At 31.9% G+C, this 130,381-nt stretch overlaps 2 protein-coding genes across 2 annotated transcripts; one reads left to right on the top strand and one right to left on the bottom strand.

Annotated features, from left to right (window-relative positions):
- Positions 1-12,474: 12,474 nt before the first annotated feature.
- LOC107457465 (uncharacterized) lies at positions 12,475-95,809 on the top strand. Its single transcript, XM_087158562.1, has 22 exons — positions 12,475-12,684; positions 27,477-27,576; positions 35,635-35,725; positions 40,596-40,871; positions 44,175-44,468; positions 47,051-47,299; positions 48,018-48,293; positions 50,881-51,165; positions 55,422-55,832; positions 57,100-57,378; positions 58,914-59,180; positions 62,228-62,570; positions 64,690-65,036; positions 67,137-67,394; positions 70,875-71,135; positions 73,260-73,432; positions 77,827-77,987; positions 80,996-81,153; positions 81,253-81,331; positions 84,261-84,414; positions 86,883-88,455; positions 91,401-95,809. The coding sequence occupies exons 3-22, from the start codon at positions 35,650-35,652 to the stop codon at positions 91,685-91,687; spliced, it is 6,207 nt and encodes a 2,068-aa protein (XP_087014688.1). The 5' UTR covers positions 12,475-12,684; positions 27,477-27,576; positions 35,635-35,649; the 3' UTR covers positions 91,688-95,809.
- Positions 95,810-103,297: 7,488 nt separating this feature from the next.
- On the bottom strand, positions 103,298-130,076 carry Cat (Catalase). The gene is made up of 11 exons (XM_016075627.4): positions 129,637-130,076; positions 128,391-128,524; positions 126,889-127,040; positions 125,916-126,097; positions 121,739-121,918; positions 119,359-119,550; positions 116,315-116,467; positions 116,090-116,228; positions 112,098-112,249; positions 108,315-108,470; positions 103,298-103,437 (listed from the first exon to the last, which is right to left on the bottom strand). Exons 1-11 carry the CDS (start codon positions 129,688-129,690, stop codon positions 103,417-103,419), a joined length of 1,515 nt encoding a protein of 504 aa, XP_015931113.1. The 5' UTR covers positions 129,691-130,076; the 3' UTR covers positions 103,298-103,416.
- Positions 130,077-130,381: the final 305 nt, after the last annotated feature.

The following is a 130,381-nucleotide window of genomic DNA, read 5'->3' as shown; positions in this document are numbered from 1 at the left end:
GTCCTGTCATCGTAGTAGCAACTATAAGTTGTTAATTTTATAAGCGCATTATTATTACTATTGAGAAACTTCACGTGATTCCATAATGGCCATTAACTTGTCGAAGGTCAGCTATACAAAAATGGCCGGAACTCAAAAGGCGTGACCTTCCTCCCCTATTTTATGAAATGCCGCCGATTCTTCACAAAAGGTTCTTTTTATACCTTCTCCCAACTTCTGTCATTTCTGTGAGCATTTAAAACGTCCAATATTCATCGCGGTAGAATATATTCTACGAGGAATATTATATAGTATTAGAATATTGAGAATATATAATAGAGAAAACTCCGAGGAATAGACGCAAAACTTGAGAAACAAATTGATGTACGGACACTCTTCTATAGTTTTCGGCCACTGTTAAGAGGACGCTTCATTACAAATTCTCTTTCAACTTCTTTTTTAAAATTTAAAGAGTGGAAGTTCAGGTAAATAAAATAGGAAGAGTGAAGTTGTAAATGCTGAAGAAAAATATTTTCAAGAATATTCAAACAAATAGTGGCCAAATTATTCAGAATGACGGTAAAGCCATCATTTGTTTGCAGTTTAATGTATTCAAAAACACTTTTTGAAACTTCTTTATCGACTTGAACTTTAAAATACCAATGAATAATGCATTGCCATTTTTCCACTGTTAATATTTGTCTGCAATTATTAATGCTTCATATACGTCAGACGATGAATAAAGTCAACCTAGGCACTGAATTGCAATGAAGGGGATAACTTTTTTTTCAACCACCCTATTTTCTCCAGACGATTTATTTCAACAACAAAAAAAAGGAATCGTCATTAAAATGTACGAAATAGCATGCTAAAAAATGGGTCTGATTCATTAGTTTCCAAATTTTTAAAAGCTGTGATATTTTTTTTTTTTTTTTTTTTTTTTAAGAAACGGAATCTGCAGCGACCCATTTGGCCACTTCTCTCTCACTTTGTCTTGACTCTAATCTTCCAACAGATCACCATCGCAAGTTCTCGAACAAATGAGGTCATTATTACAAATCAACTATCTCAAATTTCTAATTTCAGCGAAATCTGAGAAATTCAGCGAAATCTCATTCCGTTGCAGCGCCACTTATTTACATATTACAGTTTTATTCAGCAACTCTTATGTCAAAGCAGATTTCAAAATGATTGAAGCATTTTTAAGAGATATTTTTACTATATCTTAATTTATGATAACATGTGAAAAAAAATTAAAGTTTTATTTCGATTTGACAGCGTTCTATTTGCATCGGCAGAAAGTATTCTTCAAAAAAAAGTTAATCCGGTCCCTGAAAGTGATTAGCATTCATAAACATAAAGAGTAGAACCTCGTTAAATTGGCATTTCATAACAGCAGAGGGAATTGTTTACTTGTCCCTGTAAGAAATTGAACATCTTTAATGTTAAAATAGCAATAAAAAAAACTAAAGAAGGACACATTTATTTGAATTAAGATGCACATTAATTAAAGTAAACTACCTTTGTCTGCAGATTGTATTGATAGAATTTCATACTTCATGAAAAGTGTCTACGATAAGAATATGAAGAACAGCACGTTTATAAAGTTCTTTGCAAGAAGAAAATAAAAAAAAACTTGAAGTCATTAATGTAAAGTGAATGATTTTTAAAGAAAGTTGTGTAAAATAGATGAGTGGGTCAACCGAAAATACATTTTTTTAAGTAGGTGCGGGGTAGCATTACTAAAACTAGCAGAAATTTGTTAGGAAGAAGATTACTTAGTTGGGGATCCCCCACACATTTATTTATGAAAATTCGGGGGTAAAATTTTAAGAAGGAAACGAGGTTATTCTTTACTTACCAGAAACAAGTAATGTATAAAAAAAAATTTAAGTCAATTTCAGATCAGGTCAACAAAGAAACATTTTTAGTTACTTTTAATTAAATAATTAAAAAAATTTCTCCCCTATAAAACTAAAATTAAATGAATTGAATTTAATGAATGAATTAATATTTAAAAAAAAACTGTATTAACATTATCCACAACAAGTTTGAAAAAATTGTATTTGAACTTGAGTGGATCAATAAAAAGTATTTCATTAACGATTTGAAGAAGATATAAGAAGAGTGTAAACTAATAGTAGGAATTAATTAAATAAATATATTTTGGGCGTCTAACAGAGGAATTTTTGTAGTATATCGTTTTCGTTGCTGCTTTTATTGTATTTTCCTTTCCTCTACTTCTAGTGATGTCTTTTTCAATTTAGATCTGACAATAATTAACTTGTTTTCTTGTCCACTCGAAAAACATTGTTTTTAAAGTTTTTGTTTTATTTTAAATCAATTTAAAAAATTTTGTTGACTGTTGAACGACTGAATGTGAAAAGGTTAAAACATCTCATCCATCGACGCATAATTACCATTTTTTGTTTCCCATGAGGTGGTTTAAGAGAGGATGTTGGCTGCAGGTGTTTGGCCTCTTCATCCTTTACTGTCGCCAAACAATTGACAAAAAGGAACAAAAAAAATCATTGTTTTTTTTTATCGCTTTCATTATACCCTAGCTATTTAAAGAACAGAAAACTGGGAAACATATTGTTTCTCACGTGGGAATATATACATTTCTCTTTAAAAATAAAAAAGGAAAAAATAAAAGTCGCCAATTCAGAAACAAAATGTGTCAAGGATTGGAATATCTGTCTTCTATAATGAAAATAAAGAATGTGTTTGTATACCGTTTATTCAACGTGATGATAAATGATTGTAGCCTGAATTTGTACTTTTTTAAAAACTATATTTTATAGTCAGAGACATTTAAAAATATAGAATTTTCTAATTGGCTTAGCAGAAGCCATTATTCTAAAATAAGCTATTAACGCTTCATATTTTCCCCCCAAATATTTTAAAGATAACATCGGTGGTGTTTGTTAGCTAAATAACTTTAATTCAAAAATATAGTTTATCTGTATTACTTTTTTTAATTTCTACTATTAGTTGACACTCTCCCTAAACATGTTAATGTATCTTGTTCAAATTTTCAATCGCTAATCGTCTGAAACAGCGTGCCTTATTTTATTCATAGTTATGGTTTTAATTCGAGTTTTTGTAAAACTAAATAATTTAAAATCAACATGAATTGAAATAAAAAGAAAGTTTTGAATTGAAAATCAAAAAAGAAGTGGAACTAATTCATTGAGGAGAAACGCTAAGAAAAGCCCCACTATTATTATTGACATCAATGATAATTTATTTAGATAATAGTTACTAATTGAAGTAAAATAATAAATTTCGTATTGAGAGGCAAAATTAATTGAGAAATACTAAATGTAGAGAAATACTATAAATAATTCATTTAGGAGCGCGTCAAACATCGGCAAACTATTGGTTATTAATACTGCTTGCTAATAGGTACTAATTTTATCTATATATATAATATAACTGTCGTATAACAGCTACATGAAATTTCGGGTTTACAACCACTCATGTTCAACTTGTCATTTTGAACCTATCTAGAAGACGAGGAAACTCCTGGATGAGTACCCAGCGTTCAGATCCCACTGAGGTATGATTTGTTATGGGAACTTTTGTGACTCGACAGATTTAACGTGCATCAGTCACTGGGAGTCTTCGGCCTGCTGGGATCGAACCCACGACCAGTGGCCCTGCCTACCAGGCTATCCCGGCCTTTAATAGATACTCATTGAAATAAAAAGTTAAACTGAATAACTAAAAAACATAATTAAAGGAGAAAATGTATTTATTCATTACGGGATGCCAAAGAAAAAAAAACGCCCTATCATCATAGAGCACCGCTACTGGCATCATAACTTTTGCAGTTTTATTAGGTACCCAATATACTCTTATATAGGTATTTTAGATTAAATGTGGTGCTGATTACAGCCATACGGAAAAAGACTGCGGGTAAATCTTGTTCAGCTGCCTCGAACAACAACATTATTTTAGTTTTATTTATTTGTGTCGCTATGTGCACGATTTCGTAGTATTGTTCAGCTGGTTTTTCTTAATCCGTACGGGATCAGTCTGCGTAGGGACCGAGGGTGTGCGGTATGGGTCCTCGTTAAACTGTGCTACCGTAAAGTGCTCGACTTCGCGCGCAGGTCGTCGGGCTACCGAAGCGGGGGTGCCATCCCCTCCGCAGAGGATCAAAATTGTGATGGCATGTCTTCGGATCATCCTCCGGGATGTTTCCCAAACCGTCGCCAATAGCCCATTGTGCAGCTCTAGTGCGACGTAAAGTAACAACAACAACAACAAGATCTTAATCCGTACGAAGCTTTCATATTTATCTATTTGAAGTAATGAATTCGGAAACAGACCCAAAATGTTTTTTATGATTGTAATGATGGCTATAATTTTTTTTTATTAATTTTATTTTCGAGTAACATTTGAATAAATTGAAAAAAAAAATATTCAATTATTAAAAGGAAACTTTATGAGACGTCGTGAGTGGGAAAGCTGTGTCGAAAGTGAATTTGGTGTGTCACGGTAGAAGAAACGCTTCTCAAAGAGAAAATTTTAAAGTATATAAAGTTTCAAACGCCGATGAAACAATAATTATTGTAAACATTTTATAACAGTCGTCGAACCCAATTTGACGACAACTGATAGTAACCGACCGAAGGAGTCCCGTGAACACTACAGAAAAACTAAAAAGATGGATAGGAAAAATCCCAAAAGACTGAATGGACGACAACTAATGTTCTACTCCGTATCCTTGTCATTTTGAACCCAATCCAGAAGACAAGGGAACTGCTGGATCGAGCAGTGGAAGAAATTTGTCCTCGTGGAGGACTTTTTGATGGAACTCACACACATTTGCGTTGCATGGAGAGGAGGACCGCTATAACTTCCCACGGTCAGCCTAACGGCAAGGGGACTCTAATGCATAATCCGTCTACCACTGAGGATATTTCACGTCAGCACTGTGGTCGATGCAAGGCGGAATTCGTAATGACCAGTCATCGCTGGTATTCGAACTCGGGCGAACTCCCTATCCCTAGAGTCATCGCTGCTATTGGTTCCTTATTAATATAAATTCAGTCGTTAGAAACACAAATCAACAAAAGGGTTATGTATGTTAGCAAAGAAACAGTACTTCATTAGGTGACACACTGTTTGCTAACACACAAGAGCCTTTCTGACGTAAGTGATAATACCAGAAACTGACGCCGAGGCTCCATCATGGAAAAACTAAATAAGAAAAAGCAATCCAGATATTGAAATGTAAATGCAATGAAGATTTAATGATATTCAAATACAAGTACACAGAGAAAAAACACTAAAAAGCTCACATATAAGAAAACACTGACGACATTAAGGTTCCTGTGTGTTAGCAGCTGATGAAGTGCTGTTTTTGCCAACATGCAGTCTCTGGCCAACTCATTACACGCACTACTAGATTCTATGGAAAATCTTAATTATCAGGTGACACTATATAACTTTACTGTTTTTGCACGGATGAAACAGGTTTGCACTTGTTTACGTCCGCGTATCAATGGGTTAACATTGTAATGCAATGCGTCAGAAGTAAATAAACATAGGAAGTATATAAGAAATCTCCTGAATAAAAAACCCATGACATGTGTGTTTAAATATAAAAGTATTGCGTATAGACTCGTGCAAAACATGTCATTATTAAAAAAAACTACAGAGTGTCTCATAATTGGATCTAATTATTATTATATAATACATGATATAATAAATATTTATATAATATATCGTCCAGTTTATCCAATCGTCGAATTTATGTTATATATCGTCCAGTTTATCCAATCGTCGAATTTATGTTATATATCGTCCAGTTTATCCAATCGTCGAATTTATGTTATATATCGTCCAGTTTATCCAATCGTCGAATTTATGTTATATATCGTCCAGTTTATCCAATCGTCGAATTTATGTTATATATCGTCCAGTTTATCCAATCGTCGAATTTATGTTATATATCGTCCAGTTTATCCAATCGTCGAATTTATGTTATATATCGTCCAGTTTATCCAATCGTCGAATTTATGTTATATATCGTCCAGTTTATCCAATCGTCGAATTTATGTTATATATCGTCCAGTTTATCCAATCGTCGAATTTATGTTATATATCGTCCAGTTTATCCAATCGTCGAATTTATGTTATATATCGTCCAGTTTAATCAATTGATATATGAACGAAAAAAAGTGCAAACCGGTTTTAGTAGCGTAAAAAAAATAAAGCTGTATAGTCAACATTTTACATAAAATCTTATAGTTGCGTCTAATAATTTGGCCATATCTTTTAGAAATTCTTTGATTCGTGTTTCTATCTAAATTGTTTAAATAAGACACATTTTGTTCTTTTCCTGTTAGACTTGTTAATTTGTTTCATTCCTTGATAGGATGTAAATTTAGTATGTCTTCTTTATATATTTTCTAAACTCACTCATACGGTATTATTTAATATTTATTTAAATTGTAAGCCTTTTTTTTCTATCTTAAATGTCTCATTTAATCGTACAGTATAGTTAATTGTTTTTTACAGACACTGTATATAAAATGAGAATGAAGGATATTTGTTCGGAACTTCCTGTGTTATATATATTAGCACACACTTCCTGTAACCTAGTACTTCGTGAATGGAATGTAAGAGGCCATTGAAAAAGGCACGTTTTAAAATCGGTGTGGGCGTGGGCATATGACGAATCTCCTTTTATTTTAAATAAGAATACTTTAAAACATCGATAAAGGGTTTAGGTGAGGCTGTTTTTTAAAGGAAATGCTTACAATGTTTTTAGTTCTTTTTTTCGGTGAATACTCTCGCAATGGGCGTCATTTAAAAATAAAACCAGCTGGTTATGACTAATCAGCGTAAGATAATTAAATATTCATCTAAATAAAAATCACTTTTGAACATTCAAAAATTTTATCTCTATTTATCATTTTCAAAAATTCAACTTTTATCCCCTTATTTTATTTTATTTTATAATCCGCGTTCATCAGGCGACCCATATTTGAGTGAATGACAATCCATTTTCAACTTCCTGAACCCAGCTCAGAAGATCTCCAGCCTCTGTGGAAGACTTTTTGAATAACTAATACGAAAGGCCGGGATAGCCTGGTCGGTAGGGTGCTGGGCCCATGTCCAAGAGGTCGTGGGTTCGATCCTCGCCGGCCGAAGACTCCCCGTGTAGTAAATGGTGACTGATGCGCGTTAAATCTGTCGAGTCTCAAAGTCCTCCATGTTCCCATAACAAATCAATTCCTCTGGGGGTACTGATCCAGGAGTTCAAAATTACAAGGTTGTAATTGGTTCAAAATTACAAGGCTACGGAGTTGAACATTAGTAGTCGTAAACCCATGAAATTGGGTCGGCTGTTGAACGACGGTTATAAAATAAAATAAAATAACTAATACGCAGTGACAGTATCCGCTATATGACCACGTTTTGTTCTATCAAGCTTTTACGGCCCTCGAAGTGAGATTCTTCAGTTATTTTCTTAGACTGATTTGAATCGGCAGTCTCTGCATATTTCTTTATTTATTAACTTCGTCTCATACCACTGTTGATACATTTCCTCTCTATAGTGATACACTTAAAATAACGTACTCGTAAACACATCTCCATTTCTTTAAATTTGTCTGCACCCCAAATGCATAATTATTTTTACATTCGTATTTCATTCTCATTATAATATGCTCTCAAAGTAAATCCGGATGAACCCAAAATATTCGTTAATAAAGTTTAAAAAATTTGAAAACATCAAAATGCAATGGAAGATAAACTTGCCCATTGCATAAGCTCATCATTTGCTTTCATTTTATTATTTCTGAAATTTCTTTACAGTTTTGAAACTCCATGGTTTACGCTAAATTATCCTTTGGTATAGAGTCCTGTTAAGATACATACTAGAGAGAAGTAACTTTTCTTATACAAATACTTAACAGAAATAAGAGAGTGAAATAAGGCTCTTAATATATCACACATAGCTGTTATTAATAGTTTTTAATTTTCTTAGTGGAGACCTTCTATTTTTATAGTCAAATGAAGACATTTTATTTTATACTTTCAAAGAGAGAAGGACTTTTAGAAAAGATTCTTAGTTTGATGAATAAATAGGAGACACTTCTCAATTTTGGAAACAATTCTATTTGAGATAATCTCAACTTTGGAAATGTGAATTTTTTAAAAATTTAAACAACCCGAAAATTTAAAGAAAATTTTAAAAATAGAGTATAGTAAACTATTTGATCGCCACCGCTGTTTTGAGGGTTGAACTTAAAGTTAGATTTTTTCTTTTTTTTTTTTGCTGCACAAAAACTATAAGATTTAGAAATGACGCTTATAGAGAGATGTAGAAAGAGCATGATTAAATAAATTAAATTCGATAATTATTTAAAAAATTATTGACTGATAAGCTTCAAGCGAGAAAAACGGTGTCTAATTTGTTCGGAAGCAATTTTATGTCACAAAGGTGAATAACAAGATCGCTGAAAGATTACATTTATGGAACGCTCTTGTTAATCTGGGAATCCCAATAATTTTTTTCATGGACGGCAATTAACTTTAAGTCTTTCATTTTCATAACAGTCACTTTTCAAGCGATCTTACAATTTTTGGAATTCATAAATTGACACTAGTTGATTTTTAAAGTATTTTCAAAAAAAGTAAAAAATGTTCTAAATGATTTTAGACGAGCCGTGATGGCTCAGGGGATAGAGCGCTCCCCTTCCAGTGAGGTAAGCCGGGTTCGAATCTCAGCGATGGCTGGTCGATGCGAATTCTGCATCCGGATTGCACCGACTACAGTGCTGACGAAAAATATCCTCAGTGGTAGACGGATCATAAGTTCGAGTCCCCTTTGCCGTCAGACGAGCCATGGGAGATTTTCGTGGTAATGTAAACCAAATTTGGGTTAGTTCCCTCTAAAAGTCTTTCACGAAGAGAAATGTTGTCCAATATTTGATCTAAGAGTTCCCTTAGGGTTCAAAATGACAAGACCACTGAGTTGAATATTAGTTGTCATAAAGGCAACAAATTGGGAAGGCTGTTCAACGACGGTTATGAAATAAAATAAAATAAAATGATTTTCAACAGCATCTCTTTACGAGTTTATTTGGAACTATTCTTAAACAAATGAAATTTTCATAGGAGACTATTGAAATAGGAGACTCTCTTAGGAAACTATTTTATTTTATTTTTATAGCCGTCGTTGAACAGCCGACCCAAGTTCATGAGTTTACGACTACTTACGTTCAACTCATTAGCCTTGTAATTTTGAACCAATCCAGAAGACAAGGAAACTCCTGGATCAGTACCCCCAGAGGTTTTGATTTGTTGTGGGAACATGGAGGACTTTGAGACTCGACAGATTTAACGTGCATCAGTCACCATTTACTACACGGGGAGTCTTCGGCCGGCGAGGATCGAACCCACGACCTCTTGGATATGGCCCCAGCGCCCTACCGACCAGGCTATCCCGGCCTTAGGAAACTATTGTAACGACATTTTCACTCATTTGGAGCACTATATTCAGAGAAGCTTACCGACAAACTATTGCAAAATTATAACTAAAATATTTCGCACAAAAATAGACCCTAAAATATATCCAATTTAGATTATTATTTGAAAAACAAGGTAGAAATTCGATAGAAAATTCGATCGTTTATTGCAGTGTTTCCCAAAGTGTGGTACGCGTACCCCCAGGGGTACGGGAACAGTTTAGCGGGGGTACTCGTTCTTATGCAAAATATCTTGCAACGAGCTAAAATTTCAAAAATTTATATTTAAAAGCAAAGCTAGCCATGAAAATTTACGATTACGTATTTTTCTTTTGACTCTTTTTTGCAGAGTTAGCAGTTAATAATTAGTGGTATCAACAGCCAGTTTTGATTTTTAACTTTTGTGCGAATTTTTATAGTAAAAAATACATTCATTTTTTCGTTAGTGGTACACAGTGCTACGAAAAATTTAGAAAGGGTACGCAAAAGTCATAAGTTTGGGAAACACTGGTTTATTGAAACCTTGAATGGAAACATTTAGCTGAGAACTGTGCATATAAAATTAGCGTTTGATGCATTCAAAATTCTTTAAAAATTATTTTACAATCAGAAAGTGGACTCTCGTGATTTCTCTGGAATGGCTGTGAGTCATCATCTTTGTATACGTTTTTCTCTTTTCTTTAATAAAGTGTTTTATGTCTGATTTTGAGAAGTGGTCATTGGGGTCAGCTGTCCATCGGTCACTGACAGTGTTATTCTGGGCGACAATGCTGAGGTGTGGCGTCACTTCCGACACATGGTGACGCTATTTCCTTCACTCAAAAATAAAATAACTCCAGCCATCCGTGAAGTTCTGTCGGAGGAATGGTAATCGATTCTTTTTAATCAAATTTCGCAGAAGAAAAAACACATTTTTTGAACAGGAATATTTTTAAAAGAAAGTTTTCATCTAACGAATAGTTTATAATGATAATAAATAGAATTGAAAGGAAGGTGATAATAATGCAATTAAGTACATTTTCAATGATCTTTTTTACTTTAACACCAACAATAGGGCTTCAAAACTGTTGGTTTAAACTAAACTGCCTGTTCTGAAGTAAAATAATAAAAAAATTATAAATATTTACTAAAAGTTATTTTTTGCATGGACTTGTCTTTCGATAAACGAATTCTATAAGTGTGTGCAAAATTTTTTCCATTTGGTTAAAAAGTTCTCGAGATATGGAGAAATATGGTAAAATTAATGTTAAGGGACTTTGAATCGCTCTCCCGATTAAACTATAGGGAAAAATATTACCCAGATTGCGGCTATTCCCTGTAATTTGGGGATCGAAAATCTGAGTCTGTCGTAAAAAAAGGTATGTTTGTTCAAAGAAACTTAATTCTTGAGTCTTAAAATCTCCTCAGCATTTCTTAATTACTATATTTTAGGTCACCTCATCAATCCATTAAGATTGAGTCCCAAAATGTAAAGAACCGATCCTTAGATCAAAAGTTAATCGGGGTATTTTTTTTTTTTGGCGCATGGTACTTTTGCAAGCAAAGACAGGTTAAACAAAGTAATAACTAAACTCTTGATTATTCGCCAAATGAAGATTACCTTGAAGAGGTGAGATGGGCGCAACTTACTCTCTGAAGGATTTACGGGATATAAAACGTAAATTTAGTGGAATAATTAATGAGAAAGTTTTTTTCAACACTTAAAGTTCTAAAGAAAGGCCGGTTTTGCAACTGAATGAGTTTAAAATTGAAAGGACCTCAGATTGCTCCCTTCAGGTGATTTGAAGTTGAATTCGTAAACAGAAAGATATAATCTTGTTCGGATATCAGACATGTTCGGATATCAATCGAAAAGCCTCCAAGCAAATCAAAACTTACACATTTTCCTTTTGTTTGATGATCTTTTTGCTTGTTGCAGTTCAAATAAGACGTCAGCACCTATGATTTGCCAGTTTGTGCTGACAAGTGAGTAGGTGCTTTGCTTACACTGAAACTCCCTTCATTTTCAATACATATTATTTTCCAACTAAAAAAAAAATTATGCGATAAAAAAGAGTCTGAAAAATATTTGATGAAAGTATTTCAAAATTTTATGAAACAAATTGAAGCGCAAACTTTATTTTATGGAACGTTATACTTCGTATCTGAATTTATTCTTATAATTCTTAAATGTAGATTATTACAGTTGATGCCCAAGTTAAACCGAAGGGGGATTTTCTTGCCACTTTCTTACATCAAAGGGGTTTTTGCTTATTTTTTTTCTGATCCAAAAATATGCGTTATTATTTGAATTATAGTAAAAATAAGAGTACAAAAAAAGTATTAACAATAAGTGTAGAAGCAAGTGTAAAGTAGAAGTAGTGAAAATAAGTGTACAAAAAAAACTGGATCAAGTATTATATTACCGGGAACCACCTGAGGAAATAATTAGAGGCCTATTAGGGGTACACAATATGATCCTATAGGTTGCAATGCATGTGAGTGTGTTGAATAGCGTTAAAATGAGAAAATTCGAAGTCAATATTCTTCATTATAACAAAAGCCTATGTCTCCCCTTAATATTGACCTATAATATTCAAATTGGGCTACCTGTTATATTACCGAGTACTAGTGTACCCCACCAGAGGAAATAAATAACTAAATTAATTTTCAGAGTAAGAGTTCTTAACTAAATCAATTTTAAGAGTAAGAATGCGAAAATGATGTGAGAGAAAGCTTGTATTACATTTTAATGAATTTAAGGATTAACAAATGAGTGTGCTGGAGGAATGGGTCGAATTGAATTTCCTGGTTTTCAAAGCGGGGGGCGTGTCTAAATAGTAGGTAACCTAAAACGCCTCTCGGAAACCGGATCACCCATCATGTCGGAAATCTCTGAAAGAGGCTCTCATGTAAATCATAAGCCGAATCAAATATTTTAGAGGGAGCAATCTTAATTATGTCGTCATCGATGCGTGGAAGGAAATAATATCCACAAAACTGGACAATCCACCAGAGGGCACTTTATGAACCACATAGACTGTTGGTGTTCCTGGCATAGAAGGGATTGGATGTCAGGTAGAGGACACACTCGTGAAATCGATTTGTTGTTGTTTATCTGGAAACTTTGGATACGATGAACATTTTGAGAAAAACTCAATGGTTAACGTGACTTTGTAGTTCATCAGGATTTTCTTTTTTTATCGAAATAGGGAAGTTAACTATCGCCACCGGGGTAAGTAAATTTTTAATATACATTTGTTTTGGGTGTTAAACTTTACATTTTGTTGAACTACGTGAGAACTTGAAATCAAGAATATTGACTGGCAGGGATAAACAAATTTAACATTTGCTGATTCGTTTGAGAATTATTGAAACGTGTGGTATAAAAGTACCACGCGGACCCATCTCAGCGTCTACCATTGAGATGAACCGGGTTCGAATCTAGATGGCTGGTCGATACGAATCCACCCCAGGCTCGCAACGACCACAGTGCTGACGTGAAATATCCTCAGTGGTACGGATCATGGGTTAGAGTCCCTTTTCCGTCAAGCTAACCGCAGGAGGTTCTCGTGGTCTTCCTCTCCATGTAATGCAAATGCGGGTCAGTTCTATTAAAAAAGTTCTCCACGAAGACTAATTTCTCCCACTACTTGATCTAAGAGTTCCCTTGTCTTCTGGATTGGGTTCAAAATGGCAAGGCTACGGAATCGAACATTAGAAGTCGTAAACCAAAAATTTGGGTCGGATCTTCAACGACGGTTATAATGTAATAATGTCCTAGTCGACACGTATTCCGCATCCGGCTTGCACCGACCACAGTGCTGACGTAAAATATCCTCAGTGGTAGATGAATCGTGGGTTAGAGTCCCCTTGCCGTCAGGCTAAACGGGGGGGGGGGGGTTCTTGGTTGTCCTCACCAGGTAACGCAAATGCGGGTTAGTTCCATGAAAAAATCCTCCATGAAGGCAAATTTCTCCTAATTTCTAATCCAAGAGTTCCCTCGTCTTCTAGATTGTGTTCAAAACGACAAGGTTACGGAGTTGAACATAAGTAGTCTTAAACCCAAAAAAATGCGACGTCTGTTGATTTTGTTGTTTGATTTTTAATTGTCAGCTGATTGATTTTTATTTTAAGCAATGGTTATAAAATAAAAATAAAATATCTGTAAGCAGCAGAAATGCAATTTATTATTGAGTTAAAAATGTCTCCATTGTTGCAGAAATTGTGTCTCTTTTCATCCGTTGTTTTAGGAATTTTTCTTTCTTAATCCGCCCTTGATTAGATGTCAAAAAAGTGTGAGATTAGATGCTGCATCGTCTTAAGATCGAAATTTTTTGGAATAAATAAAAGAGGCAAAACCTTTTCCATAAATCAAATTTACTTCCCTATTCTTATGACAAAGGAACCACAGAAGATTCAAATATGTGGGGGGAAAACCCTTAAAAGAAGAATAAAAATTTTAATTTAAAAAGTACATGTGCAGTGCGTTAAAAAAAAAACAGACCACCTTGAATAAATTTTGATTTAATGATCGGATCTTCATGCTCTTTGTTCAATTTTTCAGGAACATTACTGAATTTCCCCCCCCCCCATAATTATTTTAATAGGACAAATTTAACCGCTTATACATATGGTCCTGAAATATGTCAATTAGTCAGTGCAGACGAATATTTAAGTTTCAAAATTAGACACAAAATCGTACTTTCTCTGAATTAACATACTTTTTCAAACGGATTTTGAACCCCCCTAATTATAGGGGGTAACTGCAATCTGGAAAATAGAGTCCCCATAATTTGTTCAGGAGGGCCTTTATGTTACATTTATTTTTTGTGTATTTCGTCATTTGAAGTCATTTCTTCCTTATCGTCATTCGAGATAATTTCATGAAAAATGTAACTCTTTGTAAATATTTATCATTTTATTTAATGATAGTTGAAAAAGTTTTGAATTGTAAAGAATAAAATTTTTTACATCATTTTAAAGAACGTAATTCTACATCGCAAAATATAATATTTGAGCGAAATTCGTGGAATAATTCTTGAGATATTGAATTTTAAAAATACGGCTTCTTTGAATTTCGATTTCTCAGTAACTATTCAACCGATTTCATTCATATTTTATATTTTGCCTATTAAGATTACACTTCTTAAAATGGTGTAAGAAGTTATATACTTTGCCAATTATATTTTCCCCCACTATTATTAAATAAAATAGTCAAAATTAAAAAAATATTTACTAAAAGTTAATTGTTCATGTTCATTTTTGAAGAAACGAATTTTATAATTGTGTGCAAAAATTTTTCTATTCGATTAAAAAGTTCTCGAGGCATGGCAAAATAAGCAAAAATAAAATTAACAATAAGATGTTTAAACTGTGAACCAAACTATAGGGACCCTAATTTCTAGATCTACCCCCTATATTTTGGGTGTCCAAAATCTAAACCGGTCGAAGGAAGGTTTGTTTATTCAAAAAAAAAAAAATTTTATGTCGAATTTCGTAATTGCAAATATCGTCTGCACTCACAAATTAGCGTATTGTAGGTCACTCATTTGAATCATTAAGATTGAATTCTAGAACGTGAAGATCCGATGATTCGATCAAAAGTTATTCAGGGTTGGTCCGTTTTTTGCTTTGCGTACTGTACATATACATACATACAACACAATAAAAAAACAAAGAAAGAGGAGAGAGAATAACAAAGAAAATAAAGAAAAAATAAGTTGCGTACAAATTGAGATAAACGGGGGATCAGGAAGTAATCTCTTAATAGTCACAAATGAAATGTAAATTTTAATTCGATTAAGGAAAAAGATTTCATTAAACATTACCATATTAAACCAATGAAAGATTGTGTCCCTTAAAAGTAATATCTATAAGCCTTCTATCATTCTTTTTTTCGATCTTATGAAAGCTAAAATGAGTAAAATTTCACAAAATAAAAAGAAAAATTTAGAAGACCAGCTTTCAAATATTAGCTTTCAAAACCCTATTTTTGAAATATTTAAATTTCATAATAGATTTGAAAATTTACCTTTTATTCTCCATTAAAAGATTTTTGCATAATTAAAAGCTATAAATATAGTAAAACTCGTGGTAGAACTATTTTTAATAATAATGATATTAGCAAAAATTTAGGGAAGATTAATATATATGATTATGAATGTCATAATGAAGAAGAGAAATATTTGAGTTTGTTGATAAACGCGATATTTACTGGTAATTTAAATATTCTAGAAAATTCAGAACTAAGAAATTTAATATTAAACGGCACAAAATTTAAACCCATTTACCATATATCAAGTAATAATAATCTAAGATACTTTCTTAATCATTTCAATAGTTTTTGTTTAAAGATATCAAATGGATTCTCGTTAGCATTGTTAACAGAATGGAAATGGACAGTTTATTACTACTACTTTAAAAATTGTATTTTTGATAAATAAGGGGAAATTCAATAACAATTCGTCAATTTTTTTCAAAAATTGCAATTAAGCAACTTTAAGAGAATTTTGTAATTACCTTCAAAATACAAAGCTCATTATAATTATGCAATCTTCCGTAAAAAAAGTTGAACTTTTAAATAAGGAATTTAGAAATAGTTCAAAATTTAAGGCTTGGTAATTTAAATAATAATATTATCATTAACTACTCATTAATCACTTCATTATTTTCTACTCGTTAATTAATCATCATTTACTACTCGCTTAATCTGTAACATTTTCTGTTTTATTCTGTATTTTTCTTGAATTTTAATTTTTCGCTTGATTTGTTTCATTTTATATTTTTTCCTAGTATGTTTTATTTTCGTTTCAATTTTTTTTGGTGCTCCTCCAACTATTGTATTGGTAAGTGTGCTTTCTGATATACAATATCAGAAAGCACTCTTTTTTCGCGGATATAATGGTGTCAGCTGACGACGAGACTATAATATCTTTTCCTTATTTTGCTTTTCTGATTTCGAAATTTTTAAAAATTTCGTAAAAACATTTTATTTATTAATAATTTTTCTTCATCTCTTTAAAAATATTTTCTGTAATGGATAAATAAATATTTTACAGAAGAAGCTATTAATTTTATTAATTATACATTTTATTATTCATCATAACTATTACTTTTAGGCTAACAGCAACTTAAGTAATTTAGATAGATTTATTTTTTAATGAAGGCACCATTCCATATGATTTCATGACCCATATAATAAATGTGCTTACAACAATTAAAACTTTTTAATCTAGGAAATTTTTTGATGTCTTTTCTATTATTTCCTATTATTACAATTCATATATTACTGCTGTAGAAATTTTTTTCACTCTGGAGCTCTTTATCTTATAAGCTCGCACCTGAGTTGATGTCAAAGCAACAACAGCAACAAAAAAGAAAAAATTCATTCTATTGACATTTTTATAAATTAAAAGACTTAAAGCAAGAACGATAAAATCGTTCATCAGTAAAATAAGCTGCAATTTATTTTTTCTTATTAAGTCTTACAATTATTAGGTTCATTTTTTAATAACTATTTTTTTTTAAATTTATCGCACAAATTGTTTTAAATTTTTTTCAATTACAGGCAATCGCTTATTTTGCTACGATTGACAAAATGATCTGATATAAAACTACAATAAGTATTTAACAAAAGTATTCTTTGTTTTTGCGGAAAATATCAAGTTGAAACAAAAGTGCTGAACGGAGCAATATTTGTGACCGAGCAATGTGACCCCTTAAGAGGACCGAGAACGAAAAATTTCATCACAAATTCTCTTTTATCACTAATTTAAAAGTTTAAGTGCAGAAAAAGCGAGTTCAGACAAGAAGTTTCAAATACTGAAAGTTTTATTTTCTAAATATACAAGTGCAAATAAATTACGAGATGATAAGTTCGAATTAGTTCCCTTCTAATTATTTGTTTGCATTTTAATATTTAGAAGTATTTCTTTCAACAACTAAAACTTCATGACAAACTCTAGGTTCTCCTGAATCTACTTTTTCTTTCTTTTTAATTTTGAATTAGTAATGAAGAAAATTTGCGACAAAAATTTTCCTCCGCTGTTTGGCGTCCTCTGAAGTGAGTCATTGTTCGGATCTGTAAAAGTTAACTTATGGCACAAAGTATTGAAAGTAAATATTTTACTCATCTCCTAAACTTTAGTGTTTTTTAAAAACTAAAATCAAATGATAATAACATCTGAAGGTATACATAATTTACTTCAGCTGAAGTTTCATAAATTCAGTAGAGCAATTTCACCTTTTACAGACTTTAAAAGCGTATAAACTCAATACTCGAGCAGTTCTAATCATTTTATAAAAGTAGATCTCGGTGTCATTTACACTGATTCCAATTTTTAGTATCTTTATTGAATTTAAACATTATTTTAAAAGTATTAAATACTAGGTCTTGCGTTCGTAACAGATAATTTTCGATTTTTCGAATTTAAGCGTCTCAAAGTTTCTAAAATTCGACATATGGCACCCCGATTTATAATTTCCTCATACATTAGTGGCCTAAGACCCCTGTTCACTAAGACACCTCTCCCTTACCCCAATGATCGCTTCGCAATAATTATTGTAAGAAAGTTGAAAATATTTACTTAAAATATACACTGAAAAAAATGATGCTTCGTTACACTTGTTCCTCGACTCATCCTATATTTTTCGCTTACCAAACGGACGGATAAATTAAATACTTTATTTTCGCATCCGTCTCATCGTAAATTAATCTGATTTTTAAACTTTACTTTAACTGTAATTTATATTGATGTAATTTGAATTAACACTCCATTAAATAATTAAGCACTTCTACAAATCTTTATTAAAATAATTCGCATTTATTCCAAATTTTACTAAGTTTCATAATTTTAAAAAAGTTGGAAAATGTAAAACTGGGTATTAAGGATGTAACACAGTATATTATTTCCGTGAAAGCTAGTTTTCAATTTTTTTTTAAAATTTAGAATGTTTTAAAGGTTTTAAAAAGTAGAGTAAGTATAAATGGCACTAAGCCTTATTTTCATAAAAATTATTAAAACATATATTTTAACAGCGTTCCTTTAAGCATTAAAGTTATATTATTTTAAAGTCTCCTAATAGGGCTCTCGTAAGAGGTCAAATTGTCTTGAAGTAAGTATATATTGCTTTTAAAACACACAGCATGACATGCAGTGCATGTCATGCTATTTTTTATGCAGTGCATAAAAAAAAATCCTCCACAACTTTTGATCTAAAGATCGAAATTTTACGAACTAGAACTCAATCTTGGTGTTTCAGATAAGTAATCTCAAATACGCTAATTAATGAGTATATACAATATTTTAAGCAACGGAATCAGACACAAAAGCGTACTTTCTCTGAATAAACTTACCTTTTTTTTCGCCGCATTTGGATTTCTGACCTTCAAAATACAGAAAATAAATAGTTCCATGCAAAAAAAAAAATGAAAACTTATTATTATTTTATTATTTTTACTTAAGAATAGTCGAAAATATTTCGAATTGTAAAGAAAAAAATACGCTATTTAAAATAATGTAATTTTGTGAGACAAAATACAAAATTTGAACGAAATGGATCGCATAGTACCTCAGAAATCGAATTTCAAAAAAATCAGATATTTATTGTTCGATTTCTCAGGAATTATTCTACCGAATTCGTTTAAATTTTGTCATATAAAACTATATTTTCAAAATTTTTATTACACGCAATTCAAAGTTTTTTTCGATTATTATTAAATGAAACGTTAAAAAAATTAATAATTATTTATCAATTTATTTATTATATTAAGTACATTACAATACTTTGCTAGGTCTTAATTTTATTATTTTCTAGAATTTATTGTGTAAAATTTACCATCACGTCATTACGCCTACAAGCCAAAGAATATAGAAGGTTATATAAAACATTCTTTGAATATTATATTATATTATATTATATTATATTATATTATATTATATTATATTATATTATATTATATTATATTATATTATATTATATTATATTATATTATATATTATATATTATATATTATATATTATATATTATATATTATATATTATATATTATATATTTTATATTATATTATATTATATTATATTCTTTGCACAAGCTTCTATGATTGGTCCGTCAACACGACAAGTATAGTGATGGTTTAAATATCTTTCTGTATTAAAAGTTAATGTTTTTAAGTTTTATTTTGTTTTCCCTACAAAAATTATAAGACTTATTATGAAGTTGTGGAGAAAAAGGAGGAGATAAAAAAATTATTAACATTCTAATCAACTTGAAATAAAAGAAACTGCAGCCTACAGTACAAAAGTTTAACGTTTATTAAATGTTAAAAATACCTTGATTTAGATTTTTAAGGTAATGTGACAGGTCGAAACGACTCATCTTTTTTAAAGTTAGTATTTCTTCTTTTGAAAATTTCAATTTGTTCAGTAGTTATTGAAATTTTAAGGGCTCTTTTTTCGATTTTTTTTCCACTTTAGACATCTTCTTTACCATTTTTGATTTATTATTGCTTTTGACAAATTTTATAAGTTTTTTTCTCTACTGTAATAACCAAAAATAAAAACCAGAGAAGTTGTGAAAATTACGATATATCGTAAGAAGATAGATGTTTTTTCTTTTCTTTTAATCTTATTTTTCTTCTATTTCTTTCTAGATATGTTTAAAATTTTTTTGTTCTGATCAGTTTCACTCATAGCTACGCAATTATATTTAACAATAAATGATTATTACATCAAAATTAAAAACTGTTTGATTTCAAATCGTTTTATTCTATTAATTCATATTTAGTTTCAGGTTCTATTGAAACAAAATTTGTAGTAATTAACAATTAAATAAGTTTGAGTGCTTTTTTTAGCGAATTTTTTTATAATTCTTCAAAAAATGTGTATTTATCCATAGTTGCAGGAAAATTAATTTAGTGATTAAATTAATTTAAAATTAAAGTGACTAATTTATTATTAAAATAATTCAATGCTTTATTGCAAATTTATTATTTTAATTCCTGTTTAATTTTTGCTTATTGTAAAAACTATATATATATATATATATTCCCCCCCCCGCAAAAATCCACTTAGTACTAATGCAAAGAGCCATATTTATTTTAAATTATCGTTAATGGCAAATATAGGATTGACTGTTATAATATAAAATATAATGTTGATTATAATATAAAATTAAAATATGCATGTATTACATAAATTAATACGTATATTACATGTATTACATAAATTATATATATATATATATATATATTCTCATTTGGTATATATTTTAATCTCATATGCTTCAGCTCATATCAGCGCTTCACTTATTAGAAATAACTTGAAATACTCTTTAGTGAAAACATCTTTTTTAAATTCCTTCTTAGAGTAAAACTTGTTGTATAGAGTTTACTTTTATCAAAGTGCTAACTAAATAACGTTTTTATAAAAACACATTTATCAAATTACTACCCTTAAAAAAATATTTTTTTCATATTAAAAAAAAAGAGGTTATTTTATCCGCATAATCTTTTTCATGTGGGAGAACATATCTTTCGTGATAGGAAATGAAAATAAAATGTGGGAGGTGGGAACTAAATAGAGCAGCAATTCCATGCTTTTCAGACGATGGAGTGTGTGCGTGTCTTTTTTGTCTCTGGACCGACCACCCCCAAGGTCTAGCCTCTGTAATGACCAAATTCTATCTTTATATGGCGGGTTATTTCCGGATTTCGGGTATTTGTTGTAGTGCACCAAGGTTAACACAGACGTTTTACTTTGTAGAACATTGCTGTTTTTAAACTATTATATTTTTTAAAAAAAAGAAACTAAAAAAAGTTTTGCTCGCTAGTTGCATCTTATTATGCTTAGAGGAAATCAACACATTAAAAAACAATTCTATTGTTTTTATAGTGTTGATTTCCTTTGTGTTGTGTTCCATGTGCTGATGTTATTTTATGTACTAAGCTCTCTCACCCTCGTGGTTGCTTGTTTCTCCCTTAAAAGTGAGAAATAACATCATTTTGTTTAGAAACCGTAATAATTCTTTGTTTAAATGTTAGGTGAACGATATAAACGGAAACACAGGTTCAAAAAATAACACTAATTTACACATTTTAATTTATTTTATTTTATAACCGTCGTTGAACAGCCGACCTAATTTTTATGGGCTCACTACTACTAATCATCAATTCCGTAGCCTTGTCATTTTAAACCCTATCCAGAAGAGAAGGGGACTCATAGATCAAGTATTAGGAGAAATTTGCCTTCGTGGAGGACTTTTTGATGGGACTAACCCGCATTTGCGTTACATGGAGAGGAAAATCACGAAAACCTATCACAGTTAACCTGACGAAAAGGGGACTCTAACCTATGAACCGTCTACCACTGAGGATATGTCACGTCAGCGCAGTAGTCGGTGCAAGCCGGATGCGGATGTCATATCTACCAGCCATCGCTGAGATTTGAAAACTGATTCAAATTTGAAATCAGCATAACAATCTGCACTAGAAAGGTAAAAACCAAGCCAGATATTCATAGCTTGTTGATCAGTGTCATCAACTGTACTTCAGAATGTGTGATGACACAGTAAGTAAAATAAACGAGATGCTATTTTACTTTTCATTACTATACAACGATAATTATGTAAACTGAAAACGGTTTTTATATCTTTGAGTCATTTATATTTTTTTAAAATTTGATATAAATGTTAAGAAACATCGTCTAATTATCGTTACTTATTTCATTTAATTTATTATTTTTTTTTTTTTGTTGTTGTTGTTAATTTTGAGATCAATTCAGGAGGGAGCTTATAAAATGATCTCGGAAGAGATTAATTATTCAACAAAGCGGGGAAAAGACGTAAAACAAAGAAAATTTGCAAAAAAAAATTTTAATTAATTAAATTTTCATTTTCCTAGTTTCGACGGGAAAAAAATTAGGTAAAAAAAACTCATAAAAATTGGCTTTTTGAAATGCAATTTTGAAAATGAAATCCCAAATTTAAACAAAACTAGTTTCTTAGAATTCGATCTCTGTAAGTTCCCTTACAGATCGATACTTGATCAGAGGGTTTGTCTGGGGAGTAAAGACGGTGGGAGAGCAATGTTGACCACATTGCCCCATCGTCATGACCTTGACCAGATGGCCTACTCCATGGCCTACGATGATCTCGTTAAGAAATTGTCATCATTCGTTAAGAAATTGTCTCACTTATATTTCTACTTTTATTGTACAAAAGTGCATTTTTATGTCAATTTTATAATTTCAATTCAGTTTTTGATCTGAAAATGAATTTATATTCTTAAAATGGGTACTTCAAACAATAAAAATTGCATTTTAATCAGTGGAATTTCAATTTCTTGATACATTGTTGAGGGACTTTTTCTGACGCATCAATATTATAATTTTTTAAGTTATACGTTCAAAATAATTGTTTCTATTACCATTATTTTTTAATAATTGTTCGATTTTTAATCAAAACACATTTTACACTATTTGAACTCTGACATACTTCTTATTTGGATGATAAACCACTTACTGTACTTTTCTTGAATGAATCTTTTCTGATCCACACAACAGAGGCTTAAATTTTAGTATTTCATATTTCATTATGACTTCATTTTTTCTTTTATTAAATAATTAGAGGCTAGTTAGCGACATGAAAATATGTTTTTTATTTATTTTATGGCATTGCACATTTTTGCTTAAAGTTTAGAATTTTGCTAATGAGTTAAAATCATCAAAAGGAATGATCTTCTAATAGTAACAAAAACTGTATTATTAAGAGACATACAATTCTGCTATTCTATAATATATAATTATGAATAAAATTATTTGAAATGTGAAGACATTATCGTTACTCTGAGCATAATGAAAGGTTTTTTTGAGATTTAAAGTTTACACGGGATTATTCTTTGCCTAGGCGCTATCATCAAAACTGCGCGGAGTTTCTACTTTGGTCATTAAAATGTAGAGCCCTGAAAAACGTTGCTGAATGCTTGGCTGTGATTGGTTAGGGTGCAGAATTAGGGACCGTTCAAATATTACGTGTGAGTGTTTTTGGAACTGTTGGGTTCTACCTTTCCTTTTGTAAGCAAAAATAAGTAAACAACATATTTTATTTTCCCACGTCAGAAAGTCGAAACAACCCTCTTACCTTCTTTCATATGTTGACTGTAGAATTTCTAATTTTAGGATAAGAATTTAAGCGAACTAACTTTGCATAAAATAACATTTATGTTCAATTCATTTTGTAAAATTTTCTTTTTTGTTTTCCTTCTGTGGTCAAAACTCATTAAACTCATACAACTCATTAAACTCCTAAAAAATTTCAACTTTCCACAAAACTTAATTTCATTTCATATTTGAAAATGTTGCTAAGTTCTGTTGCAACTTTCTTTTTTGCATTTAAGAAAAAGAAATTAAAAGAATTTCAATGTCTCACATAACATATTTGATTTTATTGTTATTTAATAACCGTCGTTGAACAGCCGATCCTGGGTTTACGACTGCTCATGTTCAACTCATTTTGAACCCACTCCAGAAGACAAGGGAACTCCTGGATCAAGTATCGGGAGAAATTTGCCTTCATTGAGGACATTTTGAACCTCCCGCTGTTAGCCTGACTGCAAAGATATTTCACGTCAGCACTGTGGTCGGTGTAAGCCGGTAGCTGATTCATATCGATCAGAGGGGATTCGAACCCGGTCCACCTCATTGGAACGCTCGATCCCCTGAGCCATCGCTACTCTTACATAGCGTAAACATACTAGGGAGATTTCGAAAATTTATCTTAGCTCCCGTAAGTAAGATTTCAAGTAATTGCGCATGCGTCAGTTCTGGTGAAATGTGCGGTGCGCCACTGAAAAAATATCAAATTTACATAAGTGAAAATGACCACAAAACAAATGGATTTCTTGAAAGTTATGGATTCCAACGATTCAAGATGTAAAACTATGGATCTGGGAGCTGAAAAATTTGGTAGATTTTGATGAATTCGGCGATAAAGAATGTTGTTTATTAATATTATTGAACTTCTATTGATTATTTAAATTTTTTAACTAAATTGTATAGCTAAAATAAATATAATTTATAATTTTGAGCGAAGATATATATAGTTTCTTACAGAACTAATGCAAATAGACAACCACAATGATTAGCAATAAATCATAAAATTGTTTTTTTATTTTTCATTAAATGAATCAACGGATTCATCTCTGAATTTAATCCTTCCATTTCTTCAAATTCGCATTCCATGTCGATGTTTTTAGTTCGAAGGTAAACAGAAAACGACATTTAACAACTATAAACAGTGTGATTGTAGCTTTTTTCTTTGTAGCGTAAATCACGACAACATCACGTAAAGATACATCTAAAATAAACGCTAGCATGAACAGTTACTTCAATCTTACCAACGGGAAGCTAAGGCGAAATTTCTCTAATAATTGCAAAGCTTTAAGTTCGCCTCTTTAAAAATTCATTCGTTAATTATTAAATCATCCTTAACTTGAGTGAAGACCAGAGTTTATAAACGGCTAATCAACAAACGGTCCATAAAAGCTGATTCTGTAGAGAAATGAATTAAATAACGGTTTGAGATTATTCGGGATCCGATTAAAATCGTAAAGACATGCACGGATATCACTAGCCTAAAATTTCAGAATAAGATTTATATTTTTTGTGTTGAGAAAAGTAAAATTTGAAAGTAGAATGGGACCTCTCTTCCGCAATCCATTTCTTTGTAATGTGCTAAAAAAAAACAACAAAAAAAAGAAGATAAGAAAGAAAGCAGACTATTCAGAATAATTTTTGATGTAATTATCGGATCTTAATGTTCTAGGACTTAAGGGTTTGAGAGCAGGGCTCGAAAAACTACCCGTCCTCGGCGGTCAAAAATTCCCAGCGGACAACGAATTTCTCGAATCCGACGTTCGCGCGGACGGCCATTTTCCCGCTAATATTTGTGATACATTTGCAATTTTTGTTATCTTACAAGAGCTCCTCACTTCTAAAATGACCCCCTGAATCTAGAAATGCAGCAACATACTGCGCATGGTGAAATTGATATTTTCTCTGTCTGGGAATACTGCAGCGTTTGAAAGGGGCTTTTCTGCTATGAACTTACAAAAAAAAAAAAAAAAAACATTACGTACTGGTCTTAAACAAGAAGCGTTAAGCGCAATTATGAACATCTACCTAAATGGTTAATCCCTTTCAGATTTCTGTGCAGAAACCTCTGTAAATCATTGGCTTGATTGTGGAACTGGCAAACGTCCTATTTGATTCATTTAAAAAAACGCATTACCCTCGGATAAATTGACATTCCAGATAACTTGGCCTTTGCCATTTAAATTATTTCATAAAAGAAGAAAATTATTTCATAAAAGAAATACTAGGTTACTATTAGTAACCTAGTATTTCTTTTATTACTGTATAATGTAATCCTAGTAACTACTAATTCATTCTGAAATTTATATAAATGTTTGTAATAAATAAGAGAAAATTATGTTTTTATTTATTTAGAAGCTACAGGTTAGTTTCAAAGGAGGACGGGTATATTGTTGGATAAGCCGTCCTCGGTGGCGAGCCCTGTTTGAGAAGGTGACTTAAAATATACTAATTAATAAGTGCAGATGATATTTTAAGTCAAGAAATCAGACACAAAAAAGTACTTCCTAACTTCGGGATAAACAGATTTGGATTTTTAACCTCCATAATCTGGTCAAGGGAGCGGTCCAAAGTTTGAATCCCCTAATGTTAATTTTACGGTTTGCGTATTTCGCCAGATCTTTCGAAATTTTTAAGCATATTAAGCAATTTTTGCACACAATTTTAAAGATCTTTTATCGAAAGGTATTAAATACCATGCAAAAAATGAATTTTAATACATATTGTTTTTATTTTTCATTATTTTGATTAACAGCTGTCGAAAGAATTTTTATTGTAAAGTATATATTTTTTTTAACTTCATTTCAAAGTTTCTAATTTAAAATAGCAAAATACAAATTTTGAGTGAAATCGATTGAATAGTTCCTGAGAAATAGAATTTTAACTGTACGACTTTTCTGAAATTCAATTTCTCATGAACTATTAGACGGATTTCGCTAAAATTTTGAATTTCGTCATGTAAAATTAGATACTTTAAAATGATGTAAAAAATTGCATACTTTACTATTCAAAAATTTTTTGACTATTAAATAAAATAATTAAAAATTATAAATATTTGCTAAAATTCATTTTTTGCGTGGAATTAACTTTAGATAAACTACTTTTTTACTAGTGTGCAAAAAGTTTTTAAATCGCTTAAAAAGTTCTCGAGATAGGAAAAAGTAAAATTAACATTAAGGGGTCGGTCGAAACTTTGAAGAGTTCTCCTGACCAAACTATAGGGACCTTATTTTCCAGATTGCGGCTGACACCTATATCTTGGGAATCAAAAACCCAAATCCCTCGGGGGGGGGGGGGGAAGGCTCGTTTTTTCAGAGTTTTATACACTTTTTACAGTACTAATTTTTTTAAAAAAAGCTATGAAATCATATACAATGCTAAAAATAAAATAAATAAGAAGCGAACAATCTGAATAATCTTAAGATATCATATTAACGTATTAGGATTCAACTATAATGAGTCGATGGCCCTAAACTTAAATATGTTAAATTATAGGATGAAAACGATATGACGAAAAAATAACACTGTAGACGGTGCAGGAGTAGAATTTATATCGGCTTGGATTTGGAACTTAGATCACCTCATTGGAAACCATCCCTCGATCCACCGTGATTTTCACCTTTTCTTCCACTGGTGTTCATCGATCACTGAACTTTAAAAAAATCAAAGTCGAAATTTGAAATCCGCCGAAAACAGATATACTCGTGCAGCAAAAGCACATCTGATCAGGTCTTTGAACCATTAAGATTGAATCATAATGAGAAAAACCGATCATTTGATCAAAAGTTATAGAGGGTGTTCACTATGCGCGCTGTACATCATGCATAATGTGTCTCTTGTATGCCTTCCCACCTGACTAGAGTTTTTTTTCTTACAGAATGGTGAAATGTTTTCCATAAGGAGGAGACAATCCAGGATACAAGACGGCTTCCCTCACAAATATCCGCACCAACAACAACAACACTGACTATTCAGCGGTAAGTTTCTTTCATTGCACTGCCCTACGTTGTTCCGCTAAAGTACGGAATAGGAAATGTGTGCTATTATCTCATTCTAGCAACTGATTTACGGCCGGGATAGTCAGGTTGGTAGGGCACTGGACCCATGTCCAAGAGTTTGTGGGTTCGATCCCAGCCGGCCGAAGACTCCCCGTGTAGTAAATGGTGATTGAATCTGTCGAGTCGCAAAGCCCTCCCTGTTCCCATAATAAATCAATACCTCTGGGGGTACTGATCCAGGAGTTTCCTTGTCTTCTGGATTGGTTCAAAATGACAAGGCTACGGAGTTGAACATTAGTAGTCGTAAACCCAAAAATTGGTTCGGCTGTTCATCGACGGATATATATCAACTGATCTGTCGATTCTTTGGACATTGAGAAATAAATAAAAGTCAGATTCATTTAATCATAATAACTGATTTAAAGTGATTGATTCTATCAACTCATCGTAGATTTTATCGATAGCAAAAATGAATAATATTGTGTTAACTTACAGAAATATCTTATCTTTACTTTAACGAGTGCTTAATAGATAAACTAGGTCATTTGAGAAAATTAGTTAGTCCGTAGAATGTCTACACTTTAGCAGCAACGGAACATAATCGTAAATTGCTTCATTATTTTGTGTGCTACATTATAATTTTCACTAAAGTCAATTTTAATGACACTATTTTTGTAAACATTCACAAGTGTTTTTATTCTTTTCTACATGAAGATGTGGTAGAGGGTTTAACCAGTGGTCGGAAGTTCGCTACGAGTAGCGAAACTACTGTACTTAGAAACTACTGTACTTTTTTCCGTAGTTTGCAATGTAGTGCGCTACATTTTAAGTGTAGTGCGATGCAAAAAATCGGTAATTTATAGTGATTCCTGGCAATACTTTTGACGTTAGTTAAATAAAGAAACAAAGTTCAAACGTAAATGATATTTCGAATCTAATTGGTGCAAATCCTTCGCGAGCCCGTCAATGTGTGCAGTGAGAATGCCTCTGCGGCAGAAAAAAATTCGATTTTTAAAATTCGATTTCAAAGGAACTATAAAGTACGTTTTTGTGTCTGGTTCCGAAAATTAAAATATTGTTCGCCTTAATTAATTAGCATAGTCACCCCCTCAAACCATCAAGATTGAGTCCTAGAACGTGAAGATCCAATCATTAGATCAAAGGTTATTCAGGGTGGTCCGTTTTTTGTTTTCGGCACTGAACTTTATTTCTTGGAGGCTATAAAAAAAGCACTTAAATCACAAATATTTGATAATTTCCTTTCATTTCTTAAATCACTGCAGAGAAGAGCAATAGAGTTTGAAGATGAAAAGAACAAATTCCTAAAAATTTGTTTTAAAATAAAATAAAAAACTATTTTATGTAAACACGAATTAAAACTTCTTAATATCCCTCCACATTTAACCAAGCCAATTTTTTATTCATAATCATTTTAAATATTGATGAAGTTCTCCAGTTAAGTTTGCCTCCTAAAAGTAGCGAATTTGTAACTACATTTCGAAAGAAGTTTATTGTCGCTACGTTTAATAAAAAGTAGTTGCAGTGGTAGTTAACTATGATTGTAATAAGGTAGTTGTGGTTAACTACAAAAATATCTAGTTTTCTAGACCACTGGGTTTAACCATACTGGCCACCAAAACGCAAACTTTTAGTTAAGAACTTGTCAGACACGTGACATTCAACCTTTAGACGATAAATATCCGTAAGTGTGCTTTTTTACTGACTAGGTTGCCTAAAGTGTAATTCTCCTACCATAATGTTTTATCATATTTTATTTTTTATAACCGTCGTTGAACAGCCGACCCAATGTTTGGATATACGACAACCAATGTTTGACTCCATGGCTTTGTTATTTTGAACCCATTCCAGAAGACAAAGGAACTCCTGGATTAAGTATTGGGAAAAATGTTGCCTTCGTGGAGGACTTGATGACGGTACTAACATGCATTTGCATTATATGGAGATGAAAATCACGAAAACCTCTCATGGTTAGCCTGACGGTAAGGGAACTCTAACCCATGATCCACTGAGCTGTATCCCCTGAGCCATCACGACTCACGAAGATATATTAAATACAATTTGTGTACTAAGCTGATCGCATCGTTGAATCATTTAAGTAATCTATTTCATTTATAATGCAATATTAAAGTAAATCTCACTGAAAAGTAATGATAAGACGGTCCATAAATTTAGACATTGACTTTAAGGTAGTCTTAATATGAAGTGTATTAGGTTAATATCACAGAATGAAAAAACAACTTTTTTCCTTTTAAACTCTTAATTTTGAAAACTATAAAGGTCAAAAACGTAATAATTGCAGAGAAGAATTAAAAAAAGAAAGAAAATATGTCAGATAAATATCTTAAAATTAGTGATACAAATATATTTTATGAAAAAAAAAACATTACCCTTATGACTTTCATAAATTTTATGCTGATGGCAACCAAAACGCTATGGAAATTAAAGTGGGAAAATAGACCACGTGATTTTCCGGACAAAGAAAATGCACCGACAATAAGATGGAAAACATATTACAAACTATATTTACGCACTTATTTCACATTATAGGAAGTTAAATAAAATTTGAAAACTGGGTTAAGAAAGTAAAAATAAAAAAAAAATAAGGAAATTAATGAGGATTCTACTATGTGAGGATAATAAGAAGCAGTGGCGTACGCGAGAGAGGGGTTTAGGGGTTTAAACACCCCCCTTGAGCTCAGACAAAATGGCAAAAATAAAAATTTTAGTAAAAATTATGCGAGCTATTATTTTTCAAGACTATATATTTTTATGTGCCTTATGCCTACTTTTTTTTCTCATGGTATTTCTCAGAATACAGAAAAAACATTTACTATAATAGGGTTGTACTTTTGAAACCAAAATCACGTGATATATATATATTTGCTGTTCTTGGATCTTTAGGATGTCAAAAAGCTAGAATTTAACAATTTTTAATTACTTTGAGAAAAAATCACGACCTGAACTTAGTGAGGTGACAGCATCTAGTACCAATGTAAGTTTTACTGTTGTACAGAAATGTGATACTTCCGTTGAAGAAAACGTTTCTAGCATAACAAAATCTGATGAATGTGAAAGTGGCCCTCAAAGTGTTACATCCCACCCATATGACATTGGACTTTTTTCAGAAGATATTATATTATGTTCTTGAACTTAAAAAATCAAATCAAAATTTAACTAAACAATGTTGTTTAAATAAAAAGTCAAAATTATCTAGCTGTCTAAACTAGGGAAATAATAGTGCTTTATTACAAACTCGAATTTCTCCTAGTAGTTTCAGAAAATTATGAACACGCCCCTTGAAAAAATTCTGCGTACGCCACTGATAAGAAGGGAACTATAAGCTGTATTAAACCATTCTTTTATAGATACATGTTATAAAGAGGAATGCCGCCCAAATCTGCTGCCACGTGGAAATGCATTAAAATAAACTTGCTTCGAAGCATTCACTTTCGATATTACTAATTCAATAATCATTTCTGAGTTGAATTAAAAACACTTTCATTGAAAACAAACATTATCAGAACCATCATTGCAACTTCCGAGTACGAAACCTTATTTAGACAAACTAATAGTTTTCTTTATGATATAAAATTTGATTTAAAATATATATACTTATTCCAGGGATTGTTTCTTATCAGAAAAAGAGTCAAACACTTTCTTTTGAACTATTTACAGCATGTTTTCCAAGAAAATTAATATATCTTTGACTACCACTGCTAATTAAGATTTATAACACTGGATTTTTTTCTCACTATAAATGAGTAAATAGTTCACGATTAAGAATAGACTTAAAATTTTTGATCTAACTATACTCTTTTTTTAAAAAAAAAGCAGAAAAATTAGAGAAAACGTGAAAAAAATTACCGAATAATCAAAAAAGCGAAAAAGAAAATTATTTAAAAAAAATAATAATAAAAACCCAAGAAAAAGAGATATAAATCTTCATTAGCTAACACGTATATTTTCCTATTGCTATATTGATACAATATTAGAAAGCACTCCTTTTTGCGGCACTCCGTGAGAGCTGATGAAAAGATTATATCTTTTATTTTCCGGATTCTTATTAATTTTTTTTCTCCTTTTCTATAATTTTTTTTTCTTTTTCCCTTTTTCGTAGTTCTGTAATTTTTTCTATGTTTTCTCCACTTATATATAATTTTAAACAACTGTGAATAAGTTAAGATAATCATCTGATCGTGAATATTCTAATCGTAACGAAAACAATCTAGAAATAAGAGGCGGGGTGGGGCTCAGGTAACCCAGATTTGAATCTCAGCGATGGGTGGTCGATAGAGTCTCTACTCCCAACTCGTATCGGCTAGTTCAAAATTACAAAGCTATGGAGTTGAATCTTAATAGTCGTAAACACTAAAATGGGTAGGATGTTCTATGCTGGTTATAAAGTAAAAATTTAGCTTACACTAATTCTGTTCTGTTATGTTCCGAATCTGTTATTAATGATCTTATTTGGTAAATTGATAATACGAATTTGATTGATCTTATTAAAAAGTTTTAAAAAAAAGCAATTGAAATATTTTTTTCATAATAAGCATTTAACAAGTCATCTTAAAATAAAAAAAAATAATAGTAATCTAATTATTAGTCTCTGTCGAAAAGGGTGGTAGAGCAAAAAATAAATTGTTCGTTAAAAGGAATGATCCGGGAACTTCGCACGAGTGCCTCTTCATAACAATGCAGGGGAACATCCACCTACATTCAATTAAATATTCTACTCATCCAAATAATTTTCAAATAAACAAAATATTTAGAGTTTTGTCATCAAAACCGTTGTATTGAAAAATATATCCTTGAGCTTTGAAATGAAAATTTACTTCGTTTGGAGCAATAAAAAATATTTATTGCCATATAAATTCATCAAACAGCAATTATGAGAGAATATATATATATATATATATATATATATATATATATATATATATATATATATATATATATGAAAAAAATTGAAATAACATACGTGTGTAGAAAAATGATTACAACACTTAATCGTTAATTACTGTAGAAAGAATTGACAGGTAAATTCGGAAAAAAAAATATCACATGGGCTAATTTAGATTTGTAACCCTCTGATATATAAGAACACAGTTTAAATTTGAAGCGATGAAAAAGCAATTTTCATTAGTGTACTTAACTTGAGTTTTTTTTTTCAAAATTGCAATTAATTCGTAATTTTTTTTAAAATATTTTTTAATACTTATTTTGTTTTAAATAATGATTATTTATCTACTGTTGTAGAAAATTCATTTATCTTTCTCTCAAGATCTGTCCGTGTTTGAGCTGAAGTTTAAATTAGCATATAAAATATAAAAATATAAAATGAAAAAGAGCAAAAGATTGGATAGAGAATTAAGTTACTCTTAATGCTTATGTAAAAATTTTTAAAATTATAAAATTCTCAAAATAGATACAAAGCATTTACAATTTGAACAGTTATACATTTTAAGGTCATCGTTTGATATTGTTAACAAGTCAAATTGCTTCTCATTTATTATATCGTCACACGTTTTCCATTTCTTAAATGTCAATTTTTTTTCCTTGATTATTTTTCAAATCCAAGTAATATTTCATATTGTTACAGATAGCATTTTAAAAAAATGTTTTTTTTTAATTATAATAATTATATATTTTATAAAAAAAGTAATTTTTAAAAAATTATATATATATATTGTTTTTTAAGGGGAAAAATGAAAACAAGATACTTAGTCTTTGAGAAGGGGAAAGTGGGTGAAAGGAGGGAGTAGTGAACGAAACCTTCAAACATTTTAAAATTTTCGAAAGAAAACAATTGTTACAAAACGATTTTAGAAAAGAAATTTAATGTATCAAATGTTATGTGTTTCATTATTTTTTTTATCATTCTGATTCAATGTATTTTAATCAAAGTAAAAATTATATATATATATATATATATATATATATATATATATATATATATATATATATATATATATATATACATATATATATATATATATATATATATATATATATATATATATATATATATATATATATATATATATATATATATATATATATATATATATATATATATATATATATATATATATATATATATATATATATATATATATATATATATATGGGTGATTCTTTCTAAACATAACAATGCGAACCAAAAAATTCTTCAAATTTAAAGTAAATTCTTCGAAAATTCATCAAAATAATCTAAATTTTTTTTTTGTATACTTCTTTAGTTACACTTATTAATATCTTACAGGCAGCAGTGTAGTTTATTGACATTTACTGGAGAGAAAAAATAAAATAGAAATTTACCAAATCTTAAATGCCAGGAAAATGACATATTAGCTTAGTTTAAAAATCAGTCATTTGAAGTTAATAGTAAGTAACTAAACTTAGGCCTTTATATTAAATGGACCATAAACTGCTTAAATTATTTCTTTTTATCCTCTGTAGAAAGAATCAAAATTTTTTTGTTCTTGATATGTACAGAATAAAATTGTGTATAATAATCAATCATTAGATAAATAAATAACTTTGATTGCACTCAAGCATATTACAATCATACATAAACTTGGTATTAGGTTAATATTTGCTTTCCCTCCTTACAGTATTAGCAGTTCAAAAAATTTCTGGTAACACTTCAATGTTCTGGCAATCATAAGCCAGGAAAATGACAGACAGGATAATGACAAAATCGCCATTTCATAGCATATAACCTTACTTTAATTTAATATTTTTGCCTAAGACGTTTATATTCTGCAGAAAACAACAGGATTTCTTAAAATAACTCAGATAAATCTATGTAGTTAATGTTTTTAATGATTTCAAGAAGCCAGGAAAATGACAACACAAAAACCTACTCATCTTGAAAAATTTTTTAAAGTAGATTTTGAACCAGAAAATTGGTTCTTTATTCATGCAACAAGACATGTTCATATAGGATGGTATCTAATCACTCAATTAACATAAGATATTGATTGCTGGCTCTATCTATTTTAGTTATAAACCACTGAATAAAAATAGCCAGGAAAATGACAGATTTTCTTGGGACAAACAAATTATTGACAGAAAAAATTATTTTAAAAGAAGTTTTTGTAAATAATATCCTCGGTGTATATTCTAGAAATGCTTACACCGGTTGAGGTAAAAAAAAATTTGATGTTAAAAAATTTATGGGAAGTTCTGAAGCTAGTTATTATTGGAAACATTGTTTGGGACATACCAAGAAAATGACATTTTGAAGTTCAATTGAATTTTTTAACTATACAAAACAGTCAATGCTAATGCAAAGTCATTTTAAAATGCTAACAGAAATGCTATTTATTAATTTTTTAAATAAAAGTTCTTTTGGTATTATCGTATTAGATCTTGGAGTAAGGGACAGTGAATTGTCATATTTTGTGAGAATCACCCATATACATATATATATATATTATAAATTTTAATGCAATGTGCTTTTAAATGCATTCCTAATATTTGCTTTGTATTGATCACGCTTTTAAAATTCTTTTTAAGAACTGAAAGTGTTAATTTTTCTTAATTGTAATTTTTTTTCATACTTAGTAGTAAAAAATAATATAAGTGTAAAGACACTTGATTATGTTTGGAGGGTGTATGTATATATTGTGTAATCAAGCATTTAAAGGGAAAAAAACATTATCAGGACCTGACGAAATCATTAAAAAGGAAAGAGAGATTAAAAACAGCAATTTAATTGCTGGTAGAACCTAAAAGATGATTATATAACCCGTAATAAAGTTGGTTTTGATGTTTTAAATACTTTCTTCCTTAACCTTGCCTTTTTTAACACTTAATTCATGATAAAATTTCATATTAGTTTTACCCTTTGCTCGACTTTTAATTTGATGCTGCTATGTTTTTCGTGAATAATTTAAAAACAAATATTGTTGATTATTTCAGCATTGGAACGGACATCAGAATCGCGTTTTTAACTTCTAGTTTTTTATAATTTGTTTGATAAAATTATTAATGAAGTGTGTCTTTTGTTAGAACGGGACTTCAGGAATGGCCAATAATGTGCCATGGTTCAGCCTCTTGACAATGGTCACTATTTCTGCTACCCTATCCTTCATGGCTGACGGTAAGCGACTATTTTTATACTGAAATAATTATTTATTTATGTATATTTATTAATGTATAATTTACTAATATATTAAGCTATATGTATTTGTCAATGGTCCAAAAAAACAGTCAAGGAATATCGTCGCTACATGTGAGTAGTTCAACATAACACCTTAGACGCATTGAAGAGAACAATAGCTAATTATACTCCATTGCTAAGCAACCAAATTCAGACACTAAAAGAAATGTAAAAACATTTTGCGAAGTTTATTTATGAATAGTTAATAGAAAAATATCTCAGGCAAATAGAAATTTTGTGATCTGTTTTCTGACCAAAAAGCAAAGATTGTTTTCTTCTTAATCTCATTTGAAAAGAAAATTAGAATCGATTTGTAAATGACTTATGATTTTTCCAAGCTTTTAGAATTTAAACGTGTGAACTTTTTATCTGACATTATTTGTATTTTTAAAGTTGTTTTTACTTTATTTGTATGAGGATTTCATACTGAAATCAAATTTACTTATTTCATTATAATTATATAAAAAATTTTAAGGATAATCATTTTTAGCTTTGAATATAGATAGAAAATAGGAAGATGAAAATAAATGTCCTTATGTCCCGAGCACTCAAAAATAAGTACCCTTCCTTAAAACTTGACAAGCGTTAATGACTTGTGACGTCAATTTTTAAACGTTCACAATAAGACTACTCTTATTGTCCATTTTTTATGAAGTCAGTGCAGTTTTTATCTTTTCTCCTTAGTTTCTTGGGATTATTTATTTAGTAACACGGAATATTAAATTAATTCCCGCTCTATTAAACTAAGCTTTATGCAAGATAATGGCTCTTAGATTAAAAGAAAACAAACAATTCAGCATTTTTTAAGGATGTCAAAGAAAGAATCCGTTTGTAATTGACATTACAGAAGTCGAATGAGAATGTCCCACCAGAAATTGAAGTTAAATAATTACAAGGACAGTTCTTTCAAACAAGTTTCCGTCCTATTCGAAATTGTTTGAAAATGAATTTTTTATTTATAGATTCTAAAATTTATTTTATGCATATTTTAGAGCATATCATAGGCGTACTTCCATAGAGTTTATTTCTATGCCTCTACTTTATTAAAATGATTAAATAATTTGCTGAAAATAAATTATTCAAGCTATATGATTTGTTGCATCCATAGTAGAATAGTAAACGGAGCTTCCAACTTAAATCCTTATCCTTAAAACCGCTTTCAACCAACACCTCCTAGAAAAGAGTAGGCCTCTGCACGGGTTACCATAAATATCCTTTAGTAGTCCAAACGTAATGACATACGCCGTATTTTCAACCACTGCGCAGCTTAGTACCCCGAACGTAATGACATCTTTCTTATTTTTCATCAACTGCGCAGTTAATTTCGTCACATCGGACTACTAAATTGATCCGTGCTGAGGCCTTCATACTTCTAGGAGGTGTTGTTTCAACACGCTAATGGAATAAGCTTAAATAAATAGTAAATAGTTAAATTGTTTGTTATTGTTTCGTTCAAACAGATTTCAATTCCGGAAATAACGAAATTATTGAGAAGGTTCCTTCTGATAATATTATTCATTTTCTCTTATGAGAAAATATAGTAATATTTTGTATTCATAATTTCTGTGAAAAGTATGTTAACCCTCTCGCTGCGAATTTCTTTTATTACTCTTCTTATTTTCCTTTTTATGCGCTTTAACCGAGTTTTTCGGTTATCCTAGTGAAGTCACATAAACTCGGAAATAATCGGGACTCTCATTTAAACTACAGAAGGCAAACCAGAAATGAGCCATAACCCATTGGGGAAAAAAATTGAAAACGTCAAAATTCAAGCAAATTATTGGAACGTTGCATTCATTTCACCTAATAATTTATTTTCATTTCGAAATACAGTCAAACCTCGATATAGTGAACCTTCAAGAGACAGAAATTTCAGTTCACTATAACCGGAAGTTCACTATAGCGGGATTTGATTGTATTTCTTTTTAGTAAGGTTTGTCTTTTTTTTTCTATCATCCAAATTACTTGTGAAGGTGTGAAGGAAAATTTGCGTCCTATATATTTGTAATAAAATATATTACTATTCATTTGCAACTATGCTTAACTAGAAATTTTTTTTTTAGTTTTTCTGTTTACAGTATGCTGTTTTTAAATGAGCAAAAAAAATGATAGAAGCATCCAATCCAATCTTCATTTGTTTATCGGCAGAGAGTAACGGGAATGTATAAGTAGATTTCTATTTCGAATAAATGTCGGTCTTTTGTTTTGTAGCAAACCCGTTACAAGCGGAAGCAACAGTTCAATCACCAAATATGTGATTGCTCTGGATGAACACGACAGAACTCTTTTGAAATAAGACTGCATTTAGAATGGAGCGACTGACTTAATCCTTAGTTTTGAAATGCTTAGGATGCATTTATACTAACCTATTTCTTAAATAGACAGATTCTTTTGTGCTGAAGTATTTAATTTAGATATACTTTAGAGTCAAATTAAATTTTTGGCAATAAAATATTTTTAAACATAATGGTTTGAAGCGAATATCAAAATTCTACAAAAAATTTTCTAAAATTATTTATTCTGACAGCTCGTTCAGGATGAAGGTTTACTTAAATGCTATTTTTCTAACAAATTTAGCTTCAATACACTCAGTATCGTAAGATGAATAATTTCTGTTTTGAGAAAACAGTAAAGGAAGGCAGACTACATTATTTACATTAAAAAAAAACGTCCGTTTTTTTTTAGCAATAAGGCAAAAACAATTGTGAAAAAAAAATTTTTTTTATCCTATCTCAGATAGTGAATTGATCTAAAAAGATTTTGGGCTTCTATTGCATGTAAAAGTCTGCGTGTCTTAGTGATCACTCTTGTTGGTCATACTAGAGCTTCTGAATGGGCTATGGGTGACGATCTGGAAAACATCCCTGAGGATCCAATCACCTGCCATCGTAATTTTGATCCTCTGCAGAGGGGATGGCTCCTCTATTTTGGTAGCCCGATGAGTTGCGAGTGAAGTTACGGTAGAATAGTTAAACGAGAACCGCGATCCCTACTCAGGCTGGTTAAAGTGTTCACCCATCTACTTACTAACCATCAGTGATACTTTATTTCGGTGTTCTACTGGGTCCACTCTTGTGTCTGACTGCTCATTCTGCAGAAGACCGGAGGTACAACCATTATTCTACTCATTTATCTAAATTTTAGAGCTACATGTTCCAGAATTTCGGGTCCCGCAGTGGACTGATCGTTAAGACACGGTTCCCAGCGGATCACCGAAGTCAAGTATCACTGGCTGCGGTCAGTGTGCGGGTGGGTGACCACTTGGATCAGTCTGCGTAGAGACCGAGGGTGTGCAGTATGGGTCCTCGTTGAACTGTGTTACCGTGAAGTGCTCGACTTCGCGCGCAGGTCGTCGGGCTACCGAAGCGGGGGTGCCATCCTCTCCGCAGAGGATCAAAATTGTGATGGCATGTCTTCGGATCATCCTCCGGGATGTTTCAAAGACCGTCGCCAATAGCCCATTGTGCAGCTCTAGTGCGACGTAAATTAACAACAACAGCAGAATTTCGGATTATTTTACTATGCATGAATCCCAGACTGTTACCAATAACCTAAAAAGTTAGCTTTAGTGCGATGTGAACAATTAAACCAAACCACGGTTTGGTTTAATTATCAAACATACGCTCTATATTATTATTGTGAGAAAAGAAAACAATAATTTGACCTTTCACACCTTTAAGTTCTCTACATTGACTACAGACTGACTATCGCACAGAACGGGCGAGATGCATCCTGCAAATGCAAAATCTCGCTTGTTAGCACAATAGTGAGTGATTGTGTTAACTCAAATGGGGAAACGTTAAATATTTCATTAATAAATACAGTACATCAAACAACTGAAAACTATTACTTAACAAAATAGGGTACAACATCACCGAAAACAGCAACATTCATTTCCTGGCTAAATTATCAGGCGCCCTATTAGATTCCATGTAAAATCTCAACTATTAGATGATACTGCACGGCTTTATTGTTTTTTACGCGACTGAAACCGGTTTGCACTTGTTTACGCTCGTGTATCAATGGGTTAACATTGTAATGCAATACGTTAATCATAAATACCTATAGGAAGTACATAAAAAATCACTTGAATAAAAATCCAGGACATGTATGTTTAAATATAAAAGTATTGCCTATATACTCGTGCAAAACATGTAACTATTAAAAAACTGCGGTGTGTCTAATCAGTGGGTCTAACTATTATAATATACTAATACCTGATATAATAAATATTCCTCGTCCAATTTATCCAATCGTTGATTAACAAACTGATGCACGAATTGAAACAAGTATAAATCGCGTAAAAAGCAGCAAAATATCACCTGATAATTAAAATGTTATATTGATTCTTAGTTGCTGTTGTAGTTCATTTACGTCACACTAGAGCTGCACAATGGGCTATTGGCGACGGTCTGGGAAACATCCCTGATGATGATCCGAAGACATGCCATCACAATTTTGATCATCTGCAGAGGGGATGGCACCTCCGATTCCGTAGCCCGACGACCTGCACGAGCACTTTACGGTAGCACAGTTTAACGAGGACCCATACCGCACACCCTCGGTCCCTACGCAGACTGATCCAAGTGGGTCACCCACCCGCACACTGACCGCAGCCAGTGATGCTTGACTTCGGTGATCTGCTGGGAACCGTGTCTTAATGATGAGTCCACTGCGGGACACATTGATTCTTAGAGTGCGTCTCATAGTTTGGCCAACGACTGTAGTGATCTGCTTTCAACAAAGCATGTCTTATACACAGATGATGACGTGTCACTTAATGATAAGAGAATATCTGTTGTTCTTTCAGCTCAAGACTGTTTCGGAGGCATTGAAACGTTCGAAAAGATGGTTTCCATGAGCTTCAGCGGTGTTGTTTCCTACAAGTCTATGTTGCAGCAACCGGGTCAAGCTATTACAAGGGACTGCATCAACCTCTGCAAGCAGCAGGCAGCCTGTCTCTCATTTTCACTCAACTACACTTCATCATCCTGCATCTCTTACAACGTCAATTCAGTTGGAAGGGGTGGAGACATTCATTACTCAAAAGCGGTCAACTTTTACGAAAAAATTTGCTTCAGGGGAGGTAAGTACACACTTTTTAATATTATAACCGTCGTTGAACAGCCGACCCAATTTTGGGTTTACGATGTTCAACTCCGTAGCCTTGTAATCTTGTACCCAAACCAGACGACAAGGGAACTCCTGGATCAGTCACCTACTGTGGTATGATCTGTTATGGGGACACGGAGGACCTTGTGACTTGACAGATTTAACGTGCTTCAGTCACCATTTACTAGTCTTCGGCTGATGGGGATTGAACCCACGACCTGTTGGGCATGGGCCCAGTGCCCAACCAGGCCCTTGTCTTCTGGATTGAGTTCAAAAATGCAAGGCTACGGAGTTGAACATTAGTAATCGTGAACCCATAAAATTGGGTCGGCTGTTTAACGACGGTTATGAAATAAAATAAAATATGTTAATTAATTAGGGGCCGGGATGGCCTGGTTGGTAGGGCACTGGACCCATGTCCAAGTCGATCATCGCCGGCTAAAGACTCCCTGTGTAGTAAATGGTGACTGATGCACGCTAAATCTGTCGAGTAGCAAAAGCCTTCATGTTCCCATCACAAATCAATACCTCTGGAGGTACTGATCCTGGAGTTTCCTTGTCTTCTGGATTGGTATAAAATGACAAGGCTACGGAGTTGAACAATAGTAGTCGTAAACCCAATATCGGGTCGACTGTTTAACGACGGATATATATATATATGTTATTATATTATAACCAGCGTTGAACGGCTGACCCAATTGTGAGTTTACGACTACCAATGTTCAACTCCGTAACCTTGTCATTTTAAACCCAATCCGGAACACAAGGGAACTACCAGATTAAGCTTTAAGAGAAGCTAGTCTTCGTGTAGGACTTTTTAATGGAACTAAACCCCATTTTCATTAAATTGAGAGGAAAGCCACGAAAGCATCTCACGGTTAGTCCGACAGCAAGGGGACTTAAACCCGTGATCCGTCTACCATTAGGGATATTTGACGTCAGCACTGTGGTCAGTGCGAGCCACGAGCATGATGCATATCGACTAGTAATCGCTGAATTCGAATTTGTGTCCCTTCCTTTGGATTCGAGCTGTTGACGCAATTTGGAAGACATCCTCCCAATAGTTTAGTCGCCTCAATGTAAATTTTTCTATTTTGCTCAGAAAGTTTATAAGAGAATATTTCGTGTAGTCTAAAGTCAATTCCACACACTGCCTATTTCTACCCAAAAATTAACTACTTTACGTCAAAAATAGTTTAAGGAAAAGGTGTAATTAAACACCAAGAATATTCTGTAGTGAAATGTCTCTTTTGGTTTGACACCACTTTTGATAACTCGTGATATAAAAACCTGGCAATAAGTTACTTAAAAATCCAATGACGATACAATTTACAGCAAAAACTGTTAATGAAGCGAATTCTTGAAATAAAATGTTTATCGACTCAACATTGAATGGAACATCTACTCGTCATAACATAAAACTCGTCATAACTCGTCGAACATAGTCATCTACTGAAGTTCAAAAACACATATTTTGTAACTTGTAGTAGATGACACTGGATGTTAATACAAATTTTTCAAATATAAATTCATTCTTTAAATTTAATTCATTAATTTTAGTTTCATATGAGAGAAGAAAAATTTCGTTTATGTAAGATATTTTACAGGATAAAAATTTAGGAACAAATATCGTCAGTGGCGAAGTGTGTAGAATTTTTTTTTTCAGATTCCTTTTTTCATTCTAGGTTTTATAGTCTGAGTCTAGGAAGGAACAAAACAAAAACTGTGAATAAATTAGTGTGTGAGAGAGAGAATTTTGCTTCGCAATCATATTAATTGTAATTATTTAATAAAAAGTAACTAAAATAAAATTTTTCCTTGTTGATCTAAGTAATTTTTTATATTACTTTTTCTTCGGTCTATTGTGTTAGTGAAGAGAACCTATTCTTGTTTCCATAGCAGCAGACAGCCTCAGACTTTGTGGAAGTTCAACAAACTATTTTATGGCAGTGAACTTCTGTTTCTGTAGAATGCTTAGCAGCGTGACTTCTCGTGCTCGATAGTAAACAATCTATCGTTTCCATTTGACAATTTCAAAACACGGTCAAAATTGGCATTTTATAAAGCATTGTGTTATTGGGCTTGGTGAAAGCATTCATTCTTTTTATAGTCTAGACTTATACTTTGAAGTGTATATGAGAGCTCGTTTTGATGCTATTCATCCTTACTATTTTTGGAGACACCCTGCTTTTGCAGTGTGCAAAGAAAATATTTTTTTAAAATTATGAATTTTATGATTCTATTCGCTAACGATAAAAGAAAAACATTTAAATTATGAGTTATACAGTAAAACTTGTGTAAGTTGACCACTTGTGGTGCATTGTTTTAGTGGTCAACTTAGACAAGTGGTCAACTTATAGAGGGGGTGGGTCATTGTTTACTTTTTCGTTTCCTATATCATTTTTCTGTATATTTAATTTTTTTTTTACTTGACTTAAAAATTTTATTCAGAAAATATGCAAATGAATATCTTAAGAAATGTGTTTAAACCTGAATGAACTTCAATTTGATACATATAATTCTAATATTTAACTAATTTCTTCTAAAAAAATTATTTCGTTAGTTATGCATGTGAAGTGTTTAATAAGTATAATTTCTTAAAATATCAGAACATGAAAACATGCAATTTGAAAACTTAAACAAAATAAAATTATTTGAACACTTTAAAATTTATTTACTACACTTAAAGATCAAAGACCATAAATAAAGGATCAAAGCATATTTCAAAGCATTCATTTACTCAAATGCTCTACTATTGCAACTGGAAGAGCAACTTTTCAACTAACACACCTGTTTTCAATGAACGAATGAAAGAAATGGTCAAAAGCTGACCCCTTACAGTTTCCCCTGATGGTCAACTCACAAAAGTGTTTAGATTAGCTTTTTAGACTATTTCACCAAACAAGTGAAATTTTAACTTAGATTGCAAAAATGACAGAAAATTTCATGATTTTTTTTTCTGGTCAACTTATGAGGGTTTTAGAATAGAATTTCATAATACTCCTAGACAAAATTGACTTATTTCAGTGGTCAACATACAAGATAGACAGGTGGTCAACCTACAAAGGTTTTGCTTCTTTATATTATATAGGAAAAATTCCGTTCTTGATAATTGAGGTCAACTTATGCAGGTGCCCAACTTACAAGGGTGGTCAACTTGGCAGGTTTCACTGTATGCATTTTTACACTTTTTAAACTACGAAATTTGTACGAATAGTTCTTGAGAAAAATGATTTATTTATTAAGAAATATAAAGAGTTCCTTTTGTGAATTTCAGTTTCCAAACAAGCGTTTGATTCAGCTTGCCGTGATCGACTGTGGGTGTTCGATAGAGTGAGAGATGCCTACCTCGAGGGTCACGTGGACAAGGAGGCCAAAAACGTGAGGACCAAAGAAGACTGCGAGAAACTTTGCATCACAGAAGAAAGATTCAAATGCCGATCAGCTGACTACGATGAGATCCAGCACACCTGCAGAATGAGTCGTGAGACTAGACGCACCAAACCCAATTCCTTTCGTACCTCTCCTGGATCCGGGAGAAATTACCTGGAGAACCAATGCGCTCCGCCCCGTAAGTACCAAATTAATATAATATGTTTCACGAGAGAAGACTCCACTCTATCCATAATATTTATATAAAGTGTCCGCCTCAGAAACCCATCAAATTCAGTATTTAATAATAATTAGAAAGAAAAGGAGAACAATGCTAAGGACAAAAATAGACAGCACAATGTTGGCAAAAAAGAATTGTCTTAAACAGACTCATACCATATTTGCATCATTATCAATTTTAACGAAACCTGTGCTTACAATCTAGGGCAGGGATGGCGAACCAATGGCACGCGTGCCATTTATGGCACGAGACACAATATTTTGGGCACGCCACCGGTCACAATTGTTATTACACTATGCAGCATATGTAACAATTAAATTAAAATTCACAAAAAACAAACAAAATAATAAACAATTATTAATTAAAAAATTAACAATTAATGCTAAAAAAACAATTAATAACCATAAAAAACAAGCTAACAATAAAAAACTAGCAAAAAAAAATTAACAGTCCTGCTTAAACTAACATCTTACAGCCTAATATAAGTTATTTGTCATCGAATCTGCAACAACAGAAGTTACACTGATGTTACTTGTTTTAAGACATGGCAAAATGTATTTTTTTTTTCAATGTAAATAAAGAGTTTTGAGTTGATAGTGTTTAGTATTATTATTTTCCCAATATTCACGAAGTCAAAATTATTTGAAGGCACGTCTATGACCTCATTAAACAATTTTTTAGAAAAAATGGCACGTTAGTGTATAAAGGTTCGCCACCCCTGATCTAGGGTGACACGGACAAAGTAATAAAAATTTTCAAGATGTTTAATAAATGTTTTTTAGCTTATGTATATGTTTTTAGAAATTTTGACCCCTAACCTTTGACTTGATATTAAAATCAAAGTTCCTTAGCGAACCGAAAAAATATAAAAAAATCATTAAATTGTCCGCCAAAGAAAACCCTTTGTTTTGATATTAAAATCCAAGTTCTATAGTGAACCTTAAAAATGCAAAATATTCATTAAAGCCAAAGAAAATCCTCAAATTCTGTATTTAATAATAATAAGAAAGCAAAGACCGAAACTGACATGCATGAAATGAAGGCCAAAAGGAATATATTAATATAATACAATTGGCTCTTAACGGGTTCGCTTTTTCTGTTATTTATCTTTAATTTTAGCTAATATTAATTTTTTTTTTCATCTCATATTTTCTCAACAATGTTTGTAAAGGAAAGTAAATCACAGACGCTGTACAATTGATATCCGTATAATTTTATGAACTTAATTAATATAATGTATTAATTTATCCGATCTTCCTCCTCATCACCGTTGCCGCCATTTTTTATTTATATTTGTAACCGTCATCATATAGAATTAAAACGCCATAAGAAGCAAACGATCAGATGGGTGTGTTCTTTTAATAATAGACAATTTTTCATTCAGCGGAGAGAAACACTTGATGATATTTCGGGCAACTGTGATTTCTATAGCACACGAGGATTTTCGAGTTATTTTTGTACTGATTGAGTTTACGGTTGACTTTGCCAGTTTCGTCGCCGATAATTTTCATCCTGTAATATACCCCAGTTGCGTAGTTTTAGGGAGGTTTTGGGGGATGAAACTCCCTCTGAAATCAATCATTACTTATATATATATATATATATATATATATATATATATATATATATATATATATATATATATATATATATATATATATATATATATATATATATATATATACAGTGGAACATCGCTTATACGACGATCACTTATACGACGTTTACATTTATACGACGTTTTAGTGTGGTCCCAAATCATTCCTATTCATTTTAATGTAAAAATATATCGTTTATACGACGCACAGAATCGGTTATACGTCGGTTTTTAGATTTTGCTCACATTTATTTAATTTTTTATTTTTTCTTGTGTATAAGGGTGCCAATAAGAAAAGGGTGCCAATAAGAATGCTTGGATGACGACCGTAATTTTTTCTAAATGACTGAAAAAACTAGACAATGCTATGAAGAAATTTGCAAAAACGAAAAATTTTGCTATTCATCGACCAATGTCCAGCGCACCCACCGATACTAATTATTTTGGAAAATGTAAAAGCTCTCTTTTTTCCTGCAAATTGCACAAGTGCGCTTCAGCCATTAGATTTGGCCGTGATTAGAAATCTAAAATTGCATCATAGAAAGCAATAAGTTCAACTAGCTATTCAAAGCATTGTAGAGACTAATAGCAAGAAAATATAATTAAAGGTAACATACATTCAAATTGCTCACTGCAATTTTTCTTCTTTGGTTATTTGTTTGTTTTGCTTTGTCTAATTTAGAAATTTATGTAAATCAACACGTTAAACATTAAAAATAACTGAAAACAGAGTTAGTTTCAGTTTTAGAAGTAAAAATCGATTATACGACGTTATCGTTTATACGACGTTTTTCGGTGGTCCCTTCGGCGTCGTATAAACGATGCTCCACTGTATATATATTCGGCTCTATTTGCAACGAAGTAGAATGCTTAGGTTTAGCATCGTAACTGTCTTTGGTATTTCAGCTACTTAATAGTTGTATTGTTTTTAATGTGTGTGTAGCACCAGCAAGTTGTCGTTATGAAACGAAATCGGATGTGATACTTCTGACTCCTGATTCCCTTCAATTTGCGGCCACAGCAACAGACTGTATGGATCAATGTGATGCAGAAACAGCTTTCAACTGCTGGTCTTACAGCTACGTCGACAACCGATGCCAGCTGAGCGGAGACAGCAGCGTCACCTGGGGAAAAAATGTCCAACTGCCCAAGCATCCGGGTGCAGTTTACGGAGAATTGAAATGCTTTTTCGGTATGTTTCCTCCTCCATTGATTTCTTACCTTCGATTGTTACAATGTTTTCCTCCTTCGGTTAATATTTTAAAAATCACAATAACGGAATGTTAAATAAATGATATTATCGATTTCTGTAATGCTTTTGGCGTTCCTATCTTATAAATTTCGTAGATTCTGATTACACTGTTTCGCATAGAAAATATACCATATTATACAAATATATTGAACATACGATTTAGCAAAAATGCGATATACATAAAAAACATATTTCTTCTGGTCAGAGGCTGACATACGTCAGATTAAGAGGAACAACATTTACGTTAATAATGTATCTTTCTTGTTATTAGATATATTTTAATTAAACTATGAATAATTTTACCTTACTAACACCCCATAAAATAACTCTTTACGAAGTATGCCTATAGTATTTCAAATCATGATTGATGATTTGAATAATAGGGATATCCTAACTGAAAGAATACATTCGGACCTCACAAAATAAAAAGAATAGTAATTTTGAATCATTGTGAAACATATTTTATAGATATGTTGTTAATAATAATAATTAATTACATCATATAAATCAATTATATGGAATAATATATCAATCAATTACGTAAAAAATTAATTACATTCTATTCAGTTTGGCGAAATGGATATTAATTAAGAAACTGTAGTAAAAAAAAAAAATTTAATATGTTGAGTTTATAGTGAGAATACTTTGTCCCCAACAGAACAATGTGATAATGGAGTGATGACTTTTGAAAAGATGACCGGTGTTCTTTTGAGGTCAGCTCAAGGCACGATGATGAAAGTGGAGAAGCCAGGAGCACTGGGCAATACACTGGAGTGTGCTCAAATATGCCTGGAGGATGGAACAGAGTGTCCGGCATTCAGTGACCACTATCACAACATGAGATGTGACAGACTGGACAGGAATTCAAATGGTCGAACTCAGGAATTGATTGCGAGAGACGGTGAAAGCTACTTTGAAAAAATATGCCTCCAAGGTATGATATTTCGAAAAACAACTATTAAAACATTAGTAGAATCCATCAACAAAGGAAAACATTGGTTATAAATGCGCTTTTTTAGAATAACATCGGATTTTTGGAATAATATCAGAAATAAGGAAAAACTATTAAAAGAAAATCAGTTGTTTAAAATAGTAGTCTCGATACTCTCGATACTACACACACGAAACTCTCATGTTTATCTTAAACTAAACACTAAGTAAGATGATATTTCTGATTTTTTTTTACAAAGTTTACTACAGATGAAATTATCTTTATGAAGATGCAAAAATTATGATCATTAAAATTATTTGTACTAATTAAATTTTTTATTTTATTGTTTAACATAAGTTAGAAATTTTAGTTTTTACTAAATTAAACAATATCCCAGAAAGAATATAACCCTTCTTTTCATTGTTCCGACAATGTTCGTAATAAAAACCTTTTTTCAAATAAAGCAAAAATATCTCAGTTTCAAACCTTTCATCCTAAGAGTATTATTTTTAAAGTTCTCTTAAAAAGGATTGTGGCATAGGAGCGTACAAGACGTTGCGAAAAAGTAACCTTATAATTATTTAGATTTAAGATTATTATCATCTTGAGACTAGGATTAGGAAAGGATTTTTTTCACGCTTCAAAACCCTAAATCAACCTCAATTTAACGTTTTTATATGGAAGGTTGTTTACTTAAGTTTAGGATTAAGGCAATGTGCGTAGAATAGGGCAGATAGTCACACATCTCGTTTTAAGGTTAGAAGGTTTACACACAAACCGCATAACAAACCTTTTAAGGTTTACGTGAAAAGGTTTTTGCTGTGTGGAGATAAACCTAATTTTGGTATCTGGGATGATACCGTGAAGCTAGCAATCATCGAGAGCCTTTAAAAAATATAGATTTAAGAAATTATTTTAACAAAGCGTTGAACTTTAAAAAAATATTGAAAAATTATTAAAAATCAATCGCCACAATATATTTGAAGCTATTGTTACATAAAACGATTATATTTAGTTTTAAAAAAACATGAATTTGTCTATACACTGCTTTTTTATGCCATGTTCGGATAATTTCCTTTTAAGATTGAACGAACTTTTAAGAGAAGAAAAAAATAACAATATATGACTTTGAAGATTAAAATGAGTGTTAGTAGAATTTTCGTAACGATGTTTTTTCGTTTGGAAAAAAAAAACTTATGTTTACAGCTGCGCAAGAAAATGGGGAAAAGGAGCTGTTCACATCATTATTTACATTCTGAAAAATCTAAAATAAAAATGAGATGCCTAAAATGTTATTTCGAAAGTAATGGAATTCATTACACATCAAATAATAAGATGGAAGTTTCGATAATTAGACATTTAAAATAAATGTGAAAAAGAAAAGAAATAATAAACAAACATCTAATTTGTAATTTTCATACTGCGTTTCTTGTTTTTTGTTTTTTTTTCCTTTTAGAATTTCCAGATGGATATTTTCTTGAAGACATAGTTGTTAGAAAAATCAATTACAAAAAATAATGGAGGGAAAAATACCTTTATCAAACAAATGTTGTTTATTTTTACGCAAGGTCGTTGTAGAATTAGAGGGATTCACGGAAGAATACATTTCAGTTATCATTTAACCCTTTTGTCACACTTTTTATCTCCTTTTGTAAGAAAGTTTGAGGAGGATAAATCAAGGTCTGTAATTTTTGCGAAAATAATTTCAGTGTTATTAAAAAAATAACACACAAATTCATTGTTAAAGTTAAGGCAATGGGTGCAACTTTCAGAGAATGTCTCATTTCTAGAAGAAAACTAACTTCGCTTTATCTTTATTTATTTATTTGGGGGGGGGAGGGAGTTGCATTTCCGATCGCTTGAACGAAAATGCTCACAAGCTTTCTCTTCAAAGCTTTTATTAAGCTGTTTGTAGTATGTTATTCACATAAACGAACAAATAAAACTCTTAAGACAAAGGTGAAAGAAATTTAAAGTTGTATAAGTCATATAAGTATATAAAGTACGTTGAGGTTAAAATATGTAAACTCAAGTAGGTTGTGTTTAATTTTTTTGTTCTAACCACGAATTCGGGTTTAATGAGCCACGGGATATAACACGCATTTTTTTGCTTCTTTCTAAATACATTTTATTTTAGTACCGTCGTTGAACAGCCGACCCAATTTTTGGATTTGCGACTACTGATGTACAACTCCGTAGCCTTGCCATTTTAAACCCAATCCAGAAGACAAGGGAACTCCTGCATCAAGTATTGTAAGGAATTTGCCTTCGAGGAGGACTTTTCAATGGAATTAACCCTTATTTGCGTTACACGGAGAGGAAAACCTCCCACGGTTAGCCTGACGGCAAGGGGACTCTAACCCACGATTCCTCTACTGAGTATATTTCTCGTCAACACTGTAGGTCGGTGCACGCCGGAATTTGTATCGACCCGCCATCGTTGGGATTCGAACCCGGTTCACCTCATAGGAAGGCAAACATCCTATCCCCTGAGCCATCGCGGCTTCACTCTAATCGATTAGCCTATCTAAGATAATTCCCCCGAACCATTCATATGCTCATAATAGTGTCTAGATGTATAATTTTGCAGGTCCTGAAGCTCAAACGTGTTCTGACAAATCGTGGGCCTTTGAGCGTGCCTTGGGTTATGAGATGTCTGAGAGCCTGTACCAGAAATCGATCAACAAAGTGGAGACGAGAACATCCTGCATTCAGTTGTGTCTCTCTGAGAGGGAGTTCACCTGCAGGTCAGCGAGATACGACGAAGAGAGCGGAGATTGCAGACTCTCACCTGCAGACCGAAGAACAGAACCAACAAAATACTACAGAAGTGAAGATTCGAGAGTGAGCTATTTGGAGAACAGTTGCCTACCAGGTACCACCATTTCTAAATGTTTCATAGAGATTCCTGTCTACAAATTTCGCATTTGTTTTTAATGATGAGACTTATTTGAATGAAAAAGATTGAAAAAATATAAGACAAATACAGTTTATGGCCAAATTATTAAGACGCACTCTAAGATTCTACGTAAAATCTTAATTATCAGAGGTTATACTCTATAAAGCTTTATTGTTTTTAAGCCGCAGAAACCAGTTTGCACTTGTTTACATCCATATTTTAATTGGTTGACATTGAATATAAATACAAATGGGAAATATATAAAAATCTCTTGAATAAAAATCCATTACGTGTCTGCTTAAATATAAAAGTAATACGTATAAACACCGGCAAAACATGCAATTATTAAAACACTACAATGCGTCTAATACTTTGGTATAATTATTATAATATACTAATATAATACTTGATATAATAAACATTCTATATTTGTATAATATATCGTCTCATGTATCGAATCGTCGAATTTATATTATATATCGACTCAATTAACCCATCGATACACGGACGTAAACAAGTGTAAACAGTATCGTAAAAACAACAAAGCTGTATTGCATCACCTGTATAATTAAGATTTTACATAGAATCTTATAGTCCGTCTAATATTTTGGCCTGTAATGGAAAAATATTCCTCCCTCCCATTTCAGCAAAGCTGTCATAAACGGCAGCTTTTCTGAAACTTACTAAATTTATTTTCAAAAACCTTTTTTTTTTTTCATTTTAATCAGAGTATCTTCGCTTTGAACCAAATGATAAAAATCAACGATTTAAATATCAATGATTAAGAAATTTTTTTCTTGCTTTTCAAAAAGTTTGAAGAAGAGAGATGAAAAGAAAAAACTCTACCCCTGCTCGCTGACACACTGCCCAACCTCCTAGGGCTTGCTCTGCAAATCAGGCTCATTTGAAATGCGTCCCAGCTGAAAATCTCAAGAAATTGAATCATTTATTAAAATCTTGAAAACTAATTCCCCTTTTTAAAAAAATTATAGTTTTTAACCAATATTAAGTTATTGAAAAATAAATTTTAATTGAAATACATGCCGCAACATGGGAACTTGCAATAGAGAAACAAAACAAATGCTTTTAAAAAATAAGTACTTTAAAAGTTTCACAATTTCCTTAAGAACACAATTGTAAATTTCAGAATTTTTAGTTGTCATTATAAAGCAACTATTATGATTATTGAACCTGATAATTAAAACATTATATAAAACACTTTGTTGATATGAACTAATTGATTTTTTAAAAAAAATTTTATTCTTCTCAGCTTTTATAGCTCGGTTTGCTTCATCTTATCGTTGTCGCGACGCGAGAAAAGCATTTTCATTCAGAAATGTGTAAGCGCTTTCATGCTTAAGACAGCTCACGTGCTTGATATTTCAATACTTTGTTGCAAACGTGAAAAGGAAATGAGAACTTTCGTTGTTGCCATGATATGTGGTAAAATAAACTGAATAATGCGACGATACTATTCTTACGACTGCGATTTCTGTAAGATTTATTAGGACGAATAATACAACGATTTCTTATTTAATAGTTAACTTATGATTCGATCACAAAAAAGTTTACATTTACCAAAAACAATTATTCATCTGCTTGTCTGACCGCCCAGTAGCTTTAAATGCTAAAATAGTATAATTAATTAGAGGAAAGTGACGGATTGTATTTATTAACTAACATTTTATATTTATTCATTTCTTGATCGTTACTTTTTCGAACATGAGGGATTTTAATCATACAAATAGAAACCATTGTTCTATTGAATTCAACAATTCTTTTTTTAATGTCATAGACTTAGAATGGAAAGAGACGTCAGATCATTTTTAAAAAAAAAATTAATACAGTTATTTTATTTTTATCGGGAGATTATAAACAGAAAATATTTTGTGACTTTATTCATGGGCTATTAAAAAGCTTTCTTAATAGCTCGAAGGATCCCAAACTTACGAGATTCCAATGTCTAAACAAGTTTTCAATGAAACAATACCTATTACAGTTTATTAAAATAAGTTAATTAAGTTTCATACATAATTTAAAATGTTAAACAACATTGTAAAGATTAAGGTTGAAAGAAAGGTTTTTCAGATTTCATACCACAATACTATTTCAACCGCTGTTAAAATTACATTAAGGCCCCCATTAATTTTGAACCACTTGAAGAACGTTTGGTGACAGCAATGCGTATATTTAGTTAACCTTGCTGGATATTTTGTATATGGGTGATTCTTACAAAATATGACAATTCACTGTCCCTTGCTCCAAGATCTAATACTGTAATACTAAAAGAACTATTTTTTTAAAAAAAAATTAATAAATTGCATTGTTAGCATTTTAAAACGACTTTGCACTAGCATTGACTGTTTTGTATAGTTAAAAAATTTAACTGAACTTCAAAATGTCATTTTCCTGGCACGTCCCAAACAATGTTTCCAATAATAACTAGCTTCAAAACTTCCCATAAATGTTTCAATATCTAATTTTTTTATCTCAACCTGTGTAAGCATTTCTAGAATATACGCAAAGGGTATTATTTACAAAAACTTCGTTTAAAATAGTTTTTTCTGTCAATAATTTGTTTGTCCCAAGAAAATCTGTCATTTTCCTGGCTACTTTTATTTAGTGGTTTATAATCAAAATAGATGGAGCCAGCAATCAATATCTTATGTTAATTGAGTGATTAGGTACCATCCTAAATGAGCACGTCTTGTTGCGTGAATAAAGAACCAATTTTCTGGTTTAAAATCTATTTCAAAAATTGTTTCAAGATGAGTCGGTATTTGTGTTGTTATTTCCCTGGCTTCTTGAAATCATTAATAACGTAAACTACATAGATTTATCCGAGTTATTTTAAGAAATCCTGTTGTTTTCTGCGGAATGTAAACGTCTTAGGCCAAAATATAAAATTAAAGTAATGTTATATGCTATGAAATGGCGAATTTGTCATTATCCTGGCTTATGAATTCCAGGACATTGAAGTGTTACCAGAAATTTTTTTAACTGCTAATACTTTAAGGAGGAAAAGCAAATATTAACCTAATACTAAGTTTATGTATGATTGTAATATGGTTGGATGTAATTAAAGTTATTTATTTATGTAATGATTGATTATTGTACACAATTTTATTCTGTACATATCAAGAACAAAAAAAATTTTGATTCTTTCTACAGAGGATAAGAAAGAAATAATTTAAGCAATCTATGGTCTATCTAACATAAAGGCTTAAGTTGAGTGACTTACTATTAACTTAAAATGACTGTTTTTTAAACTTCTAAGCTAATATATCATTTTCCTGGCTTTCAAGATTTGCTGAATTTCTATTTTATTTTTTTTCTCGAGCAAATGTCAATAAACTGCACTGCTGTCTGTAAGATATTAATAAGTGTAACTAAAGAAGTACCTATACAAAAAAAATTTAGATTATTTTGAAGACTTTAAATTTGAAGAAATTTTTTGGTCCGAATTGTCATGTTTAAAAAGAATCACCCATATACAGTCAGATTATCAGACCTACTATATGATTCTATATAAAATCTTAATTACCATGTGATACAATTGTTTTTTTCGCGGACGAAGCCGGTTAGAACTTATTTACATTCGTTATCAATGGGTTAACATTGTAATGCAATACGTTAAAAATGAATACAAGTAGGAAGATCATAAAAAATCTCCTGAATAAAAAGTCATTACATGTATGTTCAAACATATAAGTATTGCCTATAAACGCGTGCAAAACATGTCATTATTAATAAACTACAGTACGTCTCATAATTTTGTCTAATTATTACAATATAATACCTGGTATAATAAATAATCTATATTTATATAATATACCGTCTAATTTATCCGATCGTCGATTTTATATTATATATCGTTCAATTTAACCCATTGATCACGAACGTAAACAAGTTCAAACCGGTTTAAGTCGCGTAGAAACAATGAAGCTGTATAGTATCACATGATAATTAAAATTTTGCATAGAATCTTATAGTGCTTTCTAATAATTTGGCAAGCGACTGTATAGTTTGTTAAAGTAAGAACTCCCCTCATCTGGATTCATGACGGGGTAACGAGCAGGGCAGTCTCGGGTCGGAATGACGAAGGGAATCATTTTCTTTTGTCTTAGCCCTAGAGTGAAGAGCCCTCCATGAAATTCTTGTTTCAATAGCAGCAGAAAGGCGGGGAGAGTTCTTACCGTAGACAAACTATAGGACAATTTATTCTATTACAGTGGACACTACGTGCCCCTACGTGGAAACAGAAGATGCTTATCCGACCTACGCCAACATTATACAAACGGAGGGAGTGTCCACCCTAGAGTCATGCCGGGATTTGTGCACAGAGCTGAAGAGGTTTTCGTGTCGTTCGTTCTCTTACTACTCCAGCGCCCTCCAGTGTTTCTTAAGTGGCGATGATAAGGCCAGCGGGGGTTCAGCAGCGATTCAACGTCGTCCAGGAATAGTATACTACGAGAGAATGTGCCCCCACGCAACCACCCTCGAAGCACTGCAGGCAGATACAACCGAAGTGACTCTTCCTGTGTCCATTCCTTCTGCTGTGGTGTCCAGCAACACGCAAGCTCAAGAAAAAGAAACAACCCTGAAGACGAGGCCACCCTATCAACCGCAAGAACCTTCGCCGCGTAAGTATGCAATTTTAAATAAATATCACTTCCCTTACCCTTATTTCTGGTCATTCATCTACTCCATTTTATGACAAATTATTGATAAATTATGCACCCCCGTAATGTACAAGTAGTTATTTTACAAGGTTCCTTTTTTTATAACCATCGTTGAACAGCCGACCCAATTTTGAATTTGCGATTACTAACGTTCAACTCCGTCACCTTTTAGCGTTGAAAAAATCCAGAAGACAAGGAAACTCCTGGATCAGTACCCCCAGAGGTATTGATTTGTTATGGGAGCATGGAGGACTTTGTGACTCGACAGATTTAACGCGCATCAGTCACGATTTACTGCACGAAGAGCCTTCGGCAGACTGGGATCGAACCCACGAACTCTTGGACATGGGTCCAGTGCCCTACCAAGCAGGATACCCCGGCCCAATTCACGAGGTTACAATAAGTTTTCTCTCTAAATAGCTTTATTCGCACACGAGAGCAACCTCAACTCTAAAGACAATTTCGCAGATAGGGTACTTTTATTGCTGAAACGGTTAATAGTAATAGGGATAAAATTTTTTGCTACTTATCTTAACTTTTGTCTAATTTTATATGTTATGCTATTATCTAGAAAGTAGAGGATTGATTTGACGGTTTGCTGATAATTTTCAATATACCTATTAGTAATACACCTTGAAACAACAAAAGTTGGAAATAACTTTGATAAATTTAAAAAAAATGATTAGTTTAATAAAAATGATGCTGTGATAAGGGTGTGAAATGAAATCATAGGGTTGTGGATGGTTTATAATCACTTAAATCAATCAGGTATACCTGCAAGAACGCGATCAACTGCTGAATCGTGGCACAAACGAATGAGTACCCACGTTTAACGTCGTTTGCAGATATCCAGTTGGGATTCCCCTAAGATAGGCCAAAAATTACTTTCCAATTTGCTGAAACCCACTTTGCGTTTATTAAATTAGATTGATTGCAATTTTGTTTGATACATTAACATCAATATAAATTAACAACATCCATTAACATTATTTGTTTTAAAAATATTCTTTGCATTCCTCCATGAGGAATTCTATTGTTCTTAGGGTTCCAGAGTTTTAATAAACGCCGAGGTTAGTATTTCCTGCTAAGTATTTTCTCGTTTAATACTACCACCATAACATTTAACAAGTGTATTTGCTGTTGTTTTCGGTTTAAGCGTTCCAACCTTAGTGATGCGGACCACTCAAATGTGATCCATGGATGTGCAATAAAAGAAATTCTTTTTCAGGTCCAGAATGTTCTCCGAGGGAGAGGTTAATTTTCGAAAGAGTGACCGGATATGAACCATTCGGAGTGACCTCCACTCTTCTGTACAGAGGTGATAGTTCAACTCCTGGAATCACAGCTGAATGTGTGAGGCGATGCCAGACATTAACTGACTGTCGTTCTTTTATACTGGACCACCAGAGATTTGAGTGCAGCACCGTACAAGATCCACCCAGCATTCATCCAGCAGATTTCAGATCTTCCATTGGAAAGACTTTCTTTGGCGGTATATGTGTACCCGGTAAGATATTCTATAATAGAAGAAAGTTGAGAATACTGCCAAGTGATAATAATTTATGACAGTGTACCGGTGGCAAAACAGTCCTGAGTGGGGCCGCGCGTCTTCCCGGCTGTCTTCCAATTTTTGGTCTTCAGAACTTTGCAATCCCATGACGCAAAAGATTAGACACACATAAAATTTTTCTAAAATGTTTTCCTACAGTTTACTAAATGTGTAATAAATAGATAGTATACCGGAATCAGTTTGATACCGGCTTACGAAACACCGGTTCCGGTATGATACTGGATCCGGTATACTATCGGATCCAGTATACCGGTATACCGGTGTTTCATAGACCGGTATAATTTTTTTGTACCGGGAATTATTTCCAATAGGGAGATGCTACGGAAAATGAAATGAATTCCTGTAAAATTAAAACGGAAAAAAATAAACATTCTTATTTTTGACAGTTTCAACTGTCGCAAATAATAATATTTATTCAGAAAAAATAAAGCAAAACTTTTTTTTTCATTCAATTAGAGCGCAGTTTTCCATTGAAAGGACGAGATTCAGCATGTTTTCTAGATCAACCTTTAATACCTTCTTTTGTACTGTTAACCGTTCTCATATGCGTGTCACTCATTTTACTAACATTTATGGGGCGCGCACTATATGATGTTATATTTAAATAAAAAAGAATCGAAAATTGATTTCTTATTTATCAAACTTAACCTGAGCCATCCATTTGGTACGCTTTTAAAATTCAAAGGGCTTCAACACTATTTTGAGTCAAACAAATATTTTAATTGTTTTCTGAATCGAATAATTGTAATTTAATTCATGACTGTGAATAACCGGAATGGGTTGTACATTGGTGAATGTTGACAATCACATAGTCGCTTCGGTAAATGTCCGAAATAGGTCCAGTTAAGTGCCCGGTATTCCCTATTTTTAAGGTTCAGTGCCCGGAACACTGATGTCTTTCCTAATCTATCCTCAGCAGGTATTAAGATACAGAATAAATGTAACAATATCAACGAATAAATTAACATCAAATCGGACATAACAAATATTTTGATCATTAACGTTTGTGATTGTTGACATTCACCGATGAAAGTAGACATTCTCTTAATTTCGATCATTCACGGTAACATATATAATGATTCTCTATTTGGTCCTTAAAAATCGAATGAACTGGGCAGCTCACATTTTCAGAAGGAATGATGACTCAAATTTAAAGAAAAACCTATTACACAAACCCCTAACGAACAGGAAAAGAGGTAGACCCAGGCTGAGATGGCTGGATTTAGTTGAGACTGATTTCCTTCCTCTAAAGGAGAAAAACTGGCGAACAAGTGTCAAAAGTAGAGAGAAGTGGATTCGAATTCAAAGGAAGGCACTGGCCCACCCTGGGCTGTCTAGCCAGATATGATGATGATTTGGCCCTTAAACCACTAAAAACGTGTAGATAATAATTTTGTTTTAATCCAAAGATCTCTCGGTCTATGTATTTAATTCTTAAATAGAAAAAGAATTTTCTTTTAATTGTTTTTTAGCTTATGTGGGATGCTCCAAGTTGTGGGTCTACGAAAGAACAACAGATCACGAACTTCAAGGTTTGTCTCCAATCGACGTGGTCAGGGTGGTCAGTTTAGAACAGTGTCAACAATTTTGCCTCGAAAGCCGAAAGTACGTGTGCAGAGCAGCTAACTATTTCCATTTGAGAAGAGAATGTCACATCTTTGATGACGACAGGACAGCCGACAATGCTCGACTGGCACCTGCTAGCCGAGTCGACTTTTTTGAAAACCAATGTCTTGTAGGTGAGTAACAACGTATTAAACTTCTTTTACACTATTCCATGTAAATGGGACAACAAAACTTCATAGGATAGAAAGTTTGCTTTCTAATGAGCAGAACAGGTTTCGAATCCCTGAGATGGTTGGTTGAAATGAATCCGCATCCAACTTGCACCGACCACAGCGCTGACGTGAAATATCCTCAGTGGTAGACGGATCATGGGTTAGAGTCCCCTTGCCGTCAGACTAACCGTAGGAGATTCTCGTGGTCTTCCTCTCCATGCAATGCAAATGAGGATTAGTTCCATCAAAAAGTCCTCCACGAAGACAAATTTCTCCCAATATTTGATCCAGTAGTTCCCTTGTCTTCTGGATTGGGTTCAAAATCTCGAGGCTACGGAGTTGATCATTAGTAGTCGTGAATCCGAAATTTGGGTCTGCTGTTCAACTACCGTTGTGAAATAATACTGTTAATATAGTGCATAAAAATAATTTGTAGAAATTGAACGAGTAACGTTTTTTCTCAAGAAGTTTCTTAACAGTTGTCTCAATGTGTTCTTTAACTAAACTGTCATTAAATCATAATAATTCATAATTATTCGACATACTTAAATCACTATAAATTCGGATTTGTGTTGATGCGTATGATTTTTAATGGAATAAAGTGGAATTATATAAAGTTGCGGATGACTGTTGAAATTCTGTACCGTAATGACTCAACCTGCGCTGTGGAGGAGATATAAGAACTGTCGGCAGATTACCATTAACGTATTGTATATCATGTAAAAGTCGTCTTTATAAAAATGGATACCCTGGCTCTTTTTTAAAAAAAAATCTGACTGAAAGTAAGTATGAGCGCGATGGCTCAGGGAACGTTCGCCTTCCAATGAGGCTAACCGGGTTCGAATCCCAGTCGATACGAATTCCGCATCCGGCTTACATCGACCACAGTGATAACGTGAAATATTCTCAGTGGTAGACGGTTCCTGGGTTAGAGTCCCTTTTCTGTCAGGCTAGCCGTAGAATGTTCTCGTGGTCTTCCTCTCCATGTGATGCAAATGTGGGATAGTTCTATAAAAAAGTCCTCAACGAAGGCTAATTTTTCCCAATGTGTGGATTTAGGAGTTCCCTTGTCTTCTGGGTGCAAAATGACAAGGCTTCGGAGTCGAACATTAATAGTCGTGAAACCATAAAATTGGGTCGGCTGTTCAACTACAGTTATGAAAAAAGTAAGTATAAAAAACCAAACGTTAAGCAAAATTACAATACAGAAAAGTTACATTTATTGGATCCAAAAAAAGTGCTCCACACTTCCAAAAAAGAAGAAGAAAGTGAGTCATGATGAATTCGAAATTACATGCACTAAAATATCACCGGAAAATAGCAAAAAAATTAATATTTATCGAAATGAATAAATCGACATAATTGTACCTCCTTTCTTAAGCAATCTTCATTCACGTAAAATGATAGAATAAAAGAAACAAATACAATTAATCTCTCTTAGTAGAAGTAGACCATTTACATTTAAATAAAATTTAGCTTTTATATTTAATAACCACTAAAAAATATGTCTGGGATTCAAAAATTTGAAAGCGTTGAAAAAAAAGGTATGTTTATTCCAAGAAGACACATTTTTTTTGTGTCTGAATTCGTAATATAAAATATCGTCTGCACGTATTTAGCCCATTTGAGGTCAGTCCATCGAATCATTAAGATTGAGTCCTAGAACGTGATCATTCAATCAGAAGTTATTCTGAGTGGTCCATTTACGCTTTGTTTTCGCACTGTACATTTGAACAAGAGAATGCTGATGATTAAAAATACACAATATTTCCGTGTAAAATAAAAAGATTGCCATAATTCTTATGTTTTGTTTCTGGTCTTGTTCGATACAGTGTGAAATAATGCATCGGAAACAAAACGTCGTAGATTTAGAAAGGAATTTCTAAATTAAATGGTGCATTAACATCTTGTTTTTTGTGAACGATTAGTGAAAGAAATGCATGAAATCAATACCCATTACCAGATGCATAAAAGTCAAACAATGTACTTTTTTGTGCATAAAATTATTAAAACTTGGAAATTATGACTTGTCATTGAGCATGAAAAAGAATGATACTTCATTTCTGTAGATATTTACATTTCTTTCTCCACTTTTTACACTTGTGCTGGGAATCTGACATTGAGTTTCTTTTATTTATTTTAATCTATTTATTTATTTATTTATCTATTTTCGTTATTTATTATTATTTTTTTGATGTTTGATTTTGAGCTTTAGTTTGTATAAAGTAAGAACTCCCCTAGCCATTTATCTGGACCCATGGTGGTGACTATGGTGACGAGGTATAACTATTTCCAGTAGAGATGTGGGGTCACTGTTTAGGGCAGGATTGAGAAAGATACTATTTTTCTTCGGTCTATTGTATTAGCCCTAGAGCAGTGTTTCCCAAAGTGTGATACGCGTACCCCCAGGGGTACGGGAACAGTTTAGCGGGGGTACGCGTTCTTATGCGAAATATCTTGCAACAAAAGAAAATTTAGAAAAATTTTATTTTAAAACAAAGTCAGCCATGAAAATTTACCATTACGTATTCTTCTTTTATCTCTTTTTTGCAGAGTTAACAGTTAATAATGAGTGATGTCAACAGTCAGTTGTGATTTTTAACTTTCGCGCAATTTTTTTATAGTAAAGGCTTGTAATAAATTAAACTTATTTTGGTTATTTTTATAAAATATAATTTTTATCCCTAACATGGAGTTTTTTTTACCAAAATTTAAGAATTTCTTACCGAAAACTTTGTACCAAAAAAGAAAAGTAAACACACTTTTTTTAAAAAAAAATACATTCATTTTTTTGTAAGTGGTACACAGCGTTACGTAAAATTTAGAAAGGGTACGCAAAAGTCATAAGTTTGGGAAACACTGCCCTAGAGTGAAAAGAAGCTACTATTCCTGAAATACGCTCTTCTTGTTTTCATAGCCGCAGACGTCTTCAGATTTTGTGGCGGGGAGTTCTTACCGTAGACAAACTATAACATTATTTTACTGTAATATACGCCTTCTTTTTTCAGAGACCTCTTTTTGTCCTTACCAAAAATCGGAGGAAAATTTGGCGATGGTGTACGTGACCAAATCCATAGTGGACACACCGTCCACCCTGCACTGTGAGAGAGAGTGCAACCGAGAGAGGGAATTCAACTGCAGGAGCTATACTTATTGGGACAGGGGTGCCCACGGTAGCCTCTGCATGCTGAGTGCTGAGAGTCGACTCACCGGTCAGGGGCATGGACTCTCCTACAGGCAGGGGGCCACTTTCTCCGGCAAAACATGTCAATTGTCTCCTCCTGAAAGTCGGGAATCGCATACAACTTCGACGACCGTCACAGGGGGGGATGTAACACATCATCCAACAAGGTGTGTTCTTTCTGTGCAAATGTATAATACCCAAGTCAGAATGCTTGATGAAACATTTTGATGGTTTCGGTGCGGTCCAATATCATTTGATGGTCACCATTTTCCATTATGTGTTTTTGATATACATTTCATGATGGACTTTGTGACTATGATGGTTAAACATCAAGAGAATTCTCAAGGACCTACAATCCATGATGGTTTAATGGCAATTCTTGTTGGTTCTCTCGAATATAACATCAAAACAAGTTGCCATTCTTATGTTGGACCATCATAAATCACTTTTAATTCGGGTGATAGTTACTTATGTTGTTTTCCATCAAAAATTATAATGGTGGTTACCGTCCAGATTATGTTAGTCCATCAAAAGAAAACAATTCCGACTTGGGTAGAGAAGTATAGTGTACAGTACAAAAGTACATTAGATTAGGCAAAAAAAGAATTATATTAATCCCCCTCCAAAGCTTTAACTACTTACTCGTGTTAAAACATTTCCTTGCATGTTTTTTTTCTACTACAGTTTCTCGTTAAGTTCAAAAATTGTCGGTGGAGCTGCAAATTGTAATTGCTTTTGCAATTTATTGCAATCACTTTATGAGTGAAAATCTCAATACAATATTTTGAGCCGTCGTGGCTCAGGTGATAGAGTATTCGTCTTCAATTGAGGTGACCCGGGTTCGATTCCCAGCGTTGGTGGGTCGATACGAATTACGCACACGGCTCAAACTGACCACATTACTGACTTAAAATATCTTCAATTGTAGACGGATCATGGGTTAGAGTCCCCTTGCCGTTAGGAGAACAGTGGGAGGTTCTCGTGGTTAACGAAAATGCGTGTTATTTCCATCAAAAAGTCCTCCACGAAGGCAAATTTCTTCTTCATTACTTCTTCCTTTGTCTTCTGAATTGAGTTTAAAATGACAAGGCTTACGGGGTTGAAAATTAGTTATCGTGAAACTGTTCAACGACGCTTATAGATATCAGCTGCAATCACATGTTGTGATTGCATCACATATTAAAATTTGAATCTTAACTATTTGTATTACTGTCCCCTAAATCGAGAAAATGTCTTTCCTACACTGGAAGGAAATATTAAAAATTGATGCAATGTTACATGTATTTCATTATAAAAAAAGAAATTTCAACCATTTTTGTTATAAATTTTTGAAAACCATACATTTATTTTAGAACACTCGGTTCTTTTGGCTTATATTCTCTATCATTACTCACACTTCTTTTCAAATAATATAAAATAAAGAATGGAATTTATTTATTTCTGCTCACAGGAGTAAGAGCTTCAAATCTGTTTCAATATTTACTTAAAAAAATGTTCTTAAATACAAAACAAATATGAAAGACAAGTTACTTGAAGAAATGGGAACTACAATTGGGGAAATAAGACTAGAAAAAAAATCCTGCAATATGTTTTAAAAATGTATATTTTTTTTATATAAAATAATTTTTTTTAACGTACATTTTTTGTTATCCCAAGTAACATAGAAATGAAGTCTTGAAATTCGATTTCTATTGTACAGTCCCTGAACAAATCATTAGATTAAAGATTCCATGCATAATCTTTTATTATCAGGTAATACCCAACAGCTTTCTTGTTCTTACGCGGCTGAAACCGGTTTACACTTGCTTACGTTCGTGTATCGATTGGTTAACATAGTAATGCAATACGTTAAAAATAAATACAAATAGGAAATATAGGAAAACTCTCCTGAGTGAAAAACCCATTCCATGTAGGTTTAAATGCAAAAGTATTGCTTGTAAACTCGTGCAAAACATGTCATCATTAAAAAACTACTGAGAGACTAATAATTTAGTCTAATTATTATAATGTTATAATATAATACCTGATATAATAAATATTCTATGTTTATATAACATATCGTCCAATTTATCTAATTGTCGAATTTATAGATTAGATTAGGCCCATTGATACACGAACGTAAACAAGTACAAACCGGTTTCAGTGGCGTAAGAAAATAAAGCTACAAAGTATCACCCGATAATTAACATATTCCATAGAATCTTAGAGTGCGTGTAATAATTTGGAAAGTGACTGCAAATGTTGAACTTTCTCGATGGTTTCGCTGATGTCGTTGTATTTCAACAGGGTGACAGATATTCCGACTTTTAAGCCGCCTCCAATAATTCCACCTCCACTATTTCCACCTCCCCTATTTCCACCTCCATTCTGCACACCCCACGAGTTCACCTACGAGAAAGTGATCGGCCATGACGTGAGAGGAGGTAGAAGGGAGAGGATACCCACCCGACTACCCATCGGGGTGGTGCAATCCTGTCAGATGGAATGTCAGAAACACGGAGAGAGATGTCAGGGATTTGTTGTTCAATACAAGAGTTATCAGAACTGTTACATCATTCTGAGAGATCCCACCGATGATCCTGTCTTGGTACCTTCACTCGACTCCATTTACTTCAACAAAGTCTGCCTCAGAGGTAAGTACAGTTTGTCTAAAGTAAGAACTCCCCTAGCCATTTGTCTGGACCCGGGGCCGCCGTGACTATGATAACGAGATGTAACTATTTCGAGTAGGCGTGTGGAGTCATTGTTTAGGACAGGTTTTGGCGAAAAAAAAGGGAAACTTTCTTGGAGGGACCACTGTGTAGAGCGTTTTCCTTCCAATGAGGTGAAGCGAGGCCGGGATAGCCTGGTCGGTAGGGCGCTGGGCCCATATACAAGAGGTCGTGGGTTCGATCCTCGCCGCCGAAGACTCCCCGTGCAGTAAATGGTGACTGATGCACGTTAAATCTGTCGAGTCTCAAAGTCCTCCATGTTCCCACAACAAATCAATACCTCTGGGGGTACTGATCCAGGAGTTTCCTTGTCTTCCGGATTGGTTCAAAATTACAAGGCTACGGAGTTGAACGTTAGTAGTCGTAAACACATGAAATTGGGTCGGCTGTTCAACGACGGTTACGAAATAAAATAAAAAATGAGGTGAAGCGGGTTCGTATCCCACCGATGGCTGGTCGATACGAATCCGCATCCGGCTTGCACAGATCACAGCGTTAACGTGAAATATCCTCAGTGGTAAACGTATCATGGGTTACAGTCCCTTTGCCGTTAGGCTACCCACGGAAGATTCTCGTGGTCTTCCTCTCCATGTAACGCAAATGCGAGTTAGTTCCCTCAAAAAGTCCTCTACGAAGGCAAATTTCTCCCAATACTTGATCCAGGAGTCTTCTGGATTGTGTTTAAAATGACAAGGCTACTGAGTTGAACATTAGTAGTCGTAAACCCAAAAAATTGGGTTTGTCAGTCCAACAGCGGTTATAAGATTAAAAAAAATACAATTGATTGTTATGAGCTCGATTAACAACGTCATCAGATGAATGCACTGATTAGCCACCCAATCGGTGTGAGGATTCCCGGTGTATGAAGGCCTTCTCTGAAGTAGTATCTGAATACATTTTAATGTAATGTTCCTCAGAGCCGGAAAAAAAAACTATGCACGGTTGGAGTGCAGATGATTACCATCACACTCCCATACAAATTATGTTAATTCAGAGTTTGCTAAAAGCGCGACATTAATAATTAAACTAAACCAAATTTACTTTTCCTACTATTATAATTCGATTCTAAAATCATTTGAGCAGTTTGTTTGAGTATAAAGTTGATGGTTGCATATAAACTAATAAAATAGTTTTTAATGATTTTAATGTCTCCGTCGCTCTTCATAACCACCCATAATGCTTGGTTATAGCTTGAAAACATTTTTGTATTTTTCAAAGCATATTTCATTTTTATTAAAAATTAATTTTTAAAATCTAAAATTAAAAAAATAATAATAAGCAACATTTTTTTATAAAAAATTATTTTAACCTATTTATATAAAATACTATTTATATAAAATACAAGTTAAATAAGGTTTTCTTCCAATGAGGTGAATCGGGTTCGAATCCCAGCGATGGCTGGTCTGTACGAATTCGGCACCCGGCTCACACCGGCTGCAGTGCTACCATAAAAATATCCTCGGTGGTAGATGGATCATGGGTTAGAGTCCCCTTGCCGTCAGGCTAACCGTGGGAGGTTTTCGTGGTCTCCCCTTCCATGTAACGTAAATGCGAGTTAGTTCCATCAAAAAATCCTCCACAAAGGCAAATTTTTACCAATATTTGTTCAAGGAGTTTCCTTGTTTTCTGGATTGGGTTCAAAGTTTAATGGCTACGGAGTTGAACTTAAGTAGTCGTAAACCCAAGAAATTGAGTCCACGACGGTTATAAAATAAAATAAAATAATAACAATTAAATAATTTTTACATTTATAGTAAAATTTTATTTTAAATACGCACTTATTTTTGATTTGATGAAATAACATTAATTTTGCAAATTTAATAATTGCCTTTGATTTTAATCAAGACCTTGATCCATGTCTTCAAAATGAGAAAGGGTTACGTAGTTGAACATTAGCAGTCGTAAACCCAACAGTTGGGTCGTCTGTTCAACGACGGTCATAAAATATAAAATAAAATACATAAAAATGTGGCAATTGCAGAAGTGTGTTGAGGAATTTATTGAAAATGTTTATGTGTTTAGAGAAAGCGTGCCAAAAGATCTGGAGTTTTGAAAGGTACCTCCACTACGAGATTCACGGAGAACCCATCCGAGAAATAGGGGGTGTAGCAGAAAGGGCTGATTGTGAAGATCTGTGTCTTCGAGAGAGTTGCAAATCAGCCGTCTACCACTACCTCGACAGAAAGTGTTTGTTGTACTCTGAGACGAAGCGATCTGCACCCAACAGATTTCTCTATTCCAACGAAGAAGTCGAATACCTTGACAATCAATGCATATCAGGTAAATATGAATGAAATATACCCACCCTAATACTTCTGGAATTTGTTTCGTGTGCAAAAGTTGACCATAAAGTTTTAAATATATTTTTTTTAAAAAAAGAAACATGTGAAACTGCACTTACTTTTTTTTATACCGTTGGAGGGGAAACAGAATTTGCCCTGAGAAGTTTTCCTCTTTGTATAGCGAACTCTTAAGCTGCCAACACAAAGGATCAATACGTCTTTAAGCTTCAGATGATCGGGATTGACTATAATCGTAAAGGCAACAGGTTGTTATAGTAGGCCATTAAGGCTATCTTGCTTTGTATTGGCCATTTTGTTTTCCCTACTGCTTCCAGTTTTATGTAGATAATGTATTAGGTAGGCACAACGACTGAAGAAAGTGCTGTTCTTTCACGGATAAGCAAGAACACTCTTAAAACATTATAAAAGGCTTCAATGAAGTGCACCCAAGTCAATCTTCTTAATGGTCCCATCATAACATTTTGATGGTTTCAGTACAATTCATGATGGTCCAACATCATGCAACATTTTTCATTATGTGCCCATGGTTTTTGATACGCCAACAAACTTCCATCATTCCATGATGGAAAATGCTGCATTAATACTATGATGATTAACCATCAAGAGAAATTTGATCCATGATGGCCCCAACTATACATTTCCATGATGTTTTAATGGCAACTCTTGTTGGATCTCAGGAATATACCATCAAAACAATTTGGATATTTTATATGTTGGGCCATCATGAATCAGTCCCGTTTCCTACATTGGGATGATGCTGGTTCATGATTGTTCCAACATTTGTTTTCTAAGACACTACGATGGAAATTCGTGACAGTCCATAATAGTACAATAATGCATTTCCATGGTGGCTTAATAATAATTCTTGATGAGGAATATAAAACCGAAACAATTTTTTTTCTTATGTTGGACCATCATAAATCAGTCCCGTTTCCTACATTGGGATGATGCTGGTTCATGATTGTTCCAACATTTGTTTTCTAAGACACTACGATGGAAATTCGTGACAGTCCATAATAGTACAATAATGCATTTCCATGGTGGCTTAATAATAATTCTTGATGAGGAATATAAAACCGAAACAATTTTTTTTCTTATGTTGGACCATCATAAATCAGTCCCGTTTCCTACATTGGGATGATGGTGGTTCATGATCATTCTAAAATCTCATTTCTTAGAAATTACGATGGAACTTTTTGATGGTTCAACAAGTTTCCATGCTCAATTTAGACCATCGTAAGTCAGCCCGAATTCCTACATTGAGATGATGGTTACTTATGTTGGTTACCATCAAAAATATAAGGGTTCATCATGGAAATATTGATGGTTACCATCAAGATTATGTTAGTCCATAAACGGAAAGATATCAAAAATGTGGGCTATAACTTATGCGTCTTTTATGAGCTGTCGTATAAATGATTTATTTTTTCATTTATACGACAGTTAGCGAAAAGCTCATTACAGAAGAAAATAATGATAATTAATTATCATTCGTTTACGCGTCGCGCCAAAAACAAGTAATTCAATTTTGGACCGACATTTTTCTTAGAACAGCCAAATTTCAATTTTTTCATTAAATAGAAAAAGAATCATATTTTTTTACTTATGAAAAAATTCTTATATTAAAAATTCCAATAAAATAAGCAATCTTTGTTACAAATAAAATGTTGTTTTTATAGGAAGACCTTTTCTTTACAATTTTGAATAAGGTTTCTTATCTGTTACCACCCACATTGAAACCCCCCCCCCATCTAACTTTAAGAGGACGCCATACCGCGGGAGAAACTTTTTGTCGCAAATTCTCTTTCTCCTCATTAACTACTTTAAAATTTGAAGAAAATAAAAAAGCGAGTTCAGGAAAATCTAGAGTAAGTCACAATATTTCAGTGATTGGAGAAAAAAAAATCCAAATACCAAGAATATTGAAAGAGAACTTCCCAATTCCTAAGTTATCTTCTCATAATTTATTTTTAATTTGATATTTTAAAAATTTCTTTTCATTGTTTGAAACTTCCTGTATCGCTCTAAGTTTGTTTGAACTCACTTTTTCCATACTTTAAATTTTAAATTAGTTATTGGGATAAAAGAATATTTTCAGTGGCAAGTTTCTCCCGTGGTATGCCGTCCTCTAAAGAAACGAACCTTTGTTCAAGCCCAGCTGTTAATTTTTTCCCCCATGCTCTTTTTCAACACTAAATTGCCCAAGGATTTTGATTGCTTTTTAATTTCAACTAGAAAAAAAATGATGTACATAATGATACAATTTTGTAACTTTTTGTACAACATATAATTTTTTAAGCGTTCATATTTACTAATAACTTGTTATATAACTGTAAATAATAATAAAAATATTTAAAATTAATTTTAAACAAATTTCTTTACACGTTAGTTATTCTTTCAGAATTCAATCATTTTTATTGCTTTTGGGCAATATAGGTATACACTAAGTTTCAATCTATCTAGTTTTAAAAAAAAAGAACAACTGAATACGAAAGGGACGGTGGTCACTTTCTTGCAGTCAAATTGACGTCTTTGGTAAATAAAAGATGGCCTGTTTAGTGACCGTAGTAGTCAAACAACCTGCGGCATCTTTACATCTGCTTAAAAAACCCATCATGCACCTTCTCTCCTCTACCAGCAATAAAACTTTCGTTTTTGAAAAAGGACTGTTAAATGACAGTTGTTGCAATTTTAATTTATTAACGTCTCACTAGAGTTGTTCAATGGGCTATGGTCTGGGAAACATCCCTGAGGATGATTTGAAGACATCACAATTTTGATCCTCTGCAGAGGGAATGGCAAACTCGCTTCGGTAGCTCAACAACTTGCACGCGAAGTCGAGCAATTTACGGTAGAACAGTTTTACGAGGACCCATATCGTACACCCTCGGTCCTATCGCAGGCTGATCAAAGTGATCAGCCACCTGCACACTGACCACATTCAGTGATGCTTCTAGCTTGTGTCCTCTTTTACCATCGCAACCGCTTCCTGAGGATTTTTTAATTTGTGCTTTTCCTAAGCATTTTTCTGCAACAAAACAGCGTAAAACTATTGATTTTTAGTTAACAATGAACAATATCCCATTTACCTCACTCTGAAGAAAAATGACCCTATACTCTTAGGTAATAATCTTTATTATATTGACAGAAAATAATAATTATAAGGAATTGTTTAGTTGAATCTTACGATGGATATTTTATTGGAGGGTTGAAATGAATCAACTTGCTTTCAAGCTATTTTTCAAAAATGTATTTAATAATTATTGACTAAATATTTTTATTTAATAACTATTTTAAGGTCCTTAAAACAAAATATACACGCAAACTTGATAAAAACATTTTTAATAAATTTTTAGTCGACGATTACGAGTACGATTTAATGAATAGTTTATTTTATTTTATTTTCTTGAATTACCCGGTGATCAATGTGTAAAATTATTTAACATGATTTTTTCAGAAGCCCCGACCTGCCAGTATCGAGATTTTCCGGATCGTTTCCTTCAGCAATTGGACAGACTGTCGAAAGCATACAACCTGAAGGATTGCCAGCGACAGTGTGACACAGAAAGGGAATTCACGTGTCGATCTGTGAACTTCGAGACTGTGGCCAAAGACTGTGCCCTCAGCAGTGAAGATATTTCCAGTGTGCCCCAGGGTGTGAACGCCCTCCAACCCAGACGAAATTCACTCTACAGTGAAAAAGGCAGTTGTGAACAAGGTATTTATCTCTCTCTCTCACATGGATGCTGCTTTAACCACAGTCTCTGGACACATTATTTTATTTTAGCCATCGTTCAACAGCTGTTGATGTTCAACTCCTTGTCATTTTGAACCCAATCCAAAAGACGGGAAAACTCCTGGATCGAGTAGTCGAGAGACTTCGTGGGGGACTTTTCGAGGGAGCTCACCCGCATTTGCGTTACATGGAGAGGAAGACCACGAAAACCTTCCACGGTTAGCCTCACGGCAAGGGGATTCTAACCCATGATCCGTCTACCACTGAGGATATTTCACGTCTACACTGTGGTTGGTGCAAGCCGGATGCTGAATTCGTATCGACTGGGATTCGAACCCAGTTCGCCTCACTGGAAGGCGAATGCTCTATCCCCTGAGCCTTCGCTGCTCTGGACAAATTATTTTATTTTATTTTATAACCGTCGTTGAACAGCCGACCCAATTTCATGGGTTTACGACTACTTACGTTCAACTCCGTAGCCTTGTAATTTTGAACCAATCCAGAAGACAAGGAAACTCCTGGATCAGTACCCCCAGAGGTATTGATTTGTTGTGGGAACATGGAGGACTTTGAGACTCGACAGATTTAACGTGCATCAGTCACCATTTACTACACGGGGAGTCTGCGGCCGGCGAGGATCGAACCCACGACCTCTTGGATATGGGCCCAGCGCCCTACCGACCAGGCTATCCCGGCCTTTGGACAAATTATTAGATGCACCGTAGTTTTTAAATAATTGCACGTTTTGCGCGAGTTTATATGCGATATTCTTACAGTCCCAGGTTGAATTATTCTATAAGATTCTATGTAAAATCTTAATTATCAGATGATATTATATAGATTCATTGTTTCTACGAGACTGACTTGCACTTGTTTACGTTCGTGTATCAAGTGGTTAAATGATACTGGTTATGGTTAAATGACTACTGATGATATATAATATAAATTCGACAATTAGATAAATGAGACGCTATATTATATTAGTATTCAATATTTATTATATCAGGTACTATCCTAGTATATTCTCATAATTAGATCCAATTATTAAAAGCAATGTAGTGTTTTAATAATGACATATTTTGCGCGAGTTTATATTCAATACTTTTATGTTTAAACATACATGTAATGGGTTTTTATTCGGGAGAATTTTTATATACTTCCTATTTGTATTTACTTTTTACGTATGGCATTACAATGTTATTTAAATATTTTAGAGATAAATCTGTTTGGTTTGTGTTTTGTTCGATCTCTGTGTAATGTTTGATAAAGAAAGTGATTTTAAGAATGAATGCGAAACATCTCATGCAATATTTCTCTAAATTTAATGGTTAAAAAAATATTATGTGAAGGAACACTTCAAACCAAATCGAGCTTTCGCAAATATTTAAATAGTGAAGTTAAACACCTACACTATTTAAAAAACTAACCTTACGAATTTACGCCATACATGAATTATTATCTCTTCCGTAAGCACCAACACTGGCTCGTTTTGGATATCATGAATAGATTATTTACAATCGAGTACGAGTTGGCGTTAGTTTGTTCCTGACTTTTACGGAGCTTTTGGTGTAAAAGCAATTGCCATCTTTTTAGTGTTAAGAAACGCTGACAATTTTTGCGGTGTCCATACATTATTATAATCGTTTAAAAAAAACTTGTATCACTGTAACTATAAATTTTTGTTTTACCTAAAAATGAGGGGTTTACACCAAACAAAGAACATCCTTGATATTTCATGACACTATTCTTATTTAAGGCATACTTTTAATCTCAATTTATATAAACAAAATTTATTCGCTGAAAATAAATATGAATTTAAATACCCTTTGAAGCAGAGAAACATACTTTTTTCATAATTTTGAATTCATTTAGGCTAAAATTGGGTATATTTATGAAATACAACATGAATGTCTCGATCTGCTTGAAATTTGCACTGATTAGCAATTATTTAGGAATTTATCATTCTTTGAATTACGAAACCAATTATAGACAAATTTTTGTCTATGAATGAAAAAAATAATTTTCAGACTACTTTTTTTTAAAAAAATAAATAAATATGTATCTATATTTAAATGCTTGTTCTGAGAAGGGTGTAATTTATTACAGTGTCTGTGCAGTGCAATCCACAAGACATGCTCCTTACAATCCACTTTGACAGTCCATTTCATGGGAGAGTGTATGCCAAAGGAAATCCATCCCTCTGCTTTGTAGTGGGCACAGGTCAGACCAGCTTACAGTTTGCAATCTCTATGGGGGCTCGTTGTGGCACCACAGCTGAGGTAAGAACAACAAACTTCTTAAAAATTAATATTTAAGTGAAAAACAAACTACTGAGATTCTGAAGAGATTGATCATCAGTTGAGAATAAATTTTGAAGACGCTTCTTCGCAAATTCCTTCATTCATCACCCATAGTGAGTGGTCAACTCTTTATGGGTAGAATAGGTTATGAGATTAATCTTAACACTTTTCCCATCTCCGTTACCATGACTTCGTCCAATCTTGTTTTGTTTTCCCCTCCACTCCAGTACGTTTCAGAAAGGAAGTTGGAATATATTAGACGGGATGAAGTGGAGTGAGGAAAAATAGTATAAAGTGCACTGAAGGTAAGAACCCTAGCAGCTGCGTGTAGATTAACGTCATTTATAGATTAACGTCAACTTACGTCATTTTGAAAAAAATATGAATTTTTTAATATGTTACTTGGGATACTATTTGAAGCTGCTTCCCAATCCGCCGGACAGTTTCCAACCGCTGAGCACGCGTTAATAAAAGGTAACATGAAATGTCCGGTGTCTTCAACTAGTTACCATCAACAGAATGGCGCATCTTAGCATTAGTGTACCTGCGTATGTTTTTCTTCCCACTCAATATACATGTGCCCACACAGTACTTTCGACTCTAGGTTTAGTTACACGGTATGTTTCTTCTTTTCGGAAGGGAGAGGGGGGAAGAAATTTTGGCGAGAAATAAGACAAAGGTAAGTGGGAAGAGAGAAAAAAATTTTTTTGGTTATTTGGTTTCACTTTAATTATTATCTTTGTTATTACAGCAATTATTTTATTTTATAACCATCGTTGAAGAGCAGATCCCATTTTGGGTTTACGACTACTGATGTTCAACTCCGTAGCCTTGTCATTTTGAACCCAATCCAGAAGACAAGGGAACTCCTGGATTAATACCAAATACTTAAAAATCCTTTTGACATTCTCATTGAATGGAAATGATTGAGTGCAATATAAGTCGTATTGGCTGGAATTTTATAAATTCCACTAAAGACTTTTGCTTATTTGGGTGAGATAGCATATTCTCCAAGCTAAACTGCACAAAGAATCTTTATAGACCTAAGTTAATCGATGATTACCTTAAATCTCTTTTAATGAATGGTTCACAAAAGTCGCGGTAGCTCAGGGAACAGCGCCTTCCAATAAGGTGACCCAGGTTCAAATCCTAGCGATGGCTGATCGATACGAATTCTGCACCCGGCTTGCACCTACCACAGGGCTGACGTAAAATATCCTCAGAGGTAGACGGATCCTGAGTTAGTCCCTTTGCCACTCCATGTAACGCAAATGCGAGTAAGTTCGATCAAGAAGTCCTCCGCAAAGACAAAATTTCTCCCAATACGTGATCTAGGAGTTCCCTAGTCTTCTGGATTGGGCTCAAAATGACGAGGCTATGACGAATAGTCGTAAACCCAATAAAATTGGGTCTGCTATTCAACGACGGTAAAAAAATAGAATTATTAGGCTACAAACCATTATCAGCGTAAAATCACAATGGCATAAATCTCATAACTATTTTCTTATTAATAGGCACTAAAATTCAAAAAAAAAAAACTTTTCTTTTTATCAAACTTATGAAAGTAAGAATAAGCCATTAGCTGCCGTACTGTTTGAAGACCCTAGTCTTAGGAGATTGATACGTATTCAATTTTATATTTTAAATGTTCCAAAGTTATTTACAGAAGTAATGTGTATTGATCATCTTCAATTAAGCGGCAAAAGTTTGAAGTTAAAATTAAAATTGAATTACGGAAGCTCAAGATAAAATCAAATGGAACATTTTTAAAAGTTAAATTTACTTCTGTTAAAGTTAAATTTACCTTTAAAATTACTGGTAGTAAATACATTTAAACTATCAATTTCAACGTGAAAAAAAAAATTTCTTTTTAATGTCACACGTGTTGAAAAATTCAAATCGCTAAAATTTAAATAGAAAAATAACGGTTACGAAATGAATAAAAATAGTGTAGAAAAGGTTTTTTGTTGTGTGACATAACGTCACTAAGATGAGTAGAAAACAGACGAATTGTCGGTGGGAAGAATTCTCGTTCATTATAGCATCTGTTCCCACCCCTAAATAACTACTTTTTTTTTTCAAAAATCATTTTCTTTCGAAAAATCAGATAAAAGTAAAAATATGTTGTTGTTGTTCTGAGTTTATAAAAAACATCGAAATTTAATAACTCCAAATCTAATTTTTTTCTTTTCCGAATCTAATTTTAAAAAGTTCTTTTTTATTAGTAAGTTATAATTTTACTGCGATTAGTTTTTCCTTCGCATTGAAGCATCATAAATAATTTTCTAAAACTAATTTGAAAGACTGATTTTTAGCCATATCTGCAATTCTTTCGCTGTACTGAATTTAAATGGCTCAAAAAATATCTCAAATATTAATTCTATTTTGAAATGCAACAACATTTCATGATGGATTACTTCAAAGGAAAGAAAAGCAAATGTGAAATCTTTTTCGTCACAAAAATTATACGTTTTTTCTTCGCAATTGAGGGCCTTTGAGGAGATTTGTTCAGTATTGGGACAGTGTGAAACGAAATCGATTAAATATAAGTCTCAAAACAAAATGATCCTACATTGGACAGTCGCAACTGAAAAAATGTGCAGTGTCGGAAAAAACCGACCACCTTGAATAATTTTTGATCTAACGATCGGATTTTCATGCTCTGCAACTCAATCTTAATGGTCGGAAGGGATATTCAATACGATATATGATCGAAATCGATCGAATAGCTCCTGAGAAATCAAATTTTAAGTGTCTGAATTTTTCGAAAGTCTATTTCTCTATTCAACCAATATCGTAAAATTAAGTTCACATTTTGTAGGTTGCCTTGCAAAATTACATACTTTAAAATGGTGTAAAAAATTCTATACCTTCCAATTCAAATCTTTTTCGACTATTAGTAAATATAATAAAAGTTAGTATTAGTAAAAATAATAAAAAATAATAGATATTTACTCAAATTTATTATTTACTCTCAATTACCATGAGATGAACGAATTTTAATATTGTCAGCCAAAAATGTTTCAAATTCTCATAAAAAGTTCTCGAGATAAGGTGAAATACACTAAAAGTAAAATTAACATAATAAAGTAAAATTAAGTTCACACTTAGGACCGCTCTCCTGATCAAACTATGGGGACTATATTTCCCAGATTGCAGCTATTTTATTAATTTATTTTATGGGTCAAAAATCGGCCGGGAAAAAAAGACAAGTTTATTCAGGAAAAATACGCTTTTGTGTCTGATTTCGTAAATTAAAATATCGTCTGCGATAATAAATTAGCCTATTTGAGGTCTCTCCCCTCCTCGAACCATTAAGATAGATTCCGGGAACGTAAAGTTCGAACGTAATGGTCTGTACATTAAAACTCGAATTCATACTATAAAATTTTGTAAGATAATAAGCAACATTTAATGTTAAAACAATAACAATGACACTCTTTTATTTTAAACGACTGCAATCAAACCCCTATATAGTGAACATGATTTACAGTGAACTCCCGGATATAATGAACGAAATGTTCGGTCCCGTGCCTTGCTATACAGGTATAATGTTAGTTTTTGTGGATATAGTGAACCAAAAAAGTGAAGAAGTTGAATATAATGAACTTTTTTCTGTCTTCGACTGATTTTTTTTTTTAATAATTTCGAAATGTCTACATCAAAATAAACACTTATACTGATTTTTAAAACCATCTATAGAGTGTAATGTAGCGATAAGCATTTTCTCTTGTTTGCTTCTTTTATCTCACTTTTCCATCCCTAAACAAAGGCTTACCCAGGCAGATGTATAGACACATTTTTCCCTGCATCAGCAAAAGATTACTATTTTTTTTTTTTTGCACACAAGACAAAAAGTAATAAAAAATCAAAGCAAGTGAACACATTTTTTGTTACTATATATTATTTTTCAATCATTTTTGTATTTCATTTTGTGGGTCACTTATTCAAATAATGTATAATAAAAAGAAGGAACCATTAGTTAAAATCGTTTGCGGGACGGATATAATGAACTCCCGGTTATAGTGAACAGAAGTTTCAGTCCCTTGAAGGTTCACTATAGCGGGGTTTGACTGCATTTTAATAGAGTTACCGACCGAAATGTTTGCTTTCATAACGAGGAAGGAAATTGTTATGGATGATTTTAGTGAAGGCAAAAATCTCGCGACAGGATTTCTAAAAATTACGGAAGAACCTTTTCTGTCCCAATACTTTATAAAAATAGTAAGAAGGAAACGATGCTTATTTTGATACCAGAAACAAATAAAATGTCGTATAACATTGCTCAGAAAAATATGAAGAACGAAAAATCGCGTTTTTTTTTTTTAAATTCATGATAGTAGTCGGTAATGTATAAATGCTTTTTGTTCTAGACGACAGAACAATTTGTGAATGAGGTGGTGATTCAACAACATCCAGTCATCATGACAGATCATGACAAAACCATCAAAGTCGTCTGCTCTTTTGAAGTGATGGAGAGGACATATACTATGGCAGGACCAGGTATATCAGGAGGATCGGGTGTAGATGTTGCGTAAGTTTACCCCTTTTTTTACACCTGCTTCCTTAGCTGAATCAGGAGTCTGTCCAGACAGTTTGTGAAAGGTCCATTTTTGTAAAATTGTGAAAAAATTGCGAGTCATTTGTGAATATAAAATAAACGTTAAGTCACATTCTTTCAACCAGGATCCTGCTTTTGTAAATGTGTGCAAATAGGGTCCTGTTATTGCAAAAAAACTTTTTCAATGAGTTTTTAAATTGTAAAGACATGCAAGATTATGCTCAACACTGTAAAATTATGAAGAAAAAAAATTAAATTTTAAAAAATAAACAGCAATTGCTGCTACTAAATTAGAGATGCAACATACATATATATGGTATTTAGCCTATACTGGTGAACTCAGAATATTCGTTTCAGACGAATAAAGGAAGAAGCATCTGCCGAAGACAAAACTTAGTTCGTTTACATCTGTCTTTCTTTTCCCCCACATCCCTGGGAAGGGTTTATTCGATTAACAAAACAATAATGAAGATAAACTAATTTGTGAAGGGTCCGGTTAAACCCAAATTTCTTCTAAATAGACCCCTGAAAAAAAAATGTATATATATATATATATATATATATATATATATATATATATATATATATATATATATATATATATATATATATATATACCCATTGTTTGAGTGCCTTACACTAGATGATTTCAAATATGATCTTACCATGAAGAATTTCTTGGGCTTTAGAACAGACAAATAACTAAATATTTTAAATGTTATTCAACTTTTTTTAAAAAAAATTACCTATTTGGCTACGTATTCCAACTCAGATGAAAATGGTGAAATTAAAACGTCTTTCCCAGTTTTTGCAAATTTGTTTGAGCCAAATAAGTAACGCAACATTGGTGTAAGTTTATAAATATTAAAAAATTAGACCACAAACGCTTTTCATTTTCAAAAAAACATCGTCACGGAAGTTGAAATTTTACAATTTTGTCATATGCGGTCAACAGTACGTTTAAACCTAGACTACTTATCGATCTCCTGGATCAGAGATTGTGACCATATGGCACGCGTGCCACTAGGTTTCATGTGACCTGCATTTCGGTAGCGAGCAAAAAAATTCGTATAAAAATTTTTTTTATTCAATAGCATTCACTGAAGAGAACAATGGGGAAAAAATGCTTATAGTTTTCAAATGCGGATTCAGAAACAATTACGGGCGGAATTATGATATTTTCCAGCCGACCGGACTGCATGAATAAGATTCTGGGCAAGGCATGGATGTTCTGACTGTGGGAGTAACGTTGGCTCACCTAATAATAATGGTGCTCCTGCTCTGTAAATGCCTGAAATGTTAATATGCAGGTTGGAAATTAAAAGTCAGTATTTCGAGGTGGACTGTGGTGACGGGTGAAAAGAATGTGATGATCTTCAACAATGTATTCCGTACAATTGATTGCAGGAGATTTAAATCGAGCTAATAACTGAACTTCAAATGTAGAAGGGGGACCGGAAAGCGTTTCGGTGCATTTGATATTTTTTATAGAGAGTTTATTTTTAATCGATAATGTATTCACCCTCGTTAGCCTTTCAATGCCGGATTGAAAATGAATCGAAAAAAACTGAATTTGTTTTTAAGACTAACGATTATTTAAGGCGTCGAAACGACGTTACTTTCCGATTCCCCTAATAGTTACGCAATGTAATTCAATAGTTTGATATTAAAGCAGTGACTTACAAATTAATCTTAAAAAGAAATATATTAGGTGGACAATAATTAAGCTGGCTCACTAATCTTCCTTTTTAAATAGACTGCACCGCGCTTCTCTTGCGCCATCGATGATTAAAAAATAATCTTTCCAAAGCCCAATTTTTTCGACTCTAAATTAAAAAAATATTCGAGATCCCTACCATTAAGATAGATGTGACGATCAGTGTTGATAAAGGGTACTTTCTATTTTTTTTTTTTTTTCGTTTGAAATATTTTACCACCAATGACTTTTATTCTAAAGATCGGATTCTTACAACCTCAAATGAAACTAAAAGAATATTACTAATATAAAAGAGACTCGTCGAACTAAAAGTGCCGATCATAATGATTCAGATATGCTAATTAATTAGTATTAAATATTAATTTACGGAAATAGACACAAAAAAGTAATTTCTCTAATTAAACATACTTTTCTTTCTTCAGTGAATTTGAATTTTTGATCCTGAGGAGGTAGCTGAAATCTCTAAAATATGATCATGACAGTTTTTTTTTTAATTCTTTTATTTAGGGAGGATCAAAAAAAAAGTCTAAATTGTACTGTATACTAATTTTCACATTATCAATTATAATGTGACAATGTAAAATTTTAACAGAATTAATAGAAAAGTTCTTGAGAAATAGAATTTTCAAAAATATGGTTTTTTTAAAAATTTTTTTTACTCAGAAAATTATTTTGCTCTCATTATGTATTTTGTCAATTAAAATTACGTAACTTAAAAATTGAAGAAAAAATTGCACATCTTATAATTGAATATATTTTTTTAAAGGTTATTAAAACAATTATTATAAAAGTCTTTTTCTGTATCTTTGAATACATTGTGTACAAAAAAATTGTGTGTTTTCCTTCGCTTGAAAATTTCCCGATACATAAGCACAAAATAATGTTAAACTTTTGACCGCTCTCCTGCCCTTGTTTTGATGGTCAAAAAACCAAATCCATTGAAAAACGGGATGTTGAGTGTTTAATTCATCGTTAATTGGCACATTTAAGATCATTTAGATTGGCAATTAGTTCGTGAAAATCTGATTATTAAAACAAAAGTTATTTAAGGTGATATCCCAGTGTACAATAATTAGGTTTAAACAAGACTAAAAGAATGGGTAAGATTCTATTGATCATTCAGTTTATTGAAATGAAAGATCTATTGAGTCAAAGTTTGAGACTACTTTCGAAATTTAGTTTTAAAAACAAAATAATTGTATAGTTTAATGCTTAAGCAAACTTGATTTTTATGTGTTGCATTTCAATGTGTGCTCTCCAACAGACGAACCTACAACAAAGCTGCACTGACCGCTGTTGTGACCAATACTGCACCTCCACCGAATGTGGCCATGAGAGTTCTGGACAGAACAGGAAAGGACGCCAGAGCTGTTGGACTCGGCGAAGAACTCACTTTAAAAATCGAACTGAGAGAGTCTTCCAGTAAAATTATCTTCCTTTTTTTTCCATTTCATCAATAAATAAGTGATAACTTTTAAAAAAAATGTTTTCATTAAATATTCAAATGTTTCCTTTTTACAGGTGCTTTTGCAATTTTTGCACGCAACTTGTATGCTCGAAGCACCAACGGAGAATCCCTATTCCTGATTGATAGCTCTGGGTAATTAAGATACTGTTTAATGCATACATTTAGCTTACTGTAAGGAACCTCAAATTTACATTTATTAAAAACACGCATCTTGATAGAGGGGAACATGTAACACTATTCGATTGCCAATGGAAACAGGAAGGTTGAAAAGCAATTATTAGAAACGATGGAAGTAAATAAATTGATTCTGATTTTTTTTCCTTCACGGTTTTCTCACGAATGATTTTGATAATGTTTCCGCTTAAAAAATAACTAGTGTGCGGCTTTGGGACTGACAAAAAGTCTGCTGCTATGGTAACAAGCCAGAGAATGCAATGGAGGAATGAAGATTGGTTTACTCACGCCGACCTATGCCAGGATCGAGACTATTCACCCCCACACCCCTATTCGAAGAGACTTTTTCTAGTAGTCATGTTAACTGCCACAACGCGATGTCTGGTGGAGCTCTGCTGAAAGCCGTACTGTATAACGTGGTTATTTATTTTAATCTTGCACCTCTGGTGGGGTACATTAGTACCCGGTAATATAATACGTGGTCCAATTTGAATATTATAGGTCAATATTAGAGGGAGATATAGGACCTTATTGTTAAGCAGAATATTGACTTCGAATTTCACAGGCTTCCCCACGCCTCCCCAGAACATCTCCTCCAATACGTGAGGACCTTACAACTACTGTTTGTCTACGGTAACAACTCCCCTCGCCACAAAGTCTGAGGCCGTCTGCTGCTATGGAAACAAGAAAAGCGCATTTCAGGGAGGATAGCTCGTCTTCATTCTAGGGCTTACACAATAAATCAAAGAAGATGATTCCTTTTCTCTCACAGACTAGACCGAACTAAAACCTGTCATAAACAATGACCCTACACCCCCTACTTAAAATAGTTATTCCTCGTTACCAAAGTCACCGCCATGGGTGCAGAAGAATAGCTAGGGGCGTTCTTGCTTTAGGCAAACTATACACCTCTTATTGTAAATGAAATTTTGAGGATTCATGAACTCCTGGACATGTTCTAGCTTGCAGCAAGACCTTGAGAAATGAGTCACAACAACAACATAATGCGGTGAATTCTTATTTAAGTTCTATTTTAAAAAAATATATATTAAGTGGACGTTATGTAGTTTGTCTGTGTAAAGGAATCTCCAAACCATTCTTCTGGAGTAGTGGCAGTGAATAAGGTTACGAGGTTTAACCATTTTAAGTTGTGTCATTATTTAAGAGATGATTTGACTCGAATCGGAGAGACAAAGGGAGTCAGGGAAAAAAAAGAAACTCCCATCTTTGAAATGCATTATTTCTTGTTTCCATAGCAGCAGACGGCCTTAGGGTGAGGGGAGTTCCTTCTGTAGACAAACTATAGAGTACCCTGTGTTTACTTATTAGTTGGATTTTGTGTATATAAAATTGTACCAGTTATAGTTTGACTCCAATAATTCTCAATTTTTTTATTGTTTTTTTTTTTGTAAACTTGTAAATTCATTTTGAAAATGTTGGTGACTTAGAAATCCATTGAAAATTCTATTCTTCCATGAGTTAAAATGCGAATGATAATTTTTATTTTATTTATCTCTATTTAATATAGTTGATTTCGTATTCTTCATATTTTCGTAGCTAATGTTTTCAGAAATGATCACAGTTTCCCATAGGTTTTATCAAAAGTTTTTGTTCAAAGAAATTTTTCATTATTTATTTGAATAAAGAGTGAAATTGTTTTAAGTATCTCTATGGGTTGAAGCACAGTTAGTGAATTTTTCAGTATAAGAAAGGTCCAGAAAATTCTTTTTCATCATAAAACTAATTTCAATTATTAGCGCTATGAACGCTAAAATAATAAGAGATAAAAACAACAACAAAGCAAATTATAAAACAATTTTTTTTTTTTAAAAATTGGAGAAACTATAAAAATGGGTAGTTTTAAAGCAAACACTTTTGAAACTTTCTGAACAAACGATTTGACCTCGATTGCGAGCTATTCGAAGCTCACTGGAGTTGGCTAAACCAGATTCCTCTACTTAGAAGCGAAGTGAAATTTAAGATTTTATTTTTAAGTTGGTAGTTTGTAGCTCACATAGTAGGAATTAAAAAGAGTGGAGTAGCTTAGAAGTTTCCCGACCACTACTGTTATCTAATATCGTCTAAAAGTCTAATATCGAGATATATATAGTTTGTCTAAAATAAGAACTTCTCCAGACATTCGTCTGGACTTGTGGCGGTGACTATGGTAACGAGGCAGGACTATTTCAAGTAGGGGTGAGGGGTTGCCGTTTCGGGAGAGGTTTCAGCTCGAGTCAACAAGAGAAAGGGAATCTCTTTCTGTGTTAGTCCTAGAGTGAAGCTACCCTCCCTGAAATACGCGATTCTTGTTTCCATAGCACCAGACGATCTCAGACTTAGTGGCGGGAGGAGTTCTTAACTCAGACAAACTATACCTTCTACAATGAATGACAGAAATGGGTGGTTGTTGACTTCCACCGTTGAATGTTGACAGTTGCTTTGATAAATGACCGAAATATAGAGTAGTGAAGTGACATTGCCCGGTATACCCTACATCAATGTTTTTAAGGTGCCACAGTCCGGTATGCCCTACACAAATGTTTTCGATATCAAGTGCCACTGCCAGGTATGCATTTAACCAGTACTCCAAACACTGATGTTTCTCCTAATCAATCCTCAGCAAATATTAAAACAACGATTAAATTTAATAATAGCAACGAACGAATCTGTCGACGTTCGGTCATTCAGGGCAACGTACCCAAAATGCTCATTAACATTTGGGTGTTAAAAACCTTTTAAGAAATGAGGAGGAACTTTCAGATAATGTTGAATTATTTCATGGTATAGTCACTCAATTAGCGATTTATAGTTACCACTAAAAATAATTATATATTTATTGAACTTTTAGGTAGGAACAAATAATACTTCTTTTATTTCGTTTTTTCAGTTGCCCAACGGACGCAACGATTTTTCCAGCCCTTGAACTGGATACGAAGGACCACAAATCCTTGATTTCTACTTTCAAGGCATTTAGATTTCCATCTTCAGGAATGGTCAATTTTGAAGTACAGATCCGATTTTGTCAAGAAAAATGCGAACAGGTGATTTTCACTACTAAGTTCCATAAATTTAAAGAGCATGTTCTTTCATAAAAAAAATCAGAACTTTACAATTGCAGTGACCTTGAGTCGTGGTGGCTCAGGGGATAGAACGATAACCTTCCAATGAAATGAACCGGGTTCGAATCCCTACGATGGGTAGTCGTTACGAATTCCGCATCCGGCTTGGACCGACCACAGTGTTGACGTAAAATATCCTCAGTAGCAGACGGATCATGGGTTAGAGTCCCCTTGCCGTCAGGCTACGCGAGGGAGTTTTCGTGATTTTCCACTCCGTGTAACGTAAATGCAGGTTAGCTCTATCAGAAAATCGTCCACGAAGGCAAATTTTTCCCGATACTCAAACCAGGAGTTCCCTTGTCTTTTGGAATAGGTTCAAAATTGCAAGGCTACGGAGTTGAACATTAGCAGTCGTAAACCCAAAACTTTGGGTCGGCTGTTCAACGACGGTTATGAAATAAAAATAAAATTGTAATTACCTTCAGAATTCATACAGGGTGAATAGTAAATAATTATTCAATTGATATTAAATACGCAATCATGCGCAAAACTAATACAAAGTTTGAAAAAAATTTGATTTATTTGTTGCCGTTCCTGGTAACTTTACATTATAAGATTTAGCAAAACATATCGTTTAAAAAGTTCAGCTCATCAAAATAAAGATTACCTATACTCAAATAAATTAAAAATATTCGTTCGAAAGATTAATTAATTCAGCACCTAAAATTGATATTATTTATCCGGGGGGTAATGCATGCGATGGTAACCTCTATCAACACTCAGTGAAGCCCTTCCAGCAGACCACTATGGTGTCATGAAATTATGCTGCCATATGATCACTCTCCTCATAGAGGGCTATCTTTTAACAAGTAATAATAATTCTTTTGATTCTAATAACGTTCATTTAACGTCATAGAAACATATTTCATGAACCGAAACAAAATGAAATGGTGGTTTTAGATATGTTCCAAAATTCCAATACGCTTGACTAATGTGCCAACCAAGTTGATTTTACATGGCACTATAATGCTGTTATGCGCACTATAATGCATGCTGTTACTTTGCGATTGCTGTGCAATCACTGTTATCTTAAATTTTCGTTCTGAGCTCGATCTATTAATGAAAAGAAATTATGAATTAAAACGAGAAAAAAAAAGATTCTTCATTGATTTTTTAAAATTTTTGTTTTTAATAATAAATAAATTAATCAAATTAAATAATAAATAATTTAAGACCATTTGACCATTTGTCAATGCAGCTTTATTATTTTAAATAAATTTTTACAAGGTCTAGTGATGATTAAAAAGTACGTTTTTTCACCAAATAATTTAAAAAACGGTTTCTTAGGTTTGTTTTTTACTTTCATTTTTTAAAATTTTTTCATGCATTTATGTAAAATAATTTTCTCAGTTTTATTATTATTTTCAAACCAATAAATCTTAAGGCATTTTTCATTTAAAAAAAATTGAAATAAAGCTTGTGTTTATTTTTACTTTAAGACATCAGCTGTCTCAAATCTATAGTATTTTAATTGAAAAAATTAAATAATGCCATTGTTACTTAAGAAACATTTTTTTAGAATTAAAATTTTCTTTTGTTATGGATTTATTCCTTTTATTTATATTTAATTGACTTAAAAATTTCTGATTGATAATTTTCGAACATTTGTTAAATCGTTATAGATTGCTATATTGCGATGTCTGACAAACGATATATCACGATGTAAAATTTCTGACATCGCTCAGTTCTAAACCTAGCATAAGGAATCAAAATAATAGTTTTAACAACTATAATAACAATAAACTCCCAATAAAACTTTTTTTTTTAAAAAAAATAGAACTTTTATAATTTCAAATATTTTTTTTAAACATTTGAGAAAAAGGAGGAAAAAAAAGTTTCGCCCTATAGTTTTCATTGCACCAATACTTTACTTATGTGAACAAATTCGTTTTTCACACGTCTAATTTGGAGAAAAAAAATTATTTTTTTCTCAGAATCACCAGTTAAATTGCCCCTTGCATTTCCTGTCTAAATTGCAGAATCCCACCGGAAATGATTCTTATAAGAGAGTCAAGTACTCACAAACTTCTCTTTTTATTACTTCCGATGTATGAAGTCACTTTTTTTCGATATTTTTACTGCCTTTGTCACAATCACTACCTCCTTGTTATATGTCACTTTATACTATACAAACATAACGGAGCAGTTCAGGAGCTAAACACATTGCAGTTTATATTTTAAATTTTTACAATGCTTTTTAATAATATTTGTAAGTATAGTAATAATTATCAGATTTGTTTTTCAGTTTTCTTGAATCTTGTTGAAAAAGAATTTAAAACCAAAAATGCAAAAATATTTAATGCTCTGATTCTAAACCAAAATGACGCATCTTGTTCATGTCCCCTGATTTCCTTTATGGATGAATAACATGGATTATTTTTAAAATCTAGGTTCGGTGTGGTGGTAAGGGAGTTTCTTATGGAAGAAGAAAGAAGCGAGAAACATCTCTGAAAAACGGTTCTTCGTCGCTCTTCGATGACGAGGATGTTTATTTTGATCACGACAACTATGATACGATCCGAGCTGTGGTTCAAGATGAATCTCCCTCAATTATACTTTTCCCAGAAGACACTGCGTTTCCTACTACAGTGTATGGCTCTTACACGGAAAATACAAACTTTGATTCTTCTGAAAAGACATCGAAAGAAACTACTGGTGTCACGGAAGAAAGCTCGACACATCGGCCAGAGATGTCAGAAAATTTGGCGGCATCCAAAAATACCCCAGAATATACTCATCCTTCTACTGAATCTGCTTCGAAATTTAAGAGGATGCCATCGACTGAGTTTAAAAATGATTCAGAAACCGTTGTCTCAACTTTAACTATGGACGATTCAACTCGAAGTGATAAGACCACATCACCATCGAAACCACAAACGAAAACATCAAATTTTAATAGAAAATTTGCTTTCATTCATAACGAGGAAAACAATAGCTATACGACTCCAATGACATCATCCAATTATTATTTTCATACGAAGAGATTGCCTGAAGCATCATCTCCCAGAAATCAGTCCACATTGGAAAGCAGACACTTTTATAATACAGACTACCATAATCATCGGTTAGATCTTAGAAAAGATCCATTTTCAGCAGCAAGAAATCCTTACTATCAACCATCCGACACTGTTCACCCTCTCGATCCACAAAGGCTTGTCGATCCCTCGAGAAGTAATATACAATCACAAAGTGCTGACCCATCGAGAAAGTCACAAAATCTTCACCCATCCAGGAACTGGGACCATTCGAAACCCCATGAAATACCCGGATCATGGGATCAAAACCAGTTTAATCCGCAATTATTAAACCAGGCTACGCGTTATAATATTTACAATTTCCAAGAAACTGATAACCGGCAACCTAGGATCGTGACGACTGCACCCAATTTCCGTGATAGACCGAAGGAAATAACGGATACAGTCAGTGTCCAGTCGGGAGTACAAATTCAACGGCCGCTGGAAATTTTAGACTTTCCCAGAGAGAGAAGTGACCGATTGCCTGCTAGTAACCAAGGAAGGCCAGTTGAGATCCCGAACACTCCAGACCGGAACATTAATTATCAGCCAAATCGTTACGATTTTAACAGACCCGTGCCATTACCGAGACCAGGTGACCAACAACATTGGAATACAAAACACAATAGACCGAGCGTCGTCCAAACACTTCCACCCATGAATACCAACAACAGGTGGAACGGACAGAATTCTAGAGACAAGCCAAATGAGCAAAACTATAATCGAAATGATGTGATCTGGAGAACGAACTTTTACGCCTCTCAACCCCAATACAGACCGAGTGAGGTCATAGCAACAACCCAAAAATCTATTCCAGAAGAAGTTCCTCTCTCTTTGGCCATTTTAGTGGGTGAAGATGGAAAAAGTCAAAATTCAGCAAAGCCTAAACAAGTATGGCGGCCACCCACACAGATCAACCGAGGACTTCAGAGGCATAACATCATTAATAGTAAGCGTTTTATTTATTTTTTTATCTATATAAAACTGTCCGTGTGTTTGTTAAACGGGAGCACCCATCGTGTTTTTTTACAGCAGTTTCAAAAAGTGATTTGTAAACCTTCCGGGTATTATGTGATTCAGGCACAGTATCGAAAATACGAAATTTCTCTCAATGATGAAAATAAATTGATACGTAAACAAAATCATTGATGGAAAAAAATTAAAATATAGATAAAAACGTGCGCTGTCATGGAAATCACATTTCAACAAAATATTAAAAAAAAAAAGTAGAAGCAGGCGAAATCAGTAGAAAAATTAAATGTTCCAATAGCTCGCTAAACTCATAGTTCTAGAGTTAAAGCCCAGATAAGTTCTCTGCCGGGAGCTTTGCCAGGACCAATAGTTCAAATGGCTAATTTATTGAGAATGGTTCAGTAAACATATCCTTATCTAGGTAGTCTTTTGATTGCCGTTGTAATAGTTCATTTACGTCTCGTGCAAAATGGCCACGGTCTGGAAAATATCCCCGATTACGATCCGATGACCGGCCTTCAGGATTTTGCTCCTCTGATGCCCCCCCCCCCACTTCCGTATCGACCTGCACGAGAAGTCTAGCACTTTACCGAAGAACAGTTTAACGAGGACCCATACCGAACACCCTCCGACCCTTCGCAGACTGATTCACGTTGTCTCCCACCCTCATAGTAACCGCAGCCAGTGATGCTTGACTTCGGTGATCTGCTGGGTCAGTCCACTGCGGGACGGTAGTTTTTTAGATTTCTTTAAAGCTCGAAGCACCTCTTTTCATTCCCCTATATCAGTGGGGTAATACTTATTCTCATTTGTCAGGTATCTTAAAGTTATCAAATTCTAACACTGAAATATTTTGCACCCATTGTTATTAATAATAATTGAATGTGATCTTTAACTGCTTCCCTCCTCATCATCCCGAGTTAACTCGGGATTTCAAATATTTATTGTACTGAGAAAACTCGGGCGTTGCAGAATGTGTCTGTATCTTTTGTATCATCTCGTTTTTACTCGGCTGGAAGCAAAAAAAGAAGAAAAAAATCTGCTGTGGTTGGAAGTTTACCAAGTTTTGTTTGAGAATTTACAGAGAAAAAAAAGTAAAAAAACGGCGTATTTCAGAAAGTATCACTTTTGTGTTATCCCTTGTTTTAAAAATCATCATACAAAGACTCATGTTTAACTTTTTTCATCCCCCCCCCCCTAGATAATTAACATATAAAAATGAGCACACCCAGCGAGCACAGATAGACGTTCGACACTATATAGTCACACGAGGCGACATTAGAACAAAAAAAAAAGAATGTCATTTCATTTTTTTCTTTTTTTTGTTGCAAAATTTTAAAAAAAAGAGTAAAAATATTTTTTGGAGGGAAAATTTCAATGTTTATATAAAAAAAATTTCGAGAATGTTCGATTTTTGTTGGTTAAAACCATGCTGCAAATTTCCAAGTGACATAAAAATCAATCGAGTAGTTTTTCTGAAATCCAAACACCTAAAATAAATATAAAGATTTTGTCATAACCGAAAACAAATATAAAGATTAATAAAAAGATTTTGGTAAAATTGACCCAGAAGACAAGGGAACTCTTGAATCAAGCATTCTGACCAACTGGTCTTCGTGAAGGACTTCTTGATGGAATTTATCCGCGTTTGTGTTACATTAAGAGGAAAACCATGGAAACTTCCCACAGTTACTCCGAGGGATCATGACCCGTCTATTGCTGATATTAATTGCTAGATCAGTAGTGAACCGTGAGTAGAATTCATATCCCCCACCCAGATTCAAATCCTTATTAACATTCGAGTGATCCATCCTCTCTGAGCCTTGCTTGAATGAATACCCAACTATCGAAAACATTTGGGGGTGAGTTGGGTCACCAAATGAAAAGATGCAACAACCGTCTCAAATAGGGGAAAGAATTTGCTAGTTTTCTCTAAGCCGAGTTTACCTTCATTTCCCCTCGAAAGATGATGAATACATTTTGTTATTCTATCACAGTTGTACAAATACTTGTCCCGCAATGGACCGATTGTTAAGACACGGATCCCAGCAGATCACCGAAGTCAAGCATCACTAGCTGCGGTCAGTGTGCGGGTGGGTGACCACTTAGATCAGTCTGCGTAGGGACCGAGGGTGTGCGGTATGGGTCCTCGTTTAACTGTTCTACCGTAAAGTACTCGACTTCACGGGCAGGTTGTCAGGCTACCGAAGCGGGGTGCCATCCCCTCTTCAGAGGATCAAAATTGTGATGGCATGTCTTCGGATCAGCCTCAGGGATCTTTCCCCGACCGTCGCCAACAGCCCATTGTGCAGCTCTAGTGCGACGTAATGAACTCTATCACAGTTATACAAATACTTAAGAATCATTCTCACTGCGTGCACACCCGATCACAATGTTGTTGTTACGCATCTTCCTGGAGAAGGAAAGCCTAGACCATGTCCAGAAGCCCACGTCGCGTCAGTTCCCCATATATGTGCAGAAAGTCCCGATCAACCAGCAGTTGCTTAAAAGAAGCGCCAATGCAAAAAAGAAGGTGATCAGGAACAAGGTTGGAAAGTCTTCCCCCCATTTTGAAACCTTAAACACTTAAGATGGCCACTACGAAATCTGGCCGTGGCCGATTGGAAAGGCCGAGGGCCGCAACATGTTAATGATCGGCCATGGCGGTTGCCAGCATACCACTGATGGGATGGCTCCACCCTGGAAGCAAACGATGTTTTCCCAGGGAGTGTATCTCAGTGGGAGTAAGCCGATCACAGATAAGAAAGAATGAAAATGTGATTGCTGAATTATATATTCCAGCGAAACATTTTCTATTTCTCTCGACTTTGCGTGAATCACATGTAGTGGGAACGACCCCTAAATAGTAATCGATATAGATAGAATATAACCATTTACTTGCACCTATGTTTCTTTTTGTAGCTCCAAGACCACAGAGTATAGAAGAGGAGGATGATAAAGTTTGCACTTCTAAAGCTACAGTCATCGCCACGGCTGTCTCCGTGACATTGGTGTATTTGGGTGTTGTAGCCGGCGCTTTCATTGGCTACAGATGGCATAGAAAGAATAGGCGAAGAAAAGCGATGACCACGCCCATCCACTATCCACCGCCAAATCAGAACAACGCTAATGTCACTTACAGCACTCCTGATGTAACGTTTCGAAACGTTTACGGAAATTTCCCCGTCAGTTCCACTTCAACGACCTAACACTTTTAATTCTGATCACTGTTTATCCCCTCAAATGATGAAGAATAGTTTGTTTCTCGCAGAATAACGCAATTTGATTCAGTAATGACGGAGCATCCTTAATAACTTTCATGAGCTAAATATAATCAGTAGGTGATAAGGGTAATTAGGTATGAAAACGGTTTTTTTTTAATGCATCGACTCTCAAAATACGGGTATAAGCCGTAATCTAGAAAATATCGTATAAATCGTTCAAAATGCTGTCAAAAGTTCACTACCTATTGTTCATTTCCTCTCTTACGTTTTTCGCTATATTTATGAAAGTTTAAAATTTCTTTTTTTGACTGAGTAGAAAACTCGTGCATCGATGACCTTTGCGTTATTCAATGTAAAACATAACTTTTTATGACGTTACTTTTTTTGTAATGTAATTTAATAATGGTTGACTTATTGAATTCACAAATGTAATAGTGTGATTAATTTTAATTGTATGATTTTTAACAGACAAAAGCTATAATTTGAAAAAAATCGGTTGAATATTTAAAAAAAAAAACAACTTTTTTGAAATTTCATTTCTCTAAAAACGAGTTGGCTGATTTCGCAAACATTTTGATTTCTGCCACTTAATATTATGTAGTTTACAATTTAAAATTTCGAGCGTTATTAAATATTAAACTATAGTTAATAATTTTTTTTTAATTATTATTTACACTAAACTTTTTTTTGAATAAACACTTCTTTTGAATTCTCTTAAATAGTTTCACAAGTAGGGTGAAGTAAAAAAAAAAATTTTTTTTTTTTAATTCAGCGTTTTTTATGTCTACCTTCTTAATCATTCAGATTACGCCACCTTAAGTATGATAATTAGCTAATATAGCTATATTAGCTAATAGCTATTAGCATACATGCTAATGAAAACGATATTTTAAGTTACGAAATCAGACACTCAGCGTACTTTGCTGAATAAAACTTTTTTCAATTTGTTCGGATTTTCAAATGTTTTAACATTATTAAAAATTGTTATTTACTCAAAACATCGAGCCATAATGTATGATGGTCCTTTAATGTAAATTTCTCTATAACAGTAAAACTAAAATAATTTATCTAAACTACGAAAGGAAATTTTTATCAGCATTTAATATTTTTATACAATAATTTAATAATAGTCAAAACATTTTTGAATTATAGTTATTTTAAACTATATTAAATGATAATATCGACACATAAAATTTGTCAATAGTTTTTGAGTAATATCCCTCCAAACCTAAATTTTGTCGTTTAAAATTAACATCTTAATCGGATTTGAAAATTCTTGCTGTTTGAAAGTTTTCCGATTAAATAATTTCAAAAAATGATTTTTTTATATGGAATCATCTTTACATAAATAAGTTCTATAATTGTGTTCATTCGAGTAAATAGGCCGAATCATAGATACACAAATGGAACAAAAAAAAGTAAAAGAAACTGGCTGAACTATTGAGAACATACTTTCCTGATTACGGCTACCTTTTTTTTTAAAAACATTTATGTTTTGTATGTTTATTTTAAATCAATATATTTTTTTTCTCTCAATTTTGTAAGTAAAGTATATTGACTAAGTAGTATGGTTAAGAATTACCCTTAGATTTCTTAAGATAGCATGTTAGTATGCGAAAATCCAATTATAGATAAAAAGTTATTAAGAGTGATCAGTCTTTAATGTTGATCTTTACATACAACGTAGCAATTAATATACATTTATTTCGACGCTTGGCAAATTTAAATAGTTAAATATATTCCAAACAATTATAACTAATTGTATTAGTGTGATAAAAAGTTAGTGTTTCCGATAGCAAGATATTTCTAATTTATTTAAATATTTTTTTATCCTTATGTGATGTATTAACCTGTTTTAATTTTAACGTATGTCAGCATTCACAAAGAAAATGTACAATGTACAATGAGCAAAATAAAAAACGGATCACCCTGAATAACTTTTGGACTAATGATCGGACCTTCTCGTTCTAGATCTTAATGGCTCGAGGCTTCCAAATATTCTAATTAATTAGTACAGACGATGTTTCAAGTGACGAAATCCGACACAAAAAAGTACTTTCTCTGAGTAAACATGCCTTTTTTCAGACTGAATAGGATTTTTGACCCCCAAAATATAAGTGTTAGCCACAATCTGGGAAATGAGGTCCCAACAGGAGAGAGCTCCAAAGTTTCGACTTCTTAATGTACATTTTACTTTTTGCGTATTTCGCTGTATCTCGAATTAACACAATTTTGCACAAAAATAAAAATTTCGTTCATCCAAAAATAATACCTTGAAAAAAGTAAGTTGAAGTAAATTTTTATAATTATTTTTCTTTAATATTAGGTCGAAAGATTTTTAATTGTAAGGTATAAAATTTTTTGTATCATTTTGAATGCAATTTTGCATGACAAAATTCTAAATTTAAGCGAAATCGGTCGAATAGTTCCTGAGAAATTGAAATTTAAGTATCTGTCTTTTTTGAAATTCAATTTCTCGGAAACTTTTCAACCGCTCAAATTCTGCACTTAGCCATGTCCGTATTGCATTATTTAAAAATCATGCAAAAAAATGTTCACCTTTCATTTCAAAATTTTTTCCACCATCATTAAGTAAAATAATAAAAAACAATAAATATTTAAAATAAGTTATGTAATGAATGGAAATATCTTTGGATAAACGAATTTTATAAATGTGTACAAAAATGTTTTCAAATAGCTTAAACAATTCTAGAAGAACAAAATGATTTTAAAGGTAAAATGAACATTAACGAGTCCAAACTTTGGACCGCTAACCTGGCCAAACTATTGGAACCATATTTCCGAGATAGCGGCCACCTCCTATCTTTTGGAGATCAGGAAGTCGAATCCGTCGAAGAAAAGGTATATTTATTCAGAGAAAATACGTTTTTGTGTCTGATTTCTTAACTTAAAATAGCGTCTGCACTAATTGTTTAGCATATTTGAGCTCTTCCTTTCGAACCATTGAACGTGAAGATCCGATCATTAGATCAAAAGTAATTTAGTGTGGTCCATTTTTCACTTTGCGCACTCTGCTATTCAAAATATTCTTTTTTTAAAATGATTTTTGACCTTGCCTTACCGTCCTTTTTTAAAAATCTAAAATCTATAGTATATTTGGATTTCCCGAAACATTTTTCCCGATAATTAAAAAAAAAAAAAGCATAAGCATGGTAACTGACTGATTACGTTAATTTCGTCATGTTTGTGACTATTTTTTAAAAACAAACCAAAAAGTGCTACGGAAATAACGGAAAAATACGGAATTATGAAGAAAAAATAGATAAATCAACAAAAGTCTTTTAAAATATGCATATTTTTCAAGTACTTCATTACGATATATTTTTGGTTTTTCTTTTTCAAACGCCAATCAATGGAATCAAATTCACACACTGAAAATAAAACATGTGTTACAAAATAAGGAAATATTTAAATATTAAGAGAACCGGAAAGTTTCTGCACGTTAAATATTCTCTAGTCTAAAAACCAATTCTTTTTTTTTTTTCGATTCATTTTCAATTCGGCATTGAAAGGTTACTGATAACGAGGGTGAATAAGTTACTGATTAAAAATAAATTCCTGATAACAAATATCAAATGCTCAGAAACGATGTTACTTTCCGGTCCCCTTAAAGTCTTTAGATTTTCCAAGCGTCCATATGAATATTAACATTTGAAAAAATTCTTCAATCATAAAAAAATAGTTAAATTACTTAACATGTAGCGTAGTTAACCATTTTTTTTTTCATGTAATATTGCTGTTTTGAAAAGAATCTTTTTCTTTTTTTTTTGAAAGTCTTTGAAAAGAAATTTGAGTCTTTATGGAAATAATATTTCTACCGATAAAGAAAAGAGCAAAAAAGTTATTTACTCTACACAGGATTTCTGGTCTGGTTGGTTCACAGGTAGCAAATAAATTCGGGTACAGAACATTTAGTACTCAATGTATTTATTGAGTAATGTATCTGGATTTTGGGCAAGACAATCCCTCACTACAAATATTAATGGGTTTCTATATTTTATGTCCATCTATTGTGGTATCCCACATGTATCATAACCAAAAATAGTGTACAGTTTTGATATTTTCATTAAAAAAAATTATTCTGAATGTCTATTTTCTTTATTAGCATTAATGCAAGAACTGCAAAAAGAAAGAAAAAATTACAGACTGAACTCTAACAGATTAACTTCATTTCATTGTATAAAATTCAAATTAAATTTTATATTGCATAAATTTCGTATGTATAATTTTTAATTAAATTATGTTTGCAAAGTTGAATACATGCATGAAGATGCGGTTTTTTAATGATAATCTCTACCTTACTACGTTGAGATGAACTGCGGATTTACTCCGTTAGTATACACTGTGCAGCAGGAGGTGGTTAAAGGGAATGTGATAACTACATTTAATGCTCACTCATTTTATTTCCTACTTCATAACAATAACTGAACAGCCCATCCAATTTTTCGGGTTTACGACTGCTAATGTGTTAATACAGAATATTGACACTGAATTTCCTCATTTTAAAGCTATTTAATACACTATTATATATATACATACATAGTGACCTATAGGTTTCACAGTGTGGACCCCCTATTAAGCCTATAATTATTTCCTCCGGTAGGGGACACTAGCACCCGGTAATAAAATATGTGGTTCAATATAAAAATTATGGATCAATATTAAGGTAAGATATCTGGACATATGTTAAAACAGAATATCGAGTACGAATTTCCTCATTTTAAAGCTAATAAACCTTAATATTGACCCATAATATTTATATTAGACCAGGTATTATATTATTGTATACTAGTGTACTATATACAATATATATATATATATATATATATATATATATATATATATATATATATATATATATATATATATATATATATATATATATATATATATATATATATAATAAAAAAATACAAGAAAACACTAAGAAAGTTAAGAAAAACAATAAGTATCATCATAAGTAGCAGTGCAGTAAGAACGACACTTTAAAACCCTCTTGTTACACTTGATTTGCGCTTTTGCTTTCATCTTTTGTTTTCATATTTTGTAATCTGGAAATCTTTCTGCGAAAACATTTTTAAATCATTCTTGAAAAATTTCTGTCCATGTAAGTTGTTATGATTTTGCTACTCGCTTTATAGTCCCCCCTTTTTAATGTTTTTTCTTTTTATTTTATTTTATTATCTGTTTTTACATGTTATTTTTACTTTTTATGATCTAATTTTATGTTGTTGTTTTATAAAAAAAATTTTGAGTGCTCCTCACACTATTGTATTAATATATTTTGCTTTGGCTTTATTGATACAATATCAGAAAGCACTCTGTTTTGCGGATATAATCGTGTGGGCTGATGAAAAGATTATATCTTTTTTTTCCGGCTTTTTTAATTAAAATTTCACATTTTTTTTTTTTTTTTAAATAATATGTTGTTTGTTATTTTTTTACTTATTATTTCCCACCCCCCTTTTTTTCATATGTCTATAATTTTTCTTTGTTTTATTCTTCATTTTGAACTTATATATATATATATATATATATATATAATTATAACAAAAGCCTATATCTCCGATATACTCTAAAAGGGAAAACAATTACAGGCCACAATGCGGTCCTATAGGTTACTGTGCATAGATATATACATATAAGAGTGTGTTAAATAGCGTTAAAATGAAGCAATTCGAAGTCAATATTCTTCATCATAACAAAAGCTTATATCTCTCCTTAATATTGTCCTTAATATTAATTTCCTCATTTTAATACCATTTAATTCACTCTTATATATATATATATATATATATATATATATATATATATATATATATATATATATATATATATATATATATATATATATATATATATATATATATATATAAATTATTTACCCTGGTAGAGTAAACAAGTACACGGTAATATAATACCTGGTCCAATATAAATATTATGGGTCAATATAAAGGGGAGATATAGGCTTTTGTTATGATAAAGAACATTAGACGTCGAATTTCCTCATTTTAACGCTATTTAACACACTCTTATACATAAATATATATACGCAGTAACCTATAGGGCCACAATTGTGTACCCCCTAATAAGCCTAGAATTTTTTTTTTTCTTAGTGGGGTAATATAACACGAGGTCCAATTTGAATATTATATTTCAATATTAAGGGGAGATATAGAGCCATGTTGTATACATAATATTGACTGCGAATTTCCTCATATTAACGCTATCGTACATGCACTCTATAACAAAAAAATCGACGCACCAAGAAGGAGTTGTCCGATTGAAACGAAAATTGGTGGAGAGGAAGACAATGTACAGAATAGTAAATGATTAAAATTTCAGAACAATTGAATAATTTATTGCAGAGTTACAATAACAAGTTCAATAATGTGTTGACCCGCCTCTAGGCTGGATACAAGCTGTTACACGGCGTGGCATAGACCGATAAAGCTCCCGGATGGTCTCTTGCGGTATTTCCTGCCAAATTCGATCCAATTGTCGAACGAGGTCATCAACATTCCGTGCCAGATACAATCGCCTTCCCATCATATCCCAGACATGATCGATGGGAGAGATCTGGTGATCTGGCAGGCCAAGGAAGAGTTTGACAAGCTTGCAGACAGTTCATAGCAACACGTGCCGTATGTGGTCTGGCATTGTCCTGCTGAAAAACCAGCCCAGGGAGCTGCAAAAGGAACGGTAGCAAAACAGGTCTTAGGATGTTGTCGACGTACCGCTGTGCAGTAAGTGTACCTCTAATGACGACCAAAGGGGTCCGGCTGTCAAAGGAAATGGCACCCCGGACCATAATGCCTTGTTGAGTTATCACTTTTTGATGCACTTGATTCGCGACCATTTCAACATATATTCAATATAATTTTCAGATTATTTATTTTTTTTGGCCCTTCTACATAGTGTCTTTTTCTGTATATCAAATTGTTATATTATTTACATGATGCGTTGGCAAATGCAGTAATCATTTTTGATGGGTCGTCGATTTCCAATTATTTTTTTCACCGGCAGTCATCAACCGTCTCAATGAATCCCCATGTTTTGAATCTCAAACTTGATGTAAAACTTTTTGAAGAGTCTGTAATGATCCATTCCATCATACATTCACCACGTCATTCTCCGATCGTTTCCGCATTGTTTTACTAATTTCGATTTTCAGTTCTGTTTTTGAAGTTTTATCATTTTTCCAGAAATTTTTCAAATGTTCATGTCCTTAATATGAAGTTATCATGATACGCGAATTCGCACTTTTAACTTACTTGGTCCGTAACGATTCCTTCATAAATCCACGCCGTTTTCTAATAATTTTTTCGGCAGTTACTTTTTCAATTCCATTTTTAACCTTTTCGAGACGGGAGAGTCAAATGTATTCGTACGGAATCAGAATACAAAAAAATAAAATAAAAAGCGGTAGCTTAAGTTTGGGCATGACAAATTTAAATGACTTATTTTTGCTTTCACTTTAAATCTAACACATCCAATCCTTGTGTGTTAAAAGTGTAATAATACAATTTCTAATTCGAACTAAGTAGTGGTGAATTAAATAAAGCAAACTATTATCACCCCGCCCACAAATAAACTGTTGTGAAAATAGTTAGGCTACCAGTTTTATCCTTTTTTTTACCCTGATTGTCTTGAGAATGCCTATATGACTCGAACAGGTCAACGTGATTTTTTAATATGTCCATAATAATACGATGTTATTGCAATTTGATCACTTCTAGAAACGCTTGAAAAGAAAAAATTTCGCGACTTTAGGAGACCCTTTTCTAAATGTGTGACCGATACACACCCTCCTGATCTTTTGACGAAAATATACAGTTTTATGACTGACGCTTTATACAGTCAGAACTTGATATAAGGTCATCCGCATATCAGGCCACTTTTCCAAAGTTCCGGCTCACTGAATTCTCTGTTACAGATTATCGGATACATGGTCAAGTTTTAAAATTTTTTTATCGCTTATAAGGTCATTTATATCTGAGGCGAGAGGAGCTCTTTTCTAACAAAAGCCTATTTAACTTCCTTACAAGGCAATTACCCCTCGCGAATTCTAGGAAAATGTTGCAGCCAACGAACAAGCTACAATTTCTGAAATTCTTTACAAGTTGTGGACAGTGAGGACAATGACAGTGATCTTGAAACTGTAACCCAAGCGGAAGCTTTCAATGCAATAAATGTCATACGAAACTTTTTTACAAACCATGAGGGAGAGCTAAGGAACATTTTGAGAAGTTACAAAATCTAGAAAACATGGTTCGAAAAATGAAACCTAAAACGAGACAGACCAGCATAAATGATTATTTTAAATAAGGTAAGATGTAATGTGTGTATGCACACTTTGAGGAAATTTGTAAACAGCTTTATTTCAAATTTTAAAAAAATTTAAAAATCTAACTTTCTTTTATTTTTTATCAAATTGTGTTAAAATTTATTGACTAAAATATTTAACTATGGCTTAAATATTTAATGTATCGTTTTCGTTTGTATTACCATTTTTGAAAAATCATAACGTGTACTATTTACGGACTTAGTTTCGAACTGCTAATGAATCAGTTAAAAGGTCACCCTGCTTATAAGGTCACTTTTGCGATGTCCCATAGTGTGATCTTATATCGAGGTCTGACTGTGTGCGTGTATATACAGTCGAACTCGTTTATAACGAGCTCGGATTTAACGAGAACTCGGATTTACCGAGGGAAACGAGAATATTTGGTTGGATCAATGTTAAGTCTATGGAACAGAAGTCGCTTTTAACGAGCAAGACCCGGTTTTAGCGAGCAATATTTTTTTCAAAATGATATGAAATGCGCGCAAAATAAAAAAAAAAAACGCGAACTGAAACTTCAAAGTAAGCTAACAAACAACTATTTTAAATATGTAGATAAATGAAAAGAATAAATGTTTTGGTAAGAATCTTTTCCTTTATTTTTCTTTCCGTTTATTGCTTCTTTCCTTTAAGACTGTAGTGCAACTAGAAATTTTTTGCTGTTATAGTTATCATTAAATTAAGAAAAGTATTTAATTAAATTAATTAAAGTAAGTAAGTATTAATTAAATTTTATGTAAACTCAATAATTTGACCTCCCAACCCCCCACCCCTCTTCTGGTTGCACGCCTGCCTTAAGGACCCATTTATTACGAGCACTCGGATTTAACGAGTACATGTTACGGTCCCTTTGTGCTCGTTATAAACGAGTTCGACTGTACTATACACTCACTGGCCAAATTATTAAATGCATAAAAGATTCTATATAAAATCTTATACTATCAGGTGATATCTATACAGCTTTATTGTTTTAACGAGACTTTGCAGTTGTTTACGTTTGTGTATCAATTGGTTAACATGATAATGCAATACATTAAAAATAAATACAAATAGGAAAGTACAGTAGGGAACCGATTATCCGGAACGATCGGGACCATCGCTATTCCGGATAACTGATTTTTCCGGTTTTCGGAATCACTACAAAAAGTCGTTTTTTTTTTATTCGTTATAAAAAATTTGGAAATAATCTTAAAACGAAGTAATACAGTAACGATTATTTCCAAAATGATGGTAAGGTAAACATCTTTCAAAATAGAAAGAAAATCCTGAAATCTTATGAGGAAAAAAAAAATTTTTTTTTTTTTTGAAAATGGTGGGAAAATGTATGGAATTTCATTCCGGTTTTCTGATTTCCGGATAACGGGTTCTGTACTGTATATAAAAAAAATCTTCTGAATAAAAACCCATTACATGAATGTTTAAATATAAAAATATTGCATACAAACTAGTGTAAAACATGTAATTTTTAAAAAAACAGTGTGTCTAATCATTTGGTATAATATACTAATACCCCGATATAATAAATATTCTATATTATATAATATATCTTCTCATTTATCCAATTTATATGACATATCGTCTAATTTTAACCAACTGATGCACGAACGTAAACAAGTGCAAACTGGTTCCAGTCTTGTAAAAACAACAAAACTGTACAGAGTATCACCTGATAATTAAGATTATCTTAAAGTGCATCTAATATTATGGCAAGGGACTGTATATATATTCTAAAGGCTTAAATTCAGGGATGAGAGTAGTCAGAAAGTAAAAAAGAGGAAATCCGAAAAAAATATTATATATATATATATATATATATAAACAAAAATGTGACAAAAAAGTGCGATTTTCAAACTTGTAAACCATGTGAATATAAATCTCGATATGAGACTTTTAAATCACGTAAATATGAAACTCTACATCGAATTTAAAAAATGCGATATTACAACCACAAAAACGAATCCCAATATTGGATTTTAAGCTCGCGTGAATACGAATTGCTACATAGGGCTTTAAGAGCTCGTAAATACAAATTGCGATATTGGTTTTTTAAATCTCGTAAGTAAGAATCGCAATGTACAATATTTAAATCGCCTGAATAAGAATCGCAACGTTCAACTTTTAAATCAGGTAAATACGAAAATCGAGATTTGATAATAAAATCGCGATTTTAAAAATGCATAAATACAAAACACGATATTGGATTTTTAAATGTCGTAAATAAGAATCATAATATACGATATTTAAATAGCGTAAATAAGAATCGCAATGTGCAACTTTTAAATCAGGTAAATACGAAAATCGATGATTGATATAAAAATCGAGATATTTGCAGAGTCTGGACTTGTGATTTCTAAAAGGCTTGTTTGTATTGTTTCTGTTTAGACATAATAAATAAAAATTCACAAGATTAATTGAATGAGCAAATAAATAATTTCACCGCAAATCCACCTCTATTTTTTTCCTCTTTTTTTGTTTGTTTTCACGCCAGAATACAAGACGTCTGAATTACGAAAATACGAGCTATCCTGCCGACGGATAATAAATACGGAAAATCTTATTTTCTGTGCGTGAAATCGGAGAAAATAGCTAAAATAAGTAAAAATGCGGAAGGGTTAGCAGCTAGGGCGTAGATTGAATTTTCTGTTTATCTTTGAAAATCGTAAATAAATATAATTATTTTACTTCAATGACTGAATTTTAAAAAAAAAACGGGATATTTATTTAAAAAAACGAAACTTTTAGAGAGTCGGAGTTTTTGATAAAAAGGCTGAAATTCGAGAGACAAAAAAAATCTCATCCCTGTATAAAGGTCAACCAGTTTTATCCCAAGGAAATGATTTTTAGAGAAACTTCAGAGGGAGGAAAAGGGACTTCAATAATTTCCCTCCGCGGAAAATTAAATTCCTCATAAAATATTTTAACTTGTGCAAAAAAAAATTTCAGCGGAAATTAGCTGAAAAAATGGAAAAATCTGAAAAAAAAAGCGGAAATCCGCGAATCCGCGGAAGAATCTCATCCCTGTAAATTACAAAGAAAATGAAAACTTTTTTATATCTACATCCAACTTACTAGTTCATTAATCAAGAAATATTTAATTTTGGAGGAGCTTTTGTCCCTCAAACCCTCCCCCAAAAGTACACAAACTGGAACTTTGCTCCCATCCAATTTCATAAATGACACATAAAATAGGAAGAATGACTAAAAATAGAATAACTACACAATCAAACATATGAAAAACAATAGCTGTAAATTTATTTTAAATCACTTTATACTTATAAAAGGAATGTTACACTATATATATATAAAAACAGAAGAGTCTTTCCAAAAAGAGAAACAAATCAATCGGACCTTATATCTTGGCTCGTTCTTGCTGCGGAAAAAAAAAATCACTTTAAAATGTACTCTATGGCATTGTCTTCTGTTTATATACTACACTATATATATACTATACAGTTATATAATCTGCTACATTTTAGATTTTCAAATTCATAACTTTCCATGAATAATCCCAAGAATTTTTCATGACTTACCATGAAATTACCATTTTCTCCACAAAAACACAACAATAAATTTAAAAAAGTGTTATAATAATATTCATTGAAATGATAGGCGTAACCATAACTTTTGTACTCTGTGTTTTCATATTTATTCATTTTAAATTTAAAAAAAAAAGAGTAAAGAAAGAGATTAAGCAATAAATAAGATGAAAATATACAAAAGCAAACAACTAGATACTGTCAGGTGTAGTTATTTAAAGCTGTTTTACTTCTTCTTTAAAGTAAATAATATAAAAAGCCTAAACTAGAATTTTAAACTGTTAAATAAAAATATAAATAATAAAAAAATAATAAAAATTCAGAAATCACAAAAGTTTAAAAGATAATTTGCTCTTGAAGAGTTTTTTCTTTAATTTTTGAAAAAACACCATCATTTTTAAAGAACATGATAAAACATTTCATATTTTAATAGAATATGATAATGGAGGGGGTAAATTCCATTTTAAAAATTAGATTTTTCGGCAACATAAATCCGTGACTTTAAATGATTTTTTAAAAAATATAGTTAAAATCATGACAAATTTTATTCAATACCGAAATCCGTGATTTCTCATGACTTTCCAGGACACCCTGTATATAGCAATGAACAAACAGACTCTCTCACATAATAATATTAAAAGTTAAGAATGCTCGAAAATAAAAATATTGCAAAAGGATTTACACTGAAGGATGAATTAACTTTGACTGGAAGTCAATTTCTACTCAAAGTTTAATTTTTAAAAATTTGTAACTACTGATATGGCTATATTTAAGAAAGAATATTTAAAAAAAAAAACAAGAAATTGTTTAACACATTATTTTTCAGAATTTATAATATTTTAATAAATTAATATAATAAATGTAATAAACAAATATGAACTACCACTTCAGGCTTTAGTGTGCAAACTTATTTCATTTTCCCCTCTTTCTTTTTTAATTATTATTGTATAAGTTTCAAATTAAATTTAAAAAACATACCTTTTAATTTTGAATTTTTTTTTACTGCCAGCAAGAGTAAATTTTGCTACACGTAAATGTAGGTCAGACATTTTTTTGAAAAAAAGTTTTATCAGTTTTACATACCTTAAAAACATTTAACTTGAAACTATTTAATTTTAATAATGCTATTAAAGAAAGATGGTTTTATTCCACATTTTTTTTAGGCATTAATATAGTAGTTACAAACTAAATAAACACTTCTTGAATTTAATCTTTATTTTTTTTGCATATTCAAACCTTGCTATCAGATTGAGTAAGCTTACTTTTCACACTATTAGTCTATTTCCCCCGGGGAGCAGAAAGTTTGAACTTAATTTTTATCCTCTATTCGAGACACTTCACTAAATTAGGAACACAAAAAATTTAATACATTTAATGCAACTTATACAATAGAAATAAAAGAGCTACTGGAGTATGTAAAAAAAGATGGATGAAAAACATATTTAAAAAATAATGTAAAGTAAAATATGATGCCTATCAGCAGTGCTAAATTTGTGAATTAATGCTCTTCTATTTCATTTAATGATACAGTCAAACCTCGTTATAGTGAACTATCGGATAGAGTGCTATACACATATAATATTTTTTGCGTAGAGTGAACCAAAAGAAGAGAGGAAATTTTACAGTTTCTTCTTCATTTTTTTGGCCATTGTGAAATTTCTTCATAAAATACATACACCGATTTTAAAAACCATCGATTGAGCATTCTTTTTTTGTTTGCTTCTTCTATCTCAGTTTCCCAAAATAAAGGCCATTTATACGTTTTTTGTAAGCAAGTAACACATTTTTCGTTCATACATATTGTTCTTCAATCATTTTTGTATTTCTTTTTATGGCTCATTTATTTAAATAATGCCAGGGGTGATTGTGAGCCCAAGTCAAAATTCCGGAAAATTTCTTGAGTTTAAAAAAAAAAAAAGTTTTAATTGAAAAATTATAAAAGAATTTAAACAAGGTTTTTTTTCTTCCTTTTTCTCAATATTTCTTAGCTTACTTAAAATATATTTAAAATTTTACAAATACCTATACCATTTACACATACCTATGATGACCTGGAATTAAAATTTACAAATATGTCTTTCTTTCTTGAGTTTATGATTATAACAATTATTTACTGATAAAAAATAAATTTTAATCATGAATCATGAAGCTTATAAAATATCTCTCTTGCTCACCCTTACAAACAAATAAAATAAAATGTGTTTTTAAGTTCCACGTTTGAAAATTTGATTTCAGGAAACTTCTGTGATCAATGATTTTTTGAAACGTCTGGGCCTTCGATCTCCTGAAACTTCCGTATCACTGTTAGCGAAAATTCCGGAAATCCGGATTTTTTCCGGAGCACAATCAGCCCTGTAATGCGTCATGAAAGGGAGCAGTTCGGAAAAATGAGTTAAACTTGTTCGCAGTACGGATAGAGTGAGCTCCCGGTCATAGTGAACCGGTCCCTCAAAGGTTCACTATAGCGGGGTTTGACTGTATTTTCCTTTTCTTCCATAATTGAATCAATTCCATAATTCTTCCATAACCGAATTTAGCATCTGAAAAGAATGTAGTGCAGTTTGAATGATGAATTATTTAATGATCGCACTTTTCTGGGGGCAAAACTTTTGATGGACCCTCGCTAGAATCGAAAGTGACACGACAATAATCATCTCACGCACGTCTATTTTAGGTGCTTTTTTTAATCAAGCCAAAGAACATAATCAAATAATTTGGCAAAATATGAAAACTCAAAAGAATCTTACAAAATTTTAATAAATATAACAGTTATAAATTTTATGCATTAGCAGTTAAAGAAAGAACAGAATTTGGAGGTTTTTTAGGTTGCCAGGTTATTGGATAGCTAGAAAAATGGATAAGAGAATTAAATAAAAATTTATGAAGCTATTAAATAATACAGTTGAACCTGTTTATCTGGAACCTCTATCTCTAAAACCTCTATAGCTCAAAATTTCTATAATTCCCAACAATGCCTATCTAAAATCAATGCATTTTCCATCAATGTGTTTTCAAAATCTCAGTTTCTCAAACTTATAATAACAGAGCACAAATATCAAAACGTTCAGTAGAACTTGCAGACAGAGATGAACCCACAGGAAGTAGGGATGAAGAGGTGTTTTTCGGAGTTTCAATTACTATCCCTACACTTCCTTAAGTAGAAAGGAATACAGTGATTCTGTCAGTAAGTGAATGAATAGGGACCACCAGCTGTTCAACATAGATAAGAAAACTAAAAATTCATTTTCACCTCAAAATTTCAACCAATGGATCAAAGGATAACTAGAAGTGAACTAAAGAAAACAGTTGGTTCGCTAACTTGCAGATGCCATCGATGAAAAAAGTTCTCAAAAAATAAATGCGTTAGATGCTATCAGAATGACTGTTTTGCCTGGAGAAACGAGTCTCTAAAAACTATCCAAAATGGTATTAAAAAGCTGGTTTTAAGAATAGCTGTGAAGATGATGACCAAGAGGTTGAAGGCTGCAGTAAAGAATAAGAAGCTGTTGACTCTGAAAATGCAGTGGCAGATTTGCCAGGATGAAAGGCAATAAAATTTGGATTTAATGTTCACATTAATTTGGAAGATTTTTACAAGTGGACAACTGCCTGGCAACATGCGGAAATCATAGATGTCAAAGGAATATCAGATGAAGTAACTATTGATGAACTAAAAGTGAAAGCAAAAGAGGTAGAAAAAGCTGTAGAATTCTTATAAACTATTCTTGAATCCCAGGAAAATGTTGGCTATGAGGGATTTGCGTTCTTTCTAACCTTAGAAGAATAAGCGAAACAAATAAGATAATACGTCAAAAATCTTTGAAAAATTACTTTCAGTGTTAAATGTATGTTAAAAAAATGTTAAGTAGATGTATGTGGTAGAAACGCCAATATTTTCTACTAAAAACAATTAGAGCACTTTTAATAGAATTTCTAAATTAAAATTTTTTTTTTAAAAGTACCTGTATAACTCGAAACCTCTATTTCAAATTTTTCTACTTTCCCGTGAGATTCGAGATAAACAGGTTTGACTGTAGTACGTCCCGTTTAATTGAGAATTTGCTTTTTTAACATAATTGCAAACAGCCAAATTATTCAACAAAAAATAAGCACCTTTTAAGCACTTTTCAAGCATTCAAATATTTTTAAGCACTTTAAAAAAATATCATAATTAGGTAGGATTGGAAAGTTTTTGACAATTGATGGCTTTAACCGTCACGTCAAAAAAAAAAAAAACTTATGGCATTGTTTTTGACAATCGTAAAAATTTTTTAATCATGTAAATCGAATGGCCTTTTCATATGCTACGGACTGACGATGGGCCGAAATAGCTGGGGTTAAATTAATTGTGAAAACGTTGAATAGAACAATGTGAACAGTGTCTCTCTGCATAATTTGTAGCGAAAATCAACATGGTAAACGAAAAATCTCAATTTGGAAAGTGGAAAATGAAGCACTTTTTAAAAACACCCAATTAAAAGAGCACCTTTAAGGGCTTTTCAAAAAATGAAGATAAGCACCTTTAAGCACAACGCTACGCACCCTCTATAAATTAGCTTGAACTCTTTTTGTGGATAGCTCGAAAAATGGATTAGAGAATTAAATAAAAATTTATGGAGCTATTAAATAATAGTATGATGCATGTCCCGTTTAATTGTAAATTAGGTGGAACTCTTTCTTGAAAAATGGATTAAGAGAATTAAATAATTACTTTTAATTTGGTGAGCCTCTCCTTGATGCGTTTACCATAATCAGGATCTGCTTGGCTGAAGTTCTTGACCGCCCTCTCTTGAATAAAGTCTTTAGCATCCACAAGGTGACCAGCAATATTATCTGCCAATCTGTTTTTCTCTGCCTCATTCAATACCTTTAAACACAATCATTACTCATGAATATATTGTAGGGATGCACAACTTGTGGCCTGAGCTGATGTGCGACCACAACGCAATAAAAAATTTCTTTTGTTTTCGTTTAAACATTATAAATTTTCTTTGATTAAAATATTTCACTCAAATTTATATTACTTTATAAAATGCAATTTTTTTTTTTTTTGCACTTTCATTCTTTAAGCTTCTTTTTGGTCAGAATTTATATCCCCCTTCCCAATAATTATGTGTATATATATATATATATATATATATATATATATATATATATATATATATATATATATATATATATATATATATATATATATATATATATAATTTAATAAATTAATTATTGTGAAAAATGGAAAAAGTTTCTTAAAAAATGCAACAGTTTTTTTAGTTTTAAATAAATTCAAATAATTAAAAGTATTTAATTTTCTACAAATATGTTATTAAGTTTACTGATAAAAATATCTAGCGCTTAGAACACTAATGTTTAGATAAAAATCATTATATTTGCTGCAAACGTGACTAAATATGCATGCGGCCATTCGTTAATCTTCGTGCTGTGCAGGTGGCCCTTCACTCAAAAAAGTTGTGCACCCCTACTATATTGTGAGCACACGAATATTTATTTAAAACACTGGACTTAATCTTCCATCGAGTTGCATTTTTTAATTTTTGCTCTTAGCATATTGCTGCGTGCAACAGTTATCGCTAAAAACAGATAAAAGATCTGCAAAAACAAGCATAATATTAATTACTACTTCAAAAAAACACGTCTGATAACAAAAAAAGTGAACAAAGCTTTCAAACAAGAAATATATGCGCGCAGATAGTAATTATGAATAGGTATCCCACCATAGAATCGAGTTAACATGTCTTAAATACTAATGAAATGGAATTTTATTTTTGCAGTTATCGCTAAAAACAGATAATCAAAAGATCTGCAAAAACAAGCATAATATGAATTACTACTTCAAAAAAACACCTCTGATAACAAAAAAAGTGAACAAAGCTTTCAAACAAGAAATATATGCGCGCAGATAGTAATTATAGACAATATCAACCTTCATCTATGAATAGGTATCCCACCATAGAATAGAGTTAACATGTCTTAAATACTAATGAAATGGAATTTTATTTTTGCAGTTATCGCTAAAAACAGATAATCAAAAGATCTGCAAAAACAAGCATAATATTAATTACTACTTCAAAAAAAAACACGTCTGATAACAAAAAAAGTGAACAAAGCTTTCAAACAAGAAATATATGCGTGCAGATAGTAATTATAGACAATGTCAACCTTCATCTATGAATAGGTATCCCACCATAGAATCGAGTTAACATGTCTTAAATACTATAATGAAATGGAATTTTATTTTTGCAGTGGTAGACATATTACAATAGTAACCACATGATAATTAACCAAACTGAAAGAAAATATAAATTAATAATGCTTAAAGTAAAATATGTTCATTACTGATTTAGAGCTTTAATGGATTAAATCTTTGTGGCATAACTTTTTCGAGCTATCTGCGACGAAACTTTCCACTGATATCTTTCTGCAAGTTACTTTTAATAATAACAAATATATTTTTTATTAATTTGAAGCCACAAAAGCGTTGTATTTAAAAAATACTAAATAAATTTTTTTGAATTGAACAAGTAATTATTTTTTAATACTACAGGTGATATTCTCGCATTTTGGTGGCGGGGAGAGAACAAATTATTTCCTTCGTTGCATTCCGTAAATAATCATCACAATAAAAATAATAATGAAAGATCATGTATTAGTAACTGCCACAAAAAAGATCGATGACATAATCACGCAAATCGGACTCCTCAAATAAGTGTTTCGCTGCGAGATTAGGTTGCTGTAAAAAAAATAATAATAGCGATAACCGCCAAAAATTCAATAGAATTATTGCCTTAAAAAGTAAATACTCAAAAAGCACGATTTCACATTGTTTTTAATATATCAGGATATTTAAAAGCCTCGTGTAAATCAATATCTGCAGAAAATACAATCTAAACATTACATCGATTTACGATACTATCGTCGTAAATTGAATGCGTCAAAAAGGGATTATCTAGATGCATGATTCAAATATTACATGTAAATTTCCGTTGAAAATAAAGATAACATTTTTTACTTTTCAAAAGAAAACATTCTGCGACAATGCAGCCATGTCCTTGCGATTCTGCCACTGGGGATTTACCCTTTGACGGTCATGAACGAGTTCGGCTCGCAAGCGAATCGTGCTTCATAATGTGTGCAAACGAGTTCCGCTTGGGAGCAACATTTCGACCGTAATGGTTAGTAACAGCACTACTCACGCAGTGAAATTTTTCCGGAGTGCGCGCTGACGAGCTAAGCTCGTTCGCCATTATTATTCTGCATTGATTATGTTAATAACAAATCCTACTTGCGAAACGTAGTTAGTTTTACTGCCTACAGATGGCAGTATGGGTTCAATAAAAAAATTTTCATAATGAAGGGGGAATTAATTTTTTTACCTTGTTCTTTTTATGTGTATTTTGGCACCTTTTTTAGGGTGTTTGTAAAGTAAAATGGCTGAAAAGCGAAAGTTAGATAATTATGATGATAATGATACAGCTAATCAAGTTTTGAGTCTGATGAAGACTTTGTTAACAATATTTAGGTAATTAGTGCATTTAAATGCTTCATAAAGTTTTACATTAGTTGTATTTATTTAGTCCTTTCAATTTAATATTTGTCTTACATTTAAAATTAGCTATTATTTATATAATTGATTATAATCATTTATAATTTACTATTAACAATTATAATTTAGTAATTATTTTAAAGTACGTAAAAACTGTTATTTATGTACTACAAATAATTTAAGAAATTTTTAAAACGCATGAGGCCAGCTGTCTATGGCATCGCCAGAGAAGGCTGACATTTTCAGAAGAATGACGGGGGGAAAACAGCTGCCACTTTCGACTACTGTTTGCTCATAATACTGTGCGAATCAAGTAAATGAAACTGCTCATTTCCCTAACCGTCAAAGGATTAAATAAACTGCTTCTACTTTTTTCACCACTTTTATATTAACTTGTCTTCGTGTATGTCTGTTCGGGTGGAATTTTGTAATCGATTTTAAACTAACTTCTTGACTAGCTACAGACTTCAAATAAAACAAAAAAAAAGATAAAAAAAAAGATAAAAAAAAAAACAAAAAAAATATTTTTAAAAACCACGTTTATGTAGTGGAGAATAATAATTAAAAAATAAAAATTTGAAAACGAAAAACGTGGGACGCATGAAATACATAACAATATATATATACATTTTCTTATTCATACACATGCGCAGCCACATCCACATGCATATACACAGACATATTCCACATACACATTCAGATACAATTACAGATATACATACACATATTCTCACGAGCACACATACACACACTAATATAACATTACTGTTATGTATTTCAAATTTTCATTTTTTAATTATTATTCTCCACTACAAAAACTTGGTTTTTAAAAATATTTTTTATTTTTTAATTCTTTGAATAATCAATTTCTGGATAACTGTGAATAGTGGTCACATTCTCGCAAAGGACTATTGTTCAGAAGTGAATATATACCTCTCTGTAGAATATACCAGCTTGAGTGAAATTGTCGTCATCAGCACTGTTATACCTGTCAACATCTCCACTCACTTTGTGAGGTGTTGTTTTGTATTTAGAATTGTGTTCAGGACCACTGAAGCTATTCGGATAATAGTTGGGGGCACCATCTGAAACAACATTTCTATTAAAACATAACTTTGTACAGGGTATCTGCTACATTTTAGATTCATTCCAAGAATTTTTCATGACATAACAAAGTTACTATTTTCTCCTATAAAAACACAACAATAAATTTAAAAAAGCATCATAACAACATTAATTGAAATGATAGGTATAACCAAAATTGTTATACTCTGCATCCTCATATTTCTAGATATTTGTCTTTTCTTTTCATATTTCAAATATTTGTCTTTTCTTTTTTTCCCTAGAATTATATTTTAAAGATACAGTAGGGAACCGATTATCCGGAACGATCGGGACCATCACTATTCCGGATAACTGATTTTTCCGGTTTTCTGAATCGCTACAAAAAGCCGTTTTTTTATTGTTAAACCCAACTAAAAAAAATTTTTTTTTAGGAAATAATCTTGAAAAGAAGAAAAAACGATGAAGTAATACACTAATGATTATTTCCAAAATGATGGTAAGGTGAACATCTTTCAAAAAAGAAAGAAAAATCCTAAAATCTTATAAGGAAAAAAAAATTTTGTTTAAAAAATGGCGGGAAAATTTATCGAATTTCGTTCCGGTTTTCTGGTTTTCCGGTTTTCTGATTTCCGGATAACGGGTTCTGTACTTTACTTTTCTCGTTCATCTCATTTCGTTTTCATTCTGTTCTCAATTCGGAACACAAAAAAATTTGCCAATGACTGGCTTGCTTCAGCTAGAATTTTAAATTGATAAATTAAAATAAAACAATAAATAATAATAAAAATTCTGAAATCGCAGAAGCTTAAAAGATAATTCGCTCTAAAAATGATCTTTTTTCTTTCATTTTTTGAAAGAACACCATAACTCTTAAAGAACATGATAAAAACATTTTATATTTTAATAAAGTATGACTGTGAGTGGGGGTTTTGTTAAAAATTCAGATATTCAGAACACCATGAAACTGGGGCGAGGGTAAATTTAATTTTAAAAATTAGATTTTTTGGCGACCTAACTTCATGACTTTCCATAAATTTTTTTTAAAAAAAATAGTTAAAATCATGACATTTCATGAAAAATTTTGTTCAATAACGAAAATCATGACTTTCCATGAGTGCGGATCTATTATCATAACTGCAAACATGGATAGGAAAAAATCCAGAAATAATATAAATTTCATGATAATTGTTGCACGATGTCCTGCGACACAATTTTTTTGAGATATCTGAAACAAAACTCTCCAGCACTGATATCTCTCTGCAAGACACTTTTAATAATAACAAATCCATGCATTACTAATTTAAAATAACAAAAACTCTGCGTTTAAAAAAAAAATTATAAAAATATTAAAAAAATACCCATATAATTTTTTTAAATCATACATGTAATAATTTTATATTATGAGTGTTATTCAAGCATTTCGTTGGGGGTGGGAAACGCACAAACTATTTCCTTCTTAACATTTTGTAAATAATCATCACAATTAGAAACATAATTAAAAATCATGAAATCCAAAGTAGTAATTGCAAAAAAAAAAGAAATCACGCAAATCGGACTTCTCAAATGTGTGCTTCATTTCAAGATTAGGTTGCTGTAATAAGTATTAAATATTAGTGTATAAAAAAATATCAGATTCAAAAACTATGGAGAAATCAATAGCAATAACTGCCAAAAATTCCATAGAATCATCACGATGGAAAAAAAATATTAATCATGAAATCGGTTGAAAATTGCGGTAAAAAGAGCAACGAGGAAATCCCATAAATCTGACTCCTCAAATGTGTGTTTCGTTTGGGGATTAGGTTGATGTAATAAATAATGGAGAAATCAATAGTATTTAACTGCAGAAAATTCGATAGAATTATTGCCTTAAAAAGTAAATACTCAAATGCGCGATTTGAATTTTCCATATTGTTTGAAATATATCGGAATATTTAAAAACCGTGTGAAAATCACTATCGACAACTGCCGAAAATACAATCGAAACATTACATCGATTTACGATACTATCGGCGTAAATTGGGCTCTTCCAAATGTGATTATATAAATGCACGATTCAAATATTACATAAATTTTACATTGATTAGGTAATTTTACGAAGACTAAATTGTAAATTTCTGTAGAAGAGTAAATTTTTTTCTTTTTAAAAGAAAAATCTTTCAGCATGAACACTGTAGCGTTCTATGACAATGCTGCCGTGATTCTGGCATCAGGGAACGATGTATTAAATATTTTACACATAGGGAAATTTTAGGGATTTTTAAAGTCAAAGTAGAAAAACTACAATATTTTCCAGTTATGATTGAGAATAAACATACCTGAAATGTTACTTATTGTGTTTATTCATAATTTGGAATATTAATGGGCATTTAATTCATCAAAAATAGTTAAAAGATTTCTTTTAATTGATCTAAAAAGAGAGTTTGGAATAAAAATAAATGAAACATTTTAGAACAAAAAAAGTAAATAAATAAGGTTCACTTCATTATATGTATTAGTAATACTTATGTAATTATTCCAGCAAGCAAGCAATAGTCAGTAAAAAAGTTCTACTTCAATAGGAATTTTTTTTAGGAAACTTACTAAATTTTAGGGAATTTCTTAAACTATACATAAACCAGGAGAATTTTGATTAAACCAGTAAACCAGGAGAAACTGGCAAAATCCAGTAAAGTTGGCAGTTATGTATCATAGACAAATATGCAAATTTTTGAGATTTGAAAGGATTTTTTAAGTAAGCAAAATTGACCTTAAATTTTAAAAAAATTGCTGCCTTGTATCTCTTAAAAACACATATGTAATTAATATAACATTTCAGATATACATGACATTCTCTTAGCATAAAAATAATTACATACTTTATAGGGTGTGAAACAATAGAAAGTTTATAAAATACCCCCAAAATGAAAATCACTTATTTATTTTAATTGTGCAATGACAGTTCATTTAAATATAAAGAAGCAATGTTTTACTCATCAGATAATTTATAAAAGTCACTCTCTAAAATAACACTGCTTTTAAAATTGCAAGGGACTTCTTATAGCTATGATGTATGCTAGAAACAACTTTTGTTCTCACTTTTACATTAAATGCCTACACTGTTTAATGTTGAACCAATTTTAATTATGTACATATTGTTTATACAGAATTGCCACAAAATTCAGAGAAAAAAGTCCCTGTGCTTTCCTTGTAAATATTATACAACAACAACAATTACTGTGCTCTTGTGTCAGCTATATTGGGCTAACTATATTTATTAGTTTTAGTTGTCTAGTTGCCTTCTTCACGCCCTAACCTTGGACAAATTATACCCACTATAAGATTCTATGTAAATTCTTAATTATGAGGTGATACTATACAGCTTTATTGCTTTTACACTGCTGAAACCGGTTTGCACTTGTTTATGTTCGTGTTTCAATGGGTTAATATTGAAATGCAACACCTTAAAAATAAATACAAATAGGAAGTGTATAGAAACAATGAAAAACCAATGACATCCAAATTTAAATATAAAAGTATAGCCTATAAACTCGAGTAAAATATGTCATTATTAAAAACACTACAGCGCGTCTAATAATTGGGTCTAATTATTATAATATACTAATATAATACCTGATATAATAAATATACTATATTTATATCATTTAATGGTAAAATGTATCCAACTGTCGAATTTATATGATATGTCGTCTCATTCAACCCGAACGTAAACAGTCACGTAAAGACAATAAAGCTGTATAGTATCACCTGATAATTACATAGAATCTTAGAGTCCGTCTAACAATTTGTCCAGGGACAGTATGTACCGTGAGTTTTGGGACACGTACAGTGAAAATATTAAAATCCTAGCAACTGTTTACCCTGGTTTTCAGTCACACACTGAGGTCCATCTCTCTCGTAATTTCTGGGTCGCGCACGGTAGGGACAGTTGACAGGAATCTGGAGGTAGTTTGTGCCGAGTCTGTGTCTGTGGGTGTCTGTATAAGCAAACAAACGTCCCTACAAAGTAACAACAATTGCAGGTATTAAAAAACAACAATCATTCACATTATTTCATCAAGAGAGTGGAGAAACTTGAAAGTTACCTGAAGCATTTTGTCAGGGCTGGGTTCGATGCCCGGCACTAAATCGGCCGGAGAGAAAGCAGACTGTTCAACTTCAGCAAAATAGTTTGTGGGAGTCCTGTTCAGAACCATTTTTCCTACGGGAATCAGAGGAAATTCCTTGTGGGACCATACCTGTACCATAAATATGTTATACAATAAATATATTGTACAGTAAATATATTGTATAATAAATATATTGTACAATAAATATATTGTACACAGTCAAAGACAAATGTGAACTATAAACAAAACAGTTAATCAAATGGATTTAGAACATTTAGACACATGAAAACTGAGGGGGGGAAATTTTTAGAATTTAATACATACTTAAAAAGAAAAACAATTTTCCCAATACCTTTTCAATATATATATATATACATATGAATAGATGATTACATTCTTAGATTTCAAATAAACAAGGCATTCATTAATTGCTAAAATCACTGCAAAGATTAAAACTATTTTTAACACTTTATAAGGGAATTATACTTCCTACCAACTATTAAATATGCTGATATCATCAGCTGATACTTTCATAAAGGAAAAAAAAATTAATGAAATGCTTTGTTTACGTAAATACAGTAACAGGTTATGTAAATAGAATAACAGGTAAAAACAGTAAAGGTTAAAATGGGGTCTTCAGGAGAGAGACTAACACTGGAGAGCTCATCTCACTTGTGCATTTGTTCGTTTGTAATCAAATTTATTTGTAGTTATAAACACAGAATTTTGAAAATTTGGCAAAGCAATTTAAGTGTATGGTTGATTTCATAGTGTAAACAAAATTTTTAAACTCCTCACCACTTTTCTGCCAAAAAACTGGTCCTAAAATTCAAAACAATTTCCCTAAAAAAAGTTAAAAGAGAGAATCGAAAGTAATTTGAACTTAACTAAAAAAAAATTATTACTCCTTCTAATAATACAGAAGACAATAATTTACAACAGAATGAACATCCACTAACTAAATTATCCAATTAACCAGATTTAGATTTTGTAAATAGGGTTGAATAACTGCTTTTTCTTTTTCTTTTTTTTTTGTACTTAACTGTCATGCGAAAAAAAAGCCCCCTTCTCTCCAATTGGGTCTAATCCAGATAATTTCAATAAGCAGGGGGAACAAGTTTATACTATATTATTAAAGTAAAGTACCAAGAATATTTTTTGTATTTTTTTTCTTTAATTAGAAGAACAGTTTTCAGTTTTATTAACTTTCAAAACACATGCTAGAATATACAAGCTATTTTTTTATCAAGTTTCTGTTGATAGGTGCTTACTATGTTCTTTTGTCGACCCTATCGACCTCGGTTCCGACCCTTTCGAATAATAGGTCCTTAACTTAGCATTCATTTTATTAAAATTAATGTTCTGAATAAATATTTTTTATCAAATAATTAAAAAAAGAATTCAAAAAACATTTTGGAAAACATAAAATTTGTGAGTAACTTAACATTTTTTGTTAACCTTTTTTAAGTAAATTATTTAATTATTTTATGGTCTTTCTATGGTCTATTATTCATACTTCTGTGATCAATGAATTATTAATATAATTATTAATATAATTCTTAAATAAAGTGGTAATGAAATTAAATATTTTTGATTTATAAAATTTCATTAAAAATAATTTGTTGCTGCATAAAATATTAGATAAGTGAGAGGCCCCGATATTTGTGCTATAATCGTACTTTGTTAAAAACTAAATTGAATAATTCATAGCTCCCAACACGGATAGGACAGAAGATCTTATGAAATAGTATAAATATCATGACAATTGTTGCATAATGTACAAAATATTTTACACATAGGGAATTTTAGGGATATTTACAGTCATCAAAAAAGAAAAACTGCAATATTTTACAGACATTAAATATACTTGAAATGTTATGCATTATGCTTACTCATAATTTCGAATAGTAATAGGCATTTAATTCATCAAAGATAGTTAAGATTTCTTTTTCTCGATTAATTTAAAGAGTTCAGAATAAAAATAAACTGAGCATTTTAGAACATTGTGTATTAGTAATAATTATTAAAATATTCAAGCAAACAAGCAATGACTTCAAAAATTCCTATTTCAAAAAGATTTTTGTAGAAAAAAGACTCAATTTTATGGTATTTTCTAAAATGTATGAGAACCAGGAGAATTTTAATTAAAACAGTAGACCAAGAAAAACTGGCAAAATCTAGTAGTCTACTAGCGAAAACCAGTAGTCCATTGCAAAATTCAGTAGCATTGGCAGTTATGATAATTGAATTCATAAAATATCTCAAGAGAACTGAAATCACAAATCCAGTAAGAAAAATAAGAAAACTTAAATATTACGTACAATTAAAGGATGACCCCTCAGAACAAATTTCCCAAATTAAGAATTTGAATTAAATTTCATCTTTATTAATCAAAAAAGGGGAGATCGCAAAGTGATGAGGCTCTGTCGATGACCGTATTAAATTCGGAAGGAAAACTTGATTAAGTCACCTGCTTCTAAGCCTGTAATGGATGGGCCCCCTCTAATCATCTGGATAGCAGATTTAGGAGATTTTTGAGTAATCCTATCCCTCATCTCCTAGCATCAAAAATATACAATGTGATTGTTTGCTCGGCAATTATTTTTTAATATTATTCACAGGGTTCCCACTCAATTTCAGAAAGAAAAAAAAATTCCCAGACTCATCCAGGTAAATTTTAATGAAAATTGAAACCATATTTTTGGTTTCTTTAGTAACTTTGAGTGGTCACCATTTTTTAAAAGACGAAAATAAGAAACAGATTTCCCTGTATTTTCCCAGTTTCTAAAGAAAAACTAAATATTCCCTGTATTTTCCTGTTCTCCCTGTGGAGTGGTATTATTTCAAAGATACCTCAAAACTTTTTAAGATAATTGAAAATTGTTGCATCTATATTTCCGGTGCTTTGTTTAACTGTGCAAATAAATTTCTAGGAAAAATGTACAACTAAGCTTGATGTGACATTGCAACAATTTCTTAAAAAATGGGCATTAAATAAATATAAACAGAGTAAAGGTGACCTTTGTGAGATCGAAAGGATTGAACTTCCATGTTTCGGCTTGCTTGAAGGTCATGACCTGAATGTAGAATGTCCAGGATGGATATTTTCCAGCAGCTATTGCATTGTAGAGGTCTCTTAGAGAATAATCAGGATCTGATCCAGACAGCTCATTGGCTTTCTCTACGGGAAGGTTGTTGATTCCTTGATCAGTCTGAAACATAACAGACAGTAAGAGAGAAAGGTTGAGTAAGAGTTTTTTTCTTTTATATTCCAGTGGAGACTACATACAAGTAATATAAAAAAAGAAAATTAAAATAAATTCCTACTTATGACAGCAAAGAAAATTTTTATTTTAGTTACTTTTCATAGAATAATTAAAAAAGTTTCTCCAAATTCAGTTCTTAATCTAATCTAAAATTTAACTAATGAATTAATGTAATTGAACAAGGTATATAAATATCGAGAGGGAAAGTGTGTAAACTAATAGTAGGAAAATAGGTGGTATCAGATAACTATCAAAGTATGAATTTCGTGGACTACGTAATGTTCATAATTGAATGCCACAGCGAATACACAATAATTAAATGTGCTCAATAAACTATATTTTTTGTTCAAATAGAAAGAAATTATTCAAAATATGTGAAAAACTGAATCCCTTATAGTAAAATTTAAAAACAATGACTAATGCTCAACTGATCAGAAAATTCCATTTCGCTTATCCCTATTTAATGAATTAATTATTTGAAAAAATTGTAGTAACATCATCCACTAAAAAATAAATAAAAATTTATTTGAACTGGAGTGGATGAATAAAGAGTATTTTATGAACAATTGAAAATTTGAACAAGATAATAGGGAGAGTAGGAATTGGAAAAAAAAGAGGAAAAAGTGGAAATGTGTAAGTTAAATTTTAAAAAATTAAAAAATAACTACAGAGAATATTCATTTCATTTCATCAGTTACCAATAATTTTATTTAAATGCTCCTTCATGGAAAAGAAATATTAAATTTATATAATTAATGAAAAAAAGGATGTAAATTTAACCAGATTCTGATAATTTTACTAAGCTCAATCTTCTAGGATTAAAAAAAAAAAAATTATTAGGCTATATCAAAAGAATCAATAACATTTCGAATATAGCAAAAATTAAAAGAAACTCTGTTAAATTGACTAAACTTATAATCAGAGACCAGGAGTCAAAACATTTTCCATGCTCTAGTTCCACGATTTTCAGTATCCACAGGGATATAAAAAGTGAAGAGATTGCAAAGGCTGAAACTCTCAACTAATGAGGTTCAGGATAAAAGGTGTCCATTGTTTCCATATCAAGCATGTGTAAAACAACAGTCAGTAAGAGTATCCTTTTTTTACAATCTCTTGTCCAAGACACAGATTTATATTCAGTTTAAAGCCGACAAGAGGGTTCGTTAGTTCTATTTGATTTTCAAGTGGGAAGAAGATATATATGTCTAACCTTGACACTCGTTCTTCCACGATTTGAATAAATCCATTTTGTGTTTTTAAGCTGCGAGGAATGTATAATTATAGGCAAAAATTATAGGTCTACTTCAGTTTTTCAGACAGTAAAAAAAAAGCATCTCTAAGGGCTTTAAAAAAAATGAAAATTGAAAATAAGCACCATTAAGCACTTTTTGAAAATGCTATGCACCGAAGTACTGGAATTTTTATGGCCTTACTGCGACGAAACTCTCTGGCACTCATTCCTTTCAGCAAGATACTTTCAATAATAATAAAGATGTATGCTACTATTTTAAGGTTACAAAAACAACAAAACAATATAATTTTGATTCTAATATTATAGGGGATATTCTCGCATTTTGTTGGGGGGAACACATTCATTATTTCCATTATCGCATTTTGTAAATCATCACCACATTAAAAAAAAATAATAAATAAATAAATACCATGAAATCGGTTGCAGTCATGACCAAAAAACATTAAATCACGTGAATCATGACTCTTCAGAAAGGGGTTGCTCAAATGTTTGCTTCCTTTCAAAATTTAATTGTCGTAATAAATAATATCCCATAAAAATTATTGTGTTTTAAAAAACAAAGTGGGCATCTAAAGCAATAATTGCCACATAAAATCGATAGAATAATTGCCTTAACAAATGCAAGATTCGAATTTCCCCATAATGCCTGAAATATATACCTAAAAGAAACGTGGAAATCAATAACTGCCAAAAATGCAATCAAAGTGGATTTACGATTGAGCGCTCATGATTATTTAAATGCACAATTCAAATTTTATGCGTAGATTTCTGCAAAAAAGCAAATCAATTTATTTTTTCTACTTCCCAACCGAAAAATCTTTCTGCAAGAACTGTGTACCACTGGGCTATTATGCACCCTGTAAAAAAAATGTGAAAACTCACTTTGTAGTGGAATTTGCAGTAAACAGCTTCACCATCATCATTCACAAGTTTAAAAGTGTGTGATCCATAACCGTTCATGTGTCTGTAACCATTAGGAATACCTCTGTCAGAAAACAAGAAGGACACCTGGTGGGTAGTTTCAGGTCGCAATGAGATGAAATCCCAAAACATGTCAACATCCTATGAGGAAAGAACATATCTTAGTGGCAATAATCTAATGTTTAAAACATACTAAAATCATCGCCGCCAACATTTATAGGAAAAAATTCTTTTTACAAAGTAATAAAATTTCATAATTTTTGCATAATGTACTAAATATTTTAAAAATTGAGAATTTTAGGGATTTTAATAGTCATCAAAATAGAAAGACAGCAATATTTTCCAGTTATGATTGACAAAACAATGTTAACAATTACAATTTTTTCATAATCTCGAATATTAATATTTATTCAACTCATCAAAAATAGTTATAAGATTTTTTTAATTAATTTTAAAAAATAGTTCTGAATAGAAATAAACTGAACATTTTAGAAAAAAAAAAGTTTTGAATTTTCAATAAATGAGGTTTGCTTCATTATGTATTAGCAATATTTATTTAAATATTCAAGCTAGCAAGCAATAATCTGTACAAAAATCAGATTTCAATAGGAATTTTTTTTTAAGGAAACTTATTCAATTTTAGAGAATTTTCTAAAATGTACAAAAATCAGGATAATTTTAATTAAATCAGTAGACCAGGAGAAACTGGCAAAATCCAGTAGTCTACTGGAAAATCCAAAAGAGTTGGCAGCTACGTAAAATACATTAATGAAGTAGACAATTCTTCATAGTTTTTTATTCAGTTGATTTTGTAATCTAAAATGCTACAAATAAAAAATTAATAGTTTTTAAAAATCAAAATCCTTAACTATCATCTAATAAACTAGATTTCAGTTTAATTTATATTAATATTTTACAACCGTTGTGGAACAGCCGACCCGATTTCTCGGGTTTACGACTAGTAATGTTCAAATCCGTAGCCGCGTCATTTTGGAATGCAATCCAGAAGACAAGGGAACTCCTTGATCACATGTTGGGTGAAATTTGCCTTCATGGAGGACTTTTTGATGAAACTAACCCACATTTGGTTTACATGGAGAGGAAAACCACGAGAACCACCCTTGGTTAGCCTGACGGCAAGGGGACTATAACCCATGATCCTTCTACCAATGAGAATATTTTAAGTCAGCACTGTGGTCGGTTCAAACCGGACGCGCATCGACCAGCCATTGCTGGGATTCAAACCTGCTTCACCTTGCTGCAAGGCGAACGCTCTATCCCCTGAGCTGTCACAGATCTCATTTAAATGAGATCTCTGGACCAGTGTCTCGCAGAACTCTGTGTCTTCTTACTGTGTTCCGTTCTAATATCCATACTAAACCAAAAGCATGTAAATCAACTTCCTCTGCATTCAAGCATATAAAAATTAAAAACTAGACATTGTATATCAACTGTGATTATTTAGTTACACATGCACTTTTAAATATGGGTCAATAGGAGTAAAAAAGTAAACAAAATTAAAAAATATGAATTGAAATGATGCCCTGAAAAAAATTATACTCCACTTAGCAGAAAATTAATGAAAAACCCATTTGATAAATACAAATTTATATGTTTGCTTTCCAAAATCACTTTCTATTTATTAATTTTGCAAATGCCACACAGTGGTTTTGGAGGCGGTTATAAGAATTTCATTACAATAACTAATAACTGGCTGTTCCAAAACCACTTACTTAAAAAATATATATTTTACATCTCCTCAAATAAACATGTTAAATAAACTATTATGGCTTTGGAAAATTGTTCTTAGCTTTTAAGGTTAGTTAGATTTTATAGCAGAATTTTTGCAATTTCTCATTGTATAAATTGATTTAGATTTTTACTTTTAGAGAGATAATTTTTATATTGAATTTAAGTATTACATTTATAAAAATGCTCCTAAATAATTTGAGTTTTTTTTAATATAATTATAATTTTAAAGTAGGTTTTTATCCTTTACTGCACATTTTTATAACATTTCAAACTAACTTTAAATTCTTGAGACCAATTTTTTTTTAAAGGATTTAGCAGCTTAATGACACCTGGGTTGAATAAGTTAAAAACCTGTTATAATAAGTTTTATCAAGTCAAATATATTTGATTTTAAATAAACATTTATACTACTTTATTTGGTATGTATTCTATTCAACCTTCAGTTTAGGTGAAATGCTTTACAGTGGTGATCATAACTTAATTGTCTTAAAGGAATAAATATCTTAACTTTCTTTTTAATTGACTATTATCATGGGTGCCACTCTAAAATACGTTTTATCAGGTCAAATATATTTGATTTTAAATAAACATTTATACTACTTTATTTGGTATGTATTCTATTCAACCTTCAGTTTAGGTGAAATGCTTTACAGTGGTGATTATAACTTAATTGTCTTAAAGGAATAAATATCTTAACTTTCTTTTTAATTCACTATTCTCATGGGTGCCACTCTAAAAATATTTCAAGACGGAAGTTATTTTTTGACTAACACAGTCTGGCATAGTTTACCAGAATTTTCAGAAATTTATAACAGACTCCAAAATTCACCTTTCTATGATAATGGCTCCTATATTAAATCAATAATTTGTTTCTTCTAAAAACAATTAACAATATTTTTCTCTATTTTATTAATTTACTTTTTACAGCAAACAAAACAAAAATAAATTGCAGCTAACCTAGTTTATCTTTTTTCACACTAATCACCAAAAAAATATACTGATATAAACCGGCAACTTTTTCTGAAAGCCACTCATTTCTGTTATTTTTCCTTTCACCATTCTATTTTTTCTTACCTCTATAAATGTCTTTTCTTTGAAAAAAATAAATAATAATCGTAAATTAACTTTGGCTAGCATTTCAAAACGTCGGGGAAAAGTGTAAATTAAATCAGATTTATATTCAATAATAGTACAAATTTTGTTTATACAAGCAAATGTTAAAAGTTCAATCAATCCTACTTTTTCATTGCAGTGTGACATTAATTGATTATTTACAATAAAAGTAAAATAAATAGCTTTTTCATTAAAATTTCTTTCTTTTTTTTTTAATTTTAACAGAAAATATTCACATTTTTAAAGAAATAGAAAATTTAATTTAAAAAACAATTGGGGAAAGAAATAATTGATGGAATTTAGTTCACTGATTTTTTCCCAAGACTGACTTCAACCCAGTGGCAGAATTTTTTTAGGGCTTTCTGCAACATACTTCTCTAATACTAATATCTTTCTGCAAGATACTTTTAAAAATAACAAATATAAATTGTTACTAATTTAAAGTAACAGAAGTGTTAACTTAAGCCAAAAAAATTAATAAATCGGATCAAATAAAGTGCTTTTTTTTTAAATTGAATATGTAATATTTTTATTCTAATATTATGGGCGATATTCTCGCATTTTGTGAGAAGATAACACACTAATTATTTCCTTTTAACATTTTGTAATTCATCATAACATTTAAAAAAAATCAAAAAAATCGCGAAATCAGATCAGTAGCAGTAACCACCCAAAAAAAAAAATTTTAAAAAAAGAAAAGATAGACTGCTAAATCACGCGAATCGGACTCTTCAAAAAAGAGTTGCACTAAATGCGGGTTTTCATTCAGAGATTCAGTTGTAATAAATAATATTGTATTAAAAATATTGGATTTAAAAAGCTATGTGAAAATCAGTAGGTATAACTGCTTGAAAAAATAGAATGAAAATTTCTACAGAAAAGAACATTTTTTACTTCATATTCTTTATTTTTTAATTATTCTTAAATGAGAATAGAAAAATCATAAGCATTTTTTTTCCACCCCGTTACACGAGAAAGGCATCTTTTGAATATAATTCTGAAGAAAAGATAAAATCTTTTAAAAATTTCTGCAGAAAAGAAAACCAAAATTTTTTACTTCCTAAAGGAAAAATCTTTCTGCAAGAACTTGGTAACGTCCTGCGACAATGTCGCCAAGATTCTGCCACGGGGGATTCCAGTCCCCAGGACTGAAGAATGGCATCCATGTTAATATTATTTTTTTTTAAACAAAAATGTGAGGCATACTATTGTAGCGTAAATATTCCAACTTCAAAAAAAATGATAATCAGGAAGAATATGATTGTTTAAATACTTTTAAATGAGTGACAGGATTTCTTTTCTGTGTGTGGATGAAACTAGGAAAGAGCAGAGGATCTCTGATGAAAAAGATGGGAGTGTTATTTCCAACTAGATCCCAATTCCCATCTTCGGTATAGAACTTCACAGCAAAGCCTCGAGGATCTCTCACGGTGTCAGCCGAACCAGACTCTCCACCTTGAGTTATACAAAAAATACTTTAACTAAAGAACTATTCTTCACAGCCAATAAAAAAATATCTAATCAAAAAACAATATACTAAAAAAAATTTTAAAAAAAGCCTTCAACAATGGATATAAATATCCTCATATAGATGGAGACACACGTGGCTGTTTGGTGGTATACCAATTGCCTTCAAAGTATCGTAATTAAAAAAGTTATTTTTAATCATTATATAATTGAACAGTTGGAAATAGAAAAAATGTTCTTTCCACTCAAATTCAAATACATTTTTTTAAACTTGAAGTGGATTTTAGATTAGATTTAGAATTAAATTTAGAAAAATAATTTTAATTATTTAATAAAAAGTAACTAAAATAAAATTTTAAGGACCCCCATAATGGATAAACAAAATAAGAACAAGCAATTAAAAAATTAAAAATTGAAATGTAAATGCAATGAAAAATTAATGAAACACAATTCAAAAGTACACAGAATAAGACCGAATGATGAAACGCAAACTTTAAACGCTATTAATTTTTCATTGCACATTTCAATTTTTGATTTTTTAATTGCTTGTTCTTATTTTGTTTATCCATTATGGGGGTCCTTCAGGCCACAGTCAGTTTTTGTTATTACCACTGACGACAGAAAGGCTCCTGTATGTTGGTGTCTCCCCTGTTGTTTTGCTATTATCTTTAAAATTCTTCGTTTTCTGCACCTGATTTGTGTTTCAAACTTTCTAAGTCATTACCTGGAAATCTGGTCATTAGATTTCAGAACAGAGAGTGATTGAAAAAAATACAAACCAACAGTAGAAAATCTGACAAGAAGTGGTGTTTTTTTTCCTATTTCACTAAAGATTTTAGCTTTGCAGTATTTTGTGATATCGTGAGTCACTTCAAAGTAACCAAAAGCTCCTGCACCTTTCGCATGCACAACTCTCTCTGGGATTCTTTCCCTGGAATTATTGATCAATGATATTTATAAAAGCTCTTTATAGTCTGAACTATTATAATTAGATTCAATTTAGTAAATTATGCAAACAATTTAAATACAGAACATTTTTTTATATAAAACAGACAGTTTCTTTTTTCTTTTTTACAATGGAAAAAAGCATGGAGGAATATTCTTCAAACCCAAGTAGAAGAAGCAATTCAGACAGAATAGACAAGGACAGAATAGATTAATCCATGGTTTAAACCGGCCTGTCCAAAACCTTCTTGCTCAAATTGTACAAAACCCTTTTAATCAAATTATGTCACAATTTGAAGAAAAAAAATAGTGAGAAAAATAAAAGGTTAAATTTTGAACAAGAAAAAAAAATGAAGACAAGTTTTTGTTTTATTAAAAAAGTTTATTATTACTTTTAATATAGTATTATTTATCCTTATGCAAAAGCATAATTTATCAGCATTAAAAGCTTATTTATTCATATTTGAAGAATAAGGTATTCACTCTTCTTGTTCAATGAATAGTGGAGCTTCAAAAGTTATAAATCTTTTCCTGTTATATTATTTTCCTTTAATAAGTTACTAAGCGAATTGTATAAAAAGTATCAAATATTCATCAACCTATGTAATTATTATGCATACAATGGTTACACATATAGAATTTTTACCTTTTACTAATGTTCAAGATTTTGTACAGTTGAGGAAAGTTTTAGTCAGTTTAGGACACTAAAACTCAGGTGTTCTGTCCAAAACCAGTTTAGTACACATATAATTTTTAAACAAGTAAAAACTAAATGGCAACAACTGGAGAAAAAAAAAATTATGAAACTTCCTTAATCAAATTTTTTTCTCCATATTTTATGTAAATGAGCATTGCAAATCTAAATTTACAGTTACATAAAGAACTGTTAAAATAACATAATCAAATTTTATTAATATAGTATCACTAAATTAACAAATCACATACTAAACATAGACACTACTAAAACACACATTGAATTCCAAATAGCATACTCATTCTTTATAATCAAATGCTGTTTAAATATGAATACGCAAACTAACTCTTAAATATGAGATATGGATTTTAAAATAAATAAGTTAATTTTTTTAAAAAAGTAAATGTGAGAAAATTTGACTCTCTCTATCAGAATTAATTTCCATTAAATTATTATTAAATAATAATTAAATAATTACAAACAATTAAGTATCAAGTTAATTAATATTGCATTAAATTTAGTTTGAGCTATCATAATAGTTATTGCTAAACAATTATATTGGTCATTTTTAGTTTCTTTCATTTCTTTCTAGTTTCTTCTAACGTCTAGTAAGAAATTTGGATGCAATGTTTCGAAACATACCTATCAAAGTGAGCCATTTCTTCCAAATAGACAGCATCTTGCAACAGTAGAGGACCCCTTGGGCCAATGGTCAAAGAATTCAATTTATCACCAATAGGACATCCAGAAGCTGTTGTTAATACTTCACTCTTGCCCTAAAAATATTTTTATAAGTCTGAATTCACAGTTCTACTCATAAAATATAAAATCACGGTTGGAAAAAAAAATTTAAAAAAAAAAACGTCTAAACAATTTTAAGGTTAAATAATAATTTACATTGTAAATTAAAAGTATTTAAGTTATAAGCTATAATAATAAAAAAAATGTCAACTATAATTTTATCAATAAACAATTAAAAATTACTTTCATTCCATAAACATGCTAACACAATAAAAAAAGAATAACTGGAGATTTTGAAAATACTTATACCATATCTGCCAACATGCATAGCATAATAATATACAAACTATAATATCAACATATAACTTTAAATAATCATAGTAACTAAAAAAAAATCTGTTTTGGAGAAATATTAGACTCGGTTAATTACAGATTTAACAATAAATCTAAAAACTACTGATTTATCAATAAATAAGAATTAGAATACTTTAGTCATTTTTAACATGATGATGCTTTAAGCATATCAATATGCTTATAATGCAACAATAAATATAATAAACATTGATTATATTTTAAATGAATTTTGAATATATTTCAATATCTTTGAATTATCCTCTTTTATATAAGCATTGTATTTTGAAAATATTAGAATTATTAAACACATACTGCATACATACAAAAATTCGTTTTGCATTTATGTATTATTTATTTGGTTGCATTATTTAATTGAAAAAAAATTCTAAAAATAAAATTTAAAAACTACCTCATTAATGCTTTTGAATGTAGCAAAGCACTCAATATATCAAGATGACACTGAAATATAGTTAAATGTTATTTTTTAAAAAAAAATAGCTTTTCAACAGAAAAATCTAATCCATGCTTGTTTTTCAATGACAATAATAGAATGATGAACATAAATTCTTTACCTTATACTTCTTGCTATTCACTCTTAATTCCTGATAGCGAGGAATAAAATAAAATCATAAATTAATGCAAACATACGAAATGCAATAAGAAACAAATGATACTTAAATTATTTGTTTATGAAATTCGCTTGCGTATTAATAGCACAATTGAGAAGGGAAAAAAAAACAGATGCAAAAATTATTTCTTAATCTGAAACAAAATAATAAATTTAAATAAATACCTTTTGGCTCTCTTTGTATTCGCTTAATTGTTCGGCAGCTTTGTCTCTCGGCATTTTGGATGAACAAAAACTGAATGCGAATAAATTCTTGCCTCCTCTTTCCTTCACAACAGTCACGAGGCAAATGTAAACATTTATTTATATTCCCCTATCAACCACTCATAGTCCATCGACCGAAGTCTCAAAAGTAGTTCTATAATTAATTTTCGTTCCGGTATTTGAGGGGCAGTTTTATTCTACCACAATAGAACACAATCTCGGATGGGAAACATAAATTCATCAAGTTCTCTAAAATATGACGGTCAGTTAATTGTTAGTTATCAAAACAAAGAAGAACTATTTTGTTTTCATTAATTTGCCCAAGAATATCCGAAGAAAAGCGGTCTTTGACGCCACTTAGAAATGAATGGACCAATCAAATCTTAAGGAGTTGTCTTGTCTGTTTGTTTCCCGTTTGTTCTCGTTTCTTTTGCATCAAAAACGCTTAATACCTAATATAAGTACTGTAAAGTTTTTATATAATTATAGTTTCCTCAAGATTTTAATAACGTTTTTTTCTTCTTTTTTTTTAAAATCCTAAATCATGATGACCTTATCACTTGTTTTCATAATTAAAAGCATTGAGCAATATCAGACTGTGTCAATTATAGTTATATATGAGGGGAATGCCTCTGCAGTAATGATTTTTTTTTCATTATTTTCTGAAGAAATTATGAATTCTATAGAAAATATAAATCTGTCCCCC

This window comes from Parasteatoda tepidariorum, chromosome 3 (genome assembly GCF_982258835.1).
Source record: "Parasteatoda tepidariorum strain Cologne lab strain chromosome 3, Ptep-v5.0, whole genome shotgun sequence".
NCBI classification, from domain to species: Eukaryota; Metazoa; Arthropoda; class Arachnida; order Araneae; family Theridiidae; genus Parasteatoda; species Parasteatoda tepidariorum.
This window is presented reverse-complemented; position numbering and strand designations above follow the sequence as displayed.

Bases quoted from the DNA above. Each gene is read 5' to 3' on its own strand.
- LOC107457465 (XM_087158562.1), top strand. From the start codon at position 35,650: ATGGCCAATAATGTGCCATGGTTCAGCCTCTTGACAATGGTCACTATT. The intron at 40,872-44,174 runs GTAAGTACACAC...TGTGAATTTCAG, and splicing joins AAAAATTTGCTTCAGGGGAG to TTTCCAAACAAGCGTTTGAT. The intron at 81,332-84,260 runs GTAATTAAGATA...TCGTTTTTTCAG, and splicing joins TTCCTGATTGATAGCTCTGG to TTGCCCAACGGACGCAACGA.
- Cat (XM_016075627.4), bottom strand. From the start codon at position 129,690: ATGCCGAGAGACAAAGCTGCCGAACAATTAAGCGAATACAAAGAGAGC. The intron at 127,041-128,390 runs GTATGTTTCGAA...CAATAATTCCAG, and splicing joins GAAATGGCTCACTTTGATAG to GGAAAGAATCCCAGAGAGAG. The intron at 116,229-116,314 runs GTAACTTTCAAG...GTTACTTTGTAG, and splicing joins GCCCTGACAAAATGCTTCAG to GGACGTTTGTTTGCTTATAC.